A 144,179-nucleotide genomic window follows, 5' to 3' on the forward strand; every position below is an offset into this window, starting at 1 on the left:
ACCATGTATTTTAAGGAAGAACATTTATTTATTTACGATACATTATTCATTCACAAAGAAAATTGGTGTCCTTAAAGGTTGGATTTTTCCTAATTTTTTAAATTAAGGCATTAAGTTCAATTTCCAAAATATGATTTTTTATTCCTCTTTTTAGTCAACTTTAGCATGGGTGTATTCACTTATGCATTGCACTGTATACTGTACATAATAATACATATATACAGTTGTGGAATTATTGGCATCCTTGGTAAATATGAATCAAAGAAGCCTGTAAAAATAAATCTGCATTGATAATCCTTTTGTTTATTAAAAAAAAAAAAAAATTCACAAAATTCCAACCTTACATAGAAGTAAAATAATTGAAAATGTGGGGAAAACATTTTTCTTTAAAACACATTGGCCACAATTATTGGCACCGTTTTATTCAATATTTTTTTCAACCTCCTTTTCCCAAGACAACAGCTCTTCTCCTATAATGCCTGATGAGTTTGGAGATCAGAGACCATTCCTCCATTCAGAATCTCTTCAGATTCCCAGATCCATGTTGGTGCTTCTTCTCTTCAATTCAGCCCTCTCATTTTCTATAGGATTCAGCTCAGGGAACTGAGATAGTTGTGGCAGAAGCTTCATTTTGTGCTCAGTAACCCATTTTTGTGTTGATGTTGATGTTTGTTTTGGATTATTGTCCTGATGGAAGATCCAAACACAGCCCAATATAGGATTTCTAGCAGAGGCAGTCAGGTTTTGATTTTATATCTGTTGGTATTTGATAGAATCCATGATGCCATGTATCTAAACAAGATGTCCAGGACCAAGCTCATTAAATATCCAGCAGTATATTTAACCATGGGCATTGGGAACTTTTCATCCCTGTGTGCACCAAACCCACCAGATGGCCACAACATATCTTTTTTTTAGTTTCATCTGACCATAAAACCCAAAGTCCCATTTGAAAACTGAATATGCTGGAGTTTGTTTTTGGATGAGCGAGGAGATTTTTCTTGAAACTCTCCAGAACAACATGTGGTGATGTAGGCTTTAGGCTTTCTGACCCCAAGACTCAACTAATCTCTGCAGTTCTCCATCTGTGATCCTTAGAGAGTCTTTGGCCACTCAAATTCTCCTCCTCGCCGTGCATTAAGACAATATAGACACACGTCCTCTTCCAGGCAGATTTGTAACATCTGCAGTTGATTAGAACCTCTTAATTATTGCCATGAAGGATGAAATGGGAATTTTCAATGCTTTAGCTATTTTCTTACATCCACTTTCTATTTTGTGATGCTCAACAATCTTTAGTTGCACATCAGAACTATATTCTGTGTTTTTTTGTGAATGAAACATCAAAAGGATAAACAATGCAGATTTATTTTTACAGCCATCTTCGATCATATTTATAATTCGATCATGCCAATAATTCAGACCTGAACTGTATATAGATACTGCTGCATAATGGGAAATAACACATTTCCCATTATGAATTGATACCGCTTGTTCCGTTGGGTCGGATTGCATTCTCACCTCAACCGAACCACCTCGTTCAGGCAATCTCGGAGCGATCGTTTTGGTGCAGATCCAAGCTCGATTGTCATGTTCATATATGCCTAAATGAACCAAACTATGCGAGAAAATGCACCAGGTTCCGAAATAAACGAGCCAGGTGTGTACTTACAGTATTATTTCTGTAATAAGTGCTAATAAGTAAAATCCTCATTCAATGTGACAAAACAATCCTGTCCAAAGATCATGGAAAAGTCATTAAAAGACACAACAGAACCCTATCTATGGTGGTTATGGACCAGGAACCAGGTGAAATTCCTTTTACTTTTGACCTTGATGAATGAAGCTTCTAAAGTCCGAAGTAATACAATGTTTTTGAGTCTGAAGTAATACCATTTTGTAAGAATCCACACAGATGACAACAAAATAAATGGGCCAATACTGATTTTCCAGTAAAAGCTCTGCAACAAGGACAGGAAGAGGAACAGAAATATGATTAAATTCACAATTCATCCCTGTCTGCAGTGTCTTATTGCTTGATGGGCTGTTTTTAGGCAAATATGAGTGTGGCACTCTCATCTTTTTATTTAGATTCCCTCTACTTCTGCTTTGTCACACGTGGTAGACGAAGATGAGGATATATTTCCAACACAAAGGTTTAATGGTAATAATATAAATGATAGCAGGACAGGCAGCAACACACACCATACACAACGTAGGTCGGACAAAGACTGAACAGACTTAAATGCAAACACAGATGACGGTGATTAACTGAGCACAGGTGATACAGATGAACTGATATTGACAATGAAGATGACACGTGACATGTGATGACAGGCAGACAAGTCCAATGAAAACAAACTAAACAAAACACAACTGTGACATGCTTCAAGATCTCCTTTTATTTTCTCTCAATGACTCTTAATCTAATTTTGGCTTGACTGAAGTCTCAAACAGACGTAAAGAGCAGTATAGGTCGAAGGACAGACACACTACTTAAAAACACATCTTCTCTGTCTTTCATCAGAAACTATCACCAAGAACAAAGCATTAGGCATATAAACCAACCCCCGTTAAACACGGTTTTCTTTTTTTTTCCACAGTAATCTGTCATTCTGCGCTGCTCTAAGTCACTGGGTGCTTTGATAGATATTCAGACAGGCCGTCGTCTCTGAAGAACACATCAAAGGAAAATAACCGACTCCTTCAATGCAAAATATAATGCGTGCCTGCAGCCACACACTCGCCTTGATGTTGCAGTGCTGTAGAGAGCTGCTTATACATAACAAAGTCAAGGCAACGTCGCTGATGGCGCTCCTATTGTGCTGGGTAAATTCTGCCGTGGTGTTCACCCTCATTGGGTGTTTGTGAGCACACGCAAACAGGATGTAAACACGCTCGGTTTATTCTAATCTGGCCGCGGAGCCACTAAACTCTGACTGGGAAACAGTCACGCTGTCAGCCATGTTGCTCACAACATCAGTTTGTTACGCTGTAGATGACAAGCTAGACACAAACAGAGGGAGGGGGGGAGGGATATATTAATATACATAAGTGTGAATCTCATGAAAACTGTCAGAAACATGTCTAGGTCATATTTTCAACCCAAAAAAAACAAAAACAAAACTGAGTAAACTTGTTAGAGAAGTATGAAGCTTGTTCCCGCCACTGAATAAAAAGTCAAAAAAGGTAATTGCGACTTTTTATCTCACAATTCGGACTTTCTCGCAATTGCGAGTTTACATTTTGCAATTCTCACTTTTTTTCTTTTTTTTGTGCGAATTATAAAGTCAGAATTGCAAGATATGAAGTCGAGTCAGTCGTTTTTTTCCCTCAGAATTGGACTTTATAACTTGCAATTGCAAGTTTGTGATATGTATTCAGTTTTCAAAAAAATCTCAGTTTTCTTGTCGTTAACATTTTGAAAGGGAAAAGACTAAATCTAAATGGAATCAGTACAGTACATAAAATGCTTAATAGTAAAGATGGACGAGAAGCAGTGAGTGTGCATTGCCATCGCGGCTATTTATCTGCTGAGAAATCGCAAGCGCCAGTCTGGGTTCACAAAATCATTCAGGCTCATAGTCAGCAAAACGAGTACCACCGTATGTCCACAGAAATATATCATAATTTATAGCAAATCCTCAATCTTGCTGCCAACACTTCACTATTCACTTCTATTGGTTGTCGCTCGCTAAAGTCATTCTTTATTTGCATAAAGTTAAACATATCTCATGCCTACACACCCTTTCTGCATGTACTATAAATGTTGACCTACAGTCATCTAATGTCACTGCAGTAGGTAAAATCAGCCTCAGATGGACACACAGACATGATTCCAACCCAAGCTCTGTGGCCGCACTGGTTTCTGATGATATATGGCATGGCAGACATTTTGTCAATACTAATCTGCCACATACAAAAGACTCCACAATTTCTCAACCTCCCTGTGGCCTGGCCATACTGATAAAATAATTTGTAGGCGATTGGAAATGAAGGCAAAGTCCTGCCACCAGCTAAACACAGAAACTAGACTTACAATCTTAAAGAGTGATGTACTGCATATTGTCTTTTTTACATTTACATGCTGCACTGCCACTGATTTGCCACTGTGGTAAAAATAGACAAAATCGCTTAGACTAATGTGAATTTCCATGCTGTTCATGTCCAGGTTGTTTTATACTTGTTAGTAATGGTTAAGCTGGTTAAGAGGTATGCTAGTGACTAATGAGGTCTATAATACATGGAGAAAGCTATCCATTAACATTCACATTCATCTCAGTGGCAGTTGGCAGGACTCCCGAAGTAATGAACAGTACATAACAGTATGTAACGGAAGTCTGTTACCTGAGCTGATGAAAAAGCTATGTGAAAAAGGAGTCCACTTAAGAATGTGCACTTGTAGTGTACTTCAAATCTTAAAAGTAGATTAAAAGGACACCCAGATTAACTGGGAGAGCAGACATATCAGAAATAAAGGAGCTAGAGACACAGTACTATCTCGATATGAAAGCTGATTAGTTAATTTGAACAAACACAATGACACCATTGAGAACAAATGAAAGACAGAAAGAACAGTTATACAAAGACAATAACAGTGATAGTCAGCATGTGAGAATGAACCCACCTAGAAAGTTCTGGTGTAACATCATGAACATAAAAATACCCTGTACTTGCAGATAATATAATGTTAATGAAATAGGTCACTTAAATGTACTTAAAGAGAGAGTACGCTTTCAAGACTATGTTTCTTACACTTAAAAACACTTTTAAAAAGTGCACTTTGTAATGTCGAATTAAAAGTTTTACTTAAAAGTGCAATTTAAATCATTGTTTTAATAATTAAAGAAGTACACTTATTTGAATGTGTTGCTGACTAACATACTAAATGCACTATTTATTATATTTATTATAATAAATATTATATATTTATTATAATATCACTATTTATTATAAATGCACTATTATAAATTTGAACTTTGTTTTTCAAAATTACTTTTAAAGTTAATATATTTTAAATGTACTAGATTGCAATGTGTAATTGCAGATATATGACAAGTTTCGGTAGAAATAAATGCTTGTCAGTACATTCACTTATATTTCAAAGACAATGAAAGTGATTATGAAATTATATCTAAAGATGTACTTAAGTTCTACTTAAGTGGGTCAAAAAAGCACTCGACAGTTCATCTAATTGCATTTATAATGAATTGAAACTATATTACATTTTCAGTTAGCATGCACTTAAGTGTCAAAAACACTTCTTTTCGCACTTAAGTATATTCTGTATGTTAAGTAACTAAGTTTCAGGAACAAGCACTCTTTTTACAAGTATGCCAGGGAAAATATAAAATGTTGCTTCCCAAAAATGTATCTTGTCAGAATAAATGTCTACTTTTGAATAGGAAGCATTTCTGTATCTTAAACAGTACTAGCAACGCTAAGGTCATGGGTTCGATTCACAGGAAATGCTTGAACTGATCAAATGCAAACCTTGAATGGAATTTACTTTGGATAAAAGCATCTGCCATAAAATGTATGCATACAATGTAAATGTAATGGTGTCAATGGAGAAAGATGTTTTTTTAATGGTCTAGGTGTCGTACAGCATCTCTTTGCAGGGGTTAACTGGACCATGTATGTCAGTGAGAAAAACACGTTAGCTTGAGCTCAAATAATCATATTCAGGTTGGATATTGTGCAGGCTTGTGTATGAGCAGCTACAGTATTCAGTTCCCTCTGATGGCCTTCATCAAGAGGCAAACATCTCGCACTGAAAGGCTCTGATCGCTCCACGCCCCCTCGTAATCTCTCCGTCTGAGAGTGGGAACGCCGTCCCGGACAGATGACATGTTAACAGAATCATTTCACGCCCCAGTACACACACGAACACTGATTTATTCACCCGCTGCCGTGCTAAAGGTCCCACGCATCTGATTTATGCGCCATGGCCCAAATATCTAATTTGAAAAGAATAAAGAATAAGAAAGGTAGAGGCAAGAGATAGAGGGAGAGAGACAGCTGGGTGAAAAAGCAGAGGGAGCACATCATTTTAAAGCACGTCATGATGGTGTAGATACTCCACGTGATTATTGCACCGAGGCATAAACCATATGACAAATGGGTCTGCAAAGGCAAAAGCACAGTATTCTAACATTATCATTTCTCATATCCAGCATTCATAATCGAAACCTCCAGCGGCATTAAGGCGCAGCCACAACACTGGTACAAACACACAAATCTTTAAATTCTCAGTATTTCATAACTTACGGTGGGATTCAACAGTGCACTTTCACTTGAAAATGTACCTTTTTCCATTACAAATTATACTGTCAGCATAACAAGAAAATGCTGAAGTGAAATTCTGAATTGAAAAATTAGAAAGAATGTCTTTGTACATTATAAAAAAAATGATTTTTCAAACTTAATAAAACTATTGGAGTACGTTTTACGAGAAAATACTATTTCAGTATTCAAAATTTGATTTATTGCTTGTACTTATTGTGAAGTTTAACTTGTATGTATAATTTTGCTGTAATAATAAGCTTTTTTATTATAATTTTTTTTTTCTTTTTTTGGCCAGCTCCAGAACACCAAACAGACATATGTTTTGGCTCTTTTGACTCAGGCTGCCCATTCAGGCTTTCTCAAGCCAACATCAAAATTTGTTCTCAAACTTAAGCCTCTAGTTACCCACCCTTAAACCAAACCTTTAACCAACCCATACCACCAAACCTGTCCTAAACTTACCCATATACTACCTCAATAGTAGCAACAAAGTTTTATCAAAACAATAAGCACATTGTACTTATTTTGATACAAGCACATAGTACAGTAGTTAAAGACACCTAATATAAAGTGTGACCTTTAAAAACAGGATATACTCCATAATGTGCAGTAAGCATAATGCTAGTATTCTCTGTAAAACTGAGCTAAGCGCTGTAGTGTCAGTGTCATAAAGGCATGCATGACACTCCCAGTGTCCCGACAGCGAGCGGCCCATCCCCTGCAGGCCTGGAGCAGGGCAGATAACATGAGCGTCAGCCTCATCGAGAAGACAATGGGGAAGGGGGGGTGGCTAATCACAAATTAAAATTGCAATCAAAAGGACATAACCAATGCATTCTGGGTGATAATGGTGTGATCATAGAGATGGCAGAAGGTCAGATTGTCACCAAAGCTTATCATTTATCATTAATCAGAATATTATGACACATGTCCCAATTCTGTGACAATAAAACAGTCAAGCTACATGAGTGTGAACGGGGATATAGCAAGGCATGACGAAGAGCACAGTGGAATATTTAATGGAATAAAGCACTAATATGACAGTTCATGCTTTAAAGGGGACATATTACGCCCCTTTTCACAAAATGTAATATAAATCTCTGCTGTCGCCAGAATGTGTCTGTGAAATTTCAGCTCAAAATACCCCCAGATCATTTATTATAGCTTGTCAAATTTGCCCCTTTTTGGGTGTGAGCAAAAACGTGCCGTTTTTGTGTGTGTCTCTTTAAATGCAAATGAGCTGCTGCTCCCGCCCCCGTTCAGAAGGCGGCCGATCCTTTACATGAGCTTCGGATACTCTACAATAACAAAACATGCGAATATCACTCATCCAAAATCTCTGAAATAACCCGTAGCGAGTGCAGCCTTACAGAGGGACTCAGGAAGAGGTTAAACTTTTAGACGCACCTGGACGTTTCTGAATGGTTAGTGGATACATTTATTTAGTTGTTGTGGAGTTACATTGATTCATCTCATCGACTCGTCAATGTCAAAACATCACACACTATGGTAAGTGTTTTGAGGACATAACATAGTCATAATTTAAAAGAAACAACATGAGTGCAAAAGGCAAGTTGTTGGTGTTTTACTGCCACTACTTGTTAATTACAGCTTGAAACTGCAGTGAATATACGGACGTTTTTGCTCAAATTTAGGTTGAAGAATATTTTTACAATATTTCATATTTCAGTTCCAAACAAAACCAACATGTTTCTCTGACTTTGAGTTTACTCTCCTATTTAAGTGTTTTTAATTGGTTTTAATTTCTGCAATCTGCTGACAGTGAATCCCCTTTCACAGAGATTCCGGAAAATACACTGATAATGTGTCCCGGGATCTTTGATTTTGGTTCATTCACACTGCCAGTGATTTTCATGAATCTGTGCATAAGTTCACACACATCCTGTAAAGACACGTAACATCAGGATGTGACGTGTAATGTCTCCACATCGTCTTAAGTTTTCTTATGATCTGCGATTCCTCTCTCTAGAAACCACGCTCGTGCATTTTGTTCTGATTCAATCATAAACTAGCACAGCTTCAGCTTCGGCGTCATCACTACGACACACACCTTACGCCATTGATCCTGCCTTTTGTTCACACAGGAAGCGTTCCGGGACTGATCAATCAGGGATCAATCCCGGAGAGTGTTTGCGTTCACACAGAAGGCACTCTAGCAATTATATGGCAATTTTCTGGGATCAACCCTCTGTGTCAGAGTGTCAATGTGCATGAGAACGCTGGGGCCTTTCCTATCGGTCTCTCTCTCTTTCACGCTACTCTTATTCCTATTTTCCACTTTTCCTCAATCTCCCCTGTCTATCTCCACTTCCATCTATTCCTCCCTCTATGTCCTCACGTTTGCCGTGTGAGTGTAGCTCCCCCTGGTGTCTCTTACCGTGGTATTTTGAAGAGTGCTTTGACCGGGTGCATCTCTGCCAGCGGTGGGTCTCCGTCGGCCAGCTCTATGGCAGTGATGCCCAGAGACCACACATCACAGCGGGCATCATACGAGTAGTCATACTGCTGTTCACACGCTATCACCTGCACACAGACAAACACAGAGGCATCACACACACAAACCATGATGTTCACTCTGCACAAATAAGATTACTGTATTTCTCAGAATAAATGGAGAAAAAGACCCTAGTGATCTCAGATGTGTCTCGAGTTTCAGAAGACATCTCAACTGTGCTCAGATTTGTCAAGACACTAATTATAAGTCAGCAAGCTTAATATGAACTCAAAAAATTATTTAATTCTTATTGTGAGTTATGCAATCTACATTCATTTTATACTCTTCTATACATCAGTATTCTACTTCTGCTGCATGTCAACTATTGATTGATTTGTGAATATTTTTTTATCCCCAAAGGAATTTTAGCAGAAATATCCAACGCTATCTCACGACCAATTTGTACGAATTCGTAGGACCTGACTCTTATGATTTGTCTAAACCCCAGTGATGGGTTGGTTTAGGGGCGGGGTCAGGATTAGGTAATTCGTACGAATTCATACGAATTGGGCAACTCGTAAAATATGTAAGATTTAGCAAACATCAAACGAATTTGTATGAGTGAGGTCGTATAAATTTGTACGAATTGCCGTGATATCGGGTTGGAAATATCTGATGCCTACACTAAACATAACTGAGAACTTTTTAAAATTGAATGGCCTCCAATTCTAACTAAAGTTAATTTACGTATAGACCTTAGTCAGGTTAGATGCCAAATTAAATTTTACGCAGATGAAAACAAGGCTGTAAGGGATGGTCTTTCATTCTTTACAATGGCATTCACACTAGAAAAGTCAAAAATCATGTATTTCCACAACTCACAACTTTCAAAACTGTATTTTTTTTTCCAGAAAGGACTGCTGAACTGGTGTGCTGTTAAACAACAGTACAATCCATTGGTGCGCTGACTATGGTCTACTAGAGGGATTCATATCAGTTTCGTTATTATACGGTTCAAAATGGTTAAATAAGCTCTTTAATTTCTGCTCATTTACCCAGCATATCCATGTGGATTTAGCCAAACCATTTTCTAAATTAAACTAATTTTATTTCAGCTCCAGTTAACCAGTATTTGTGATGTTTAATCATTACTGGACTGTAATAATCACAGCAATTACTTAATGTTGTTTTCCAGCATTAAATCAGTTTGTCAGAAACACTGTAGCCAATCGGCATATTGCCGAGCGTTTCATTTAGACTGTATTTTAATTGGCCCTGAGGGGCCTCCCCCACTGGCCCCATCACCTCTCTTTCTTTCACTCTCGCAGAACGGCGCTCAGCTATTAACCTTCACACGACCCACACACACACACACACCAAACTCAGTGACAGCTCACTAATACATACACAAAAACACACTCAGCATTAAAATGCAGATTTTTAACAGAGCTGCATGAATCTACTCACAGGTTAAAGAAGCCCAGATTCTTACAGTCAGTACAGTAAATAAAACTATACACAAAAGTATAAGAAATAAAATATATATATTTTGAATAGCAAATGTATTTGTGTGGCGCTTTTCACAACGCACATTGTGAAAAGCAGCTTTACAGAAAATCATGATGTTAATGTTTAAAATATCTTAATATCTTTAAAGTCGCATTTAGTAGATTTGGAGGTAGGTGAAAATTACATATACATTTTGTGATGGTATAAACAATAAAACAGTTGGGATTTGCAATATATATATATATATATATATATATATATATATATACATTGAGTATAAGTGGGTATGTATGTGGGTAAAGCTGAATCTATCAATATACTGTATGCAAATGTATTTACTGTATTACTGTATAGAGATGTGCTTTCTTAACAATTAATTCATTATTAAACATTAATTTTCACACTATTCCTTGCACAACACTATGTATGACCTCAAAACAATTTTACCATAGTACATGATTTTTGACGTTTGTATCACATGCGGTTTGAAATCGCTTGTGTTTCTGACGTCACAAACTACCTTGTAACCAATCAGATCAACGTGTGATCGTCAACGAGTGGATCTCTGAGCTGGAGTGAGTGAGTGGAGGCGGGGCTCATTTGCATATTCATAGAACTGCGTATACTTAATGAGGCAAGGGTGTAGAGTTACATTCAAGCTATTTTAAGGCATAAAAAAACTATTTCAAGACATATTTTAAATATGTCATTCTGGTAATCAAAGGTGAGTTTTAAGGGATACAATTACAGGTTATTATCAAACCAGTTTTTTGAATAATTAACTTTGGGCTGGAAATATTCCTTTATTTGACCAACTTCAACTTGATGATTGTATTTGACGTAATTGCATGAAAACAATGTTTTAACAACATTATTATTGTTAACAATTATGTAATTAATATTTTATGGGATGTATGACCTAATTCTCTTTAATAACTGTATTTATTTTTGTAATTATTTAATTGTATTGTGCATGCACATACAGTAGCCTTGTGTGCTCACCTTTATAATATGAAATATGCACCGGAATAACATGGCACCATTTTCTTTGTTTCATCATAGACAGCTAAAGATTGTAAACTGTGGTTGATGTGTTTAGATAAAGTATCTGTGATGAATACAACAATAAATCACAACAATCCTGTGCTATGGGTCCTGCCATTTACACAGGATACAGTGGAGCGCATTTTACGCTACTATTTGAGGCTTATGCTTTTCGAATGTGGTAGTGTGATAAAGGCCTATTATAACAGAATTTTCATTTCTGGGTGAACTATCCCTTTAACAATAAAATGTTTTGTACTGGAACATAGGAAGAGATGGATGTTGACTGGCTAGATTTAGAAATAAAAGTGGTATTTTTTGTAACAGGACAGACCTCAGGAGCCATCCAGAAAGGAGTTCCCACTGATGTGTTTCGGCGTAGACGGGCACTTGTCAACTGAGCAGAGACTCCTGCAAGAGATCAGTGACAACATGTGTCAGAATCATACTTTATAAGGTTATATTTTCCCTTCATAAGGTTATTTTTTCCCTTCATGAGGTAAAATTTTCCCTTAATTTTTTTTATTGAATATGTTTTTTTAACATCTGTGATAATACACAGCAATAACTGTACAATTATTTCTCAAGTAGGACCAAATAACACTCCGAAGGATTCAGACATTTAGGAGGTGGCAAATAATCTGACGTGACATTAGCATTCATCAGCATTACGTGATGAGGGCATTTTGCTTCCTGGCAGGGGTCCACTTCTTTCTCACATCCACACGGGACAAACACGCCTCAGGCAGACGAGAATCAATGGCCCCCCCCACACACACACACACTTTCCATGCCAAACACCATTTAACCCCATTCACATGATGTGTGAGGATGCGTTTGATAAGCACACAGACGCCAGAACAGCTCCACCTCCATTTAGCAGCATTTCATTTGCTGACAACTCATGGTAGAGCATTAGCATACTGTTCATTTTATTATGTCTACAATACCGTATTGTTCCGAATATAATATGATGTTTTTTTCTAAGAAATACATCTGAACAAAAACACGTGTTTATTTTTAAATGAGATCGTTGGTACATTTTAACAGTATTTACCATACTTTCAATACAAAAATTTAAATATGAAAAATATGCAGTATGAAAATAATTTTCACATAAAAGCATTTTATTTATTTTTTTTATCAAAAAGCCTTTTCCCAAAAGGTACATCTTGAAAAAGGGGCAGTCGTCTTATAATTAGGGTCGTCATATATTTGGAACAATATGGTAAAAATATATGATGTGTATCTGTATAATACTAATAATGTATGTCATGTACGGTCAACAAATTAATTGTGAATAAACCGAGGCAGTAAATCAAATATATTTGATGTTTTACACTCAGCACTCAAGACCAGCTAAACTGGTTCAGCAACCAGTTCAAACAACCAGTAAAAGTCAGTTATTGGTTAGCATTATTTTAAAAAGTCTTAAAAGTTTTTTAAAAAAGGTTACTGAAATAAAAGGCCACATAAGTGTACTTAAGGAGAGTACACTTTCATATATTTTTTGAAGAATATATCATATTTCCGTTATTTTCCAGCTAATGTTCGTAATAGACATTATTGCCCATCAAGAACATGTTAAAGCCATCTTGGAATATAAACTGGTCCAAATTGGTGTAAGATGAACCATATATATATATGTTTATGACCATAAATACATTTGTTGTTTGATTTTTACTTTGGTTTAAATGTATTTTCACTGTACTGTTAAAATAACAGAATGACAAAAAATACAAAAACTTTTACTAAAACTAGTATGTGGTCCATTTTGGAGCTTGACAAAAACACTGTGTAGATTGTTGGAGTATGGAAAGGAGAATGTATATAAAACTTCAAAATAAAACTCTCTTTCTATAATAAAATCCACCTCTCTCTGCAGAGAAACAGCAGTAGCCATTACCAAAGTCCACCACTTTGACTCCACCGTCTGTGGTGAGGAGGATGTTGTTGCCCTTCACGTCACGGTGGATTATTCTGTTGTCGTGAAGATGCTGGAGACCCTGAGAAAAAAGCCAGAGAAACTTTTAGCCAGTTGAAGTCAGTTAGTTGAGCCTGAAGGCCAGACTGCCTCTGATCAGCTGGACACTGTCTCGCCTCACTATCATGACCCAAAATAACTACTCTGGCACGGTCAGAGCGCTGAGGCAGCGTTCCCTGTGCTGGGGTGAGCAGATTACTTCAGTGTGTGTGTGTGTGTGTGTGTGTCTCACCAGAAGCGCTCCACACAGGATGTAGGAGATGATGGGCTCCTCAAGACGTTTTCCCCTCATCAGCAAACCCTTTATCAGTTCCGTTACTGAACCCCCATTACACAACTAACAGAAAGAAACACCAGACAGAGAGGGAAAGTAATGAGGAAAAGGAGAGAGAAATAGATTAATGCAGTAATAGAGAAAAGGGCAACCAAACAACAGGAGCTAAATTAGTAAGACTTCAGCACTTTTTATGATTCATAGGCTAACGAAACACACCACGCAGTGTTTTTATTCATCTTGGAGAGTGTATTTGTAAAACCAGCTATGACATATCATTCATGCACATGCTAAATAACAAAATAATAAAAAAATCTGTCATCTTTTATTCAGCTATACGTCATTCCAAACATATTACTTTCTTTCTTTTGTAGAACACAAAATAAAATATTTATAGTAATGTCTGTGCTGCACTTTTCCATACAGTGAAAACATGCAGCTCGCGAGCTCCAGTCTGTGTCAGGAAGAGTTCAAAATCTTACCCTTCTCCATAGCTTTAAATGGGTTTTGTTTACATTCAGTCTGTCTGCACACTTCAATGAGATTTGGAGGCTAACAAATTATTTTAAGTAAATAACTTCCATTTTAGACCTTTCTACTAAATATTTCCACTATTAAAACATTCACTTGGAATGTAGTGAACAAAGCATATGGGCTACATTTGGTCCCACTTTATATTAAATGTCTTTAATTTGTGTAAAATTTAAATTTCCATTTTACAATTTTAACTTTAAAATAGTGTAAAATGTATTTACTCCAAAAAATGTATTTACTCATTATTGTGTTGATGTTGTATTGCAAAACACATGTTCTGCAATTGCATTTACTATATGTATTACATGAAGGGTTTTTAAAAAATATAAGTGCAATGTAAAAAGATGTATATGTGTAGAATAAGAGCGTTGTATCAAATAATGAATTTGAATGTTAGACCATAACAGTTAACCCTAGACTAATGTATCATATTTGATGTGCAAATTTGGATATACAAATTATCCTCTAATTTACCTCTAAATTATCAACATGATAAAAACTTGTTTATCAATTATCAACTGCAGAAAAATGTTGAACCAATATACTACATGCCTTCTGTCATCTGACTGACAGTTTATACTTTTTTGGGAAATGAAAGGCCTTTAGTATAATTATAAATATATCCACCTTCAGGTCGTTGTACACGTCTTCTGTACTGTGAAAACTTGTCTGTGAAATCTTCACTGATTTCTTTAAACTAAATGTAAAATTAACTTTAATATTGTTAGTAATATTTCAAAATGAACACTTACTGGATTAAAGTAACTTAGCTTTTAGATTGTAGTGAGTGAGTTTTAAAAGATGTTAATGTATGTAAAATGTATGCTCTAAATGAATAGTACTCAAAAACGGCTGTTGATATTGTGGTAAAGGCTTGGACCCGGAAACTGTAATATCAGAAAGATGCCTCACGACTTTACAAGCGGACACTAACTAGTACCAAACTAATAACTACCACTTTACAAGGGGATGCAACTTTCATGGAAATCTCCCAGGCCCTGTTTACTCCTGGTATTAAGATGCGTTTTGGTCGATCGGATCACAAGTGGACACTAAATACAGGAGTAAATGGGGTCTAAAACGTTTAAGCTTGTCCACTTTCGACCACTTCCAGAGGTAGTTGAAAACACATTCGACCGGATTGCTTTCATAGTGTAAACACTCATTAGGTTGAATGTGTTCAAACAGCCACAAAACACCGTCTGCTCTCCGTCTACTGATCTAATGAGTAACATTATGGGAAGAGCTCTAGACAGACGGGATTTAATCTTTGTCGGCTGAAGACGAAAAATGTACCAAACACAATGTTCTCTCATCATTCCTGATTTCTAACACACACACACAGCGTACGGCTGGTCTTGTGACTGACAGAGCAGAAACTATGAGAGCTGATGCTCTCTGTATGTTTTCTGTTTCTCCATATCATATGTAAATTGAGTGAGCTTATTTTGTCCATTAGGAAAAAACCCTCCCCTCGAAGAAATCAGGACAGAAGTGGATGAAAGTGGACAAAAGAGACGGATTAAAACACCAGGTGTAAACGGGAATGTGTCTCCCTCGTCTACTTGTGATCCGATAGAACAAAACGCATCTTAAACCAGCTGTAAACAGGGCCCTAGAAACTATTTCCTGTGGACTATGTAATGCAAATGCAAGCTCTGAAAAAGAAAAGTACCTCCAAAACAAGCCAAAGCTGCCCTCCAGAGAGCTCATCTGCTTTGTAGAACATGCCAAAGAACTTCACCACATTGGGATGGTTGGACAGCGATCGCAGGATGTTGTACTCCGCTTCAATTTCCTCATCCACATCCTGACACAACCATTAGCACAGCCGCATTAATCATACATGTAAGTAAGCAAAATAACGCCCTGGTTTGTGGGGGTTCTGTATAATTTGCATTTGTTGTGTGTAATGACATGGTGTTCTTATGGGATTCTATGACAAACTACATGGACATCTGTCCTTAATTGTAACTAGAAATTGCTGCAGATTCAAAAAAGCTACCATATACAGGGTTAGGGTTAGAATAGATGATAACAATGAAAAAGGTGTCAATAACGCTCCCAAGCTTTCATGCATGTGCTTGTATGACCAGCAGGGTGTTCGGTGTGTACAGTAAGGGCAGCCATGCATGAACTGTGCAGCGGGGGTTATGGGGGATCAAGCAGCACTAATGACATCACACAACATGGGGAATATCAGGGTTAGGCATACAAAAAAAAACATCCTGGCTAGTTTTCCAAAAATCAATAGCGCTATAGGGAAGAACATCTACTTACTCTGTTAGTGTGACTGGGATTCTGAGACAAGCCAGAGGACAAGAGGAGAAGAAATGCCTTTAAAGATTTTTTTGTTTTTGTTTGTTTGATGTTCAAATCATTGTAAATATGGAGTCTTACATCCTAAAATAAATTCATTTGACTGTAGATAGCACAAGTAAAGGTTACATATATTCACAGTACATTTTCAGCACACTTTTTTTCAGATTCATTACTGAATAGTAATGCCACACTGCCCCCTTTTGAATCTGTTGGGTCTAGTCTGTAAAAATGAAGGTTTAAGACTCTCAGAAGAAAAGCCCAAGGAAAGCAGAGTACAGTTCATGGAAGTAACAGTTTCCTTGTGCTCACATCATGAAGAGGACATGATTGCAATATACTGAACACAGATGACACAACTGAATAAAATCTCAGAAAGCCCAAAAATGACTCACATTAATGGGATCCAAAATTTTCACTGCTGCTAGACTTCCATCTTTCTTATTGATGACTTTGTAGACCTTGCCATAGGTTCCTTTCCCAATTGTTTCCATGATGTCCCAATCAGAAGATGGATCCGCCAGCGACTCTAAACCAATCATGCTTGACTTGTAGGGATACAGTCCATAGAGAGACCTCCTGAAAATTACAAGTGACAGTAATTCAAAGCATAGATTTAATGACATTTCTTCACACAGTTCTTTATACACGTAGGTACAGTTACATTTACCATTATTTGGTGAATTTTCATGGTCGAAATCAAGTCATTTTAATAGTAATTCATATGATTTGCCTGAGGGCGAAGGATTTCCCTATGCAGATTTCACACATTCAGGTTAGTCACACAAATTTGCCATGTTGACCAACAGAAATCTTTTGACAATGGACTTTTGTCCTTAAAAATGTCATGTTACTGCACCTTTATGCTGAATGTAAATGTAATAGTGCACCACAAAATTTAAATTCTGTCACCATTTTCTCACCCTCATGTCATTCCAACCCTGTATGATTTTTATTTCTCCATGGAACACAAAATTAGAAATTTTGGATATAGTTTACACATTTAATGTTCACTGTTCTTTTTCAAACAATGAAAGTGACAAGACGTAAGAAAATTGGCTACAAAAATGACAAATTGTGTGTAATGTTTCAACTCTTCAGAAGCCATAACGTGGAAAGATTGAAATTCATTAGTCAACAATCTTCCCCTCTGCTGCAGGGCTCAGATCTCATTAATGCTCACATACAGTATACTGAAATATCACACATCAAAACGTATCACACAAGGTTTGACATCAGTTTGCAAAACATGTGCCTTGCAACCACATGCAACGTGGCAAATTTGGATATACACATATTCATAATTGTACAAAAGGAAAATTGCATTTGAGGAAAATCTGAGGGAAGATTTAAAGTACAAAAATGACCAGATTTCAGTCTTTTCCTCACACAAAGCTTTTTTTCCATTCCTCACACAAAGCTCTTTTGTCATTTTTGTAGCTTGACAGCCTGACAGCGAGAACATCCTGCCCATCATTGCTCTTGTATTTTGTGGGGAGGAAAATCATTCAGGCTTCGGAACAACATGTGGGTATAAGAATATATGATAACAGAATTATTATTATTTTTTTGTCTGAACAATCCTTTTAAATGCTTAATGTGCTTGTTTTGTTTTTGTGGTCACTACAATTCTCATTCTTTCATTTGTGTTGTTTCATCATTTTTGTTAACGTTACTATTGTTTTATGCATCCAAACTTTTCACAGTTAGTGTACATGAAGACACATTTTGGAAGTATGGTCCTACGTGAACACTAGGTAAATCTAATTAAAATGTGTCTCCTTAAGTTAAACAGGCTAAGGGGTCACATCAGGTTAGAGAACGCTTGATAACACATGGCTAATTATGATGATCACACGAGGATTTTAAAACAACAAAATCATAAAATGATGCTATTATCTTTTACTTGATGTTTGAGAAATACAAGATGCATAACAGAAAATTAATCTCTCTCAATAAATTGCATTAAATACCAGATTTAGAGCTGCCATCATATGTCCTCTGCACAAGAAAGAAAGCTAATGCTCTATTTCCTAAAAATATATCACATAGAGGGAAGCATTTAAGACAAACAAAAAGGACCTAAGTCTGAGCCTTGTGGTACACCATTAGTGTTAGGTAATTTTGTTAGGTATGAGTCCTCAGTTACACAAAAACAGTGGTAATGATCTGACAGGCAGGATCAAAACACACGTATCCACAAACAAATCAAGACCTATGTTCATAATCGGCTTTAGTTCACTTCTCTAGAGTAACCTGTGTTTGCCAACAGGGCAGACAGTTTAAAAAGAACAACACAATTACAGTAGTGTAAGTACTTACATGGAGAACAAGACCTTTCTTTGACTCATCCCCTTAACAACAAACACTCAATAACCCACAAATATTCTCAGGAGTACAAAATGTCATCATAGCGCTCCAACCAGGAAAAAAAAGTAAAAGAAAAAAAGGGTCTATAATTATTTTCTATGCAAGAGAGGTGCGTTTTTTCGCTAGCGTCTAGGAGTATGCTTTGATGGATTCAGATACTACTTTCCCATCACTGTGCTCTAAGAAGTCACAATCAGCTCTCCGTGATTGGATTTAACAGAGATTAACTCTGTCATGTAGCTCAGGACTACCACTCTCTCATTTATCATTTAGAGTCGAGATGTCCAAAACTTTCCCTCCTGATTACACTCCTGAACGTAATCTAGAGAGTTATGGAGAGAGATACCACAGACCTGGGGACCGATGTCTGTCCTCACTACAGGGTGATGATAAACGAGGCACAAACACGCTCTGATTTCCAGCTTCGTTTAAAACAGTGGAATGATCTGAGTACTGAAATACTGACTTTAAATGGTAAAGCATAACGACAAATTATAAAAAAGTATATAGTATAGAGGTGCTTATTTTTAATTAATGTGCCAATATCAACATTATGGTTACTGTTAAGTTTAATTATGACACCTCATCAAAAAATAATGTAATGGTCGATAATAAATGGTCTTCTGCTCATGTAATGATTCTCACTAATCTCCCAACCATCATTCATTCGTAATAAAAGGCTAAAACTGAAGCACCTAGACCGACACACTGTGGAAGATGGTTTTACTTTTGCATGCTTTCATTTCATATTCACCTCTACAAGATTTTTTAAGTAAATGATAATGGCTCTACTGAGTCTAATATATCAGATCAATGTGATGAATTTTGCCAGTCATGCAGACTCCTGAGGGAGGGAAGCGTTTATTTTGAGGTCACGTTGAAGTGGAAAAGGTAAATGGTGTTCTGCCCGTGGGGGCTCTGAGCCTTGCACACACAGAATTATGAATAGCATGAGAGATTAGACCGATGGATGCTTTGACTGTGCCGTGTGAGATGGATATTTCATACCCTCATCTATTTTCTGGAGAGGTAGAAAGCACAGCTGAATTTTGACTGATGTCCTTTTTTTTTTTTTTTTAAGGAAACACATTTTCCAGACCACCCAAGGAAAACAGAAAATATTTTAATACTTTGAATACTTGTGCACCATTCAATGTGGAATTGAAAATGCCTTTTAAATCAGAAGTTACATTTTCTTAATTTGAAAGGAATCTGAACTGAGGTAGAGTAAACAGGCTGCAAATTAGTAATTCAATTTTGAACTGACGGAAGTACATTTCTCATTGTGAATAACTCGTTATCATCATACACGTAGCATGTGTTTTTTATTCTAGAAAAATATGATAATCAATGCATTTATATTTAACAGTTTATGTGATAAAACAGTTTAATTAATTAAGATGCATTGTATTTGTATAGTATTATAGAAAAAACAGTACATGTGACTTGACTTAGCTCATATCTCCATTAGATTTAATAAATTGTTATTTTTAAGTGGAAGGGCACTTATTCTCCAAGAATGCTTTAATTTACCCCAAAGTCAATTTAATTTCATTATTATTTACCTCAATTCAAATTCCAATTCACATTCACACTCATGAATTGAAAGATCTGAATTTTGTTTTACACTGTTATGCATATTACAGTGCAACAGAAAAAAATCGTTAAGGTGTTTAATTGAATCCCACATTCCATAATTCCTTAAATGCAGCTTTGTAGTTTTATCTAAAAATGATCGTGAGTTTAACGGTAAAAGACGCTACGGTGAAAAACTGTTAATTGGTTAACAAAGTTTCTGTACTAGGCTATACTGTAAATAACTGTGATAGTAGAGTACATTTACAGTAAAATACCATTAAATTACAGTTACAGTTACAATTACAGTTTTTGGAAGTGAAAAAGAACAAGTCATTGTATAATTTACAGTAAAGAAGCGTAAATTGACATTCCCACAATTCCCTGCGTGACACTTCACATTTGATGTATTTTTGTTGAAATCACTGTTTCTTCAATATTGTTCTTAGTTTTTTCTAATCAGTCTCAGTACATTAGGTTTTTACATTTAATTGCATTTTCAAAATTTCATGTGTGTTACCATGATGGTGTTTAGTGTTTGTGTGAATGACACTGCAGTTTCTATATATTAATATTATCTTGTTGAAGAGCTGCTTGTGATGAGCTTCGATTCATCATGTGACTCTCAACACAATGGTACAAAACAAATATTAGTGCTTAAATAGGTTGGTAAATTAACATTATATCAGATAATGAAATAAGTATTTTTACTGTACATTTAAGTTAGGTCTGTAAAACCAAAAAAAATTTACGCTAATTTTCTTGCAACCACAGATGCTGTTTTTTCCCCCGTAAATTTAACAGATTTTTTTTTTTTTTTTTACAGTGTAGAAAAGATTTAGGTCTGACCAAACAGACAGCAGCCTTCACCATTGACAATGTGTAAGTCACTTGCTGTTTGTCTCTGCTGTGTGTAAGACAGCATGGATGGTTTATTAATGCTGCCCAAATGTGCTTTGAGTCACTGAAGTATCTGTCAGTGTAGTGGAGTTGAATAGGTGTCATCTGATCTGCTCTTTTCCATATTAACTTTCACCGTCTCTCACACTCCCTTGCCTCTACACACCTCACCCCCCCCACACATGGAGAGACAGGTACACTTATAGAAAAGCCACAACTCAGTTCAACTAATATATTCTACAGATCATTAAATTACAGAGTATCAATACTTATATTTCATATTTAAAGATCACAAGTTTTCAATTTTCAAAGACTGAAGAAACATAACATTCATCACCAGTTCTACTCATATATGGCACTGCAGGCTTAACAACTGTCCAATCATGCAAAACTTTGTTACATAACCATAAATATAACTGTCCACTCAGATACGACATTCAAAGCCAGTACAAAAGAGCACCGATATGAAGATCATAAAACAAGCAATTCCAACAAGTTTCTCTTTTAGGAACTTTGGCAAATGTATATATAGGATATTACATTGATGATAGCTTAAAATGTTTTACTTATGAGTAATAAATATGAAAAAAATTCCAAAATACATAAAAAAAATTAACAAAGAACATACCTCAATTTGATGGACCTTCCTAACAAGTTGCTGAAATGTATGTGAGGGTTTGTCATTGCTACAAGCCCAAATCATCCTAATCAGCCTCTATGAATTATTCATTAGGTTGTAATGTGTAATATGATCTTGTTTTAAATATTCATTAGCCAGATGGATCTTTTCATAAAAGAGCTTTATATGGAAGACAGTAACACAATACAGTTATACAGGCGCACATGGGTGGGAGGGAATTGTTTATGAATTGTGTGTCAGTCATGTGACTCGAATAACTCCCATATAATGTTTTGATATGCAGAAGCACTTACATTTACGGATTATGTGTTCACATGTAACGGGATGACTTGTGATTATTTTAATATCAAAGGATTGTTAAACTATGAGCCACAAACTAGAAGATAGAACCTATTCAATGTTTCTATAAAGCTCCCTCGAACAGGTTCATTTAAACCATAATGGACACAGAAAACAAACAATAACGTGCTTAAAGGTATGAAGAGAAAAATGTGTTAGTTCCAGTGAAAAACGCAATATCTTTGTGTGCTAGCTCTGAGACGGTAATGACAGTGTCTCTGCAGTCATAAACAGAGACGGTGTTGCTATGGCTCATATTCTCATGGGAGACCAGTGAAGCAGGACCTGAGTGAAAACAACAAGCAAGCACAATAGTTCAGTGAAGGCTAACAGAGAGCTGTCTCTCTTTCTCTGCTAGTGCACGTGCCAGTTTAACTTCTGTCCAATACACACAGATCACATTCACAATACACAGCCGTAATAGTCAATTAACCCTTTTGAAGCCTACTGTATCATATTTGGTACACACATTTCTGAGGCCTCATGATTAAAAAACTTTGCTGAAAAACCTGTTGTACACAATCTTCTTCATGCCTTCTGTCATCTGAGTAAAAGTAAAAGGCCTTGTGAAAATGTCCCCCCTCCAGCTTCCAGGTACACTGGTAAAATATAAGAACAACTGGTAACACGTGTCCTTGTTACACGTACAGTAGTTACTATAGTAATAACTCTAAATGATGCATAATTACATGCAACCAACCCTAAACCAAACCGTAATCCTAACCCAAAGTACATGTAGTTAATTATTATTACTCAGTACTTAAATGTATAATTACACTGTAACACCTTAAAATAAAGTGTAACTGAAATAACTTTTATGTTGTTAGCAATTTCTACATAAGCACCTACTGGACTAAAGCAACCTACTTCAACTTACATACACCCTCACACAACTGTATAGTGAGATCAGTTTAGAGAGAAAGAAAATACTAAATAAAAATAAGTTATTACTTCAATAAACAGAATAGCCTTAATTTATTTGATTATCCAAACATCATATTTTTTAATCGTGTTAAAATGTGAGTATCAATATGATACATCAGGCTTCCGAGGAATGGTTACTTATTTATACTTTGATTTTAAAACTAAGCATTTAAATATCATCTTATCAAGACACAGCAAGATACAGAGTGACAACTAATATTTATATGCATTTTAAGTACACATAAATATCGATTGATTTAGATTACAAGCTATATCTTATTTTTTTGCCATATACATATCAGCATCTGCACCAAATGCTTTTGTTCAGTTTGTGTCTCTGAATAGTGTTTTTCGTCCTCAAGTATGAGCTCCATATTCTCCTATCATACTATATGAACCATAAAAGCCTGATGCATCAAATATAATGCAGAACATAAAACACACTATGCAATCTTCTTTTTAGAATTTTCTCTAAAGGTAAAATAAACTACTCCATTAAAAAAAATCTGAATATTACTTCATATGTAGGCTTTACGTGGTTGACCTGATCAATAACTTTCAGTTTCATTTAAATATATTTTAAATGAAGATTAAAAGAAGCCAGAAGTTTATTACTTTTCCAGAACACCATAGCAATCACTGAGCACTGCCATAGCAACCATTTGCTGTGCAATAACAACACCTTAGCAACCGCATTAAAACACCGGCCTGGCACTCTCTCTCTCGGTGTGGTAAAGCGTGGCAGACACCACACGCAGAGTTTGATGGGTTTACATTACATGCCACCCCCAAACTGCAACACAACAACACCACCCAAAACCCAGAAATCAACTCGGAGGAATACTGAGCATAGCTTTCAGTTCAGCAGTTTAACAGACAGTGCTGGTCTCTAGAGAAGCGTGGCAGAACTGGTCAGGTGAGCGTGTAAGTGAAGTTAGAGTGAAGCACAGACAGAGGGAAGGAAGGTCTTACAAGATAATCTTATTTTCTAACCTCCCCTCACACACACACACTGACCGAGGCCTGACTTCATTCAGGGCAGATGGTCACACTCCTGTCCGCTGTAATCCTGTTAAGGGAATGTGACAGACTGTGCCGTCTACCAGTAAACGCTGGATTTAGAAGCAGAACCACTGAAAGATCGACCTGTACTGAGACCAAGAGCGCATATGAACCATCACATCTGTCCTGTATTACAACAACACTAACACTGCATAAAGCTTGATGAACACATGTATTATGCCTTTCTTAAGGCCTGTTTACACTAAGGAAGATAACTATAACAAAGATAACTATAAAGTAGCAATAATCATTCAATAAAAAATGTGTTTTTTTCTTAATCGGCCATCATTTACTAATTCGTTCCCTGATTTTAAAGGGGATATATCATGAAAATCTGACTTTTTCCATGTTTAAGTGCTATAATTGGTCCCGGTACATCTAACAACCCAGAAAACATGAAAACTGACAACCCAGTAACTTTTGGTAAGCCTTTCTCTGCAAGCATGTCAAAAAATAAACCAATCAGATATCGCCCCCCTTCTGACGTAGGAAGGGGATCTTATTATAATATTTCCCCCTTAATCTGCACGTCTCCACCCACGGTGCCGCCATTTGGTTTCCGCAAGCGATAACAGTGTAACCAGTTCTAACGCAATGGAAAAAGTTCGAGCAAAGCATGCAAACTGTTCTGTCGTCGCTGCACAGACGAGAACTGAACACTATTAGACCAAAAAATGTCACAGCTGTCATATAAAGAACTGTGTCAACGTTTGTAAAAGTTAAACATGACGATGCAAGTCGATGAGATGAATCAATGTAACTCCACAACAACTAAGTACAGTAAATGTATCCACTAACCATTCAGAAACGTCCAGGTGCGTCTAAAAGTTCCTATCTCTTCCTGAGTCTCTCTGTAAGGATGCACTCACTACGGGTTATTTCTGAAATTTGACTGAAATTCGCGTGTTTTGTTATTGCCAGAGTATCCGAAGCTCGAGTAAAGGATCGGCTGTTGTCAGCAGCTCACACCCAACCCATATGTTCTGGGGACACCATAGATTTTATTACATCTTGTGAAAAGGGGCATAATATGTCACCTTTAAGTAAATTGGCCGTACAATATAATAATTCATTCACTATTTTACTAAATCGTGGACATGATATAATAATTCATTCCCTTGTTTTACTAAATCATGTGCATGATATAGGCTAATAAATTGTTCCATTCATTTAGTAGCCTAAATCATGGCCATTATTTTTTTTTCCCTCAATTTGATTTAACACAAGGGAATGACTAATTGTAATATAGATACAACCTTGTCCTATTCAACATCCACACAAATTATATGACATATAGTATACTGTATCATACCGTTCTATTGACGCGTATTTTTGAAGTGTGTATCCATCTATGCTTTCATGACTAAATTTGCTATGATCCCACTGGCTGAAAGAACTTGTTCACTGCTCGATAGTTTGTGTAGCCTTAACCATGTACATTATTTTAACAAATAGTAAATTACAATAATTTGCTTTAATGTAAAAAAAAAAAAAAAATGCTTTAAATTATATATGGCATATCTCATGATATAGCTGAAACAATAAATGGTCAAATTAAATAATAATAACAATAATTACTGTGTGTTTGTAGTTAGCCTGCTGAACTCTACCACTAAACAGGTAGACCAGCAACTAGCAACAAAAGTTGTTATTTTATTTTATTTTATTTTATTTTATCAGCTACAACCAAGGATGTAACAGACATTTCTGATCAGGCATTACACTCAGCCCGAGGCTTCAGAAAATATCTCTTGATTTTGTTGGTTGATGAAAAGCGATGCTAGCTAGATGTGATTGCCAATGCCAATGCAAACCAGAGAATTGGAAGCAACCACTGACATGCAAGTTTCTGGTACAGTGCAGAGATGGATGTTCTTCAGTTTTGTGTGTGATGCATATTAAACATCAGCACAGTGAAGAACCCCAGTCTCTCTCTCACCATATCCTGCCATGGAGATGATACAACTCTGGCTTCTGTGTTTCCTCAGAGTTATCCAGCCCGCTGGGCACAGGGTAAACACACACATCTCAGGGTTAGTTAACCTCCCAAGTAAAAGTTACACACACACGCACACACACACACACACACACACACACACACACACACACACACACACACACACACACACACACACACACACACACACACATCATGAAGCACTCATCAGACCGTACATCTCACTTCTAAAGACATTATCAGTGCAGTCCTTGACACACAGTTTGAATTATAAGCATCAGGTCAGTCAAGAGTCATTTCTATGTACCTCTCCATTCGAGGTACATTCAATTTTGTCAAGCTGAGCCAATATAGGAGGAAAAATTACTTTTAACCAGAGAACATTTTAGGTAAGTTTGAGTAATATGCCAAATGAGACTCAACACAGTGACCCCAAAATAGTATTTGGAGACGTAAAAATGTCTAAATGGCAGCAAGGGGAACTTATCACATATCTAATGCAATAAAAATGTACATGTAAATTAGATAAATACTTTTGGTGCATGTTATTTTTTTTTCATTTAAGTTATATTTCCTAATCAAAAATGTAAGATACATTACTTTTGAAGACTATAATATATATAATAAATATGAAGCAATATTATGAGTTGCCCCTTAAAGTTGTCTTAAGTCATATGAATTCAATACAAACTCTTCCTCTAAGATGCTTAAGACGATGCATTTTTTTGTTTTCTTACCTGCTTTGGACTGCATCGGTTCTTCCATTGGCATTTCCTGTAACGACATTGAATAATTAGACTCAACAAAAGCGTATGTTCAGTGTACACTAGCTCAGGTTTTCTAGAGGCTGTTCTGTAGACTCTCAAATAACCCATCCCAGCTCACTGGATCTCTCAGCACATCACCTACAGTCACGTCTCTATCACTTTGTGGCCTTGTACTGCACTAATGGCTTTGTCTTTCCATTCAAATTATTTTTCGACCAGCTAAAACAATCATTTAGAGAAGACCTACCTGCCATGGCTGGTTTCTGACATATCCGATGTGATTTTCAAACCTTCCTAGCTCTCCTGAGGTTAATAATTCACTAGAATTTGATAAGTTCCTGTGTGAGCGTTTCAGAGAGGAAGTGCACACATGACCAATCCCAGCACACACCTGACAGCTCAAGCACGGTGCAATATAATACACACTCTATACTTACAAAAAGCTGTATGATGATTTCAATAATATTAAAAACACTGTAAAAAGCATTTTAAATGTGATACAGAACCTGGAATCTTAATTGTCATGAAATTAAGGTCAAAATGCAAAAACAACTCAATGGTCCTAATAATAATAATAATAATAACCTACTTCAGATAATACTGATACCTACTGCAGATGCGGCATCAACATATTATGCATCCATCAGAAAGCATTTTTGGATAAAACCTGCATAAACAGAAACTGCCAGTCCAAACAAATCCAGTTTGCCAAACTAATACACCATGATGTCATGCAAAATGTAGGCAGTGTATTGGTCAGTGTGTCATCCGGGCAGCTATTGTGTTGCCAACCCACTTTCCATTCAGAGCACAAACATGTTTACAGGGGTTTGGTTTCTGGGCCGCAGCACAACATCATTGAAGATTGCTCCATTAGACAACGGTAAAATGGTAGACATTTAGCAAAGTGTGAAACTAATGCAGTGAAACTTACTGCTGTTTTGAAAGTGTGATCAGTTATGACACATAAGAGAAATTTGTTTAGCTTTTGCAAACAATAAATCAGAAAACACACTGTCACAGAGTTCATATTATCTGCTGTAACTAATTGGTACAGAAAAGGTCATTATGTTCTCTCTCGGCCTAGATAAACCCGAGTCTCTAGTTGCCACAATTAACCCTCGTGAGAAAAGACAAGACTCTCATTAATATGATGTGGTCAGTTACCAAACATCAGCAAAATTTACTTCTGCTACACTTGCAGATGAGAAATTTTAAAGTGCCCCAATTATGGTATTTTAAAGTCACCATGAAATCAATATGTAACTTTTTTTGGCTTTTAGAATGAACATGTTAGCCTTAAAGGGATAGTCCACCCAAAAATTAAATTTTTGTCATCATTTACTCACCCTCATGTTGTTCCAAACCTGTATGAGTTTCTTTCTTCTGTTGAACACACAAAAATATATATTTTAAAGAATGTTGGTAATGAAACAGGTGACGGTAGCCATTGACTTCCATAGTAGGGAAAAAATACTTTGGAAGTCAATGGCTAGTGTCTGGTTTTATACATTTGTATACATTAATAGCACATTTGTATAATGAAAAGGAAGTAATCAATTCTAAGTTAAAAGTCTCTTATTGGTATGATTGAAGCTCTCCATAAAACAAGCCCAACAATTTAATAAAAAAAAAATGAGATGATTTGTTAGGCTAATTGCATTTAATAGATTACTCCTATTTTTTAAAAAATAAAAAAATTCTATTGGTTTTGTAAAAGTTATTTTTAATGCATGTTTTGGCCAAGTTTTCGTTGCATTTACACCATTCTGACCAGGTGTCTCCAGCGTGTGGCGTTTCTAGTGCTTTGAAACAATGAATCATTTTGCGAAACAATTGGTTTATTGATTCAAAAACTCGAAACGCTTGGAACGCATCTGTAAAAATCTGATTGGAATCGCATTTCAAACCACCTCCAAATATGGTTTGAATAAGAATGGAAAAACTACGATTTTATGTTTTTGTTTTTGTCCAGACTTTCCAAAACCCATCTGGATAAAATCTGGATATGCAACACACTTTGTTGTGTTGTGAGCATTTGCAGCACATGTGAGATGTTTTCTTAATTTGCTGTTGTTTTCTTCAGTTGATCTTTGTGCTGTTTGCTGCACGTTTCTGTATTTGGATGCATTGTAAATATTTGAATTTGCTGTTTTTATTTATTTTGAGGAATATCTGATTTTGTGCAAGTGAGATGAGTAAATGTCACGAGCGTAGCGAGACCCATGAGTAGGAAGTTCTCCGTGCCCGGAGCTACCTGTTTGATCCTGCCAGTAGCATATGCTCGTCTCAAAGATTAAGCCATGCAGATCTAAGTGCACACGAATGGCTCATTAAATCAGTTATGGTTCCTTTGATCGCTCCAACCGCTACTTGGATAACTCCAATTCCAGAGCTAATACATGCAAACTAGTGCCGACACGACCACCCCAGGTCAGGAACGAGTGCATTTATGAGATCCCATCCGGGGCGGCTCCGGACACTCATTCGAATGTCTGCCCTATCAACTATCAGCACCTACCATGGTGACCATGGCTAATGGGGAATCAGGGTTCGATTCCGGAGAGTGAGCCTGAGAAACAGCTCCCACATGCAAGGAAGGCAGCAGGCACACAAATAACCAATTTCCAACACAGAGCTAGTGACAAAAAATAACAATACAGGTCTCTTTCGAGGCCCTGTACTTGGAATGAGCGTATCCTAAACCCATGGGTGAGGAACCGTTAGAGTCTTGTGGCAACAGCCGGGGTAATTTCAGATCCAATAGCGTATACTAAAGTTGCTACAGTTAAAAAGCATGTAGTTGGATCTCGGGAGTGGGCTGGTGGCCGGTGCTCCCCGGATGCCCTTAGCTGGGTGTCCAGTCACCTCGGGGCCCGGAGCGTTTCCAAAAAATTTGAGTGTTCAAAGCAGGCCGCTTGTCGCCGCTGAAAACCACAGCTAGGAATAATGGAATAAGACTCTGGTTCTATTTAGTGGGTTTCTGGGGCCATGATTGATAGGGAGGCATTCACATTGCGCCGCTAGAGGTGAAATTCTTGGACCGGCGCAAGACGAAAGTCTGCAAAGGTTGAAGCAATCATTGTTAAATGGGATGGTCTAGCCTATGTAGGATTGCTAACAACCTGTCTAAATAATATGTTCACCACGGTCCATTTATTAAGAGTATAAACTATCTATAAAATAGCATATGTATAGTCAGATATGTCAAAATTTGAAACTTTTTTTTTTTTTTTTACTTTTGTATCATCAGATATTAGAGTAAGTTGAAATCCAATACTTAAAAATTATTATTATTCAGCTTTTGCAATTAGTTAAAATAGAGTTATACATATTCGAACAAATTAATAAAACAAGGAAATCACTTTATTAAACTTTGAGCCAACTGAATAGACCAACTTCCTTCAGGTTTTCTGTCCTCTGAAATCATAAATAGTCATCATAAAGAAGGCCTTTATTAACCCCCGGAGAGCCGTGTCGAGCACTTTTATCATGAATAGATGCGCTTTAATGTACTTCCAAAGACAGACAGCCATTCACTGGCATTATCAAGATTGGAAGAGCCAGGACATTTTTTTATATAACTCTGATTGTATTCGTCTGAAAGAAGAATGTCATATACACCTAGGATGGCTTGAGGGCGAGTAAACCATGGGCTAATTTTCATTTTTGGGTGAACTATCCCTTTAATATAGAACAGTGATCAGGGTTCCTGCAGGTTTCAGCAAGTCAAATTTAAGACCTTTTTAAGACATTTTAAGACCATAAAGATTGAAATTTAAGACCTACACGACGCATTGCCAAAAAATAATCAAATCAAAGAATTCATTTTATTTCAATGAATTCAGTAATTGAAAAAGCATTAACTTAATTTACAGATAAAGCAATCACATTAGTAACCTTCCAGACCCAGCAATGCGTGTCAGAGAAAATAACAGAATCAGATATAATTTTTTTTTTATAGAAAATTGTACTTTGCATATTATAGGCCTACTGTAAAAAACACATAATTAGTTGATTTTAGTTGATCAAAGTTGATCATAACTAGAGATGAAATGGCATGAACATTTCATTTAATTATTATAGTGCCAAAAATTATCACTTATCACAGAATCCTGTTCAAAAAGTACTTATACTACACAATGAAATCAATTCACCAAGTTATGTCGAAAAACAGCAAATAACAAATAAAATTAGCATCAATACGCACTAACATAAACATTAAAATAATATGATTAAAAATGATAGCCAGATTTTAAGTGTCTTGCAACATGTTATATACTAACATGTACAAGTTCAAATAAAGTTGACAAAAAAGGTTTTTATAAAAAGATAAACCTCACATATTTCAGACTTTAATTTATCTTTTTTGACTCATTCTTTTTATAAAAAATGATTTAGTGACATTTACAATACACTTTAGCTTATCTTTTATTATTAATAGTAAAATTCGGTCCGATTTTCCCGTGGCGTCTGTCGTTGCTATGCAACTCCACAATGACAAAAAAAGTTTTAGTAGCTAATGGATTTCCACCGCCGAAAAACGCTTGCTGTAGCTCTGTTACAAGATTTATTTACGGAGAAGAGAAAAACATCCGTAGTGTTTGGGTGCACCCGCATCATTCATGTCTTTTTTCATGTTGCTGCGCCTGGAAAAAAAACGAGCGCGTCGCTTCAATTATAAGTGCGCTTACCGCGCGCCTACATTTGAATGAACTTTAGCGCAAAAAAGACTGTGAACTGCCTCTTGGCGAGCGACTTCGATACTTTTTTGCTACTTTGTAATAACTTAATGCGGCCAGCGTTTCTGGAAATGAACGAGGGTAAAATCTTTTTTAAGACCTGACTAAATGAAATTTAAGACCGCGGATGAAAATCTGGCTGTTTTTAAGACGTTTTAAGGCCTTAAATTTAAAGTTCAGAATTTAAGACATTTTAAGACTTTTTAAGACCCCGCGGGAACCCTGAGTGATTAAACCGACTGGAACTACCTGTGCATTAAATGTCTGAACACACACATTCCAGCCAACCAGAATCGAGTATTCTGACATACCATCGTATGTATGAACAATACATGAACATGAATGTATGAACAGAAATTTTAATATGTGGATAGTACAAAAGTAACAATTTTGGATTATAATGCTTGACAAAAAAACAAAAACAAAGGCATTTCAGAGCATCTGTATATTTTATTCACATATGTTACATTTTGCATTAAATGTCATTAAAAGTCACCCTTTCAGAGATGACATCATAAAGTCTGAATCAGCACCTACAGTAATGTACTGTATTACTGCCTGCCTGACAAGCATTCACCGCAGGAGAACACACCAGCATTATCCACCCATCACACTTAGCACAACTGTCTGTCTATACAAAGTGGGGAAGGAGAGAAATAAGAACTCTCTCAAAGGGGGAAAAAAACAGCAGCATGCAAGAAATCAAGATAAAATAATGAAAAGAAGCTAACTTCAAGTGCACTGAAAACATCCTCCATCCAGCATGACATGATTGCAGCAATGATAATCAACACCTACCAATCAAACTGATCAATACAAACCAAACATGCTTTTTATCTGGTACGAGAGTGTCTGAATATGTGTGTGGTACTGGGGGGTGCCTGACGGTCTTCAGTAAGAAACAAAGCAAGCAAATTACCCTCAATATAGCTGGACGTTACACGTCCCTGTAACTGCTCTAAATATAATTTCCACAAGGGCTCCACTGATGTTATTTTGATTGTGACACCACATTGAGAGCTCTTGAGATTACTTTCAACAACTCTCAATGTGGTGTCACACAAGGCAAATTATTATAATGTTTAAACTGGGAACATTTTGTGATCTTAATTTTTGAGGGGGAAATGATGAAAGGAGGAAGTACTCGAACTAAATCACCTGCTAACAGAGGAGCTGCTTAAAATAAAGAAACTGTGTGCCATACCATACATGTCCATCACTGGACTGGGCTGTAATATTACATTTGATGTGATCCAGTTTAACGCATTTTCAAATAATTAACATGTGCATACATAATGCCCTTTCCAAATGAACAGATTACACAATCAAAGATGGTCCGAGGACAGAGCTTTGAGGAACACCGCATTTATCAGCCTGGAAAACTAGCCTTCGCTAAATGTCTATTTGTATAAAGCACCAAATTACTTTTCTTTTTTTTTAATCCTCTTTCTTTTTGATAACATTAAAACATCTTTTTTTATTTTTTTTTATTTGGTCTGATTCTTTTTGCACAAAGGAGATACACACAATCTGGCCAAGTTCAAACACTTTAGATCAGGAATTCAATATCTGAGTGGTGTGTGCATCAAAATAATATCACAATAATACATAAATATTGTCTTTAAACGGGAAAAAAACAAACCTTCACAACCCGCAAAATCTTAGAGGAGGAAAAATTAGACTCCGGCAGCCAGTTGCGACAAAACTCTAAGTCAAGACAAATTATTACTAAGAGCTTTCTTAACTTTAGAGGTTTGTTTCCAACTGATCACTGGGCCTGTAGATACATAAGACCAGCAGGACATAAGCCCTCTGTCTCTGAGCATCTGCATGATCTCATCTATTTAAGTTGTGTGATGAGGCTCTTTGAAACAGAGCTCAGTGTATTGGAAAACACTGCCCCCTGTGGACCATCTGACACCAGTCTAGGCATTATCATGTAATTAGAATATGGGAAAGACAATCAAGACCTTGAGAGACAATTGACTTGGTGGGTATGCGGTCAGATTTTTGGCCTATAGTGAGGTAAGAAACTTTGCCAAGAACATACCCAGGTCACTATTTCACCCTTAATCAAAAATAATAAATTATATTTTGCATTAAAAACTAAGCTTATTTTTTTAGAACCAGTATTTTCTCTCTTTTTTTGCATTGCATTACTTTCATGACAATTCAAGCACATCTGACCACTCTTTACAATAAAGCCAAAACACCACTGAGAAACAAGAAAAAACATTAAGATGCATTGCATTAATGAGAAATGTTTGACTGTGACGAAAATGATGCAGAAAATAATTATCTACATAAGCTTAATTTTCTTAATGCAAAAAATGTTTTGGTAAAACTTGAAGCCTTTATTAACAATGCATTATAAAAATATTTATAATGTACGTTATAATGGATTTTATCTTTTCATAAATAATTGTAAACAAAGTTACAATGCATTATAATATTTACAAATTCATTGTTACATCTGAAATTTGTTTGTCGTGTTTTAATGCATGTGTTTACATTTTTTAAAGGTGTAACAGTGAATAGACAAGTATTATAATGTATTGCAAATGTGGTTACAATTATTGATGAGAACAAACAATGTATTATAAGGTGCATTACAAAGCATAATTAAAGCATTACAATAATACTTATTAAATAATTTTATAATGCATAATATTTAAAGGCTTTAAGTAAAGTTTTACCACTTGTTCTTTTCTTATATTTATTATTTTCAAAAGGTCTTGGGTGAGAAAAGGATAACCTTTATGCAAGGGAAAAAGCCAAAGACCATAAAGACTTGTCCTGTCTCCAGCCATATAATGTGCCAAGAAATGCTGTACAAGGTTACAGGGGAAATTTTTTTTTCTATAATAAACTCAACAGACCAGCCAACCACCATCAAACACAGAGCCTTCATTAGAAAAAAGAAAAAGAAAAAGAAAAAAAAAAGATGAAAATTGTAAAAAATATATTTTTTTTTTTACAAAGGTATAATTTAGGTTTTTTTTTTAAACAATGAATAGCAGCACTTTTTAAATATTAAAATCTTCTATCTGAGACTACAAAACAAAAAACAAACAAAATAAAATACCTGAGGATGACTGCAACTACACCTCGACTCGGAGACAACTCGTGCTTTAGCTCTAATCTGTTCATATTTTGTCTCATACACTGCTTTTCAACTCAGTCACTCTTATGAGATGTGTTTAAACTCAAATAGCATGACATGACTACACACATCGCACTGGTCATGGGGTGGTGGGGGATATGTTGAGAGTCTTGGTACCTTTAGCATTCAAGGTTTTGATATTAATTCTGATATCTGTACATGATTTGTTTCAACATTGGTCAGAATAGTTATTTTTTTCCAAGAATCTCTCATCTTAGTTTTCCAAATATTACAGAACGGGAGCATTTTTTTCCACTTGTGCGTCTAACAGGATTGACACAGATTCACTCAATGTGCTTTCACTGTGAGCTTGCTGGGACAAAAAAAATTCTCCCCTAAAAATCCACACGAAAAATTACTTTTAAACACACACGCACGCACACGCTGTTAGTCATTAGGCTTGATTGTACACTAAACTTCACATGAACCCAGGCTGTGGCCAACTCAATGCAGGTTTCCATTAAATTACACGACAGAAATCCTCAGAGGATGACATGGAGGCTTGCGCTGACATCATGTGACCTGTCCTCTCCAGGATGTGGGCTGTACAGTTAAAGTCCATTGTAGTGGGGACCCCAGCGCTTGTTGATGTGGTCGAAGGTGTGTGACACCCACTGCTGCTCCAGGACGCGGTATCTCTCCTCACATAAATACAGAGGTTTTCCTCGACTACAGAACAGAAAAGATCAGGAGGTTACAGCAGGAAAGGTTAACCGTTTTCTCTACAAAAGACATGAACACTTCAAAAAGGTTTAGGCAGGACTTTAAACTCACATAAAAGACTACTTGTGCAGGGCCAAAAAATAAACAGAGGCTTGGGGCAAAAATGTCACCAAAATAAACAAAAATGCCCCCCAAATTCAAAATAAGGGGGCAAAAAAATGCCCCTGTACAATTAAACTAATTCTATTTACAGCAATCGCTGTGAGCGAAAAATGTTGACTTTGAGGCATTACATTTAGATTTGCTCACGTTGCATCAGATTCCTTTGTACCTGTTTTTTACGCAGCATTATAACAAACTACATGTTTCTGTTGAGCTTATGAATTTAATGGCCAATCAGAGGCATTCAGATTAATCACATCTGTTCTCATTTTGTTCAGTGCACATGCCCTCTGAATGAATTCTGCACTCTGTGAATTTTCTCATCATAAACAACAAAGAGCAGATGCAATGCAAATAAGAGATTCATTTTGCTTCAGTGATTGAGTGAACGAGAATTTTTGTACATAATCCATTTTTCTATATTTTCAAATAATTAACATACATTTTAACATACATAATTAATAACTGCATACATGATGCCTTCTCCAAAGTAACATATGTGACCCTGGATCACAAAACCAGTCACAAGTCGCACGGGTATATTTGTGGCAATAGCCAACAATACATTTTATGGGTCAAAATGATCGATTTTTATTTAAGCCAAAAATCATTAGGATATTAAGTAAAGATTTCCTACCATAAATATATAAAACATTTATTTTTGTGAGTGAATGCAGCACAATCGCAGACATAAATGGACAACTTTAAAGGAGATTTTCTCAATGTTTCTCAAGCACCCTCAGATTCCAGATTTTCAAATAGTTGTATCTCGACCAAATATTGTCGTATCCTAACAAACCATACATCAATGGAAATCTTATTTATTCAGCTTGCAGATTATGTATACATTTCAATTTAAAAAATGACCCATATGACTTTTTTTTGTGGTCCAGGGTCACATATTACACAATCAAAGATGGTCCAAGGACAGAGCTTTGAGGAACACCGCATTTATCAGACTGGAAAAACGTGCTGAACTGAAGTCATGGACTACTTTTGAGTGTTCTTTGCTCCATTTCTGTATTTTCCTTATGTGGCCATGCAGAAGTAAGCTATTTTCTGTGATTGTGTGGGTAACTTCAGATTCATTAGCCGCTATAGTAAATAACTGGAAAAAATAACAAAATGCAGTAAATTGCAAAATAATTTGGACTACAAACCAGTGTGTTTATGATTACAATAATAAATTAAAATAATATGATAACAAACAATAGTTTGCAATATCAAGCAGCATAACAGACAGTTTTTGTACAGCTAAAATAACTGAAAGCGGATGAGAACGGAAGCCTCGACACAAAGTTATAATAGCCGTGCCCGCTCTTACGCTAAGAATAAGGTGAATAGAATTTATTCAGTTTGTTTTTCATGATACTAAAATAACCAATGCAAAGTTTTGATTTTGAATGCATAAAAGCAATAAACTATTCAAAAACTGTTCTTAGCTTGTTTTGTCTTTCTAGCCAGAATATGATGTGCTGCTTTGCAACTTTTTTCTTATGTATTCTATAATCATTATTACAACATTGAGGGAAATAATCAACAATGATTTTTGTCATTAAATTGCAGCCCTATCCTGTGATTAGTTCCTGTTTTTTAATGTTATAATTTATATACCTTTTTGTAGGCTATTTAAATTATGCAAAACTTGTAAACATTACGATTGTTTTGTTTTTGAAAGAAGTCTCTTATGTTCACCAAGGCTGCATTTATTTAATCAAAAAAGTAAACAAGTAATACTGTGAAATTTCATTACAATTAATTTTTTTTTTCTACTTTAATACAATTAAAATTTATTTATTTATTAATGTGATGTAAAGCTGAATTTTCAGCTTCAGTGGCACATGATTGTTCAGAAATCATTCATGCTGATTTGCTGCACAAGAAACATTTATTAGTATTATTATTATCAATGTTTTTTCTGCTTAACATTTTTGTGGAAACAATGATGCCGATAGATAGAAATAAACACTTTTATTCATCAAGGACGCATTAAATTGATTAACAGTGAGAGTGAAGACTTTTTATAATGTTCCCAAGATTTCTATTTATAAAATGCTTTAATAAATTCAAAAAAATATTTTATTAAATGAAAATAAATGCTTTCCATTCATCATCTAAGAATCCTGAAAAAAAGTATCACCACTTCCATGAAAAATATTAAGCAGCACAACTGTTTTCAACATTAATAATGATAAAAAAAAAATGTTTCTTGAGTACCAAATCATAAAATGTAATAATATAATATATATAAACAAATATTAGAATGATTTCTGAAGGATCAAATTTTTTTTTTTTTAATGGTTCCAAACTTTTGGCAGGTACTGTACATTTATGCCACCTTTGAGCAGTATTAAATGAGTAAACAAACACAAATGTCATGTCAGATGCTACTTCTGTTCTACCTTTGCAGTGTAAAGATGGCTTTTGTTGATGTTAATAAGTCTATAGTATATAGCCTATTTTATTTTTTGTTAACAGCCTATAGTATTTTGATTGAAGTAACTGGTTAAATGTTAGTATTTGACATGAAAGACAACACAGATAAAATAAATGTTAATTCTTAAAATTGCCCTTACAAATAATGATAAAACAACCCTGGACATCAATTCCAGGGGCCAGATATTGCCCCTTAATGGAAAATTAAATTTCAGACCCTGCTACTGAGACCCTCAGAATGAAATCTAGATACAATATCTGTCCATCAGAGCAGCTAGAGGTTTACCGTAGGTCTCTGTCCTCCTCTCCATGAGCGTCCAGATACACAGACCCCCACAGACAGAAGCGATGCCCTCGGATGATAATGATGACCGAGGCGTTTACCAGGAGGAAGATACTAGTTGCTGCTCCGCAGTGCTGGGAGTGCTTTGGGTTAAAAAAAAAAATATATATATTATTATAATCATAATCAGCATCAGTGTTTGGACCATTCAAACTGAGCTTTCAGTGTTTTCTCCACACTCACCAGCACACACTCACACACGCCCTGCTGTTTACAGCAGTGCCCCTTCAGACAGACGAAGGCGCCGCACACCAGGCAGAGCGCGGGGTCTTTGGGGGTTTTCCCACAGCTGGTGCAGGACTTCCTGTGGTAGAACTGGAAGATGGTGTTGTAATTGTCTGGGAGGTGCAGGAGGCGAGGGGCGGCCCACTGCGGATCCTGAACCAACAGAGACTGAAGAGAGACCAGATTTCATTAAAGGTGCTGTATGTAACTTTTTCACTCTACCAAAGCATAAAAAATACCATAATATGTTTGCAGATATTTAGGAAACATGCTAAGTTCACATACTCGTTTCTCTGAAAAACACTTCTACAGCCAGTTATTTTACTTTGAAATGTGCGTTTCCAGGCTGGAATGTTTGTTATTGTTTTGGTCTGTGATACCGCACGTTGCCAATTTGCCAATTTTCATTGTCCATTGCGCTCGTTCCTGCTGCGCGCGTTCAAACTGGCAACCCATGTGAGTGCCATCCAGTCTGAGGAGCAGGAGAAACGGTGATCTCCGATATTTTGAATTCGACTGCAGTACCTATTTCGACCACTAGTTGTCATTCTTACATACTGCACCTTTAAAGCTATGGATCTTGCAGGATGTTGTAATGGTACACAGACCTCTTATATTTCAAAAGACCAAGGCAAATTAGATTTCTCATGTCATGACCCCTTTAATTTGTATTTGAATCTTATTGGTTCAAAACCCTGCTCAGCAATCTTGAATATCAAAGATGATGTTATTGAAGCTGGTTACACTTGGTTAGGTCACAGTGGTTAACGGTAATAAAAAAAACAATTGGTTAAAACACTGACGTTAGCAACACATTAAATAAAACAGGGTTACAAAGAATCAAGACACAAACAGACACTGACCACAGACTGTTGGGACGGTGTATTGGACAGAGCGATGACCTCTAAACACCACTGGCTAATCAGATCGAAAGCATTGAAGTTCCAGTCCAGACACGCTGCGCTGCACATTGATCCACTGGACTGAACAGAACCAGTCAAACTCAGACACCCGGTCAGCAGAGAAAACTCCTCCTCCACCTGTGACGAGAGACAGCCGTGAGCCTATCAACTGTGCTGAATGAGAGCCAACATGTGTGTGCGAACCTATTTAACCATATTCTGGGAAGTAAGCTTTGAAAAACAGTATAAAAATAAAATAAATATATATTTTTTTCCTCTTAGGGTGTGAGAGTTAGGTTATGGTATTTAAAACTAGCTGTAGAAGTCTATGTAATGTCCCCATCTAGAGAGTGATGTAAATGTGTGTGTGTACCTGGCATCCGGGTAAGCTGTCTCCATACAAGTGGTGTTGCAGTAAACAGGACAGTCTCAGGAAGGGCAGACAGAACTGCTGTAGGGTGAACTCAATGGACTGAGGAGACCACACACTGGAGCTCAACTACACAGAGAAGACATCATTAATAACGGCTCATTCCCTGGTGATAACACAACATCTTCCTCAGAGATGATTTGCTTTGAAAGAACAAGCTTTAGGCTCATATAACAATGAGCTGCAGATTCCTATATAATAGATAATTACTCTTCTATGGCTAATTCTCATGAAACTGTGTTCTCTAAATAAAAATTATACTCATTCTGAGTACTTGTCCTTCACATGTCACTTTCACTTTCAGTGCTGTGCGGTCCTTTCGTGATGTTGAAGAGGACTCACCACGAATGCTTCCTCAGAGTTGGTGTCGTACACATCTTTGGCCTTCGTCAGCTCGGAGATCACGTGACCCAGGAGCGACTCCCATGATTTGTCAGAGTTTGGCGTGTTCTGTGTATTGAAACAGCATTGAATGTTATAAACTAAAGCAAAGAAAAAAGTGCTTTTTACTCCCTCCAGACTCATTGTACCAACTGGATTGAAATACTGTATATTGGCTGTGTTTCAAAACCTAGTGAGCTGACTATCTAGACAACATTATTGGCCATCACAAATGGATTAAATGCACCAATAATACCCAATACTGCAGTCTAAGAAGGAACTTGCTCGGTTTTGAAACACCCTGTGTGTTGTTTTAAACGTAGTCAGCAATTTGCAAAAGCAATAGAAGTTTCAGACAGAGAGAGATGTGAATTAAAGCAGTCTGACTGATGACATGAAACTTCACCTTAGTCCATTTATTTCTCATAAAGCCCATCTACACCAAAAATAGACATTTAATGGAATGCAGAACCATTGCTAATGATCTCTTCTGTGCTAATGAAAACCTCAGAGCGATTTATCTGAAGAATTTCCTGTAGTAGCTCCTCGCTCTGGGTTTCCTGAAGATTATTGCCATCACCCCTTAAACAGGATTGAGGGCTAAGAACACATTATTTCTCTTAATAAAATTAGCTTATTGTAAGGGTCTTAAAGAGATAGTTGACCCAAAAATGAAAATTCTGTCATCATTTACTCATCCTCATGTCGTTCCAAATCTGTAAGACTTTCGTTCATCTTCGGTACATAAATGAAGATCTTTTTAATGAAATCTGAGAGATTTGTCCCTCCATTGACAGCTACGCATTGACTACTATTTGAAGCTTCAAAAAGTTTTCGTAAAACTATCCATATGAATTGAGTGGTTTAGTCCAAATTTTCTGAAGAGACTCGATCGCTTTATATGATGAACAGATTTAATTTCGGCTTTTATTCACATATAAACATTCATCAACTCACACATCAGTCTCAATTTCTCATCTTCTACTGTTATTTTAGCGTTTCAACATAACAACCTGATACAATGGTTGTACTTTCAGACTTTTGTGCAATGATTAACTATGATGAACTGCATTTGAAGTCTTTTTTTTTTTTCAAAATCATAAAGGGACATTTGGTCTGTCGTTTTTTTTGACGGGCACACCAGCCCTTGAAAAGCGTTAGGCGTGGTAATCAATCATGAAAGTCAATTGGCTGGCGCATGCCTAAGAAAGCTTTTTGATAGGTGTTTGGCTGGATATGTGATTGGCTGTGATGTTAGGCTCATTGGTCGCACCTTCTTGGCAGCTCCTGTGTTGCTCCAGGCGAGTCTCTCCTCGCGGCTGAATCTGATGGACAGAGCGGCCAGAGCCTGTGTGAACTGCAGACTGTACAACACCTTCACCACACACGTGAAGTGCTCTGCACACAAACACAACATGCTTATCAACACAAGATGTAGTATCTTATGTTTAAACAACATGAAATTAAAACAGATTTTCACTTTAATAAATGTTTGTGGTCATACTGTGCATTATTCATCATGATGAAAGAAAAACATTTTATTTCACTCATATTCCATAAGATTATGACTGTTGCACATTCTAGGTAAATATTTTATCACTTAAAAGGTTAGTTCACCCAAAAATAAATGTCTATTTTATAAAATATCTTCATTTGTGTTACAAAGATGAACGAAAGTCTAACTGGTTTGGAACAACATGAGGTTGAGTAATTGAACTATACCATTAAAGACTTCCCTTGGAATTGAACCCACGATCTTGGTGTTGCCTTGCTCTATTGTTCAAGCAACAGGTAATGTAATTTATTTATACAAATGTTCAAATTCTTTGTGTAACTTTGAAAACTTCATGTTTTTAACCCACGCCACAATGTAGGTTAACAAATCTAATTTACCTGGAAAAGTGGTATTAAATCTTGTGTTATCTGAGCCACAGTTAATGAAACTGCTTCATAAAAAAAAGACGGCATATTTAACATGGCGAGTCAATATGAAGTATATTGACATATGTGCTATATGACAGTGACATATAGCAAAAATGAAATTTCCGTCATTAATCACCCTCATGTCGTTCCAAACCTGTAAGACTTTCGTTCATCTTCGGAACACAAATGAAGAACTTTTTGATTAAATCTGAGAGATTTCTGTCCCTCCATTGACAGCTATGCAACTACCACTTTGACGCTTCAAAAAGTTCATAAAGAGATCGTAACACTAAATTAATTGAGCGGTTCAGTCAAAATTTTCTGAAGAGACTCGATCGCTTTATGATGAACAGATTTAATTTAGGCTTTTATTCACATAAATATTCATCAACTCGCACATCAGTTGTGGTAAACGGAAGCTCAAGCATGTTCACTTGAGGTGCGAGAACCAATGAGGTTCATTCTCGTAAAGATTGGGGTATATATCAATTTAAATGAACTGTTTCCTATTTTGATATACAGTATATTTTAAAATGTTATTTGTTAGTGTGATCAAAAGCTGAATTTTCAGCATCATTACTCCAGTCTTCAGTGTCACATGATCCTTCAGAAATCATTCTAATATGATGATTTGATGCTCAAGAAACATTTATTGTTATTATCAATGTTGAAAATGGTTGTGCTTTGAACGGTAGTGTACATTGAAAATGCATCGTTCAATATATTTCCAGTGGACAATTAAATGTGACCTGAGACCTTGAGACAATAGGACAATTTAAACTGGACTGGACTTCTGTTCCTCACAAATTATGTTCATAATTAATTACAGTAGACAGCATATTTGTAAAGTCTATGGATAAAAGTGGGGCAATAACTACAATATCATTCTATCAATTCTTAAACTTTTACTTTGGTCCCCCCAAACTGTAAAAATGTCAGTTGCATCCTTCAATAAAAGCATCTGTTCCAATAACAAGATGCACAGAGAGACACCCACTCAAACAGCTCTATAGACGGCAGAGCTTTCAAGAGAATCATGGGTCTTTTGTTAAGACACAAAAATCAATCATGTGACTGTGTACAGAAAAAGGACATCTGATTTTTTTTTGGAGAGGGTAATTAGCCCTTGTTCATGTAGCAGGTGTTAAGACCGGTTGTGAGATGAAAAGCCACACACTCGCACACACAGAGAATGACACTCCATTAACATCCTCACCAAAGACAGACACCACACACACACACACACATTTCTTTGTGACAGCACTAAACTACTCTCTAACACATGCACAGCCTGTTTCTGTTCTAATAAGAGCTTTGTCTTGTGTCTTCAGACTGATGGACCAGAATCGATCTTCTGCTCACAATGACAAAACACATGATACTTATTTGAGTCAATCAATAATTAGTGATTAACCAAGACAGTCCTGGCCCATCTAAAGACTAAACTCACATGTGAAGGGTAGGGTGTGTGAGGGGAAAGAGGAAGATGTTTTCTTAAGTGCAGTACATCTACTGTAACAGAGAGCTTCATGGTAATTTGCTCTCATGTGTTTTCTGCTGGTTGGGCTTGTGCATCACAACTAACAACATTTTAGGAGTGTGTGAGTGGAGTTTCAGATAAAAATCAATAGAAACACTTTGCAGGAGGGAATGAAACGATATAATAAAAACAAAACTTTAAAAATCTGTTCAAATAACTGCATTTGTTTTTTGTTTCTTGCCATTGTTGCCTCTAGCTTGCTCATTGTGGCATTAAAGAATTATGTGCTGACCTTCTAGAATCTAGAAGTTCCCTGTTTAAACTACATATATAAATATTTCCATTAATACTTTGATTACCACTTACTCGCCAACATTTAAATATCTTAATAGAACAATACCAACCAATATTTAAAGGGGTCATGAATTGAGAAATCAAATTGTCCGTAAGCTTTTGACATATGAGAGGTCATTATACTATAAGAATATCCTGTGATTTTCAGAATTGAAAACTCCCTTGTTAGTCCAAAAACAGCTTTTATTGTAACCAAGCCCAGAGAACGACTCATTGTGGAACGTGCCAATCTATAGATATGTGAAAGACCACCTCTGCAGAAGAAAATCAACGCCTACTTCATCATTGCAACTTTGGCCCCGCCCACTGGCGTGTTAGTGAGATGACGAGGAGAGAAGAGCGATACAGGATCACTGGACTAAAAATAACATTACCTTCCAAAGGATCCTAATGCTAGCAATGTGGTTATTTATTTTCAACAATGTGAATGTCTCAGTTGAGCAATATTTATTTGTATTCGGTACATTTCACTGTGGATTATTTTGTAAATCAGTTGCAATTTCGGCGCAGGTTTTGCAAACAGACTTTTACGATATGGACTCGACAGTAATGCCACAACATGCAAGTAACCGTGTTGATTCTAATGCCTGATCTGTGACCAGTGATTTCTGATAGGTAATGATTCATGTACAGTCTGATGTTCTTTGTCTATGTGTCAGTAAATCAAACCTAAACTGTCAACTTCACATTGTTTCTCTTAGTAGGATGAAAATAATCTGTTATTTAAACTGTGATTAAATTATATATAAAAAGCGATCAAAGAACACTTCCTTTACAATTGCTAGAGCTGTCAATCAAACAGTGCAAGTTTATCAGTGACTGAGTTCTGGACTCGTGCCAAAACTCCCGTAAAAATCAATGAATCTCTTAATTACATCGTGTTTGTACTGATTGTTATGATGAAAACATTTGTTAGTGTGCATTCACAGAATTGCAAAGACAATATCACTGCATTCATGCGCTCAACATGTCTGTGATCGGCTTCAATGCTCATCACTGCAACCTTTCATGCCACCATCTAAATATAATTGTCTAGATCTAAATGTAATGCTATAATCAACACTTTTCACGATTAGTACATTTTGAGAGTTATAATAGTAAAAACGAGCTAAACGTTTTTGAGAAAGATCCACATGCAATACTTATTTCAAACGCAAAGGTGTTAGCCAATCACAGCAGAGGGCGTTTACACTGAAGTCTCTCAGCAGACACGCCCCTTCAAACAGAGCGTTCAAATCAGAGAAAAATGCCTTTTATTTCTAAATTATGACAATTTGTAATGTAAAAATCATATTAACATTATAAGTGCACCCCAGGAAACAATACAGTTCATGACCCCTTTAAATCTCTTAACTGCCATTGAATCCTCACACGTGTGTCCAAATCACTGTGGCAATTGTGCTAGACAACACTATTAATACAATATAGCTAGATGTAAATCTGGAGGATCACTTGTATCATCATTATACATAGTTTAAATTGCTATATTTAATTGATCTATATAAATAAAGCTCAGACGGAAACTTTTGGTTGTTGCGTTTAACTGGTTTTGTAAAAGCATGAAGCTGGTACTTTAAATTGGAATTGATTGGTAGAAATGCCTTTACTTAATTCTAGATTTACATACAGGTCAGGGTGTAAGACTGATTGTTTCTGATTGAATGTTTTCCTTTTTAAATCACATTTTTATCATTAACTGTTAATCTGTCAGGTTTATTTGATAAATTAGTCATTAAGAAGGTCTTTCATTTACTGTCTGGTATAAACATGAACAGAATTTGTGATTTCATGTTACTGTGTGTGTGTGTGTGTGTGTGTGTGTGTGTGTGTGTGTGTGTGTGTGTTTTACCTTTGCGTAAAGGCTGAGGCATGGTGAGGATGAAGATGATGAGGAGGGACGGGACATCTCTGAAGAGCATGGGCACCTCAGGACGTTCATCATCACAGAACCTGCACACAAAACACAGAATCATACTATCACACTAAATGCTGTAGAGAAACACATGATATAAACATCAAATACACAGCATTTTTAACTTGGGTGCATGAAACTATGTGATCTACAGACGACACTATCTTGCACACACAACAGCACAACTTAAATTATGTAAAAACAGGACCATCACTGTGGGTGAATATTCATGAAGCTTCAAATCCTTTCAATACAATTTTACTGTAAATGTACAGTAGGTGGGCAGGTTACATATAAAAACCCAAGACCGTAATTCAAATATAAAAGAAAACAGAACAGCAAATATTTATTTATTCACTTATATTTAAAACTATTTGAGTGTGTGGGACTGAGTGTTGTCCATTAGAGCAGAAATCTGAACCGAGCTTTTGTGCATATTGGCCCTAAATGGTGTTTGGACACTACCGCAAACACTCAAATAATACATTTACACACACACACACACACACACACACACACACACACACACACACACACACACACACACACACACACACACACACACACACACACACACACACACACACACAATGACGTTCAATGACTTTACTGTCCAAACACAACTCTCAGATAATCTTTTTTCTGTTTGACAAGTGATTGCAGGCAGGCAGAAACAGGGACAGCAGAGGCTTTATTCTAATTGCTGTATTAATAGCTCAGCGAATGTGCCTGAGGGTTCTAGTGACAGAGTTTTCCTTCACAAGCCCCAAACAAGGCATTTATAAATACATCTGCGTCCCCTCCGAGCCGGAGTCCAGCCCGGCTAACAGTCCTGAGAGACGCGCGGGTGAAAACCCCGTGTTACAGCCCGAACGCAGGAGAAATGAGGCCACTTAGCCAGCCGAGAGTGTTAAGTGCCTTTTAAACAGGAGACGTGATGAGCAGTAACCTCCACACAGCCATAAACCCTCGAAATAAACCGCAGCACTCAAGACATGTAGTGCTGCACACCATCATTTGCGAGATGCAGCAGTTATTGGTATCTATGGAAACCCCATTTGCTCTAATGTCTCTCTCTCTCTTTCAAAAAGATGCAGCAGCAACACCATAAAAGCCAGTGAGCAACAATAATACTTCTTTTAGCAAATTTTGTCATGCTCTTTAAAAAAAAACAAAAAAACCCCAACATTTATAGGAGCAAAACTCTTGTGTGTATATGTAACGTTATCAATATTCAGTCAAGTTTGAGTCTTTTTGACTGATTAAATAGAATAAAGTGTCATTTGTTTGTGAATCAGACCTCACTGGTCTCAGAGTTTTGTTTTGCAAAATGTTCTGAATAACAAATATAAAACTAGTGATTTTGTAATTAATTAGAACTTTAAAAACAGTATATTTTAAAACATTCAGATACTACCATTCAAAAGTTAAGCTACTGCAATTATATGTGTAGGTTTAATTACTGCAATACAGTAATGAAAATCATGGACACCATGTACTTATTTACTTAAATAAAAAAATGATTAAATTCAGCACAGTAAATGCTAATGTGATGTATTGACATAATTGTACTTTACAAGTCACACACTCTGGGATTGGTGTGAAATATTATGCAAAATTTAAAAAACGTTGTCTTTTTTAATATATTTTAAAATGTAAATTATTCCTGTGATCAAAGCTGAATTTTCAGCATCATTACTCCAGTCTTCAGTGTCACATAATCATTCAGAAATCATTTTAATATGATGATTTGATACTCAAAAAACAGTTCTTACTAATTTTATCATCAATTAAAACATTATCATCAATGTTGAAATGATTAGAACGATTCATTTATATTCTTTGATGAAAAGAAAGTTCACAAAAACAGCATTCATTTGAAATAGAAATCTTTTGTGACATTATAAATGATCAATTTAATGCATCCTTGCTGAATAACAGTCCAATATTTTGAACGGTAGCATATGTAGGAAGACTAAGACTTCAATTATTTAACTGGCAATGCATCATGGGAGTAAGCGCTCGCAAAAGTTCTTTTGTCAAAATTCCATAATTACAGTAAATTCTCTGATTGCTGGATCTCTCTGTAGGATTATGGGTAGTGCAGTTCTACAGTGTGTGTTCAGAAATGTAACATGATTTCATAAAAAGGATTGATCTCTGATCAGGATCAGTTCAGGAGATGTGTGTGTGTGTGTGTGTGTGTGTGTGTGTGTGTACTCACTCAGGCTCTCTGCTGTGCGTGGTCTGTGTGAGTCTGGTCCAGGGGTTGTATGCTGAATCTATGCTGTAGAGACGCATGTGCATGGCCAGCACATGAAACAGCTGATCTGAAACAGACAGAACACACACACACAAGTGTTAGTGTGTGTAAAATGATAAATGGAGTTTGCGTAAAGCCTCTAGGTGTGTAGGAGGAAGTGACAGACATTAGACCTCATGAAAACTTGTCCTTTTTCCCACAGATCAATGCCTTTAACACATGCTAGACAGGAAATGTGTTAAAGGCATTGAACCCACCGGACACTCTCAAAGCCTGATGAACCTGCAACTTTACCTCAGATTACAACACAAACTCTGAGGAAGACAGACAGTATTTGTCCAAATGTCTGAGGTTTCAAGGATGATGACAAGAAGAACATGTGGCTATGTTTCTAGTCTCATACGACTTGTACCATTTCTGCAGTATGTAAATATATACTGCATATAGACTACCGTTAGAAAGCTTGGGGTCTGTAAGCTTTAGTAAACCATGAAATGCTGTGTTTATTTGATAAAAAAAAAGCAATATAATTAATATTTAAAATAACTGTTTTCTATTGGTAAATATTTGAAAGTGTAATTTATTCCTGTGATCAAAGCTGAATTTTCAGCATCATTACTCCAGTCTTCAGTGTCACATGATCCTTCAGAAATCATTCTAATATGATGATTTGCTGCTCAGAAAACATTTATTTTTATTGATTTTTATGTTGAAAACAGGTGTGCTGCTTAATATGTTTGTGGAAACCGTGATACATTTTTTTTTTATGTGTTATCATTCTATTCCCAACATGCCTATGACTGAAGCTCATGTCCGCATACACTCTAAAAATGGAAGTTCATTAACCTACTTCTGTGAGCAGGACATCTAGTGTAGGTGAACAGTTTGTGACTGCAACGTTGTGTGATTTAGACAGTAACATAAGGGACATTTACACTATTTCAGCCTTTAATTACTATTTTTTTCTCCTGTGAATGCAACAAAAGAAGTGACATCTCTCTCAGACTCATTAAAACACCAGTAAAATTCAAGAAGCTGGCTTATCTACAGACTCATGAGAGAGCAATAGCACCACCTACAGGCGATCACCAAGTTATGATTAACTTCTCAGCTCACCATCTTCATAACACCTTTGGGACTCTCAAAAACTGTTTAAGATTTTTTTTTAGTTCAAACATGCTAAAACACATTTTCAGGTTAGTTCATCCAACAGTAAAGCTATCATAAATGTCTCTAAAAGACAGGGTTATAGCCGCTCTATTGGACGGTCCTTGCATTCATTTTTAGGGTCCGTCTCCTTCCCTAATGTCTCAGACAACTAGCAATACGTTTAGGTGTTAAAAATCTTTTTGCATTTTGTTCCATTGCAAAAATGTTTGTGAATGCCCTCTAAACCTCAGACATGATGGCACAAGGAAATATGAGAGATCTTCAGATATTTATTCCATTCCTCCATCCTCGTTTCTACCCATTTCCCAATCACTTCATCATGAAGCCTGACAGCTGAAACTGAGATCTCTGCATCGCTCTATTTCTCGTTCACATCTGTCTCTCCACCGCCTATCCTCACACACACACACACTCTCGGGCTCCATATTGATCTTGTGTCTCCACACACCTGTGATTATAGTGTGCACACTCGGCCCTCTTCACACACCATCAATCACACACAGACATGAAACACGAGCGAGAGAGAGACTTAGATGTTCAACTGGCAAAAGTGAAAAACCTCCAATCTACACTAACACAGAGAAACATTTTACATCAAATGACACTCAAATTCTCCAGAATACAACCCAGAATCACTCTGACTAAACTAGAGGACATAGGACAGCAGTGGAATAGAACAGAGTCATTATCTAAGGCAAGTACTAACAAGCCACTTTCTTCTGAAAAAAATCAATAACCTTAACTTTTAAACTTCGTCATGTAAATTGTTCTGTACAGTCCCATGAACATTTTTGGACAAGTGAGATATTTCTTTTTATACCATTGTCTGTCTGAATACTTGATTCTGATTGGCTGGCAGGTGTGCGTTCAAACCGCTTATCACAAGGCTCTGTGGAATACTTGATTCTGATTGGTCAATCGTGCCATCCGGCGGTGTTATAACGCAAGCTCATCCGGGTTACTGAAGTCAGCAGCGCTATACGCTTGCTAGGAACAGCTTTTCCTTGTGGAAGTTTTGCATAGGGTGAGCTAATTAAATATTAAAACTCAGTCAAATCAACATTTGGTGTAGTTATTTCATTATGTCATCCAGTATCGTGGACTCGCTCTCTCGTTTCATACAAACGAAGCTGCTGCCATTTTGTGACTATTGTTTTGTACACTGTTGGATTATAAGCTACAAACAGGTACGATTTTAAAACAGATTGATCTCAGATCAATATCTCCTATCTTTATAATTATTTATGTGGCAAAATGCTGTTTTCATCAAAGAATCCAGAAAAAATAAAAAAATAAAATAAATTGTACACCACTGTTTTCAACATTGATAAAACAGAAATGTTTCTTGAACATCAAATCAGCATATTATAATGGTTTCTGAAAGATCATGTGACACTGCTCCTTTTTTACATTCGAGCCTCTGAGGAACTCTCTGCACACATTGGCTTGATTTTAATAACTAATGTACTTGAAGTGTGCAAACACTAAGAAAATACAAGTATCAGATTGAGACTCAGTATCGGATCAATATTCAATGACTCGGATCGATTGAAAACCTGATCGGGACATCCCTACTAACAACCACTCGCAACACTAGCAATATGGCGGCGAGATCTGCACAGCCACTCACATTCTCTTTCTTTGTCCATACTTTCTATTTTCTTAGTCTCAGTACATTAAAGCTTAGCAAGAGAACGAGTAAATCTGGCCCTCTCTATGGATGTGTTTAATGTAGCTCAGAAAATGGCTGTTTTGCTGGAGTGTGAAATCTCTCCAGCTGCACTTGATTGTCAGGATTTTTTCATAACAGCTCAAAGTCTGCACACACACTCATTTATACAGAGCCAGTGTGTGGATGTGTGTCGACTGACTGGTCTTGACTGCGAAAATCCAACAACAGCAGTCTCGACATTCTCCTTACATCCAGTCAATCAGCATACAAATATCTTATCCACAGTCCATCATCCCAGAAGAATGCCATTCCTGAACAATTAGAACAGTCCGTTCCCATTTGAATCATGGACAGTAGAGTCCACTTGGGAAATTTCATTTGCGGTGGCGTTGTGTAGTGGTTAAGGTTCAAGGCTGGTAGCTGCAAGGTTGAATCCCCTTAAGGCCCTATCAATGAACTCTTTGTATCCTTGAACACTAAATTGAAGACAGTGAACTTCAGATTACTCCAGATAATTAAAGTGAAATAAGTTCAGGACCAGTAGCTGACACATTCAAGGTCAACGTCATATGTAAAGAGCAGTGTGCCTGACATACGCAGAATAGCAAATGAAACATACACAAAACTGCTGTAATTAAATGAATACATTTCATTTGTGACATGATCGTGACGTGGATTTGGGAACTGACAACATCTGCCAATTGGCACTGTTAGATGCTGAAAATCACAAAATGACCAAGCCTGGCAGCCTGGCACAAAATACTTTAAAGAAATATGACATTAAGAGTGTGTTCACAATTCGCATGTTTGGTTCGAATAAAACGAACTATTGTGCGATGGCTCTGTTGGTACCAAACAAGCAGAATGAGACCGACCAAACCAAATGCAGGATGTAATGTCACAAGATGCAATCCTAAAAAGTATGGATGCAACGAAAATTTTGGCCAATACCGATAACCGATAAATCTGTATATTTGAAAGCCGATAACCGATATATTGGCCGATAAATCTAAATCCAAATTTTTATATAATTTTTGAGAGCCTGATAACAAAAACAAAAGTCTCACCATAATTCTCATTGTTCTCATTATAATTTTATGTAGTCTATGTGACAGACTTGCGCTGCACATGTTGCACTTTACTGTATTTTCCTTTTTTGAAGCGATTCCAATCATATTTCAAGCAATTCAAAAACATCATGGTGAACAGTGTGCATCTGAAGTGTCTCAGCTGAAGGAAATAATACATTAATATATCGGCTAAATTTTCTTATTGGCCCGATAACTTTAAAAATGAACATATATCGACCAATACCGATATGGTGGCCGATATATCAAGCATACCTGATTCTTCTTGTCATTGTTGCAATATTGTCCATTACAGTTCGGTACAGGCATTAGAACCGTTATCTCCTTGCAGCAGATGTGTTGGTGTGTGCAACGGAGGAATTCCTGCCGCTAATTTGACATTTTATGACCTCTTTATGAGTTCTCAACTGGTAAAATATGTACACGCATACGAGTGCATTGAGCGCACAGCACTGTTTTTGATGTTCAGTAAGGTCCGTTGCAAAATATAAATCATAAAGGCTTGTGAGTCCAATCAGGATGCGTACATATAATTTTGCCTTTTATCTTTAGGTTTGGTGTTAAAAAAAATGTCAGGGTGAATGCTAATCGAAATACTGTAGGACTAAATGTATTATTTTCTTCTTGTTTTTGGGACCGAACCAGAAGAACCAAGAGAACTACAATTGTGAACACACCCTGACTCTGCATTACTCCCTAACAAACCTGTTAGTATACTCTGAAAATGTTGACATTTTGTCACTCAAATTGTACACTGATAATCTATAAATGTAAAAAAAAAGCAAAACAAAATACATCCAACAAAAATAAAACTCAGAAAACAAAAAGAGAGGGAAAAAAGAGAAACTCACTGAGACAGGAGCGTTTGGCGGCAGCACTGGCCCCCCCACTGCACAGATCCCCCCCACGATGAACCAACTCTAACTCCAGATTAGTCCTGAGAGAGAGAGAGAGAGAGAGAGAGAGAGAGAGAGAGAGAGAGAGAGAGAGAGAGAGACTGGATTTTTGAGCTGGACCTATCATTTTACAATGCCTTATTAAACCTTGAAATGCATTTTAATGCAAGCTAAAGAATGAACAACACAAATAAAAGAACTGAACATGGAAAAGATAGCAAGAAAGAATGAGAGTAGACAATAGAACAAATTAAATAAGGGGGAAAAAACAAATGAACCAAAGCACATGCAAACAAAAGAATGAACAAGAGAACAAACAAACAGTGAAAGAAACAACAAAGGGAAGAACAAGCTAACTAAACACTGAACAATACAAACAAACAAAAGAAACTAAGAAAGAATGGATGAATGGAACACGGGAAAGAAAGTACAAACATACAAAACAAATAATATATACAATATCCATGTTTTTCCCTTTTTCGACACTCCTGAATATAAAAAACAGTATACTCTTCCTCAAGGAAACACTGATCATATTGAAGAACAATCACAACTAAAATGATGCCATTTACACAGTACATTTTTTAGAATATAAACACTGTCATGACATCAGAACATCTGTAATGCAAGACATGCACACTTTATGCTGTACTGAACTTCCCTCTAATGCCAAACATAATGAGAACACTGAAGCTTAGATTAAAAAACACTGACCCATAAAACAAAAGTGGAAAAACTGCAATTTATGTCTTAAATAGATGCTCTTTCTCACCTGGCCACGGAGTACATGAACAGGAAGTCGTTGTCAGGTGACCCTGGGTTCTTCCCATAATCCATGTATTTTTTCTGTGTGGTGTTTTTAATGTCCTTTATAACGGATTCCATCTCTTTACTCAGGTTGGACTCCGCCTGTGAGGAAGGAAAAACAAGTCATGACATGCAAGTCTTATGACACTGGCTTGAGATTTTGTGTTATGAGTTGTTAAACCCCAACAATATTCGGTGGGGCATGAAAGATCACATGGAGGTGAATGGCACACCAGTCCTTTCTCTGAATCAGGATGGAGGGATGAGATGAACAGAACAGAAAAGAGGGGAGGGGAGAGCGCTCTAATAAATACCAGTATGGGATCTCTCTGCTTTACGCTGTCGCTTACTGGGAAAATGCCCAGCTGCTCCTGAAGGTCCTCCACTTCCTTCACCAGTGTGGACAGGCTCTTGTTACTGGGAGTGTGCCAGGCGCCCGTCTCTATCCCACGGCCAGGACGACAGGGCAAAACACTGTTGGCGAACTGACGACACAGTGGACAGGTGAACTCACCCTTATCCACAGAAAACCCCTGAAGAACCTGATCATTCTGAGGAATAAACAAATACGGTTAGGTTTAAAGCAGATTACTTTATAAAAAAAACAAAAAAAACAGACATAACACTTATAGTATCCCATATATCCTCTTATAGAGACAGACTTTTGACTATTAGCATAAAATTCTGGTCCACATTGTAGCTTAAGATGTGTTCACACTTGTAGTTCGGTTCACTAAGTTCGGACCAAAAAAACCTGAAAACATTTAGTCCTGGTGCACTTGGCGTTCACATTGGCATTTTGATACCGAACCTAAAGGCACTGGGATTTGTTCATAACCCGAATGGTTGGATTTCATTATGGTTCTGATGCCTGAACCGAACTGTGATGGGCAACATCACGACTATGAGGAGATAAAACGGGTATGCTTGAGCACTCTGTCCTTTTTAGGGTTGCATCTTGTGTGCATCTCATGTCCCGTTTGTTTACATGTCTTTGGTCCGTGTTGCATTCATATTTCATTCGAACCGCACAAGTTCATTTGGAAACGGCGCGAGACCCATCTTTTCAGCATCTCGGTCCTCTTGTTTGGTGCGCACCAGGATTCGGATGGCAGCGTTCAGACTTAGGGTGTATTTACACCTGTCTTGTTTGGATAGATTGAATCGAACTCAAGTTTGTTTCCCTCCTTGGTGCGGATCTTTTCGGCAGATGTGAATACATCAATCGTACCCGGGTGCGGACCAAACAACAATACCGAGACCCAGCTGAAGAGGTGGATCATCTGATTTGCTGATCTGAGAGACCTAGATGGTTTATGTATATGAAGGAGATGTACTAAGTATGGTGGAGCCAAGTTATGCAATGCTTTATACAGAACTGCATAGACAACCAATGAAGTGAGGCTAAAATCGGTGCTACATGCTGCTTTTTACCTTTTAAAAGTCGCATTTTGAAACGATTGAAGACGGTTTAACAGTGCTTGGCTAACACCCATATATAGTGAGTTACAATAATCTAGTCTTACAGAAATAAAAGCATGAATAATCCTTTCAAAATCAAAGTTCTTCATTACAGATTTACAGAAAGGGGCTAACTCACCCAAGTCAAAAGAGTTTTGAGTGTCAGGGGCCGCAAACCAGATTATTTCAGTTTTACTTTTATTCAGATTCAGAAAATGTTGTGACATCCACGATTTAACTTCTTGTAAACATCTCAGTAGTGACTTTTGTCCTGTTTACGCAAAGGTAAATACACCTGAGTGTCATCTGCGTAACAATGAAAGGATACTCCATGCTTATGAAAAATAGAACCTATGGCATATATAATGAAAACAAAATTGGGCCAAGAATGGATCCTTGTGGAACCCCACTAGACAATGGGGCCATTTTAGAATAATGTTGACCAAAACGTCCTATTAAAAATTAAGGATTTGAACCAATTGAGTGCCATGCCCCGAATTCCAGGCGGGAGACTAGGATATTGTGATCAATGGTATCAAACGCTGCACTAAGATCTAGTAAAACTAAAACCACTGAGCTGCCAGAATCAAATCGCAATCAAGATATCATTTAGAACTTTTAACAAGGCCGTTTCTGTACTATGATTCAATCTAAACCCTGACTGAATTTTTTTCAAAAATCTCATTTTGATCTAGAAAAGTCTGCAGTTGGTTTAATGCGACTTTTTCAAGAAGGTTTGATAAAAATGGCAGTTTAGAAATAGGCCTGCAATTAGATAAAACATTTGGATCCAAATTTCTTTACTTCAAAAGAGTCTATACAATAGCAAGCTTAAAATCCATTGGAACTACTGCAGTTTTGAAACTTCAAAAAAAAAAAAAATTCAAGTAAAGTCACTATACTAGGACTGGACCAATAATATCAAAAGTATGCTTAACTAATCTAGATGGAATATCATAACGGCCACAATTTGTAGGTTTTTACTGTCCAACTACCTCAGCTAAAGAATGAAAAGAAATAGGTGAAATTGATCATACACAGCAGAGGTGAAACAAGTAACCGTGGATCATATGAACCAGGTACAACTTGTGACCTAATATCATCTTTTCTGCTCCAAAAAATTCAGCAGATCATCACATGTGATGGTGGACAAAACAGGACATGCAGTAGTGGGATTTAGCACTGAATTGATAGTACTGAATAAAATATTAGGAGTACTGAGGTACCTTAAGATTAGATCAGCAAAATATTTTCTCCTAGCTGACTTAACTGCATTCTGGTAGGTACTGTAGATAAAGACTCACGTAGTATATCATATGACACTTGTAATTTATCCTTCTTACACCCACGCTCCGCTTTCCTACAAGCACGCCTAAAGCCCCCAGTAACCTCATTTTGCCAAGGTTCTGGTTTGGCCTTAACACTCTTAACCCTCAGAGGAGCAATTGAATTTAGAATAGAAGAGCATACAGAATTAAAAGTATCAAGTGAAACATTCACATCTGAATGCAAAAGGCTATCTAAAGTAAAATTGATATCAGATTCAATGAATGCATTTTTAAAATGCTCAATAGTGACTGGATTTAAGTTCCGGACCTGGCGAATTGGAAATGAGGTATTACGAATGACACAAGGGAGAGTTACTGTACAAGTAACAGACATGATCAGAGAGAGCTAAATTGTGAATTTTAACATCCCCATCAGAGTGACCATAAGTTAGTATTAAGTCCAAGGCATGTCCATGAACATGAGTGGATCCAGAAACGTGCTGTGTGAGGTTAAAGGAGAAGTTCACTTTCAAAAAAACTTTTGCTGATAATTTACTCACCCCCATGTCATCCAAGATGTCCATGTCTTTCTTTCTTCAGTCGCAAAGAAATTAAGGTTTTTGATGAAAACATTCCAGGATTTCCCCCCATGTAATGGATTCTATTGGGACCCAAACGGTAGAAGGTCCAAATGACAGTTTAAGTGCAGCTTCAAAGGGCTTTAAACGATACCAGACGATGAATAAGGGTCTTATCTAGCGAAACGATCGGTCATTTCCAAAATAAATAAAAAAGTTTAAGTTTTATAAGCACAAATGTTCGCCTTGCTCTGTTCTGTGATGCGCGTTCGTGACGTCACGTAATACGCAATTACGTTGAAAAGGTCACGCTTGAAAAATTTCTGTCCTGAAGAAAATGTTCTTTTTGGCTTTTTAATATTAAAACACCGAGGATACGCACACGAAATGGGCATTTTAAACGATAAACTGACACAAATACATTTGAAAATGTGTATATGGTCCTCCTTCCGCACATTTGTAAACACGTCAAGCGTGACCTTTTCAACGTAATTGCTTATTACGTGACGTCACGAACGCGCATCACAGAACAGAGCAAGGCGAGCGTTTGTGCTTATAAAACTTAAACTTTTTTATTTATTTTGGAAATGACCGATCGTTTCGCTAGATAAGACCCTTATTCATCGTCTGGTATCGTTTAAAGCCCTTTGAAGCTGCACTTAAACTGTCATTTGGACCTTCTACCGTTTGGGTCCCAATAGAATCCATTACATGGGGGGAAATCCTGGAATGTTTTCATCAAAAACCTTAATTTCTTTGCGACTGAAGAAAGAAAGACATGGACATCTTGGATGACATGGGGGTGAGTAAATTATCAGCAAAAGTTTTTTTGAAAGTGAACTTCTCCTTTAAGAGTCAATCATATCCAAAAAAATATTTTGCCAGTGCATTGGAATGGACAACAAACATGCACATTGAAATCTCCCACAATTAAAAATGAATAATATTTTAAACAAATCTCACCTACAAAGTCTGAAACCTCCTGTATAAAATCCTTATTATATTTAGGAGGCCGATATATAATTGCACAAACAATTGGTTCTGTAGTGTTTAGTTGAAACAATTGCAGTTAAAAGAAACGACAATTAAAAGAAAACCGCAGTTTGGAGGGAGCAACTCCGAAAACGGGGATAAGTCACCATTATTTAGCCAAGTCTCTGTCAAACATAAAATATCCAGGCTCTGAGTTTTAAAAAAAGTCACTTGTTTGCGAGAGATCGCACATTTATTAAAGCAAACCTTAGTTCAGTAGAGGCCACCGTATCCAATTTGCGGTGCAGAGATCGTAGATTACGGAAGGCCAGCGCAGCGGGGGTGGACTAACGAAGTCTGAGACAGATGTAATCCACTTGTATGGCTTCCAAATTATTTCAAAAATTTCATTCACTTGCAAAAAGGGTAGTGTGGAAGCAAACCACACTCAAAAAATAAAAAAAATAAAAAGATATATATATCATCATTGTATTTGGTTCGGACCAAAGCAAGTGACCTAGCAGTCTTTCCTGGTGTGAATACACCCTTATTCAAATGAGTCGCACTAACAGAGCAATCGCACCAGAGTTCGTTTTAATCGAACCAAACATGCCAAGTGTGAACACACCCTTATTCTGTTATCATGGTTGAAATGGGGTTCTGGGTGGTTGTTAGGAGGTTGCTAACTGGTCCAAGTCAAAATAACCCTGTGATATTCTAGTCACTAGTCTACATATGGCTTGGTTTCGTGTCTTAATAGACAAGTTTCCATCCAAGGATTTTTTAGTGCATCAAAATTTTCACAGATATCAGTCATGTAAGTGCTAATTATTGATAAAACTTCAGTGCATAAATTCTGTTGATACTTCACGTTGCAAAAAACATGTCCAAAAAGGGGGATTTAATGCAAATAAATAAGGTGTCACATGACAGAATTCCACATGCATCCTTATGTCATTCCCGTTATATCAAAATGATCAATATTATCAGTGTTTTATTGTCCCATGAAAACATTTTGCATACTAGAAAATGTGCTTCATCACAAAGGCAGTTACATGCAGTCTTATCAGATTCTTAATTTAAATTCTTTGTGAAATTTGTAAGCAGTAAGATGGCCGTGTTTTCTCATTACTCTCATCCATTTTACAAGGATTTGGGGAGATCAGGAATGCATGGATAAAAATTTGCGAAATACACAAAATTATGTATGTGTATGAAATAGCTCAAGGGCAGTTTTTTTGTTTTGTGATACACCATAGCTCATGCTACAATTTGGATGACGTCATCACGCGCACAAAATTTTAGAATAAGGCCAATTGGAAGAAAACAGCCTTTGTCAATAACAGAACCGCACTGGAGCTTATGACTTTAAGGAAGCTCTTGGTATTTTTGTGTGTAATACGCATCAGTTTTGAGGGTTTGTGTGCATCTCCTGAGGCTGAGACTAAAGTGCTCCTAATTCTAGAGCTAATTCTCTTGCTCTACGCGCCAATGCTCATGTCACAGATTATTAAGCAGATGGTGATGTCAGACTGCCCTTATTAGCATAAGCACAACACACCTCTCAAAGGTTCAGTTGAGAAGAAACACAGTGGTGGGTGGACCTCTAATGACAGAGTCTGAACTAATAGCTCAAAATCTTGTCTAGACAAATACATCTTATATTTGTACATCATGGAAAGTATTGTTGAACTTACCAACTTGTGTATCAACAAAATGTAACAAATAAAACAAAATGAATCCTTAAAATTATTTTTTAGCAGACAAGACAGTAGATAAACTGATAGTCTTTATGTATAACAGTCAATGAAGACTGTGACTGTGGTTCACAAGGCTCCGGTGCCATGGGACATTTTCATAAATGATGAATTGGGGTTTGGAATACAGCTGACAGAGTGTGTGAACGGTGAATACTGAATGTGTCTCTGACAGGGGAGTCAAACGCCAGTCTTGACAGACACTAGATCAGAAGCCACTTTATATTAGACAGCTGGATGAATGATTCCAGAATCATCTGTTGGGTTAAATTATTTAAGAGCTGTTCAAATGCTAGGTGGGCTGTGAGAGTGGGGTCACTGTGCACATATACTTTCCCTAACTGTAGTTGGACTTCCTCTATAACTGTTCCAAATGCATGATAAATGGCTCGATAAGTTATAGCTCTTTACAGTGATTCTCACCCGTAAGGATTCCATGTAGGACTTGTGACAGTCTATATGAAGAGTGTGACCGCACGTCTGCACATATACACCCCCGTCCCAGCCAACAGACACAGACTGCAGACAGGAACTCTGGCAAATTGAGAACAAGGAAAAAAGAGAAACTTCAGAACATCAGGCATGATCTAATGAGTGGCATGTTAACAACACATTCAGATTTGATGTATTATTAAACTCATACTGAACACAAAGCTTTCACTTTCACTCGCAGTGGGGTTTTCCATACAACCAAAGTCAATGGGATCCAAAACACTGCCAATTCCACTGACTTAAAAGCAATATGACACATGAGAAATTGATTTTACTACGTGTCACACTGTGCCTAACAAACCTTTACTGAGGTAACAACAATGTAATTTATTGGCCTCTTGTGGTATACTGCATTATTAAAGCATGTGTGTGCAACCGTAATGAGGTTGTACCTGTATGAAAGTATGTCGTGCATAAGTGGTGGTGCATTTAAAACGCTTAAAACATTTTAGCCTCTCGAAAAAATAAAAGAAGAAAATGGATAATTGCATGCTTATGCAGTCATATTGCACTTGTGCCTGAACAAAGATGTTTGAGATGTTTCAGATTGAGTTTTATATTGTTAGTAGGGTTGGGCAACGATTAATTGCGATTAATCGCATCCGAAATAAAAGTTTGTGTTTACATAATATATGTGTGTGTACTGCGTATACTGCGTATATAAATACACACATATGTATGTGTATATTTAAGAAAAATTTGCATGTATATACTGTAGATATATTCATACATAATTTATATTATATATGAATATGTTATATATAAATACCAAATTTTTCTTAAATATACACGTGTATTTATATAGACTAAATAACTATACACAGTACACACACATATATTATGTAAACACAAACTTTTATTATGGATGCGATTAATCACGATTAATCATTGCCCAACCCTAATTGTTAGTGTGTTATAGAGAGGTTTTTGTGAGTTGTGTGTTTATATATGGCACGTACATCTTTAAAGTAGCGTTGCATAAGGGACAGTCTAACATCATTGGTCGCTCCACATGTGTCCTCGGGGTAGATGTGTTCCTCATCTGTGGTGGGCAATCGCTTTGGCATGTCACTACGACAACGGTGCCCCAACACTGAAATACACACACATACACACTCTTCAGAAATGCCAATCATATGTTAATTAGCTGCCATCACATTTATGGCACTCACCATTTGAATACTATAATGAAATACCACGTCAAAGTCAAAACTGTAACGAATGTCACACCGATGCTTGCTGACCCTAAACCCTACCATACTGAATACTCAGCAATAAAAATTAAAAACAGAGCAAATCAGAAGCCTATCGGTCCATCAAATCTCAAAGAACTGTTGATTTTCTACTGAGAATTTCTCTGCAGAGTCAGACATGACTGCTAGAAAGTTGCCATCTTGACCTTGAGGCGTTTCAAGAGAACTAAAGTCACATAACAGACAAATCAAAGACCAGTGATCATTCATAAAACACCATGTTAATTTTATCACAGCACCAGCTGAGAAGTCACAGAAGCAATTACAACACTGTTGTTAAAACAAGTAGAGTAAAGAGGGTGAATTTAAACTCATGGGTGGTTTAATGCACAGTTAAAGAGCTCCAGTGATCTGGACCACAACCTGAACCTGCAGATGGAAAGCTGTAAAGCTACACACAGTCCTAGTGGTGATATTGAGACTTACGCAAATGAAAAAAAGGCAGTGATGTTCAGTACATAGGTGTACACAATACATATAGTTTCAGCTGCTTTGAAACTATATGTATTCTGAAAAGCACTATACAAAAAAATATACGTGTGTGTTGATCATTCAGTAGACAAAACTTAAAGTCCTCCTGTAGTCAATAATTTGACATTTACATTTATGCATTTGGCAGACGCTTTTATCCAAAGCGACTTACATTGCATTTCAGGGTACACATTTTACATTCTTATCAGTTTTTGCTTTCCCTGGGAATCGAACCCATGACCATGGCGTTGCAAGTGCCAACGCTCTACTGTTTGAGCTACAGGAAAACTTTTTTCCCTTAAAACTCATCTTTTGATCACTGAAATTACATTTTTCATTACTAGAAGCCCTGATGTTATCCGTTTTAAAATTGGCCTAAAATCCACTTCTACTAGCCATTGTTGCTATAGACACTGCTACATTGCTGATGTTGGAGTGTGTGATACCTGATGAAGCCTGCAGCAGCACCACCAGTCCTGTGGGTCTGTCTTCAGTGGACGGGCCGCTCTGACCACAGATCACACAGTCATACAGAACTTCAGAGTCCAAAGGTTCAGTCGAGCCCACGTCCATCACTGCATCCGTTTCAGGAGACTCTATTAAACACAAAAATCAAACAAAACAAAAGTCAGATAACCTTTCTTTCCACAACCTAGTGAGATGCCCACATATATAGCATTTTAAAGGTGCTGTATGTCATTTTTTTTGACTGTACTAAAGCATAAAAATACCATACTATGTTTGCAGAGATTTAGGAAACATGCTAAGTTCAAATACTTGTTTCTCTGAAAAACAATTCTACAGCCAGTAATTCTACTTTGAAATGTGCGTTTCGCATCGGTATGTCTGTTTTTGTTTTGGTCCGAGTGATCCTGTGTGATGCCGCCCACTGCCAATTTACCCAAGAGTATTTTGACTCCCTGGGAAAACAGCTTATTGCAGCCATGAAAGACAGCAAATGAATTGGGTCAGAAATAGCAGATTCTACAAGACCTAAAAAGCCCTATAACCAGAGGCACATTAAAACGTGAATAAATATAGTGTAAAGCTCGTCGCATAAATATTCTGCCATTCAAGATACTTTGTTTTGATCAAATTCTAGGGAAGCATCAAATGTTTCCTTCACAGAGAAGGCAATCCCAGAGTGCACTGTGAAAAATACCAGCCCAAAAATTTTTATTCAAGATTCCTGATGAGTTTAGAGAAATGTTGATTATAAATAATTCTAATAAATAAGTATTGAAAAACAAATCCGTAATACAGCTCAATAGGTTTCAGAGGAGATAAAGAACATCAATTTAGATAAAGCATCAGGGATACTTTGCATGGGTGGCTCATTATATTCAGTTTAAGTTGTGTAGAGATTGATTGTTCACCAGAAACTTTAGAAAGACTGATAAAGTTTGAAGCTCCTAGCAAAAAAGTACCAAAAAGTATCATGAGAATCTTTAGATACTTCGATGATAAGGTCATTCATTACCATGGCATCCCACTGATTCATGGTCCCACCACAGTACTTGTAAGGGTTTGGCGTTTTCATTTTACATTAAAAAAAGAGAGAAGCCAAGCATAAAAGTCAGAGAAAAAGGGGGTGAAATCCAATAACTGAACATGAATTATGAGCTCAGTAGATTGGCAAAACTTAATTAGATATATAATGTGGATCTGAATTACTTTTTTGCACTCTCGTGGTTAAATTAGCAAACAGCTAATGGAGGTTCAGGCGGTCATGCATTAAAAGCAGTAACAACAGAGCTAACGTTGTGTGAAGTGATGAGGAAGCTCATGGAATGGTTTGAAATCTGGCTTAAAATGCCTTAAACTTGTCTAACTGTAAAAGTGTTATTACATTTACCATAATATCAGAATTATTTTTAATAAAGTGATACATGTTTGTTTTTTCCATTTAATGAATTTACTGATTAACATATATACATAATATATATATATACATTATATATATATATATATACATTATATATATATATATATATATATATATATATATATATATACAGTGAGGAAAATAAGTATTTGAACACCCTGCTATTTTGCAAGTTCTCCCACTTGGAAATCATGGAGGGGTCTGAAATTGTCATCGTAGGTGCATGTCCACTGTGAGAGACATAATCTAAAAAAAAAAATCAGAAATCACAATATATGATTTTTTAACTATTTATTTGTATGATACAGCTGCAAATAAGTATTTGAACACCTGTCTATCAGCTAGAATTCTGACCCTCAAAGACCTGTTAGTCTGCCTTTAAAATGTCCACCTCCACTCCATTTATTATCCTAAATTAGATGCACCTGTTTGAGGTCGTTAGCTGCTTAAAGACGCATGTCCACCCCATACAATCAGTAAGAATCCATCTACTAACATGGCCAAGACCAAAGAGCTGTCCAAAGACACTATAGACAAAATTGTACACCTCCACAAGGCTGGAAAGGGCTACGGGGAAATTGCCAAGCAGCTTGGTGAAAAAAGGTCCACTGTTGGAGCAATCATTAGAAAATGGAAGAAGCTAAACATGACTGTCAATCTCCCTCGGACTGGGGCTCCATGCAAGATCTCACCTCGTGGGGTCTCAATGATCCTAAGAAAGGTGAGAAATCAGCCCAGAACTACACAGGAGGAGCTGGTCAATGACCTGAAAAGAGCTGGGACCACCGTTTCCAAGGTTACTGTTGGTAATACACTAAGACGTCATGGTTTGAAATCATGCATGGCACGGAAGGTTCCCCTGCTTAAACCAGCACATGTCAAGGCCCGTCTTAAGTTTGCCAATGACCATTTGGATGATCCAGAGGGAGTCATGGGAGAAAGTCATGTGGTCAGATGAGACCAAAATAGAACTTTTTGGTCATAATTCCACTAAACGTGTTTGGAGGAAGAAGAATGATGAGTACCATCCCAAGAACACCATCCCTACTGTGAAGCATGGGGGTGGTAGCATCATGCTTTGGGGGTGTTTTTCTGCACATGGGACAGGGCGACTGCACTGTATTAAGGAGAGGATGACCGGGGCCATGTATTGCGAGATTTTGGGGAACAACCTCCTTCCCTCAGTTAGAGCATTGAAGATGGGTCGAGGCTGGGTCTTCCAACATGACAATGACCCGAAGCACACAGCCAGGATAACCAAGGAGTGGCTCTGTAAGAAGCATATCAAGGTTCTGGCGTGGCCTAGCCAGTCTCCAGACCTAAACCCAATAGAGAATCTTTGGAGGGAGCTCAAACTCCGTGTTTCTCAGCGACAGCCCAGAAACCTGACTGATCTAGAGAAGATCTGTGTGGAGGAGTGGGCCAAAATCCCTCCTGCAGTGTGTGCAAACCTGGTGAAAAACTACAGGAAACGTTTGACCTCTGTAATTGCAAACAAAGGCTACTGTACCAAATATTAACATTGATTTTCTCAGGTGTTCAAATACTTATTTGCAGCTGTATCATACAAATAAATAGTTAAAAAATTATACATTGTGATTTCTGGATTTTTTTTTTAGATTATGTCTCTCACAGTGGACATGCACCTACGATGACAATTTAAGACCCCTCCATGATTTCTAAGTGGGAGAACTTGCAAAATAGCAGGGTGTTCAAATACTTATTTTCCTCACTGTATATATATATATATATATATATATATATATATATATTTTTTTTTTTATATATATATATTTTTTATATATATATATATATATATATATATATATATATATATATATATATATATATATATATATATATATATATATATATATATGTAAACTGAGAATACTGTTTTTCGCCTACTATATAGTAGGAAAGTATGCGATTTCGGATGCAGCCTAAATTTTTTTCATTACTGGATGAATCAGCATTTTTGAACGAATCTCTTAAAGGGCCCCTATTAGGTCCCTTTTTACAAGATGTAAAACAATTCTCTGATGTCCCCAGAGAGTGTATGTGAAGTTTTAGCTCAAAATACCACACAGGTAATTTTTTTATAACATGTTAAAATTGCCACTTTTTGAGGATGTGCAAAAACACAGTTTTGGTGTCCCTTTAAATGCAAATGAGCTGCTGCCCTCTGCCCCCTTTCAAGAAGAGGGCGGAGCTTCAAGAGCTTCAAGTTTTATGAAGTTTATTGTACGTCACACAAAACATGAAGCGTCTGTTTACGCTCCAGAAAATCACTGTAAGAGCTGAATAAACACAGTACAAGAAGTGCGAATTAAAGTCTTATCCATAAACTCTCTCTCTCTTCCTTTCATTATCATCAACATACACAGCGAAGTACACAAAACACTCATTACAACTAACAGTAAACAAATATATACAGACTTTATGCCTTTTCAGGGGGTGCTAAATAAACTGGTATCCCTAAAACAACTCTGATAAACTGTAATAAAATGAGCACTCTCCCTTTCATTACTGCTGTGATCAGTAATGTTAGGCCTATCACTCCGGAGACTGTAAGCTGGATCACGAACATACAGTATTTGTACTGATCCATCCTTGGTATTTAGGTATATGGGGGTGCATTCCCTTCAAAAATAAAATGTCAGGTGATGTCAGGAGTACATGAAGACTGTTATGTTCACTCTTACATCCAACAACACCTGAGTTGCTTACGAGACATTCTTGCCTACAGCTGCTCCGGTGTCGAAACAATGGCTGAGTGTGTTTAGCTCATTCTCTCAGGGTGGGTCTACGACTGCAGTGTCAGTCAACCCTTGTGGGAGGGGCTTGTGCAAAGTGACGTCACTTTGCCCTGAATCTGTGAACGGCTTGTTCTGAGACGGTGTTTATGATTTATGGGGATTAAAAAAAAAAGAAAGCACTTGGTGGATTTTTATCATTATAGGGTGGTTGTGTACACACTGCCAACACATATATTGGTGCTCAAACACCATGTACAAGTGAATTTTGCATAATAGGTACTCTTTAAATTAATGATTCAATGATAAATAAAACATTTTAACAGTCACTTGTCGCCACCTACTGGTGTAATGATGTAATCTTTATTTGAAGCGTTGTTACATTCAAAGGCGATTTACTCTATGTTGATCGCTACCTTAAACATCAGCGTTTATATCCGAACTATAAACTTTTAACCTAGTACTTCTGTGATAATCTAGCCTAGAAATCTAGACGCACCCTAGCGGCAGCAATTGTAATTTGCATCCAGTGTCATCTAGCAACTCTCCGTTGGCTTGCGAGCTGGAAAAAACAAACTCTTGTCAGGACAATCACATCGTGTTCAATCAGAAGTCGGTGGGCAAGCTTAACATAATGACGGCAGAGTTACAAAGGTTCCGCGTGAATTCCCTGCTACTTGAAAACAAAGAAGATGGGTCTATCGAATCGGCTTTGGCCGCGACTCAGGAGGACTTGGAGTTAAGCTTTTCTTTGAGAAAAGAACAAAGAACGGCACTTAAGTCATTCTTAAAAAAGGAAGATGTGTTCGTAGTTTTGCTGACCGGATACGGCAAAAGTTTAATCTATCAACTAGCTCTGCTGGTGGGAAAACGCTCTGATTGGTTGTAGCACTTTCCTATTGCGTGCAGAGGGAATATGAAAGACAACCGTTTATCCCGCACCTCGGATTGAGCCCTGCCAATGGTGTGTTCCCAGACCCAACATCTTGAGGTGGGCCTGGCTTGTCAGGCTAGTGATAATCTGAATTATTGTAAAATTTGTGAAGCTGCTTCATACCTATACATGCCAACTGCTCTCTCTGTCATTTAGGAATAAGATCACAGGGTATTTGAATCGAGATCGCAATCTTTTAATGATTAATCGTGCAGCTCTACAAGTCAAGCATTGGCTTCCACCTTCCACTCTGTATATGTAGATTCTCAGTCAACACTTATTTAATGCATTTAGTTTACTTATTATAAAGAGTAATGCAAAATATTTGACATCACTTTAAAAGTAGCATGCCCAGTCATAAACACTGCTGACTCCCCTACTTTTAAAGTCTGCTATTCCATTAATTACCTTTTCTAAATCATTCCTAAACATTAAAGAACGAGCAAATGGAGGCTTTGTAAATGTCAGTGTGTGTTTGGATTGATTTATAGCTTAAGGTGCACTGACAGTGACAGGAAGTCTATGGGGAAATGAACCGTTTGTGTTAGAAAGTTAATGTGACAGTGTTTGCCTGAGGCAGCCGGCCAGGTACTGCTGCCCTCCACACACCCGTCCTAAATAAACACTATAATACGAGATATTTCAACAACTAGTCATCACATGTGGACAATTCATGACCTTTGTACACAGTAAAAAGGTCAAAACATAAAATTTCATGATGGTGAAACTAGTTTTTGTTGATTCTAATTCATTCATCCAGTAGACCTTGTTCACCAGAAAAACACATGAGTATACACAAACTCAAGGGTTAATGCAGACAGCACATCAGTCAAGATCTAATTATACATTAAACAAGATTAATGAACCTGACCACCAGTTCACAAACAAATAAAGTATTTATTACAAAGCAATTATGCAGCAAATACAACTTAATTAACCCAAGAGATGTTTCCATAGCAATAAAAGCAATATGTGAACTTTGAGAGATTTATGACACAGCATTATTATACTACGCACTATTAAACAAACCCAAAATTACTAAAATGGTTCAGTTTCAATCACTGTATTGCTGGTGGTAGCAAAATAACTTTATTTCCTTTCATAAGTCAAACTGTCAGAGTAAATGTTTATTATTATTTTATGCATAACAGAATAATTTGAACATTTTATTCAATGTAATATTCAGACACACTATGAAGCAGAAATCTGTCAGCCTTAGACAGCACCGCTCACTGTTTGCCGAGCATCATGCTCCTCAGAATCTGCACTCAGGCACAGGAGATCTCAGTGCTGTTAAAATAAAAGCCCCACTTCGGCCCTTGCCAAGAATTAAAGGTAGGGTAGGCAATTCGTTTTATAAGCACTTTTTGTTAAATTGGTTGAACCTCTCTTCACATCCTGATAGCAATCAATAAAAAACATATATCTGCTGTGGAAGTCTCAGGACCAAAACATTTTTGTCCAACCATTGCATTCAGTCTGAATGTTGACCTGCCTGTCAACATATGTCCATACCTCTGTGCACCCTCATCACACGTCATCAGCGTGTTTCGTAAGGCTATGCAGAGTTGTAGACACCAGTCACCGAGAGCCACAAACAAACAGCAGACACCTTTTACAGTTCCTCCTGACCCAAAACAATGAGCATATGCTGCGTTCACGCCATGTCGTAAACATAATTATGAGATGGCAACCCGTGATGTTCTACCTGAAGCTGTTCACGTCCTCAGACTCAGACTTATGATTTTTTATGCATAACGCTGTCAACGCTGAAATGAATCTGCAGCAGTCAGGTGGTACAACTAGAGCTCTGCAAGTTGTTTACGTTCATTGTTATCTTGTAATTTGCTTTGAGACTAGAGGTAATTTATGTGACAATTTGCAGACTCTGCTGTATGCATTCATGTGTTTTAAAGGAGGCAAGACTTTGGAGACACTCTGAAGAGAGGATGGGATCTTATGCTTTCAAAGCTAACTTGCTATTGCTAGACTCTCCAAAATTGTCTACCCTACCTTTAAAATGGCAAATATCGGCCATTATAGGGGCTTTCGCACCGGGTTGTTCTAGGAACCAGGTTGGTTCTCCAACAACTAATGGTTAGGAACCCTTAGGAACATTTTCCTGGTTGCATTCGCACCGCCAGTAGGAACTCTGAAGTGACGTAAGCCGCGCTTGTTGTTATGACCTTTATTTTTACAGCATGGCGGATCTTTATTTTGACGGCGCTGAGAACGCCAGCCATAGCCTGAGCTCACAGTGCTCGCATTCTCCGTGTTCATTAGTTTACGATCTGTCTAACAGTCCTGTCTAATACGTTATTAGATAGAACGGTTATACATAGAAAGTAGACCGTATATGAAAAGGTATTAGCATATGCCTTGTGGTTGATATCCAGTGTTGCTAGCTGAGCAGAAATACATAATCAGGTTTGGCTTGGTCCCCTCAAAGTTACATTGGATTTTCTCCACAGCGTAAAGGTTAAGAGGCCCATCTATCATTATTTTCCATGTTCGTAGAGTTAGTTTCTGGAGTAAATATATAGGCTATAATCTGAGTTTACACACTGCTTTTTTTTAAATGGCGGGTGCTGGTGTTTCGCGTGTGTTCGGCCAATCATTGTACACTAACATCACGGCTAGTTCCTAGAGTGCTGGTTTAGACCCTACTCTGAAGTAGGAGCTAAATTAGTTCCTCCAAAAGGAGTTCCTAGAACTAAAATCGTTCCTAGTTCCTGCGGTGCGAACTCGCCAAAATCTGGGTACTTCCGCCAATAGTTCTAGGAACTATGAAAAGGTTCCTCTGGTGCAAAAGCCCCTTATATCAGCCATGGCAATTATTCAACCACGAATCGTTTCAATAACGAGACATTTTGATGAATCACACATTACCTTTAATTTCTTCAGTGATTCAAATAGCTGCACAGAAATGGTAATGTTTTACAATCTGGGCTATTATTGTGGCATCAACTGTTTTTGGTTGCTTACATGAGGTGAAGATAAGCTTCTAAATTGACCAGACTATATGCCAAAAGCGAGTCTGGCTTTGAGAGACTAGCTATATTATTGGCACTCAAGTTGCCTTTAATTTATTACCTCGATTTGATTTTTGATCAGACATGGACTAAAAACTCGTGTCCCTCTGTAAACACCTTCCCCATTTTCACTGTCCCATCACTGTCTCTGTGCTATCTTTCTGCAGTAAGACATCCAGTACTACTCTGAGATCCATTACCATATGAACAGATGCTCGAAATGCTGGCCCAATTTATCTCATTATCATTCCAGTGCAAATATCCATGATCAAAGTGACCTTTGATTTAAATCTGGAAAACAAATGGAGCCTGTACAGCAGAGCTCAAGAGAATGTTTTATTCTGACAATCCCAGACACACGCACATCTATAATATAGACACCGCTCAATGTCAGTGGGGACATCAGCCATGGGCGTCTGAAGCTAATATTTCAACCAAATCTCAAGGTAATTTTAGCATTCGCTCGTGACAAATGGTGAACAACAAAGACAATTTCTCTAAACAGATCAGATATGATCTTTATTCAAATAACACTGCTAGTGTTGCACTGATATTTCGGCAGCCAAAAATATTTGGACGAAAATTAACTTTTGGTTTTGGCATAAACAGTTTAGAGGGCCGAAATCCTTAAAGTGACATTTAATTAGCACTTCCCCGATGACACGTTTTGACTGTATTTGTCTCTTTTTTAAACACACTACGTAGATAAGCTACAACAGCAGGGTTTAATGATAAAGACTGCCCGATGGCCCAGGCCAGCGTGAAAGATGCTTGGGACATCTGACAGAATTGTCACTAGCCCAATCATTTGCTTGTTTTTAAGTCTTGCTAATTAAAACATTTGAGCAATTTTAAACCATTCAAGCCCAAGAAGACGGGAAAGAATTCTTGCGCTTGAACTGTCAAAATGCCGTCTTGACAAGTATCCGCGTAAACAAAGTCAGTATAGTCAATACTGACTATATTCTCAAGTGAATGTAAACAGATGAGAAAGAAAATGCATGTGTAACAGTATACTGGATCTGTGCATTTGCTCTTAAAGTGACAGCAGCCTAATATACCTGTTGTCATCTGTGTCCTTCATACGCATTTCATAAAAAATCCTTAGCCTTGAGCCCTGAACAGGTAAACATAATAAAATACTGATTTTTCATTTTTAATCAATCTTCATTTTGATGAACCAATATCGATTCTTAAATCGATTCTTTTGTGCAGAGCCGTGTTATAGTAGCCTGGAAATCCAGACCTAAATCTAAAAGATTAATGGTTTGGCATCGACTAATGTAAATCGTCCAGCTCGAGGGGTGGCACCAAGCATGCATTTGAAAATCTCACTGCACGCAATTGGATAACACTACGACCAATCACAACAATAAACCCCATAAGCTTAGCTACCAGCGGAGCTAACTGGTAGATTAGACTCTTGCCGTATCCGGTCGGCAAAACAGCAAAAACGCCCTTCTTGCAAAGGATCGATTCGAGCGGCGTCTTCTGTTCCTATTTTAGATAAGAAGCCAAGTCTAACTCGTTCATTGTAGCGGCCAAAGCAGTTTCAAACAACTGGTGTTCATCCATAGCCATCTTGCAATGTTTACTAATGACTTCGACGTCACAGCGCTGTCGTCATCTTTAGCTCGCCTCTGGCCCGCCTATATCAGATAACCCGATGTGATTGGTGCAGCTTGGATACAAGGGCATATTTAATGAGCATCATTACTCGACGCCAGAGTAAACTCGCTGAGCAAATTCAACTTGTGCTCTCGCGAGAACTCTGGATTTCCAGGGTAGTGTTATAGCTGATTCGACTTTTTCATAATCCATAAAGAGATTCTTTCTAAACCATCCCATGTTCAGTACATAGGCGGTCATATGTAGGATATGATGTTGACTGTACTGAAATATTACGGTTTATATTTAAACTTCATCACTCATGTTTTAAACACTGTGTCACTGCGTTCTCCCTCTTGATCTCAGCACACAGCAGAACTGCCCTGAAGCCCAACAATATGGCCCCTGAGAATCCCCCCCCACACACTTTCTACTAAAAGGGCCTGAGGGAGTGTGTATGGCTGCTGAACAGAGGCAATTTGAGTCACCTTCCTTCAGAGAGTAAAATTACAGCCAACAGCTTCAGCATTCAAGGATTTCTGCAAGTTTACGATGTCCTCTAAACTCCATGTATTTGCTAGCAAAATGTAATGGCTAGCAATAGAGTTTAAAATGTAACTGACTAAACCGTTACTACACTGAAAGCTCATAATTAAAAACAGAATTTTACACATACTTGAGATTGAGATTTGCTTGAGATTTGATCATTCCTCATAGATGAAGCTACAATAATATTTGTTAAAATTCCTAGAGTATCATATAAATACCATAATGCACTGATGAACCAAATCATTATGACCACTCACCGGTGAAGCGAAAAACGTCCTATCAAGGTGTCATGTCAAGGTCTGGGTTGATTATATGGCAAGCAAACAATCCGTTCTCGAAGTCAACGTGTGGGAGTGGGCAGGAGTAAAGACCTGAGAGATTTTGACAAGGACCAAATCGGTATGGCTAGACGAACGGGTCAGAGCATCTCTGAAACGGCAAGGCTTACGTGTTGCTCACGGTCAGCAGTGGTGAGGACAGTGGTCTGAGGAGGGACAAACCACACACCAGCGACAGGGTGTTGGGCGTCTAAGACTCATCAATGCCGTAGGGCAACAAAGGCTATCCTGTCTGGTCTGAACCGAATGAAGGTCAACTGTGGCATAAGTCACAGAAAATTTTAATGATGATTATGGGAGGAATGCGTCATAACACACAGCGCATAGCACTCTGATGCGTATGAGGCTACGAAGCCAGTCAGAGAGCCCACGAAGACCCTGTCCACTCTCGAAAGCACCAACAATGGGCACACAAGTGTCGGAACTGGACCTTGGAGCAGTGGAAGAAGGTAGCTTGGTTCTATCTAGTGGTCGACCGATATTGATTTTTGATGGCCGATGCCGATATCTTAGAGAGCAGGGTGGCCGATGGCCGATATTTTTATATATATTTATTTTAATCAATATTTAATAAATTATAAATAAATTAGAAAACAAATCTTTAAAATAAACATGCTTTTATACTTTAGATGGCAACTTCTTGAATCTGCAATCCTATTACAGTATTTTTCACAAAGTAATTGTTTAGAAATATGAATATGTGAATAAAAAGAAAGTAAACACTATAACAGGGCACTCCGTAATCTGGTAATTTCATGCTGGTAATCATATTTTTCCAATAAAGAAAAGGTAATGCTAATTTTACATATACAGCACAAAGAAAACGATATGAATATGACACAGTTGGCAACTGGTTATATGAGCATATTTTAAAATGAAGGATTTCAAGTTTTTCGATCGCGTCTCCTGTGAAGCTGATCTTCTGTTCGCATTCACTCACTTTGCACGGACCGACCGTCACTTGCAGACAGTAATGCACACTTCACAAGATATCACAGCTGGATTCGATTAAATCTGCAAGGTTTGTGAAATTAAATGTTTATTAGATATTCAGATTTGTTTAAATGACGTAGATGCGCATTTGCTGAATGTTGACGGCAAATGAGAAAGTATTTTAGCCTGATTGTTTGCCTTTTCTGTTACAAATAATATAAAAGCAAACGCTTTACTTTACTTACTTCGCATACCATTTACTTTCTTTGTTTACCAGTTCTGTCTAACAAAGTATTAGATATCACTGACAGAGATCGTAAATGAATGAAGACGGAGAATGTGAGTGAGTGAGCGCTGTTTGATCTGAGGAGCTGCCGTTGCCGTTCTCTTCTGGCGCTGGTGTTCTCAGCGCTGCCCGTCAAAATAAAAGTCCGGAGCGCCGTCAAAATAAAAGTCCCGCTTCCAATACATCGGCCAATCAGAAAAACTTATCGGCCGATGCCGATATTTCAAAAATGCCAAATATCGGCCGATATATCTTGATATATTTTGACGTTCGTGACTCGATTAGTCGAGACTGTTTTCCAAGATGGCTCCTGCATGTAAACGCGTAATGTACTGTCTTTATAAAGTATCTTCTTATTAAACTGTCTGTACACTTACAAAGTTCTCAGTGCTTCGGTTTGCATGTAGGGACCCTCATTATGCTACCCTGTTAGTGTGAGGCTATTTTGAGCCTTGTTAGTGGTATTAACTAGCGATTTACTTTTACTTACTCTGTGCCCCATATACTAGTGTTATGAACTAATCTGTTTTTAAAGATAAAACTCTTTACATTCGATTTTCATGAAAACGCATCGCAGGGAACGATCGACTCGGTAACCATGTGTTAATTAACCCCAGGTTCATTTTTCACTGGATTTGTCCTTTATGTCTTGGCACCAGATACCACCGGACACCTTCAGATGAGTTGTAGAGTCCATGCCTCGGAGATGCACTGTTTTGTCGGCACGCGGAGGACCAACGGCATATGTGACCCTGGACCACAAAACCAGTCACATGGGTCAATTTTTTCAAATTGAGATTTATACATCATCTGAAAGCTGAATAAATAAGCTTTCCATTGATGAATGGTTTGTTAGGATAGATAGGACAATATTTGGCCGAGATACAACTATTGAAAATCTGGAATCTGAGGGTGCAAAAAAATCGAAACATTGAGAAAAATCGCCTTTAAAGTTGTGCATTTATGTTCGCGATTGTGCTGCATTCACTCACAAAAATAAATGTTTCATATATTTACAGTAGGAAATTTACAAAATATCTTCATGGAACATGATCTTTACTCAATAGCCTAATGATTTTTGGCATAAAAGAAAAATCAATAATTTTGACCCATACAATGTATTGTTGGCTATCGCCACAAATATACCCGTGCGACTTATGACTGGTTTTGTGATCCAGGGTCACATATTAGGCAGGTGGTCTAATGTTTTGGCTCATCGGTATAAAAATGGGGTTTTAATCGGTATTAAAATGGGGTGTAGTGTGTAAAATTTCAAGAGTGGTTTAGGATCTGTGGGAGTGTGAAAGGACACAAGAGTGTGAATTTCCAATTAAGGGTCAAAAAGCTATAAACCAAAAGATCTATAATGTGTACATAGTCTTACAAATGGCAATGATTCAGAACCATGGCATATCCGCAAGTAATGTGGTATTACCATATGACACTAAGGTACCACCACAGTTCTTTCTGTAATAGTTTTCAAATTTCAGTAGCACTTTATTTTACAGTCCTGTTCCCCCATGTACACTTATTATAGTAATTACAATAACTGGGTGATAACTAGGTACTAACCCTGAACCTACCGCTAAACCTAAACTTAACCCCATGTAGCTCCCTTATATACTTAGACCCAATACTTTCTTAGGCAAGTACACTGCAAGTGGACATACTGTAAAATAAAGTGCAACCACAATTTTAATAGGGCAGAGGCATTTAATAGATGCCATTTATACATAGTGCAAATAGTGGCAGATACTGTTTGCACCTCAGTGGTTTGTACTATGAGTGTATTATGATTATTTATTAAATGGATATTGATTCTGATTGGTTGAGCCGTGTTCAAAGCCATTGTAAATTACTCTACAAACATTCACCTGTGCCTTTCGCTCTGCTTCGTGCCTAACAACGCCCCTTAGCTGTTCTAAATTCACTGTAAACTACGGCGGCTTGGGGCTAATTGCTTTAATTTATTAAAAACATATATAGATGCTGCCTTACTGGGACATTACTTGTCCCTGTCCCTAAAGCCCTCCCCTCCCCTACTCCAACTCATAACCCTACCAGATGAACACTTTATTCCCACTAGTAAATATCCGTTAGGCACTTTATTTCCTGTTTTCCAAATAAAATCTTCATTTTTATTTCAATTAAATGCCTCTCCGAGCTGATATTCAATGAAAAAAGAGAGAAGAATGAGTTCGTAAAAAGGTTGATATGAACCTCGGTCGATCGAGTCAAAAGCTAAGGCTACATCTCCATGCCAGTGCTCCTGTTGTGGAAAACAGAAAAGGCTAATCCGATCTCAAATTCTAAACTAGAATGCATTTCCGGAGGAAATGGATAAGGGTGCGTTGAAGTTTGCTTGATCTGAGAATTTCAACAATAGTACTTTTTTCAAGATTGTGCAAAAAGGTGAAAAGTTATGTGCATTAAGAGACATGTCTGCAATGTAGACTAGTGCCAGTGGCATTGTTTATGTGGCTTGGTTGTTGGTTTTGAAATATTTGGTTATGAATATACAGCAGAGAGTGGGAGTGTTTTGGGTGATGAAATAGTATTGAAAAGAAGTTGACAGTCTTCATTTACTGTATCCAATAAGCCAATACAAAACTCGCCCAGCTGTTCTGTGGTTGAGTGTTCCCTTTGATTAGGAACAAATTTACTATCTCTATCTCAAATTAAGGTCTACTATAATTAGCGCAATGCTTTGATTGCTGCTGTCAAGATGGTTGTCATCACCTACACAGAAACGCTAATTTTTATAGCCTATCGTCAGTCCTCATATTGTAATTAAATGAAAAACGCTATCAGTTTCACTATTAGCCTACTCTAGCGATGCAATCGCAACAACATGGATAACGCTGTTTGACCTTGCCTAACTTTATATGACATATGCGCCATATGCTAGAGTTACACATCCCGCTGCCATTTCAGGGCTTGAATTTCGGTGCGGGAATGTGGGGATTGCGCATAATTTAAACCATTCCCGCAAGGTTAGCTTTTATAGTGCGAGAAATTCCCACACAAATATATTCGCTTCATCTCAGAGCAAATGATTAAAAAATAAATTCACAGATGATGAAAAAAGATGTCAAACTGTCTTTTATTTTTGAATTTAATTCCTCAATCAGCGCTGGACCGGCATTTTCTCCGCTGAGCCCTGGCCGTAGACAGATCATATGTTTCACGCTGTCAATGCAGTGGTCTGCGTTGCGCTGATCTTATTCACACTATCAAGTGTAGGTGCAGCATTCTAACATTGAGTCATAATGAGCTGTTTGTGAAGAAATTATCTGCTTCCAAATTATGTTAATCACGAAATTGAAACATTAAAAACCATTTTGCTCTTTATGGTGTGCGAGTGATAGAGCGCGGCAGCAACGAACCAACTGATCAGCTTGCAGCGTAACAACATTGAATGTTCAGCCGAACAGCTGATCATAGCTGTACAGGGCGCCTTATTATTTTTCATCTCCATAAATATATCTAATAGTAAAGCTCATGCAAGGGCTAGAAATCAATTAATCTTTTGCTGATACTTTCTTGTCATCATGGAGAGCGCAGTTCATGGTTGCATAGCAACGACAGACGCCACGGGAGAGCAAGCGCTTGTGTTAAGGAGACAGCGGCGCGCTCACGCTTTCCTCTTGTTTTTACCATAGACTGTAAAAAATAGGTTTTTACACATCTAGAGCGACTTTGTTGATTGTTTGAGCATGTGACTGCGCGTTTCTCCTTGTTTTCTATTGTTATGCGTAGCATATTTCCCGCGCGCACAAACACAGCCACAGATAATGAATTGTTTGTTCGGTTAGCGAAGAAGAGCATGATGTATTTTGTATAAAGTTTTTTTTTGTTTTGTTATTAACTGTTTTGAGAACTGGAAATGCACAATTCATCCATACAAATCTGTAGATATTAATAAATGAAGATGATTAAATTAGACCGATGCATCAAAAGTTATTCTCTTGATGCATAACTAAAATTTAAGAGATTTAAGAGATAAGAGAGAAAATTTATCTCCCGGGAATAATAATAATAAGAAAACTTAAAAAGAACAATAAGTGTACTGCTTTCAGCAAGCACACTTAATAATTACACACATTAAAAATAGTTTTTTGCATTTAGTTCCATGCCGTAGCTATTTTTGAATACAAGAACACATCTCATACAAACGTCCCACACGTCTGGGCTGTTTTGCGCAACCCATAATCATGAAGAACAACAAACATTGACGGACTGAAAGACATTGCGAGAACATTGAGAACATTGAGTTAAAACATATCCCGATTAAAAATTTATGTTGTGTCTTTAGATCTGACGCAAGTCATAATATATACATAAATCAATAATATAAACATGAAACTGATAATTTACTAATTAACAGCTAGAGAGGCTCATCAAATTCATAAAAGTCATAAAGGTCAGCAAACAACATCAGCTCATATTCAAGCTCACCAACATCCATGGCAGTCTCCATGAAGCTCTTCTGCCTTGAGGCAAACTCCGCCAGCAGCTTCTGCTGTCTCTCTCTGGCCCTCTGACGCCTGCAGATGTCAAAACACAAGTTATATGCATCATTAACTTTAATTATGAAATATTATCAAGCACTGAAATGTTGACATGATCATAATCAGATTACATTTGATGACATCCGCATTTGACCACCATTTACTTCACCATTACGCAGATTTTGAGGACGGGAATATATCATTCTCAGAAGTCATTAAGTCCAATGGAAATCCTCATTAGTTAGGGATGCACTGACAGAATTTATGTATATTTCATGTTATTTTCACATTTCATCATATTTAACCAATATGATAGCCATATCATAAAATGTAAACTATTTGTTTGTTAAATAAATGCATATAATAAGACTATTCATGCTACTAGTGATTACTTTACAATGGACAATATTAAAAATGGGTAAAGGGGGACATGAAACCGTGTCTTGCCATGTTGTGCCATGTCTATTAGTTTGAACACATTGTTTTCCGTCTGTCCGCAGCGCCCAGCTACGAATCCAGAGGCTGTTCAAAATTATTTCGACTATGTCGCGACTACTCGCATAGTTTTCCACTAAATATTTGTCCCAAATCATAAGTAATGTTCATAATAAAATCACCCTAGCCTGGAAGAATGCGTATAGTGCATTTCTCAGCAAAACTTTTGACTTTCTGTGCTTGAATAAAGTCTATATGCTTCATATAGAGAACTACAATGAAATAGATTGCTCTTTCCATATGCTGGTTTCAATTTTAGGTAAAAAAAAAAAAATCTTCCAAAAAAATCCTTCCAAAAGCAACTGATGACCCTAAATTAAATTTGAAACACCTAAAAAAGTTTTTTTTTTTGTGAAAAAAAGCCTGTACATTTCTATCTCAAAAATTGTGTGCCATGTGTTCACATTAGCCCTTTTCACACAGCAATCCCGGTAAATTACCGGAAAAAAGCCAGAACGACTTTACCGGTAAATTAAAAAAATGTGCTGTTCACACAAGACTCTGTGACGATGTCATTAACCAGAAATTTATGCCTTGTTCCTGAAGAATGCTAGTTATTTTATCATCCATGAAAGTATCGCTAACTGTTCCTCTAAGTTGTTGACAAATCTCTTATTCCACCCGGACGAGGAGAAGCGCTTTAGTTTCGGTATCACTCCAATTTGAAGACATTTGTAAACAGTGCTGAGTAAACGCATCATCTGCGTCATAATTTTATGAATGGCCCAGAGCTGTTGCTCTTTCAATGGCTTCTGATTGGCCCAAATCACTTCTTACGGCAGCGCGTTCTGACCTCATACGTGCAAAATACCAGTAATCTTCATTACGCATTCACACAGCACATATATCTGTAATTTACTGGTAATGTTACAACTTCCCTTACTGGTAAATTACCGGAACCAATTTACCGGTATATTTGAAAAGGTCCTGTTCACACATAATATGTTACTGGTAATTTGACAGTAAAGACTGTATGTGTGAAAGGGCCTATTGTCTGTCTGTCCCAAATGTGTTGCATACGTCCTGAAAAGTGAAGCCAAAGCATTTCAATCTCCCCCTGGTGGCTGGCTGCAGTATGTCATAAACCTCACCCTCTCCATGTAATCAAATCGGACAATCAAAATCCAATTACACTTCAATTATTTTTCCCCAAAGATGGTTTCTGTCAGCACCATGACAGTTAGATGTGAGGGATACTTACTTCAATGGCATCCTCTGTAAAAAGCTGCATAAAGCTCCTAGATCACAATTTTTTTGTCTACTAAAATTCTTCTAAAGATATTTTTGCAATGTTTTGTCAGCAGAACAATCCAAAAACACATAAAATAACAGTACAACACTGAAGAGATGCATGTCTATCCCTCATAGCCTCGCTTTCATTCCTGCTAAAAATCAAAGATGGCGCTGCTGTGAATAAGGTCTAATCAAGTGGAATATGACACCTTTGACAGGGAACACACACCTCTCCTCCTTGTCCATACTCTTCTTGTCTCCAGGACTGTTCTTCTTGGGTGGTACGGGTGGACACACCTTTCCACAGATTTCCTGTAGGCATCTCTTGCTGTGCCGGCTACGCGTGGCCGCTTTGGCCAAGATTCTTTCGATGGCTGTTAACCCATCTCCGTGCGCGTGATGGGCCGGATCCACCTCGGCCAACCAGCTCAGAGACAGAGAGTTCTGCTTGGCAGACAGTTTCTGGTGCAGTTTGACCAGGAGCGACAGCATGCTCTCCCGGATCTCCAGGATCTCGGTCACCAGCTGCGGGGGTGATCCGGGCGGGAGCCACCGGGAGGACGAGGACTTGGGTCGCACCGCCTGACTGGCCTCGTGGTTGCTGCGGTTAATGATCTCCTGGAACTTCCTCCTGCGCTCCGCCACGAGACTGAACACTTGAGCTTCACGCAGGTTCTGAGGAGAAACCACAGACAGAGAATAAACTGGTAGAATGACAAATACACATATAGCTGCAAGGAACAATTATGAGGCCACGCACACCAATGTCACACTCATGGTTGCGTTGAGAAGATTTGTTTGGTCATAGTCATTCAGAGTGAGTAGTTCACATGCTATTGAAGCAATAACTCCCTTGAGGGTGAGGCAGTGTGTTAAATCACTGTAATGCACAATCTGCTTTTATAATACGGCTTTAAATGCAACATGATTTACAAAATGTATTTGTTTATTAATTAGTAAACATTTTCAGAAGTAATACTAATAACTAGTTGATGTTTGAAGTGGTTTAAAAAGCTTGAAGTTTGCTTGAAGTACCGGTGTTACAGTGTTATCAGCAGCAAAGGGGGCACTCGTGAGCACCCTTCTGAAACCTAAAATGGGGGACAAATGGGACACCCTACGGTCTTGTGGATTTAACGGACACGCGGCGCCCATTGTAAGTCCACAAGACCGTAAGTGCACATGAAGTGTGCCATTTTGGGTTAGGTTGCACATGAAGGGTTACCAGAGTAACTGCGATGGTTCAGCGGTTCCATAAGCACCACCTACTGGTGGTCAGAGAGAGAACTTATTTTCATTCAGTCCATCTCCTGTTTTTGACTAATGTAAAAACTGACTCATATTTTTACACAGCACAGCATATGGTGGATTGAAAAGAAGCTAAAGTGCATTCTGAAAATCTAAACAAGATTTTCTATATATAACACATATATAATCATATTTTTTAAATCATTGAAATATAGCCTAATCATTTATAATTTAGACTTAAAAATGGTTTAAAGGCTGAAATGTGAGCTTTATCAAAACTTTTTTTTAAAACCTGCATTATTTGAACTGTAACTTGTTTAAATCATCATTTACAGTCATCATTTTACAGTTTAAGATACCATAGAGTCAGACAGTCCAACTTTTTATTTGTGCAGGTCTTAAAAGCCTTCATTTGAATTAGCCACACTGAAATAGACCGGCGTTACTCTTTTTATAATAATAAAAATAACAATAATTATATATATATATATATATATATATATATATATATATATATATATATATATATATATATATATATATATATATATATATATATATATATATATATATTATTGTTATTTTTATTATATACATACACACTATATATACACGTCATTTTTATATATATATATATATATATATATATATATATATATATATATATATATATATATATATATATATATATATATACACACAACATTTTTTGACACACGATTGGCAGAACATACTCTGGAATCACAATAATAAATAACTAACCCTTACTGAACGTGTCAGTTGTCCATAGTGTTTAATTAGCATGCTAATCTCACTGAAGCAAATAAATATTTAATAATGAGCACTGAACCACTGACTGCTGTGCTCAAGACTCATATCACCATACATCACTGGAAACACATGCAGTTAATGAAAACCTCCTCTTATCTCTGAGCTCATTTGAAACATTAATGAAATCACATACTATGAACACAAAGTCACAAAAGAGAAACAAACCAAGCAGGAGAATGGACAGATCAAAACACAAAAGACAAAAAAACCCAAATGAAAATCCAAAAAATAAAACAAAAATGCAATCACGGAAAACAAAGATACCAGTGCTCTATTTCCTGTGCACTTATTTATAATTGAGTCAATGGCCTGAAGCTCGTTATGTGTATCTGGATCTATTAATTAAACTCTAAAATGCGCATTTTTTCTTTTTCTGAGAACCGATAGCTTGAATAAACCTCTTCTATGATAAACATATTCAAATGTTACATTAAAATGACTTAAGAGAAAAAAGTTGTCCACATATCACACACACACGTATATATTGTTTTTGTTTTTACATGATTAAATGTCATGAATTAAAAAAATGAATTGTAATCAAATGAAAAATAGGGGTTACCTTGAAAATATTGTTACTGTTGCCAGTTTAAACCACTTTTTGACCACATTTTTTTTTTAAATGTAAGAAAACGCCAAGAATACGACATTGCATTTCTGAAATTTTGCACATCCATTTTAAGCTATACGTTTTCTTCATGTTTTCATCGTCTCAGATATCCTTATTTGTCACAGACCAATTGCCATTACCTCTCCCAAAAATGAGTGTAACAAGAAAACGAGCAACAGGTCTTTGAATATTGCAAAAGAATGTCTGCAAAACAAACAAACAAAAAAGTGCACTGCTTCTATTTCAGACCATTCCATACTTGGTTATCCAAAACATCACTCTTGAAATCATTCCCAAATCCCTCTACCTCTCTCCAATTTCCTGTCAGCCGTCTGGAACTCTGAGGATGGAGAGTGATGTCATCAAAACAACAGGACACAGAGATCAACTTTGTGTGTTCTGGCGCATTGTTGGCGCGTTGCTATTTTGAGGCAACTGTAATAGACTGCGCCATTGACCAACAAAACCTGGTCTAAAGTCAATGGCACAGTATTTATTTTTTTGTTACTTAAAGATTGCATTAGTAATGTGCGCGCCTATATTATACGCCAAAAACACACCCATTACTCATTAAGAGAATAGGGACAACACTTTTAGACCATGCACCAGGAGCGCCGGCCATTTTTCCCGCCGTTAAACTAGCAAAAGTGGATTCGGACACGGCCTAAGTGCACTTGTGCTTTAGATCATGAGCTTAGATCGTTCAAACAGGGCCCAAGAACTCAGAGGAGCATCTGGCTCACCTGTCCGAAGGCGGTGCTCTCAGAGCTGGTGCTGGGTGGAGTTTCTCTCTCTCTCTCCCGCTCTCTCTTTCTCTCCACCTCAGGAGCCGTCTCTGGCACTCGAACCCGCACAAAGTTGATGACGTGATGGAGGTTAGACAGCAGGCTGGTGCCCGGGAACCAGCTGTCATGGCAGTGCTCCTCGATACAGGGCTCCTGCAACAGAGTGAGGGGAAAACGTCTCAGGAACGAGGAAAACACAATAGCCTGGAATACGCGAATGTGTGCTTTTAGCTGCCAGCCTGCTACACATAATCTAGTCAGAAAGAGTTCTGTTCAAACACTGGACTAAGCGTGATTTAATTAGTCAAACGCTAATGGAGTAATAACAGACTGCTGGCTGGTAAATGAGTCGAGTGTGTTAGGACACTACTTTGTTTCCAGGTGGACTAAAACCCCTGTAAAAAGATGCTGAGGCCAGCCAATCAGATTGGAATTTAGAGCTGCATTTTCCTGATAAAAATTGTGAATGCAATTTAAAATGCAAAATCCAGGTTTGCAGCGCTGCACAATTTGTTCAAAAGTTTGTGATTATATATCAATATGGCTACATAATAATAATAATAATAATAATAATAATAATAATAATAGTAAATTACAGTTGCAATTTAGCCTAACAATTTAAGTAAAATCATTTATTACTAATATTTATGGTTTTCTTAAATTTTCAAACATCAAACCAAGAATGTATTACACCATCTTAACCATGAGATGTGACGCGATAAAGGTATCTTTTCCATGTTAATCAGAGTTTTTTTCCTAACCAGCTGCTGCGACGGCAATATGTGACGAATCTTCTTTTTTTTATGTGCTCCGGTTGTCAGACAGTCAGAATGACAGTTCTTGTGTAAACATTAGGACAACTAATGTAGCCTAGGCCTTTTGTATTTTTTTATTTTGTATTAGTATTTTTTACAACTAATTTATTCATTTAATATCTTAATTCATTTTATTTATAATTACATTTTTAGCCGTCATAACTTGCCATACCCAATTGACGAAGCGTGTAGGTGAATGTATGTCTACACCGAAGAAAGCCCCGTCTAAGAGCTGTACGGTTTGTGTAAAGCCATTCGCTAGTCTGGTTGTTTGATGAGAAAGAGATGAAATGTAGTTGCAATAAACGCTATTGTAACTCTAATTGTACAGCAATTGTACTTTTGGTGTACTAAACTGGTCTCCTTAAAAGTCTGCTAAATTGTAACTAATTTTGTACTAAACGTGCAGAAATAGTGCTGAAGTTCAACTAAAGATATACTTAAATAGTGGAATAAAATAAAAAGTAAAAAAGTGGAACTATTGCAAGAATACTTTAGACACTTGCATTTAAAGACTGATATTATAAAGAGATCATACAATCATTGTTAATAAAAACACATTTTAGGCTTAATATTAAGAAATGTGCATTGTGCAATAAAAAAGTACTCCAAATAAAATAAAATTATAATGTTATATCAGTAAGTCTTAAGTGATATGTCAATAAATATGTTAATCTATTTGAAGTATACTTAGTATGAAATAAATGTTTGTTTTGGTATAGTTTTTTTTTTTTTTTTTTTTACTAGGGAGAACACAGTGAACCACATCAGTGTTTGGCCATGCTATCTGATTCTGAGACAACACCAGTCTCTTATTTACGAAAAAAAAAAAAAAAAAAAATGCTTACCTCCTCCACTTTGTCATCCTGGACCTGATTATCAAGTCCGAGCTCTATCAGGTACAGCACCATACACAACACATGCTCAGACATGTTCTGATGATCCATCCAGATCTAAACAAACAGAAACAGAAAAACAATTATCACAGGTAATAAAAAACAATGGGAAACCACTCATTTAATTCTAGTGAATGACCAGACATCTACATATAAAATGATGCCAAGCGGTAAAGTCAGTCATTAACTTAAGTTCAAGCATCTAACCACACACATAACTGCCAGCGCTTTCTGCTCTGTGATAAGTTTCACCTTATAAAGCAGTGTAAAGATAACGATATGTAGAGTTTTGCAGTGCAGCAGGCGCGCCAGTCCCCTATAGCAGGGGTGCAGGGGGGTCCTCTCCTTATAGGGCGGCCAGGGGTTCCCCGTATTAACGCCTGACTGTTTCAAACTGCGGAAGAAAAGAAAAATACTTATTAGATGTTCATTAAATGATGCAATTTGCTTCAGCAAGCATGTTTTATTACTAATTGTAAAAATATAAAAACTCCCTTTGGAGTATTTTTTCAGTGTAATCCTGAAAAAACAAAACATTAAAACACCCAAAAATGACAATTCTGTCATCATTTACTCACTCCCATGTGATTCTACATCCCACATCCCTTTCTTTTTTTTCGTGGAACACAAAAGGAGATAGCAGACTGTTCTAGCTGCTCTTTTCATGCGATGTTAATGAATGGGGAATAGGGCTGTCGATCTCCAAAATGACAAAAAGTACCATCAAGAAATCATAAAAGTAGTCCATAAATTGTCTTACAATAGCTTGAGTGAGGAACTGATCCAAATTTAAAGTCATTAATATTCTGAAGTGACACCAACAACATTTCGCATTGACGTCATAGCCTCTACCTGTCCACCTCCTCGACAGCTTTTACATTGTGCTTTTTTGACAATGGTTCTTGTAAAATCATGTTTTTTTTTTTTTTTTTAAGTTAAATAGACCAAGTCTACATTCACATTACATTACATGAAAAAAAGTGGCCAGTACATTACCAACATTCATGTTGGGGTTCAAACTCAAGTCCACTCAAAAATGATCACATAATTTACTCACCCTCAAGCCATCCTAGGCGTATATGACTTTATTATTTTAGCCAAACACAATCATAGTAATATTTAAAAATATCCTGGCTCTTCCAAGCTTTATGATGGCAGTGAATGGTACCTTTGATTCTGAATCCCAGTTTAGTGCATTCATCCATCATAAAAGTAATCCATACAGCTCCGGGGGTTAATAAAGGCCTTCTGAAGCGAAGCAATGCGTTTTTGTAAGAAAAATATTCATATTTATAACTTCATAAACTATAATCACTGGCTTCCGAGTCTAGTTCCTGCGGAAGAGTGACCTCTGACCGGACGAATATAACCCATGACAAGGTTTTGCAATAGCAAACAGAGGTAATCGCTCAAAACAATTAGCAAAATAAAAATGTAATAAAACCTCCATTGGTCCACTTGAGAAGGATTGGCCCAAGTTTAAATCATGTGAAAATTCATTTTGGATTCATATTGTGTTTTAGGATATAAAGTACAGTGTGGCACCCTATGTTAGTCTATGATTCCTGTGATTCACAAAATCAGAGACAAGGAACTGTAATATTAGTCTAAATGCATGCATAAACCAAATTTTACATTTAGAGCTAAAGCCACAGCGGACATCAACGCAGCTGATCAAATGCAAACAAAGGGTGTTTGAGAAATACTCTCGCTTTCCCAGACTTGAACACAGCTGCTCTGCTTTAAAGACATCACTGACTGCATTTGTGTTGAAAGGAACATGGGATATAAAACATTTTGTCCTCTTGACAGGTGATCCATCATCCAGCGGCCGGACACAAGAAACTCAAGCAACATATTCACAAACTGACCCTGCTAATGTCGGCTGAAAACCACTTACTCGTCATCTCTGATTAAAACATTCACTGCTTTCATGTTGATCTTGCAGCTACTGCAAAACGATCATTTAACCATGCCACTGAATTTATAGAGAAGACGCTTTTAAAGTCAGCGTGATATCAAAAATGTGTCTAAAATATCACTTAGGCCGTGCAGACTATTGGTGAATGTTAATGCCCACGTTTCATGATGCAATCAATTCATGATGGATAAGATCCCAGTTTGGGAACTGAAATTAATTTAGCACTAAAAAAATTTCACTCAGAAAAACTAACATATTCCAGAAGTAAAATTAGTTTTGATTACAGTCTCATAAAAAACAACAACAACAACGTTCAGTTAGCCTGCAAAATCTAAATGTGTATAATGTAAATAAATACAGGATGAATTTTAATTTATATTAAAAAAAAAATAGGGATCACGATTGTCCCACAATCCTGGATAGGCAACTAAACAAAATAGCATGTTATTTCTAAAAGAAAAATTATATATAAATAAATATTTCACTAGTTTCATTACTGGATGAATCAGTGTTTTTTGATTCAATGACAAATACATTTTTAACAGTCTCTTGCCGCCACCTACTGGTGTAAAGGTGTAATAGATACAATCTTTATTTGAAGCATCAAGTTACTTTCAAAAGGTGATTTACTTTGTTATTACTACTGTAGACATCTAGCCTGGAAATCCAGACCCAAATCTGAAAGATTAAGGGTCTGGCATCGAGTAATGAAAATCGGCCAGCTCGAGGGGCGGCACCAAGCATGCATTTGAAAATCTCACTGCACGCAATTGGATAACACTACGACCAATCACAACAAGCACCATAAGCTTAGCTACCAGCGGAGCTAACTGGTAGATTAGACTCTTGCCGTATCCGTTCGGCAAAACAGCAAAAACGCCCTTCTTGCAAAGGAACGATTCGAGCGGCGTCTTCTGTTCCTGTTTTAGATAAAAAGCCAAGTCTAACTCGTTCATTGTAGCGGCCAAAGCAGTTTCAAACAACTGGTGTTCATCCATAGCCATCTTGCAATGTTTACTAATGACTTAGACGTCACAGTGCTGTCGTCATCTGTTTAGCTCGCCTATGATCAGATAACCCGATGTGATTGGTGCAGCTTGGATACAAGGGCATATTTAATGAGCATCATTACTCGACACCAGAGTAACTCACTGAGCAAATTCAATTTGTGCTCTCGCGAGAACACTGGATTACCAGGGTAGTAGGTATCAGTGTTTTTATCCAAACTGTTAACTTTTATCCCAGTAATTCTGTGATAATCTGAATGTTTGTAACAGAAATAATGATACATGTGGTTGAAAAGAAACATTTGTGAAGCTGTTTAAAAAAAAAAAAAGTGCTCAAGGGAAATTTTACATATCTTTTTTATATAACATGCAATAACTCAGGAAGTTTCTCCTCTGTGAGGAATATCTCGTGATCGACGCAATGGATTATGTTGATTTTGATACACTTCGGGTTTAAGGGGAATAAAACCCTGTTTTATTCTAGCTTCATGCATTATTTTTTATCAACACTTGAATGTGAGCAAGTAAAAAAAAAGCAACATTTTGAACAAAAAATTGAGAAAATCGAGTTTCTCTATGACATGACTCTAATTGGGAAACCCCATTTCAGGTGTACGTCCCTCCACACACACCTTCCTCAGAACAGGACAAGGAGTGACCCTGAACATAATTCCCTCTATCACACAGCGACCCTCAAACCCAAGCGCACAAAATCGAGCAATTTAAGGCTCCATGTGTGAGGATTTTTTCTTCTGTTTGGTTTCAGGATGATCAATGGCCATCTCAGTGAGGTTTCACCTCAGACTGTGTGTGTTTTGGAGCAGTTGTTTCCCAACATTACTGTATTAAGCAACTGTATGAGTCTGATTTCGTTCTTTAGGACTGCCTACATTAAGCTATGCCTTATCGAGGAACAGGAAAAGTCTGTGCTGACAAAGATTTCAGAAAGTATGTGCGTTGTTTAAACTGTGCCGCATTTGCATGCGTTTATAGACTGTACCTTAAGAAAGGAAAATGAAATGAACCAGCAGATGTTTAGTGTGTAAGTGATAAAGAGTCGAGGATTTCAGAGACTCACAATGCTGTGTATCGATCCATGGCCGACTGCACGTCTCTGCGGTACACGGTGCGTAGAATCACCATTATAGGGTCAAACTCTTTCTCCCAGACTTCCGCTGGAAAACACACACACAGAAAACGAATGTTGGGTGCGAGATATGAAAAAGGAGAACAATTTAGAAACAGCGTCAGACTGCCACCATGTGGAGAGAGCTGAGCAATAAACTTAATGACCATTAAATAAATCATTACACACTTCCATTTCAGAAAAAGAGCAGAAAACCAGAGGAAACTCATTGTTTAAATGTTAAAACACTGTATAAATCGATATTCCACTTCTAGAATGAATGAATGGACAAAGAAAATATCCTGATAGTTAGTTTACTCCTGTTAACCACATGTCATTAAAGCACAGCACACTTGCTCCACATTGACCAGATAATAAAACTCAATTACAGATTCATTTTAAATTTATATAAATATGTCTAGTCATATCCTGCAACAGAAACAAAAGCACGTCTATTACTAGAGAGCAGATGCTTCTGTCCTAATGCAGAGAAAAGTGTTGAACACTACAATCATGTAGTCACATTGCCATCTGGAGGTTAAAAGAGGTACACAGCATACCAATGCAATGTATTTATTGGAAAAAAACACTTTAGTTAATTTATGTAGTGAGGATAGCAAAATAAAGTAAACTGTGACATAATATACCCAAAAATCCTTCATACATTGACTACCAGTAAAAATTATAAAAATGTGGGACCAAAAATGATTCAGACACTTTGACCTGACCATGATTTGCTGAAGTGTTTTTTATTTAATTGCTAATGTGACCTTTTTACACCACAGACTGAACAAAATTAAGCATTGCTTGGTAATTGGTTGACCTAAATTGGTATTATCTAATTGTGTAGTTAAATTTAACAGCTGACAGATATTCAACATAATTCATTTGTGAGACAGTCTAACAGAAGGATGGACAAAACCAGTGAAATATCAACTGATTTGATAACACTGAGTTCTTGTCATATTTTATTAATAGCGAATGAACTGATAATGTTAGAAATGTTGAAGGTGTCTGAATAAATTTAGGTTTGACTGTTAATGGCAATATGATAAGTTGTGTCACCTTTCGGCGTGTACATGCCCTGTTGCATTGATCCTCCAGGCTCAAACACCGGGGCTTTAAAATCAGCTACAGCAGAAAGCATCTCCTCAAAGCTACAGCTGCCCGGCACCACACCGCTCTTAGGGTTCGGGTTCTCCGGGATCTACAACCGCAGTCAAGGACAACCATCAAAACTCAGCTAATATGACCAAAATATTCAAGTTATAAAGTCCACAGAGGTCAATAATGGGATAGACAAGTGATAGACAATTTAACATTAGACAAACAGGAGGGCCTGTATGATTAATATACGGTTGTGAATATTCTGATAATGTTTCCTTTATGTTTTTTGTTTTTGGGTTTCCATTTTATCTGGGCATTAAGAAACTGCTTTTCTTTCTTTAAAAAAAAAAAAACACTAAAATGATCATGTATCTTTTTGTACTGGGTTACATTATTTTTACATAGTATAATATTTTTAAAGTATACTATAAATAGTTCTTAATCAAAAATAATTTAAAAATGATTCTCAAGAACATCACAATTTGTTCTAACACTAGCAAAAGCTCAATCAAAGCAGAGCGCTTGCTGTACTTCCTGTGAGTGCAATGTGTTTTCATGGTAAAAGGATACCAGATCTAGCAGGGAACTGTGGGTACGATCATTCATACACAACTGAGACACCATCTCCGCTCTCAAAATCTCATCATCAGACATTCCTGCAGAGAGACACAAAGACAGAATGAATTAATTGAGTTCATATCTCCATCTCTGTGAATATCTGGAAACCCACATGAGGGAAAAAAATCCACAATTCACATGCGTGCCATAACTCACAAACCACAGCTTTCAAAATGTGCACGTCCATCAAAAATGGTCCAAATACTGTCAAGCTGTTTGCTTGACCATTTATTTATTTTTGGAGTGATTATCTTAAAGGTATTGGTTTTGCAAAACAATCATTTATTATTATTATTATTATTATTATTAAAGGCTGTAGAGCAATTAAAATTTAAAATCCAAATAATTACAAAATGTGGTGATTAATTAATCTAATTGAATCGCAAACTGAACATCAAATTTGGCTAAAAAGTTACCCCCCAAAAATAATTGTAAATCATTATTCTGTTAAATGAGAAAAGCATCAATTAGACATTACAAAAAGTAGCTTTAGAAAAAAAAAATTATTTGATGCAAAAATTGTATTTGGCCATTGTGAGTAAATTACAGATTTTGGTAAAATTAAACGTGGTCAAGCAACCTCCATTGGACCACTTGAGATATAAATATAAATATCAGGAAACCTGATTCCTGGCCACAATCCAATGTCCATGGACCACTGGTTCTTTGGTAAGTTGTAAGGATCACAGTCAAATCCAACTGCCTTTCATTTAAGCAGACAATCGTTTGTTTTACTCACGTTTTCGCAGTTTTCCCCATGAGTGTAGCCGCAGATTCACCAATTAGAAGTAACACATTCCAACTAATGATAGATCTTGTGTATGTTAGCTTTTTAATGTTATTGAGCTCCAAACTGAAAAAGAGATGACATGTACCCAGGTGTATTCTGAGACTGCTCAGTATGACCAGGAAGGTGAGCGCTCCCTCCAGCATGGGTCTCTCCTGCTCTGAGTCCAGCACTGCGTTCTGATGTTGAGACGCCATCGTCAGCAAGTCCACCACCTTAAACCTGACAGAAACACAAAGCTTTTAGGAGACATCTCTAAACAACGGATGCTGGAAACAATCTGTGAAAACACAAACGTTGCCGTACCTCTCAAACACTGAGGAAATGAAGTAATCTGGATCCAGTCTAGATGCACACACCTGAAGACAAAAAATATATATAAATATATTACTATAGTCTCAGGAGGAAACATGCAGGGTCTATTAACAAAGTGCTAAATGTGAATAGCAAAAGGGTAAGATAGCCAGCAAATTTAGAAAGAACTGCACAAAATACATGGTTAAAAACTGATTATAACGACTGCCTGACCCTCACTGAATGATGAACGTGATTCAAATCAAACTGTTTTTTGAAGAAAATGTGCTGTATTGTGCATCTGCCAACAACTTTTACCTCAGAAGAAAATTAACCAACATAGGTTTATCTTAATATGGAAACACGGAATATTCCACTCATTTAGCCATGAAAATGAGGAACGCAATCATGTCCAAAAAATGAAAATGTTTTGATGATGCGAGTGACGCAATGACCTGTGCTGTCTGTAAAACAAAACCGTTTTGTCTGACAGCAAACAAAACAAATCTGTTTTATCTGTCTGCAAAACAAAACAAATCTGTTTTATCTGTCTGCAAAACAAAAAACCAAACAAATCTGTTTTATCTGTCTGCAAAACAAAACCATTTTGTCTGACAGCAAAACAAAACCATTTTGTCTGACAGCAAAACAAAACCAAACAAATCTGTTTTATCTGTCTGCAAAACAAAAAAAACAAACAAATCTGTTTTATCTGTCTGCAAAACAAAACCATTTTGTCTGACAGCAAAACAAAACCATTTTGTCTGACAGCAAAACAAAACCAAACAAATCTGTTTTATCTGTCTGCAAAACAAAACTGTTTTGTCTGACAGCAAAACAAAACAAATCTGTTTTATCTGTCTGCAAAACAAAAAACCAAACAAATCTGTTTTATCTGTCTGCAAAACAAAACTGTTTTGTCTGACAGCAAAACAAAACCATTTTGTCTGACAGCAAAACAAAACCATTTTGTCTGACAGCAAAACAAAACCATTTTGTCTGACAGCAAAACAAAACCAAACAAATCTGTTTTATCTGTCTGCAAAACAAAACCATTTTGTCTGACAGCAAAACAAAACCAAACAAATCTGTTTTATCTGTCTGCAAAACAAAACTGTTTTATCTGTCTGCAAAACAAAAAACCAAACAAATGTTTTATCTGTCTGCAAAACAAAACACAACCGTTTTGTAAACCGAATTTTGGACCTTGGATGAACTCATACTTCAAGTCCAGAAGTGTGAGGTGAGTGAGCGAGGGGTGTCGGTGTGTGTGTTACCTGCAGGAGGTAGATGTCCGGGTCAATCATAGAGTTGCAGAAGTGAGACTGGACATAGGTCATGGCCTGACCTTTAATCTGCAGCCCATTTCTCACCCACATATTACTGTGGATCTCAGACAGGCTAGCCTGCACAAACACACACAAACACAGATCCACTTATAGATACCATCTACTAATCACACACTGTAGAATTAACATTATAACGCTGTCACTTGACATTAAGTCACACGCCAGAAGTGAAACACGAGACATCGATCAAGATTTATGACAAACGGCTGCAACATTACACAACTCAATGTCCTCTGCTTCAGTCGCATTAATGCACTGATGGACAAAATGAAGACCAAACAAAAGAACTATATTCAAAACATTTGAATACATCGTCACAAGATCCAATGGTTTTGCATGTTGTGTTTGAATGTATCCAAGCATAAATAAAATGAGATTAAGGAACTGTGGCAGTGGTGGGAGGATTTTCAGTGAATAACTTCTCTTATATTATTATATTATATTATACTATATTGAATATTTATCTGTGGAAGAGTGCATAAACTGCTAAAACTAGTCTTACAAGTTAGTCATCTAATTCTTTTCTTTAGGACTGGTCATAACTTTACAGTATGACAGTTACATAAATTAGGTTGGTCTAAAAAGTAAAACCGATTAAGCCTTGACTAACTGCCAGCAGGTCAAACTAGTTCCTAAAACAATGTCTCAATATACAGTACAGTATCATACGACTTCAGAAGACTTGAATAACACCAGATGAGTCATATGGGTTATTTTACGTCATACTCTTAGTAGTTTCAGCCCTGGTCCAACAGTTTTAGAATATAAGATATGGAATCATAAGAGTTTGTATGATTTTTGACATGAGGATGAATAAATCTGACAGAATTTTAATTTTGGTGAGCTTTTGCTTTAATTACACACAATCAGGTGTTTCTTCTCAGTTTGTTTGTTCTTATCTTAATATTTCAAGCCATCTCCATCATGCATTACCTGTATCTGAAGAGGGTGAACCATGATCTTCATCAGCATCTCCTGATCAGGAAGCAAACTGTCCAAATCCAGACCTTGACACTTCACTCCCTGCAAAACAACAAAAATGGATCCGTTTATAATAATGCACATAAAATAAAGACTTCAAACAGACCTATTACTAGAACTAATTAACATCTGATCCTGGAGCAGCTCTGGAGGGTTTGGACTGTTTCAGTGTTTCTGAGGAAATAACATCAATACATTAGATACTCTTCAATTAATTCATATCTGCATGAAGAAAGCCACCAAACTTCTTCATGTCAGTAAGTCTAATATAAACAGTGCCCCAATTTTGGGTGAACCCTTACTTGATGCGGAGTGAAAAAAAATCATTTCAATATTGTGATATGTCAATTGCACTATTATTATTACTAACTGTAGACCATACCAGTATAATGTTGTATTTTATTAAAATACCTCCACATTTAGGGCCAGATTTACTAACAGCTTGCACCAGCGCAAACCCTCTTTTGGCGTTAAAAAAAACTACTGTCAGGATTTACTAAAGACACGCAGTGAAAAATTAGCGCTGAAAAGGCGGCTGAACTTATTGCATATGCATTTGTAGGAGTTTCCCTTTCAGACCCTTTTTATGATTTAAATGAATCATGCCAGGTGATTTACTAAGGTTTGCACTAGAAAATTTTCTGGTACTTGTGCCATTATTTAACGCCATTATTTAAAAAAAAGCTTGTCTTAAACCAGACGCTAATTTGCGCTGCTCTTGGTAGATTATGTTGGTCATTATGGAAATGATCCGGCTGCGTCTGTGTTCTTTAATTTGTGCGTCGTCAGTAGATCACGACCAGAACTTCACACTCCCATTGGCGCTTTTATGAGATTGCCCTCTCATGCTAATTTGCCCAATTTAGTAAATCTGGCCCTTAGACCAGGGTGGGAATTATACCGCGGCCACGCGGCCATGGCCGCCGTTGCCCTACACTTTGGCCTTCATGCCCCGTGAAAAAAAAATCATCGTACGGCCACAGTGGCCTGTGTGCCCTGGCCCTGTCCAAGTTCCACCCAAGTAGTCTCTGAACTTCAATTAGTTTGTGGATTCGCGCAGGTGCAGTGTCATAATCACATCGATGATCTCACGCATCAAAACAGCAGTGCAAGAAGCATGTAACGTCAGCACCAACAGAAGAACGACACTCTGTTGTCGACACTGGTGCATAGATATATACACTAGATTTCGCCTTGGCTACGGCATTCGTTCATGAACTGCCGTAGCCAAGGCGAAATCTATATGTCTATCTATGCACCAGTCTGCGCACACGTCACACAGCAGGAAGCGCGGGCGCCCTCAGATCACTTGGACGTCGCTGTGTTACAAGAGGTAAAAACGATATAAATACTGTTCGTTTTCTCACACAAACCGCTCGTTTCGTGTCTTAGGCCATCAATGTGTACTTACGATGGGGAATTGTTTTAATTTGGACTCTGTGGATGCTCTTTGAGACCGTGACCATAGACCTGCATTATATGACTGACAGACAAGAACGGTTTGACCTAAAAATATCAAAATCTATTTGCTAGTAGATAAGTGCCCTTTTCAGAAAAGGGCCCTATGCAAGGTTCCAGAGGTAACGGCGTCGGCGCACTGAAGCGTTTTTTTTTAATAGTTCAAAGTTACTATAAGATTTAATGTTATTACCTTGACAAACTATAACTTACATCATTAAAAAGATATAAGACTCACGTTTCAGTATTTGACCACTATTGTATTCTGAGAAATTTATATTGACAGTTATGTCTTAATTTGTGTCAGGAGTTATGAAATGCAAAAATGAGTCGATACCTTTAATATGAATTATGAGCGTCAGACGCTCCCATTCATAAAAAACTCCTGTGCTGTCGTCATGAAAGCGATTCACAAAACAACGTCCCTCACGGCTTTTAGCTCAAAAGTGTGCAGATTTGGAGAAATATTGATATATTCTCAGTTTACATCAGATTTCTATTGACAGGAATAATATTTTATTGAATTTATAGCCAAATGCGTTGATGTAATCATTATGAGCGCTGTATACTGATGTGCTGTGTTTTCAATTCATACCAGCAGCCTGAGGGCGCTCTACTGAACATTATAGTCCATATTTGAAACACATGAAGAAGAGCGTTCGACAATGCAGGAAATTATTAATTTATTGGCATTTGTGTTGTTTCTGAATGCTTTTATTGGCATTTGTGTTGTTTCTGAATGCTTTTATTGGCATTTGTGGTGTTTCTGAATGCTTTTATTGGTATTTATGTTGTTTCTATTGTTGTGTGAGGGTGTATACCTTCTGGATGTAATGGCGCTCTCTCTCTCTCTCATTAAAAAATGTTTTTTTTATTAAAAAAAGTCATAATCCATGTCTTATTCCAAATTAGGATGTTATGCTATCAATCTGAATGGGAAAACCATCGAATTGTATGATGGCCTTTGTGCCCTGTCATATGGCCTTGGTGCCCCTAAAAAAAAAAAAAAAGGTGGAGGCCAAATGGCCTTGCCCCTAAAATTACATAATTCCCACCCTGCCTTAGACTTAAGCATTTGGTTTTACTTCATTATAGAAAACACTTCTAAAATGTCATTTTAGTGATTGGCTGTATTTGCCAGTTTAACCTGTGAATGACTGGAGTGCTTGTTGCAGCAACTTAACAAATTCATGCTACGTTTTAGTACAAATGAGTTCTAATTGGGGCAAAGCTGCCCAGGATTTATGTGACCCCTGTTAGTTTACATTTAACAAAGAAGCTTTGATCTAAGAGTTCACGTGTTTGCTCATATCAGGCATTAGTGGTGGGGATTTTTCAATGACTCTCTGCAGTTTACATCGTTTTGTAAAGTGTAGGCAACAAGTAGTCTCGCGTAGCCAGACCTTCAGACTGACGGCTGAAGGTCTGGAATTCATAGCAGCTTTCTTTGGCCAAGGCCCGCCCATAAGGCTGTTTGACCGACATGTCAAACAACCAATTACAGTTCGTTTCGTTCAGCGTCACATTTCGTTGCGTGGAAATGTCCCCACAACAACAGACCGGCGTGCAACAAGTCAGTCAGCATAGAAAATCAAAAAAGGAGAAGAAAACAAGCAGTAAGTCATTGATCTGTTCGTGCACGTATAACAACAATGGCGTCAGCATTACCACATCTGATCAAAACACCGAGTAAATCAGTAGGAAACGCAATTACACGTCTGCGCTTTGTTTCCCGGCGGACCGAAAATAAACGCGACACTCGCGCCCCCCGGAAATCCGATAAAATTCAACCAATCAGATGACGACTTCGACATTCCTGAAGTGTTTCCAGTTAAGTGTACCATATGCATCAGACGTTTAGCCAATGTTCCGTGGGCGTGACGTCTGAGGCTGAGACTAGGCAACAAGTGACTGTCTTTATCAGCGAGACATTAAATTATTCACTCAACCGGTTTTCTCAACAAGACTAATTCATACAGGAACTTAAAAATACTGTACAGGTTCTGAGTGTGTCGGACTGGGCTCCAAGCTCACCTTGCTGAGGAACATGGCGTAGTATCGATGGAGAGGTAAATGAAAGGTCAGCTGGTTGAGGGAAGGCTGTGACAGAGAGAGAAAGGTTTCTCGCCAGTTCCACATTCATGAAGACATTTAATCTGACAGTTTAAGCATCAAGACTGTACCTCATCTACAAACCCAATGGCATCAAACCACATCTGAAGAGTTTCCAGACAGTACCGCACCACTGTCTTAGTGTACTCCTGGGTCTCCTGACAACACAAAACATGTTCAATTCAAACTTAAGCCACTAAACACTAAACAGGGCCAGTTCACACAGAACACATCTATGCATTCCACTGTGCTGATTTTCTATTATTTTTCTACATAAACATATGAGTGATTATAATCAAGGTATTAATCAATATTTTTCCTTTTAAATATCAAATGAGTTGAATGACTTCTCTGGAGATTTTACTTTGTTATAGAAGTTACCAGTGTGATTACTGAAATGTTCTTTTCATGTATTCTCTAATGTCTGTATTTGATATCTGAATGAAGTAACAGTGCTTGCTCATTTAGCCCGGCTTCCTGAAATGAAATATGGACATGTTTTGTGTTTGAGAAAGGTCTTCAACGTGTTAAACACAGGGGTTGTTGAAGCCAATAGTTTAAGGGACAATTTCTTTGTTAAAGCCTTACTTTCCAGTTAGACTAAAATGTAGCTCTTCTTGAGAGAAAGAACACATTATCTTGATGTTTTGAGAGGACTCTCCTGTTTATAGTTAGAGCCTGGCCAAATCCAACCTTAGAAAAGCTGTGTCGGTGTGTGTGTGTTAGTCTTTTTGGTTACAGGTTAAGGAACCACTGGCATTATTGGAGATTGACGGAGTTGTTGTTCGGGACATGCTGGCACCCAGCAACCCAAATCTGAGAACTGGAAGGTCACGACGTGCCTGACTTCAGGGTCCGAGTGTCAGCCGCATAATCGATGGAGATATGCTTCAGTTTATCTGTATATGTGTGGAAAATTACTATGTTTATCTATTTCTTAGCCAATCAGAAACTGCAACCTGAAGCAATGACATAGCTTAGACCTTGGTGAAGGGTATAACTGCTGTTAGTGGGGCGGCCTATGAACTCCTGTGTGAGTCTTGAAGCTGACTTCTGCTGATGAAACTGCAAACTATCTTCAGTAAAACTTTTCTTTAATTTATTATAATTCTGACTCCGGGTCTTCTTACAAACATCTGGTCCTTGGGTCCTAAACTGTTACCCCCTAACAGGCTACTTCTTTACTATAGAAATGCTACAGCCAATGTAATTTCTTGAACATGTTGACAACAAAACATGCAAACTCAAGGGTTTAAACTTATTTTGAAACTGTTTGCATATTTAGAAACATATTGATGTATTCTCATGTGTTGGCATAGGTTTAAAAATTATTTCACTTACAAATTTGATGAAATGGCGCACATTGTTTGCATTCCCAGATGAACATTATAAGCCACTATATAAAAATGCGGTTCATGGATTCTCATCCGTGAAATGCACCATTTAAGGTATTTTGCCGGTTACTTGACACGTGTAAAATGCAATCGAGGATTATTAAAATGGAGTACTCAACTTTAATCGAGGAATCGTGACAGCCTTACTTAATACTATTTAAAATAGTATAATAGACAAAACAAGCATTAAATTAAGCTAAAACAAAACTGCTAAAAATCAAGGTTATTATTAGGTTATTTTTATAATGAAAATACATCTTTCAAGCTATTCCAAGGAGGGAGGACCTTCAAATATTGTTGTGGACGATATTGTTGTGGGTTGAGATCCCCTGTGTTAGATGGACATGTTTGACCGCTAAACCAGTGTCTCGCGTCTTTTGCAGCATCTCGCACATAACACAGCACTCTAAGACGAAGTGTTTAGGGTAAAATAAGTTCAATTTGGAAAAACAAAACAGAGAGTCTCAAGACCTTGTGTTTTTCCCCCTTTTCTACTGCCAAAATCTCACATTTTTGAATGCAAAACCTGTTCTGTGTGAATGGCCCTTGAACTCATTTATCAAGTTACATGTAACTACTGTACGACAACATTTATAGAAAAGCAAACCTGCAATAATAAAAATTACAACCTAAAATATAACGCAGTATGCAGCAGATAAAAGAGAATATTACAAACAGAAAGGTGCTGGAGTGACGCATGCAGAGATGAATGTAGCTCACTTTGACTTTGCAGTGTGTGAGGAGACCCCACATGGGCTGAGCACAGGCCTCCAGCTCAGCTGCAAACGCTGCATAATACGTCTGAGACTCGAACTCCACATGCTCATTCAGCTCTCTCTTGTTCAGATTCATTCCTGACGGAGCAGAAGATACAGGGAAGAAATCAATAACATCAGAGGGAATTCTTGACTCACCGAAATCAAGTTTCAGTTGTAACATAACCAACATCTCAATAACCAAAAATAAAAATAAAATTAACTTTATAAAAGAAAGTTCTAGATGCTTCTTATTTTGAAGCAAGGCAAGGCATCCGATGTCATGCTATATTGTAAATACAATCACAATACAGTATTCACTGCACAAAATAAACGATTTTTGTATTGTTTTCCAGTAAAAATATCTAAACATCCTTAAATCAAGAAACAATTTACTTGAGAAGCAAACTAACGTAAGATATTACATCTTGCTTTCTATCAAAATTAAGAATTTCTTGTTTAAAACAAGAAAAAATATATTTTTCTGACCCTATTGGTAGATATTTCTTCTTGATTTAAGCATCAACTCACATCATTTTGACATTTTTCAGAAAACAAGACACCAAGAACAATTACTATAAAGGTAACTACAGTATAATGATAACTTTATCAGCGTCCGCACCAGCACACAGTATCATTCTGTCTATTGTTTAAGTGCGCTTCAGTTCTGTCACCTTGCCAATTTAAATGCACAAGCTTTTTAAAGTTTGGTGGATTCTGATTGGCTGTTTTTTTGCCGTTCATCAGCGGTTCAATACAACACTATATTGTTTCTCTATGCCGTTATCGTTATAGTTGTGGTGTGGACTCTGCTATTCTTTTATATCTTTATCGTTAAAGTTATTATCCTTCAACATCTTAGGTCATTTTGTTCCTCAAGTAAATGTATCTTTACTTATTTAAAGTTTAGATATTTGTACAAAAATAGTAAGAGTTGGGCATAATTAAGCCTTTAGCTGTAACCATTTTACAATTAAGTAAATGCCAATTCATTCTCATTGTGCCATTCATAGAACTAAGAAAAAACAGCACCACAGACTTTGAAACAAAAACAGCATCTATGACCGCAGGATTTCCTGCCAGTTATTGACCTTGGAAGTAGGAGACGAAGCTCATCCAGAGCAGCAGCAGAGAGCGATCCTCCAGGAAGCGCTTGGCCACACTTTGGTGTGAGAGGATATTAATAAAATCACTAACTAAAGGCCAGTAGGTGTTATTCTTCAGTAGAGCTTCACCACAGTTGACCACCACATGGCGATTATTCTCCTCATCTGTGACATTTAAAAACACAGATAGAAGACATTTCAAAACATTTTACACTTGCACATTCTGGAAATGTAGCTGGTCAGTGGTCACCCAGGTGTCGCCTCAAGAAATTTGTATACAGCGTTCAGTACATCTCCAGCAGAAACAGTAGGAACAGTAGCATACATTTCTTTGGTTATTTTCTATGCTTACCTTGCAGTTCGCTCTTGATAAGGCAGCTCTCCATCATGTAGAGAAGCACAGTGACCATGATGTCCAGTAAATGGCACTCCTCTGTGACGTGTCTCGCCAGCTCCTCGTTACTGAAGAGCTGAACGCTGATGTGAACGATACGGTTGGACATGGTGTCGGACTCGTGGCTCTTCATGAGGGTCTTCATGATGAAGGCGTAGTGTTGTACAAATGTTTTAGTGAACGTGATCTGTGGCACAGGAGAAGAAAGTACACATTTTGGTAAAAAACTATATTATAAAAACAAATATATTAGAACAATGCAATTTGGTTCTTTAGAGATCAGGTGCTGGTTGCACCAGCTATAAATAAGTTATATGCAACAATTCAGAACAATTTACACACTACTAAACATTTGTAAATATTTGATATATGAGATAGGAGGAAAAGTGTTTCACTGCTTTTGCATTCTCTTGCAAAAGTATTATATGTCTCCGAGAAATGCTGCGATCCTTGCAAAACATTTGTGTTCCCTTGCAAAACTAGAAAAGAAACTTTGCAAACACATATATGCTATTTATATATGATATTTACATTACTACAATGTAAAAAATACTGATTCTCGATTCTGATTGGCTGAGAGCCTTTTCCAGCCATGAGATGTTCTACTAGTAACACTACAGGAAACATTTGACCTTTTGCATCACACCGCTTGCAGCATTTCTCTCACAGCGAGTGTCATGGCAGACGAGCAAACACCATAACTCACAAAGTAGCAAATAGAGAGACAATTGGTAAAATTTAGACTTTTTAAGATTTACACGTTTCAAGAAGCAATTATTGCCATTTCAAAAGGTCATTATAGGTTTAGCGCTGTATTAGAATAGGTTAGCATGCTTTAAATAAAAAAACATGACTTTTCCACATACAGTACATTATTGCAGCACCTCTATTCCCAGTCTGTCTGAAACGCTCTGAGAGTTCTGGTTTCAACAAAGCCCCTTCTTCTGAAAAGCTCAGAGTGCTCTGATTGGCCAGTTGACCCAGTGTGTTGTGACTGGCTAATACCACAAGCGTGTGATGGAAATGTAACGCCCTTTACCATAGTGCGAGTTTCAGTTTCCAAGGCTTCTAATGCAATTGTAAACAGATTTTTTTTTAAATGCACACGATTAAGCAGATCAACCGGAACCGACATCCGAAACGCCATGAAAGCCTTGCCTTCCTTCTTCGTGTACACCTTTGGGCGGGCATTATGCTAACTCATATTGTGACGTTTGCAGAAGCAATATCTGGACTTCATTTGATGTTTCAGGCAGTTCTGGATCAGTGTTCTCTGTTAGATATAATAAATCCCTTTTGTGGGAGACCTTGCAGACTTTATACATCACAAACAGATACATTAGACACAAACCAGTAAAAAGCATCATGTGGCCTCTTTAAACAAACCACGGGTTAATTTTGGATCCTGCATATGTAATACGTTTAAGAGTATTAAATACCTTGTAATCCTGATCTGGCAACATGTTGAGCAAAAAAGTGACCATCTTCTGAGGAAATTCATACTTAATAGTCCAAAACAATAACTCTTCTAAAAAACATTTATGTTTCAGAGTGTCCATTATGGATGGATCTAACAAAACAGGAAAAGAGCAAGGAAATGTAATTATTGTTATTGCTTCTAAATTATTTGAAGAATAAATGCCAACAAGATTTAAGTATGATGAGATGTAATGGGATTTACCTTTGGTACTGCTACTAAGCTTCACTCTTTTCCTCTGTCCCACACCCTGCAGCCCGTCCTGATCCTCCTGTCAAACAAATACATCAAACACCTTTCATTTGACACACTCTTCTCAACGACGAGCCCAGCTAAAACTATTCCCTTTGTCAATAAGTTCACATTGCTAAAGCGGCAAAAATAAAGCCGCGTTCTCAACAATAACACAATGGGCAGACACACCCTGCAGTGTTTGTTCTGACTGGTGGCTGGGTCACATTTGAGCTATCCCAGAAGTCTGTGTGCCTACCTCTTTGCTAGAGTCTTCCAGACTGGCAGCAGCAGTAGCTCCTAAAATAAAAAAGTAGTTGCCACAAACATGTAGAAAAAAATTAAAACCATGTTACCATAGCATCCAAGAGTCATCAATACGCTATTCTAGAGTTGTCAAAAAGTACAGACTTCGGTTACCCTGGTAATCCAGAGTTCTCGCGAGAGCACAAGTTGAATTTGCTCAGCGAGTTACTCTGGTGTCGAGTAATGATGCTCATTAAATATGCCCCTCGATCTGAGCTGCACCAATCACATCGGGTTATCTGATATAGGCGGGCCAGAGGCGAGCTAAAGATGACGACAGCGCTGTGACGTCGAAGTCATTAGTAAACATTGCAAGATGGCTATGGATGAACACCAGTTGTTTGAAACTGCTTTGGCCGCTACAATGAACGAGTTAGACTTGGCTTTTTATCTAAAATAGGAACAGAAGACGGCGCTCGAATCGATCCTTTGCAAGAAGGGCGTTTTTGCCGTTTTGCCGACCGGATACGGCAAGAGTCTAATCTACCAGTTAGCTCCGCTGGAAGCTAAGCTTATGGGGTTTATTGTTGTGATTGGTCGTAGTGTTATCCAATTGCGTGCAGTGAGATTTTCAAATGCATGCTTGGTGCCACCCCTCGAGCTGGACGGTTTTCATTAGTCGACGCCAGACCGTTAATCTTTCAGATTTAGGTCTGGATTTCCAGGCTAGACTTTGGTACCAAGTCGGTACTGACATTTTAAAAATGTGACGCTTTGAGAGGAATCGTAAACACCTCTCATACCACTGTATAATGGTCATTGTACACGCTCATCGGATATGTCTGTGATTGGCTACAATGATCAACGCTTCAAAAACATGAAAATATACATCAATGACGCTCTTCGCCAAGCGCTTGCACAGATGCAAAGCAGGCGTCTATCAGCGGACCGGTCCTTTCAAACGCTCCTGTTTTTTAAACACTTTCAAACACTTCCGTGCGCTCTCAAAGCTCCCGTGCGTTGATCATTGTAGCCAATCACAGACATATCCGTTGAGCGCATGAACACAATGGCCATTGGCCAATCAGAGGTGTTTACGATTCCGCTCAGTGTCACAATTTAAAAAATTCTGAATATAAAATGTAACATTTGAAAGTCAGTACTTTTTGACAACTCTTTGCTATTCAATGAAGAAAAGAGGATGAAGACACATCTCTACAGTCAGGTAAAGAACAGAGGAGACAGCGGTGTTACCCAGCAGACTGAGCGCTCCTGCTGAAGTGTCTGTTGCTGTCCCAGCGCCAGCTCCTCCTGCTCCCTTCTCCTCCACTGACACCAGACCCGAATTCTTCAGTGCTGACAAATACTTCTCATAGTTCCTCTTTGCATAAACATTCTCCTCTTGACCTGTGGGTGTGGGGCGATATAGAGGTGAGAACACTGACCAAAAGGGAGTTTCAAATTATTTGTGACTATTTTAAATGGGTCATATCAAGTGTGAAAAAGAACAAAAAAACATCTTCCTCTGTCCAAAAACCTATTATGGAAGCCAATAGCTACAATTACAGCTTGATTAAAAAGTGGATTTATTAAAGCAAAAAGCAAAATAAGTCCACATTTACACAGGTCAGAAACGTGCTTGCCCAGTTAAGAAATGAGGAAGTAGGATATAGGATACAATCTTAAAAAAAGGGGATTTTCACAGTGATGTCACAGAAGATCCATTTTAGGTTCTCCGAATAACCTTTCAGCGAACAGTTCTTGTAGACTGGAAAGTTACATGGATGTTAAAGGTATTTCATGGAACCATAAGCCACTTTTCCACCGTCTGGCCGAACGGTTCGAAGAATGGTTAGGAACCGTTCCAGCTATATTTCCACTTGAGCTCGGCGCGGCACGGCACAGTTACAAACCGTTCTCGGCCCGGAATTCACAACACGTTTGGTTAACAGTGCTGGTGGAAATGCGTTTAGTGACATCGCCACTCAGGATTGGTCACTTGTCTGCTGCCAGTTTCTTTGTAGGTGGCCAAGCGTGCTATTTGAGAGAAGTTATAAAATTAAAAGAAAATCTGATCATGTTCCATATCATGATCGCTATTTACATCTCATACCATCTGTAAACTCTTGCACTATCAATACAACGACTAACCATTCGTGTATTATATTCCAAAGAGCAGTGGAAATTAAACCATATCCAGATCGGCTGGGCCGGATCGGCACGGGATGGAACGGTTAAGCGATGAGAACGGTTTGGCCCGACGGTGGAAAAGTGACTAGATGCAAATGTCATGATGGGAGATCTTTTCTTCGCATTGGTTGTTGATTGGATGTCGAGATGTGGGCGTTGCACTCAAAAGTGGATGCAAATGAATGTGAGCTTGCAGGAGCGAGTTTAAGCAGAGTAAATGATTCACAATAAGATCTATAACATGCATTTAGAAAATAATTTCATTCCATGTCAACTTTAAAGGTGAGGTGAAGACGCTATTATCCTAACAGCAGAAAAGAAAGACACTACTCCAGTTTCTAACTGTTTGAGTTAGTTAAGGGAAAGTTGCCGAATATTATGGCGTTTATGGCTTCTTGTGTTAAAAAAACAAGTAGCTGAAGTTTATTTCAACAAGATCCCTGATCATTTCTTACTGAGTGGCACATTAATGAAGGATGGGCAGTTAAAAAGTATATTTTGATAGGACAGAAAACCCACAACCTCTAAATTAGTTCTCACATTCGAAGAGGACAGCCAATCATAACAAAGGTAATTAGCATATATTGGTCTTAAAGTCACAGCAGCAAAATCAGCCTTTTTAACTATAGGGTCAGAAAGAGGGTAGGATATCGTCAGATAAATAAATAACGACCTCAGGGAAAAATTATACAACCCAATACAAAAAAGTAAAGTAAAGTAAAACCAAATGAATGGAAACAGCACTTTGCTGATCGATGCATACACATTCAATTATAATAACAACTTAAATTGCTCAACCACATTTCATACTCACCCATGCTCAGTTCTTTAAAGGTCTGCTGATTGGTTAAGATCTTGGTGAGAACGGTGCGCATGGCCCCGCCCATCTTGGTGAGCTCTTCTAAGAAGGATATGTGCGGCTCCAACTGTTGCAGAACCTTCTGCAGATCTCGGTCAGCGGCCGATTCTGCAGGCACATGACAAGATGTTTGTGTGCGAGACAAAATAAAGCAGCATATGTTACCCCAGTGGGCACGATTTGCAGCCTCAGCCGGTACGTCATACACATGGGACTGATATTATGCCAAAGCACAGAGAAAGCTGTTGACTTAAGCATTATTTTACTATTGCAGATTATCTTATTTGTTGCTTCACAATATGTCTGGTCAGTTTAGGAGCTGAATCTACTGAAACGGCTCCAAACTAAACACTGAGAGCCCCATGAAATGAAATTCAAATTCAATAAAATGAACAGAATAGCCTTTAGCTGACAAACCTTGTGTGACCGTGAAGCCATTTTATGGGGTCTTTAAAGAAGTTACAACAGCACAAGGGCATTGAGGAGTGATGTCCTCACCTGGTTCAGTGTAGCCGTCTCTCAGGTACTGAATGATAGTGATGATAAACCGCGGCAGCACCATCTCAGACATGAGCAGCAGATCCCAAGGGACTGATGGCACGTTCTCTCCCGTTTTTAACCGATGCCTACTACAAAACCTGTCACACAAGAGCATGTGAATTAGAATTGAACATGTAAGCAGAGTCACTTGCGGTTTACTATACAAAAAAAATCCTGTTTTCATTGTAATCAATAAAAATGTCTAACATTACAGACTTTTGTAGGGATGAAAGAAGTGCTGGAACACTAGTTGATCCATATCACCACAGAACAGTGAACACCAACTTTAGCAGTGGTCTTGGTTCATGAAGTATGTTTCAAATTAATTTCCCCCATATATATATAAAAAAATCTTCAGTAAGGAGTACAAAACCATGAAAAACCAATCAGGGCAGAGGGGAATCACATCACTAAGAATCGGGGGCGGGGGGGACAAACATGCATTTAAGTTATATTAATTTGGAATGAACATATTCAATACCATATGAAAATCAATGCCAACTTTAAGTTACTTAAACATAGTTTTAAAACACAAATCTCTGTACTGAATGTTACTCCAGTATAGAAATATGCGAGTAGACTGGGAGTGTAGAGAGAAAGACTTGATGTTTCATGGGACTCAATGGTTGCAGTGATTGCTTTTTCTGTGGAAACAGTGACTCTGATTGATGGATTTCTGTTCTGGATTATGGGAAGTGTATTTCTCCTCACAAAAAAAACTGGCTATTAAAGTCACATGGAAATTGAAATGAAAAATCTTTTCTATTTTTTTTTTTTTTCATATTTTGAAGTACATCCGAGAGTAACAGCCTATCGAAAAAGTAAAATGTAATTTAAATTAGGGATGCACCGATATACATTTTGGCCGATACCGATAATTCTTTACATATGAAAGCCGATAACCGATATATTGGCCGAAAAATCAAAATTCTAATTTTTATATAATTTCTGAGAGTAACAAAAACGAAAGTCTCACAATTAAAAACCATGTCCCAAGAACACTATTATAATTACATAATTTTATGCAGCCTATATGACAGGGATTCCAATCATATTTCAAGCCATTCAAAAACATCATGGAACATCACAGTGCGCATCTGTAGTGTCACAGCTGAAGGAAATAATACATTATTTATTGGCTTTAATATATATCTGCAAAATTTTCTTATCGGACCGATAACATTAAAAATTTACCATGCTGATATATCGTGCATCCCTAATTTAAAAGAAGACAAACAATTATTGTAAATTTAAGCAATAAGCCCTGCGAAGCCGTGCGAAGTGCCTAAAACCCCCTTAGCTGTTCTAAATCCACTGTAAAACACGGCTTCAAGGGGCTTATTGCTTTTAGAAAACGGTTACTCCATAAAAAAATACTCATTTTAATATTTATTTTATTCATAAAATAAACACCAGCAACAAAAAAATATAACGGTATAACATTTATTCCTCCACCAAGCAATGTAGTTCCACAGAGGTTGCTAAGCAACACATGCAGCAACAAAGCATCGCAAACGGCAGTTGCGCAGTAATACTAATGTAATGCGGTCACAGGTGTGCGTTTGTTGAGTAATTTACAACGGCTTCAAACGCGGCTCAACCAATCAGAATCAAGGACTGGAACTATCCGTTTTATAATGTAATTTAGACAAAAATTATTTGTAGTGCACCTCCCATCAAATAATCTCAAACTTTGATATGAAACTAAGTCTCAGCACTTTTAATTTTAATCAGAATTTATTTTATTTTTTCCCAAGTCATGCAGCATGTGCCACTGAATGAGTCATTTACCTTCTGTCTACAGTGTTGTCTCAGCATTTACAGCACATGTAATGTCACATATTACTGATAATCTAAAGATTAAGATAATGAGACTCACATAGATAGTGAACATCATCTCTAAACTTGGCAGTGAACGGGACTAAAAAGGCCATGGATTTCTTCTTTAAATAAGAGGTCAGATGATTAAATTCAGTGGACAGTCACTATGAATCAGAAAGAACATGCGAGTAGTGTGATGTCAGTCTCCAGAGCAAAAGCAAAAGTGTTTCTTCACAGTAAACATCTACCAATAATAAAACTATATGCCTATATCCTCATTCCTGCAGAGTGAATCACTTCATGATAATTAATTACACCCTTTACTGATCAAATACAGGGAATCTTTTGAGCTCCAGCTGACAGCAGTCACGCACAGTCCCATATCTGAATATCTGAACCTCTACACGTTGAACTGTTGAAGTGAAGGCCCTGTGCAGCGTGAGAGAAGCAAGGGAAGAGACCTGTCACTGACCCTGTGGGGGAGTTAAAAATAACCCAGACTGTGGCACTCTCTGTAAGGCAGTGATCCGGTGCCACCGCCCAATCCACACTGTTACCCTCCCCTGACAGCCAGCCCTTGTGTTAGTGCATGTGTATCAATCAACACACAGCTGTGCCTAAAACCAGGAGAGTTGCCTATACTCAACATCTGAATGGAACGTACTTTTACCAGTTTTACCAGTAACCATTAGTGCGCGGCATTAAGATAACGACAAGAATGTGTACATGAAATATGGCCAAAAAATGTGTTGATTCGGAACGGCCTAAAGAGTAACTGTAAAAAAAAAAAAAGATTTAAATAAAACAGATTATTGGAGTACGTTTTACAAGGAAATACTATTATTTTAGTCTTTCTACTTGAATTTCATGTTTAATTCAATGTGCTACTTGTCATTTCTTTGTAATTATTTGTGAAATTTACAAGCAATTTCTGAGTGAAAATTATTAGGTTACACTTCATTTCAATGGTCCACTTTAGACACTCTACTAATTGCAAGTAACTTTGCAACTACATGTCAACTACCAGTCAGTAGAGTATTGTCTGATTAATATCTGCTAACACTTTATAGTGATGCTCCCCAACAGACATTCTACTGACAAAAAATTACTTTGCAATTGCATGTCAACTCACTCTACTAACATGAACCCTAACACCTAACAGTCTACTAATACTCTAATGAATTGGTTGACAAGTTACTCATATAGTCAGTAGAATGTCTAAAGAGGACCATAGAAATGAAGTGTAAACAAAAATGAAATGGTGTATAATCTGGCCATTCCTTCACATCTTTGACACCAAAAACTTTTGATGATTTGGACCATGTCCATGGTGCCCAAAATCGCTGCCGTTTGATGCTCCAAAATGTTTCTGACAAGCAACACACCTATTTTATGATGCCAGGTTCACTAGGTTTGAGGGTGTTTTTCCCGAAATACTGCTGATTCAGGACAGCCATGTACAGGTAATGCTGAGGCTGATTCTCAATGCTGAGACTCAAACCTGCTGCTAATTTGGGAATTGCCTACAGTGCCCAAAAATAATGCTGAACCAAATCACCCCTATAAATATCATGACAATAATGATGCAGATTTAGATGTTTTTATGCTCTATAACTATGCATAGGTAGACACTAGGTTTGAGGTGATGCCCAAAATTGCTGCAGATTCAGGATGCAGATGATGCGATGCCCCAATCAGTGCACTACGTTGGAGGCTATGACGGCCCAAATGCTGCTGATTGCAGATGTGTCAGTGATGCAATGCCGTAGGTCAGTATTTCCCAATCCTATTCCTAGAGGCACACCGACAGCGCACATTTTCGATGTCTCCTAAATGCCCAGTATACATTGTACGATTTTGGGCTGTCCCAAACGAAATATGACCAATCGTGGCGATTTCTGTGGTCACGGCTCCTAAACGGTGGTCCTACGTCGTGCAGTGAGAGGGGTTCAAAGACGTTGTCATGGCGACCAAAGATAGCCTGCGATAATTTTCGGACAGTGTCATAAATTTAGCATGATCACTGTGTGTTTGCTGCTTGATCAACATCTACTGACCAGCCTATAAAAATGCAACATGTAATAGTGTATTGATCAACGCGACATGGCGCTAAAGCTTAAAGCTACTTCCCTCGAGATCCATTTGCAAGATTTACATGCCAAGTTGGCGTCTTTTCCCAAGCCATTACCGCATCCATATTCTCCTCTTTCACTTCCTCTTGTTTTCAGCACACATAAATACCACAAAGTGCGATTCATCTGTATTTGTTTAGCACTAATGCATGCTGATGATGTTTTAATCTTATACTAACTTGCGTCGTAGCCTAAGGTTCAATAGGTGTCATCATCGCTCAGTCTACACACACGTCGTACCCAAGTTTATCAGATCCATGTCGTACAGTGTGATTTATAATGATCTTACAGGATTGCTGAAATCGCAGCATCTGTATCAGGCATTATCTGACCCCTACATTTCTTGTCTTGGAGTCTCTCCTAACAAGCTGATGAGTTGAACCAGTTGTGTTTGATTAGGAAGAGTTTGGGAAACACTTCAGGAACAAGGTTGGGAAACACTGTCGTGGGTAGTCAGGTCACTAGCTTTATAATATGATGCACAAAAACCTATAATATTAATATTAATTTAGAACGCACCGATATCCAATTATGCTATCCATGTAGCATAGGCTCACTAGATTTGAGACAATGACGCCTAATAAAATGTCTGACTCAGGATCTGCCTATATGATTCCCAAAAATGTTGTCTAGGTATCGGCAGCTCACTAGGCTATGCTCACTACTATGATGCCCAAAAATCCTGCTTATTCAGGGTACACCTGATAACGACATGCTGCTGAAACAGAACGCACCTATAATGACACCTATATAACAAGCCAATGTTATGAGGTCCAAATTTTTCGCTGATTATGACTTTAGAAGACGGTTTACAAGGTTTGAGACCATAGCTACTTTTCCACTGTCAGGCCGAACGGTTCAGAGAACAGTAATGGACGGTTCCAGTTGTATTTCCACTTGAGCTTGGTGAGGCACGGCACAATTACAGATTCAAATGGTGTCGCCCGACGGTGGAAAAGTGGCTTGTGATCCCCCAAAATTCTCCAGATTCAGACAGAATTCATTTAATTTGTAAGATGATATGCAAATTCATTTGTTGTCTAGGCAGTCAGCATGCTAACTGCGAAGAGTCCGATCAGTACAACTCGGCTGCTGATTTCACCTGTTTTTTTTTTTTGTATCATTGTTGTACTATTATACTATTTAGTACTATTATAGCATTTGTTAATACTTTGCATTCAATTTTTATTTTTATATTTTCCGTTTTCACTTTAATTTAATAATTTTATGTTTTTGTGTGTTTTAATTAGTACATTTAAGTAGCTTTTATAAACGTGGCTTAGGAAAACTGCCAGAGACTGATCTCAAAAACGCTGCTGATTTTGATTGCGCCTATAATATGATGCCCAAAACATCTGCCGACTCGGGATGCACCTATATTATGATATCTAGGTATAGGCAGCTCACTAGGTTTAATACTATGATGCCCAAAATTCCTGCTCATTCAGACCTCTCCTATGATGGCCAACATGCAGCTGAACCAATGAACTCTACTGGGGAAAAATTAAGACCAGGTAGACAGCTTGGACGTTCAATATCCAGAAATAATGCACATTAAAAAAATTCCCTGCAATCTCACGTAATTAAAATTATGCTCCCTCAAATTCTGCTGCTGATTTGGGACGCGCATATGTTATGATGCCTAATAATAATAATAATAATAATAATAACAACAATAATGGCAAGATAGGCAGATTGCAATGACACTATGATCCCCAAAAACCCTGCTGGTTTTGGTTGCCTAACGTTACCGCCTATGATATGACATCCAAATCTGACTCGGGATGCGCCCATGCTATGACAGCCCTATAAAGCTGTCCGTGTAGGCAGACTCAGCTCACTGCCAAGGGTTAGAGACACAGCCCCTGTCAGTCAGTCAGATGTCCGCTCAGAGTGGCTACTGACCCGCTCTCTTTCATCACGTTCCCGTCCCCGCAGTCACAGGCCCCGCCGGCCTGACTCCGGAACATGTTAAAATCATGGCCCGTGTGATCGCTGTTATTGAAGCACTCCGCACACAGCGACATGCACGGAGAGATGCCGCAAGTCCGGCAACGGTAGGCCACGAAGTTGGCGGTCCACACCAGCCCGCAGAGGGTGGCGTTATCGTAGGATCGGACGGTCCGGCAGAACTCGTCGAAAGCGTCCCCTCCGGCCAGCAGCCATTTACACCAGTCCAGCCCCTCCGGGTCCGGGTCCGAGCCGCGCTCCGGGTCCAGCACGGCGTCCAGCAGCTCCCGCAGCTGCCGCAGCCCCGAGCTGTTGTCGGCCCGCTGGAGGTCTGCCTTCAGGTGGGCGGCGGTGGATCTCTTGTCCCGGCGCAGCAGCGACGCCGCCATCATGCGCTTCGGGTTTGTTGTGCTCACTTTATTTTGGTTGTCTTGTTGCTGTGTTCGCGAGGCATCTCGCGAGATCTTTGCTAAGCGGCGCTCTGGTGTGGCAATAAACAGAGCGTTAAAAGGGGCGGGGCTTAATTTACCTCTGAGTCATTTAGCGGACGCTTTTATCCAGCGCTAGCATTTTTTATTTTATTTTTAAATGAAGACAGAACAAGTAACAAACATAGCATAGCATAAAAATTCCTCCACGATTATTGTTTTTTAAGGAGGAATTTATAATATATATGGAGACAATGAGAGGGATGAAAAGTCCCAAAGCAGTGTATTTGTAGGCTACTCCTTATTGGAAGATTTTTGTTTTATAATTTGAAAAACGTCCTACTCCCCTAATTTCCTTTCTTCTTCTTTTTCCCCTTTCTCTTTACTTTGTCTTTAACTTACTTACTGTTGGGAATGGTAGGCTATGTATATTGTGATGTGATGATTGAATGTAAACTTGTTTGTAAAACTTTAAGTTATTAATGCCTTTCTGTTAATGTTCTACAAATATCATAATATTTTAAACAGTAGCCTAGGCTATGTTAATGACTGTTTGTGCCAGCAGTATAAATAAATTAACAGTGTATCCAAGCCCTCTGTTAGCTTCGTTTTCATAATAGCCTAATAATATATTTTAATGTAAAATAGCATTTAATCTTTACTAACTTATAGAGAAATTCTGCCAATTCCCTCCAGAAACATGGATGATTTTACAATCAAAAAGCATGCGTCAACAGCTCTTTCTCACTTTTACAAAACGAGCATAAATCATCAATATCAATCCGTGCTAGCAATTTATCATAAAGGAGGCAGCAAGAGACGCAACAAAGCTATACAAGAATTTAAATACATTACAGAAAACCAATTAAAATCACCTCTATCTGGTCAGATATAATATATTACTCTTAATTTAACTTCCCACTGTGTATTTTCAATTCATTAAAGTTTCTCACTGTGAAACTTTTGCTGCCACAATTGCGTCATGTGATGGGCTATTTACGGACCATGACTGTCACAGTCAGTTGTGATTACTGGAATTATTTTAGCGCGATTACTGTATCAGATTCAAATTTGGACCCCTGGGACTATTGATGGTAAATAAGAGCTTTAAAAGAATACTTTTCTTTAGTGTACAAATGTCTCAAATAAGACAAAAACGTCCAGACATTCGAATGCGTTTCAATGGAGGAATCCGTTTGTTGAGCCGACGAGCGCCCTCTAGCGGAATCAGGAAGTTGAGCCCGATCGAGTGTTTGGTGTTTCTCGCGAGGTTTTGCAGGTGTAATTTGTGTATTTCGCGTTTTTCTCGCGATGCGTTGTCGTTTGATTTCTATACAGTGGGCTGCACAGGTGGCAGGGTGAGATGTTGCTTATCTGACAGAAGCATGTTGGTTACTGAGACTATTTTGGACGAATATCTTGATATATTATTACTCAACTTCACAAGTAAACGTGTTTATGACTCAACAAAAATACGTTGTGTTTCTCTAATACTAGAATGATATCAGACCTCTTCAGACTGCAGTAACCTTACCAATGTGACAGAAAGAGAAAACACTTCAGCAAGAACTCACCATGTGTTAAGTACATTTAAACTGCTGAAATATAGACTAAAATATAGAAAATAAAGATTTTGTATTGAAATGTTACCAGAAAGAGTGATCAGAAATCCAAATATTTATAGCAAACCTTTTGATAACATTTGGCACATTCAGTGCTTGGACCCTTAATAATATTTTTTAAAAGAACAATTTTCAAAGAAGCAATTACAAATTGCTTTCCTTTTACAAATTACTGTATTATTTATTTTTATTTTACATTTGAATAGTATTTCTTACTTAAATACGCTATAGGCGTATCACTGTCAAAAACCTAAATCACTGTCTATTTGTGTTTTTTCTGTCGTTTATTTGTCCTATTACTCATAATTTGTTCCTTTCTTCTTATTTATATAACTGACTGTTTTAAATAACTGCTTAAGAAGTTTGTTGTGGTATTGAAATGATAGGCTATTGCAAAAAAAAAAAATATATATATATATATATATATATATATATATATATATATATACTGTATATTCAGTTTGTGAAAATGAAAATACAATTAGAAAATTAAGAATATTTGCTAAAAATGTGTTCTTATATTCATTTTATTTTTGTAATGTGTTTTTGTAAAGTCATATTTTTGTTATAATACTTTTTTGAACCCTTATTTGTAATGGTTTCTATTTACTATTTTTCATAGTGTGATTAATTAATTGTATTAAAACCAGTTAGGATCAGTTTGTAAACATCATAATAATCGATAATAATAATAGTATAAAGAACCCACAAGAAGTGGGGGAAAAAAGTATTGTCCTAATTTTTAATTCATAGTTAAGTGATACTTCATTGATATTGATAAGTGTCCCCCGCTGCAATAGTTGTGCTGGTGTGTTGGAGACGGGACTGGTTTTCTGCTTCAGGGATTTTATCTTTGGATTGGACTCAAGGAATGTTTTTACCGACACTTCACCAGTTACAACCTCACCACCAGCTGGCCTGCGAGCCCTCGCTGCTGGGGACTTTGTTGACTTGATCTGGTTGATATACCGGTGAGTTAGACGACACTTGCCTGGTCTATTCATAAGTGGGCTGTAGGGGCTGGGTATAGTTTTTTTTTTTTTTACCAGATTAAGGTTGCCCTGTCCCAAACACTATCAACTGTTTGTTTCTCTGCGTTTGGGTTTTGCGGTGTTTGTCAGGTTGTGTAGATGAGTTGGTTCCCTGATGGCTGCATGTAGTCAAATTGTATGTAAAACAGAAGGTTGGGTTGGGGTTTTAGGGACAGTTGGAAATTGAAACCACACTCATGACTATGCCACCCTCGGGACTCTACCCAGGGAAACATACATCTTCAGTGATGTTACATGAAAGACCTCACAGTCTGACCTTTCCCATTTCACACATTAATACGGGATGGTTTGGTAGGCTCTTTCAATGTCGAATGAGTGTGATTTCCAGTGCAGTGTGTTCATCTTACCTCAAGAGGTCTCTGTCAAACGCTTGCGACAACTCAATATTCAGATCATGTAATATGTATTCACTGTTAGTGAACTAATGGTACAGCTCTGAGCACAAATATCTATGTTAGTCTATTCAGTTTATAAATATGAGAGTACAGAGAATTCTTCTTTTCTGTAAAGTATTTGCAGTCTCAGATATATAGGCTATATATATCCAACAGGAGGAATTGTCGACATAAGAGGAAGCTGTCTGAAAGGGATGTCCAGGTACTAACCTGGAATTGTATCCAAAAAACATAAAACTACAGCTGCCCAACTCACTGCAGAAAGAAATGTGCACATCGACTCTTCTGTTTCCACCAAAACTGTTCGTCGGGAGTCAATATTCATGATCCGACAGCTAAAGCCAAACCTTTGATCACTCGTGCCAATGCCAAATGTTGGCTTCATTGGTGCCAACAGTGCTTAAATCTTAAGATTGGGCTGTGGACCACTGACGGATCCAGGGCCCCAGCTGAAATCTGATTGGCCCCTGAAGTGCCCCTGCCCTGTCACTCATTGCTGATCTACATCAGTTCAACCTGCATAAAAACACCGCTCACTCAAGGATGTGCATTGACGGCGCAAGAGCACAACGTAAGTGTCTAAAATGAATGTGCACAGTTCAGTTGAATGATAAAGTTTTCACTCATTAACTTAACGCTGTTGAACCTACTTTACAAAGCCTTCTGCTAAAATATGAGCGTGCGGTTTAAACAAACATGTGCGAGTGGAAGATGCGTTCTATGGCAACTTTAGGTTACAGGTGCGTTTTCTTTCAGAATCATCAACAAGTAGAAACACTTTATCTTATTTTAATTTTAAACAAAATGCCAAAGACACTCGCGTGGAGGTGTGTTAAAATGTTTGGTTGAAAATCAATGTATAGTGTTATGAATAATTCACTGAACGTCAATCAAGACATGAGCCAGAAAGAGAACAAACAGGACAACAATGTCTTACACACTGCAATAAGAATGAAACTGTTAGCAGTTTCACAATAAAATTCCAGACGGTTAGTATTAGCGTTTCACATTTTAATTATCATTAAAACTGAATTTGATTATTGCGGTAATGTATGTTTTAATTCATACGGTAACACCGTGTCCTAACCAGACGCGATGTGATAAGATTCCAGCGACAAATAATTTGTCTGTCCACACTAGACGCGACGCGACTGCGAGATGCGTCAAAATCAGGGTTCACCAATCTCGGTCCTGGAGGGTCGCTGTCCCTGCAGAGTTTAGCTCCAACCAGCACACACCTGTTTGAAAGTTTCTAGTATGCCTAGTGAGACCTTGATTAGCTGGTTCAGGTGTGTTTAATTGGGGTTGGAGCTAAACTCTAAAGGACAGCGGCCCTCCAGGACCGAGATTGGTGAACCCTGGTCAAAATCAATCAAAACCCACAGCCAATCAGAACAGCGTGTGGGCGGAGTCTCGCGGCAAGTGCAGCACCAGAGAGTAATGACGTCAATCTCAAGAAAATGGGTAAGTAGCTACATAATCAAATTCACAAATATTACACAATTTAAACATTATTAAAAATACATAGGCTATACTGAGTTACGAAAACAGTCTTTGTCAAATAATACACTTGTTTGTTCACAGTTTGAACGTTCTTGTTTCTATTTGTTTAATTTCAAGATCTGAGGTGAATTATCCATTGTTGCTTTTACAGCTACAAAGCTGGAGCACTAAATGATATTCAAAGTCACATTACACGCTTTTAACATTAAATAAAGCACATACACAAGACGCGATTGTATGACGTGATGATAGTATGTCCAAAAGCTTGTCTACTCTTTTGCTATACACTCAAAAGTATATTTTTCTTCACAAAAAGAGTAGTTTTAGGGTGTAGTACAAGTAGGCGAATTAGGACAAAGACAAAGGCATCCAGCTATCACTGAAAACAAATGAATATAAAGCAGTTATAAACGTTTTGACTTATGATAGCCTACATGAAGACAAATAACACACGATTGCAACAATATATGGTTTATCAGTGTTCCTCAAGCCATTCAGTATTTTTGTAAGAAAAAAGTATATTGAAAATGTAATGCTAATTGAAATAGCCTTTATCACCGTATATAATTGCCTGCTACAAAATAATGTTGTTGTTTTTTTGTTTGTTTTTTTGCCTCAATCTGTAATACGAAGCCTCATCAGATAGTAAAATAAGTTGTTTCAATCATTCACTGGCATTTTTTTTTTTTTTGCAAAAACAGTATTCATTTACTAAATTGTTGTGTGTTGATGACAAAGCTTAGAAGACTAAGCTAACATGCTAGCCCATATGCACCTGTTGACTTTATAGGAAAGAGAATCGACGTAAGACCATAAGAATGTTTTTTATAGGAAGACATTTGATAGAAATGATAAAGATGAAATTAAGTTTGATCAAAAATATGTGGGATCAAACAGTGTGAGCAGAAAGGTTTCAATAAACAATGGAGTGGAGTGTGAATGTGTGCACATGGAAACAAAATATGAATGGGGACAGTCTGTGGCACAAGACAACCGCATTGATGCTTAGATAATGCAAGTAACTATTAGCGTTTTTAAAGTCTCCTCTAAACAGAAACACCTGGCATGGAGTTATCCTCAGATTTTAAATATAACATGGTCAGAACAACAAGGTATAGGCCTACCTATTTTATTTTATTTTATCATATGCTCATGAATATTCTTGTTGGTACCCAAAACAGAAACAGAACTCCAAATTTGCACTGAAGCTTTAATTTCTTCAAATTTTGTCTTGTATTTCATTATGTGAGTTATTCTTATAATGAAGAAAAGTAAAATGTGGAAATATTTAACCTGTTGATTTTAAAGTTTCTAAATCCAGAAAGTGCTTTGAAAAAACTATAAATCCAGTAAGTGCTTGAACTTAGAGCTTTAAAGAACAGTTAATGAACAAAACACTAGAGCCAGCAACAAAGGAAAGTGGTAAAATGTGTGAAAAACCCATTAGCCTACTTGTTACTCATGACTTAAACATTAAACTTGGCCCCTCTCTGTAAAGAGTGGCTCCATTATGGCCCCTGCTTTTAAAAAATCCTAGATCTGCCACTGCTGTGGACAATGTGAAACATCTTATGTTCTCTGATGAGTTCACCTTAAGCCTTTGCCACATCTGTGGGATTTACGGTGTGGAGAAGCCCCAAACAGGCTTAACACCCAGGCTGTTGCTGCCCAGAGTGAAACACGAGGGTGGATCAGATGGTTCGGGTTGCCATATCATGGCATTCCCTACTGTGCTTAATGGGCGCCTCGGTTGATAAGGACAACCAAAACATTCTGGATGACCATGTGTAGCTAATGGTTTAAACATTGTACCCTGAAGGGGTAGACAAGACTTATGACAGAATGGACATGAAAGTGAAGTTGAACATCTCCCATGGCCTGCACAGTTACCAGATCTAAATACTTTTGAGCCACTTTGGGGAATTTGAGGAGCAATTCAGAAACCTCTTTCCTCCACCAGCATCACATAGTTACCTGATCGCTGTTCTGGAAGAGGAATGGCTCAAAATCCCTCTGGCCACTGTGAAGGACTTGTATCTGTCATTCCCAAGACAAATTGATGCTGTATTGGCTGCAAAAGGAGGCCCTGCACCATACTAATAAATTATTGTGGTCTAAAACCAGGTGTTTCAGTTTCATTGTCCAAACCCTGTAACTCCTCTTGTTCTGCATTATCAGTGGTGTACTTTTTGGAGAAGCATTGGAGGTGGTAACACATTTATGACTGTATATAAGGTGTGTTGTTCAGGGAAGAAACTCAGCCAGCTGCTCAACCTCTTGTCTGTATGCAGACTCATCACCGTCCTGGATGAGGCCGATGACAGGTGTCATTTGCAAACTTCAGGAGCTTGACAGAGGGGTCATTAGAGGTGCAGTCATTCGTGTACAGGGAGAAGAGTTGTGTGGAGAAAACATATACCCCTGAGGAGCACCAGTGCTGATAGTGAGAGATGTGAGTTTTCCTAGCCTCACTAGCTGATGCCTGTCTGTCAGAAGCTGAGGATCCACTGACAGATTGGGGTGGGCATGGAGAGCTGGGTCAGTTTGGCTGAGAGAAGATCAGGCATGATGGTATTAAAGAAAAAAAGTAGAACAGCGAAAGTGAGCGGAGATCTACACATTTATTTAGCAAGCTTCTAACCCGTCATCTCATACAGTACATATCACTTTACTGCAGAGCTCGTTGTCAATTTCTGTAAACAGTAGATATAGGATTTTATAGTGTGTATTTCAAGACAAGTTGTTATGGAACAGAGACACAAGACAGAAGGATATGAGTGAGAAACAGGTTTATTGAAACAAGTAGTGGTGAATACCAGTGGGTGACGATAATGGTGAATGTCTTTAAATAATGAGGATGAGATATACTGACAGTTTTTTGCAGATGATGAAGGAGGTCGTGGATGCTGTGGTGAGAGATCGCTGGAGTACACACAATGGAACGGAGAGAGGTAAGTAGCTGGATGATGACTGGAACCAGGAAGACGAAGGAGACTTTGGATACTCAGGACGGTAGACAATCACACTTAAACATCAATCATTGAAAGGGAAGAGAGACGGGGAAGTGAGTCCTTACTCAAACGAGACCACACCAAGTTAGACAAAGTCAGAGCATTGTTGTTAACATAATAATAATAATAATAATTTGTTACATTTATATAGCGCTTTTTCTGAGACCTCAAAGCGCTTTACATAGAATGGGGGAATCTCCTCAACCACCACCAATGTGCAGCATCCACTTGGATGATGCGACGGCAGCCATATTGCGCCAGAACGCCCACCACACACCAGCTTATTGGTGGAGAGGAGACAGTGATGAAGCCAATCAGTATATGGGGATGATTAGGAGGCCATGATGGACAGAGGCCAAGGGGCAAATTTGGCCAGGATGCCGGGGTTACACCCCTACTCTTTTACGAAGGACATCCTGGGATTTTTAATGACCACAGAGAGTCAGGACCTCGGTTTAACGTCTCATCCGAAGTAGACAAACATACTTTTGGTCCATTTGTACATTATTCTCTGTGGTAATAGACAGCAGGCCACAGATGCTGTCAATAGAGTTTTAGTTGTATTTAACCCAGAATATGTGGGCTACCTTATTTCCTGAGGTGGCATGCTTTTATCCGACCGCGGTACGGTATCCACTGCACAAATATCAGTTATGATATCAGTTCAGTTTGAGCCATAGTCTGCGTGAAGTATTCGATAACTCCGCTGGTGCCTGATGACCTCGGAAATGGAGATCCCAGTCCAGGGGCCTCATTTATAACCCTTGCGTAAAACAGGGCTTGAAAGAGTAATTTTAAAGAAAATTATACATATGCAAGATGATACAAATATAGTTTCACTCACCAAGCCTATCACTTGAAGCAAACATCCATCCCTTCTTAAATGTCTGCGCTACCGAGCACGTTGGGCCGGTTAGTGAAACTAACTGCTGTAGCATATATATCAGCTAATGGTAGATGAAGGAAAACCGTAAATCTTCATTATGAGTCCTAATCATAAATACAGTGCATGTTCACAATAACAGTTTAAACAAATAAATAAAAATATTTAAACCATGTTTTACATCTGACATAAACATTTAGATCAAATATGCCATTCTCATTAATGGAGTTAAACACTTAAATTATATTAAATCATTACTGAGATGTTAAAAAAAATTGTATATTCTAATAAATATAAATATTTGTTGTGAATGCAGTGCTTTTGAACACTTTTCCTGTGGCATGCTGTGTTTTAATGTTTTAACTACAGAGAGGATTGCTTACCATGATAATAGCATATTGTCTGAGAAAATGTATTCGTGCAAATGCACAATAAGGCCTATCTGTTGCCAGGAGGAGACGCATGTGCGCACAATCTTCCGCTGACTGGGATTTATAAAGGGAATTTAGCGCTGGTTCTGGCGTACACATGGTTTTATAAGTCTGAATATTTTTTGGCATACGCCATTTTTGGCTTTCAGGCCCACGTACAATTTTAGTAAGGATGCTATAAACAGTTGTATAAATGAGACCCCAGTTATGCTTGCAAACACACCCAGGTTGAATGTTCATTGGCAGAAAACATTAATTTTGCAGTATAGTTGGTTTAAAGGAAGGGAATGGCTGTAATATTTTTTTTTTTTCATGTCCATTTACATTTAATCATTTAGCAGACGCTTTTATCCAAAGCAACTTACAAATGAGGAGATGTTGTGGCAAATAAACAATAGACAATTCTGAATAAGAGACAAATGGTCAATCAGTGATTAAAATGGTTTATTTCTTGCAAAAAAGGCAGAGTGCGCGCGCGGAGGGGAGGCAGGCTCCCTCTCTCTTTTATATCTCTGCTACTCATAACATAGATAACGCAGGGCCATAGCCCAGGCTCATAGCCAATTCAACCTTACCCTATCATTATCACTGGCAAGAGTGTGTGACATAACCAGTAACCCCATCCTCCCCAAAAATTAGTGAACCATTCAAACCAAGTTGAGGGTCTTTTACGGCCATCCTCATATGGGCAATGATGGTGGTTACATTATCACTGTAATCAGGAATGTAAAAACAACACAAAGTTCCAAACATCTTGCATACCCCGCCCTTTTCGGCTGGGTATCATCCGAGCTTGTGGTCTACTGCTGGGTTTGGGTTCGAAAACCGGTGTCAGGTTACTTCCTCTCCGATGTCCCTGTTCCTCCTCGGACAATGGAAGTTGATGTTGGAAGCGGACGTTAGCGTTAAGAGACATCAGCTGCTCTACTCCTGTGCGTTAGAAGGCACCCTTCTGCAGTGGCTGTCATGTAGCCTACCCACGTGGCACGCTCTGCGACCTTCACAACTGTGTGTGTGGTGAGAAGCACTTGAAACGGTCCCAGCCACCTCTTAGCCCTCCAGCTTTTCCTCCTCAGGTCTCGTATCACCACGAAGTCACCTGGAGAGATGTTGTGCAGAGGATTCTCAGCAGCCTTCCCCTGCACTGCTTTCACCTGAACACAGACATTAGACAACAAAGACGACATTTCTTTGCAGAAATTCAACATATCATGTTCGCCCAGTTCTGTGGATGGCAGCTGTTGTTTGCCCCCCTCTATTCCCACATATGGTGGTCTACCGAATAGAATCTCGAATGGGCTCAAGTTTGACTTTGATCTTTTTCTCATTCTCATGTACCTTAAAACAATCGGCAATTCTTTAACCAGTTTCCTCACAACATTTGGCCAATTTGGTCTTCATTGTAGAGTTCTCTTTCTCTACTGCCCCAGATGACTCAGGATGGTAGGAGCAATGCGTTTTTATATCTATCCCCAGAAACTGACCCATTTGTTTTATTGCCTCATTGACAAAATGTGTTCCATTATCTGAGCTGATTTTTCGTGGCACTCCCCATCGTGGGGCTATTTTAGTGAGCAGATCCTTTGCTACTGCTGCTGCATCCTATTTGGACGTGGGGAAAGCTTTCACCCATTTTTATCACATATCAACAAACACCAAACATTGCTTTTTCCCCTCATAGGGGCTTAATTCAATGAAATCCATCATTAAATGGTGAAATGGCCCTGCTGGTGCTGGGTGAGATGCTTGGGACATTTTTATTTCTCTTGCCACATTGTGGGTGGTGCAAATAACGCATCTTTAACAAAAAATTCAGCAAATGTAAATCCCTTTGTGAACCATAAATTGTTTTGACGCATGATCCAACCCATGTGTCAATTTAGCATAATTTGCGAAAAAATGTCGGGGTAAACAAGGCTTGCCATCTGAGCTTAATCAACACCATTGTCAACAGTGCATCCGGAACGTCTCCAGACATTCTTTTCTGCCCTTTTGGCAAAAGACTGCATGCTCTGTAAAGAAGAAGAAACATCAATGTTATCTTTGGACAGAGTGCACTCAAGGTCCTGTGTGTGCGTAGCTGCAGCCTCTCCCATTCCCTATTGAGGAACAGATTTTTTATCAGAAGTGTGTGTGGCACATTTACAGACAGCAATCTTGTCAGGGAGAAAAATGGCTTCCAAAAGTGTAGAAACAAGACAAGCATGTAGAATAGGCCATCCATCTGATTTAAAAATGTTTCTCTGTTTCCATAATGCACCAAAGTCATGACAAAAACCAAAAGCATAACGTGAAATCTGTGTAAATCGTAACACATTTGTTTGTTATGAGTTTGCATGCCTCGGTTAGGGCCACAAGCTCCGCATCTTGAGTAATTTGATGGCAACGCACCGGAAGCCACAATTTCAAATTCAGTCATTATCGCGTAACCAGCTTTGTTTTGACCTGTTTGTGGATCTCTAAAAGCTGAGCCATCCACAAAGAGGATATTCTCGCAGTTCTCAAGAGGTGTGTCTAATAAATCAGGACGAGGAGTGCACACCTGCTCGATCCATCCATTCCTCTCCATCCTCCTTTGTTGGGAGGAGGATGGCAGGACTTAAAGTTGTACAACATTTGACAGTTATGTTTGGCCTGTCCAGGAGGATTGTTTTGTATCTCAGCCAGCACGCTGTTGATAGATGAGATGTTTTCTGTTCCTGAGGCAGAACGAGTTATCAATGTGGTTTCAGACAATAATGGTTTGCATGGCAGATCACATGGTCTTAATGTGGATTGACAGGCCCTGATGTCTACCATAAAGGAGACCCACGTTCCCTCCACCAACAGTGGGTATCTCGGCATTCGTAAAAAACCCTCGCTATTGTACATCATTAAACAGTCATGAGAAGAAACATCACTTACTGTATAGAGTCAGCAGTGGGAAAGCAAGCTGAGTTTTTATTGCAGAGAGCAAAGTTATCAGTGTATGTGTATGTGTTGCAGTTTTCACTTCCCTGTTTTCTGGCAGCTGGCTGTCTGGCCGGAACCCCTCCCTCCTGCTCTCCCTCTTCTTCTCAGTTGGGGCACTTCGATGGCGTGGGTGGAAGCTTTTTTATTTGGACATTGAGAAGCCCCGTGTCCATCTTGCTTGCACCATCTGCATTTAGTGGATTTTCTGCTTGTGTGAGTGTCGTCCCCACAAATCCAGCATTCTCTTCCGCTGAAATTTTCGCTTCCTCGATTAAATTGTCCTCTTCCCCATCCCCTTACCCTAGAGGGGCGATCTCCCGGTTTCGTTACTGCCTGCAATAGGGACAGCTGCAGATCTTTCTCTGACTTGGCATTGGCCTTCTCCTTCTTTGATGTCTGTTGTTCTTCTGCATGCAGTGCATGAGTTAAAACTGTGGCTATTCGGCCATTTTTCCATTTGATGTAACTGGCCTTCACTTCTTGGGCAATTTCTGGCCTCAATCCATTCAGGAAACACCTTCGCAGGTGACATTCCCAAGTGTCCGATTCCGGCCCTCTTTCAGAGGGTTCATCCAGGCCGCTGTGTTTTTTGAATGTCTCATGCAGTCGAACATAATAGTCCTGGACGGACTCTTCTTTTTTCTGGCAACAATTGTCAATCTTTGTAGTGTGCACTCGTGGTGGGAATGCAGTTTTCATGGCTGTGGCCAGGTCTGTGACCGCCTGGCGATATGGGGTGTTGGACTCATCCTCCCAGTTTCTGTGTGCTCTCCGCCGATCTTCCTGTGGCAGGCATCTGCTGACCTTGTGCCAGTTAGCTGCCCCCAGCTTCACTGCCAGGAGTCTGCGTAGTTCTGACACGGTGGGGCTGAATTCTTGGCAGAATACGATCAGTTCGGTGGAGAACTTGTCTCCTGAGTCATCAGGGCTCGGCAGGTGAGCCATTGCTTTCTTCATGTCGTTCACTGTCCATGGCCTGTAAACCACAGTTGGACCCTTCGGTCCCGAAACCTTGATCATTGGAGCCAGAAGTTTTTCATCTTCTTTCCTTTGTTTCTGCCTTTGGTCTTGCTTCTGACCCTGAAATCTTGTCTGCACAGGGGTATGTCTGATGGAGGATTTGTATCTGGATTTCCCCTGGGAACTCTGGCCTCCCCCCGAGGCTCCCTTATCGACGACTGGTGGTAGTTGGTGTGGTCTTCTTGGTGGAGAGCAGTAGAGGTCAGGGTCCACTTTTAGGGCTTGCAGCTCAGCCGTGGGGTAGTGATGATATGGGGGTGGAGTTGCATGTGAACAGACAGAAACATTAGATGTGTTTATAGGTGTACATGGGGCAGATGCCTCTTTTTCTTCCCTTTTTATGTTTCCCCCATCCCTAAATGGCAAATTTTTCTGCATTGACCTTCTCTCTCTTTTCTCTCCCTGTTCCACCCAACAATCAATGGTCCTCTTACAGGACACACACACATGTCTGAAACAACAACCTCTTTGTTTATCATTCCACTCTTCTACACACTCTCTAACGACCTTCAGTCTCGTAGTGCTCAGCGTTCCCTCTCTAGGGAAATCATGATGTTTTATTAGCTTATCTATGTCTCGCATACACTTGTTCCCATACAACTTTCTCATCTGGTTAAACACCGGTGTATCATATTTTTCACAGCTCCCATTTTTACTTTGAGATTTTCCCATGCTGATTACACTGTGTCTGTGGTGTTCTTTCGGTGCGCCTATTGGACGTCTCCAATAGACCTGATTTTTCCCTAAAATCGGACAGGAGGAGCTCTAGGACTGACTCGGATTCACTTCCCCACCAGTCCGCACCCCAAAGATTTGTTTAGAAGCTCTAGAAATGGAATCGATCCAGTCCGCAGCCTACATAAACCGATTTGGTTCCCGACCTCGAGATTAATAACACGTCAAACTCACTACTCTACCACAGACCCAGGTCATCAGCATGGTTTCATCTCTCTATTTCCCCAATACATTTTTTTGAATAATTTATGTTTGTCTCTTGCCCAGTTCTCAGTGCCACTTGAGTTATTTTACGATTCCAATGGTGTCCCTCCCGGGCCCCGGCGGTCGGCTCCTCTCCCTCAATCTGTTCGGGGTAGGACTGAATCTCTCGATTTCAGGATGATCAATCACCGTCCGCTCTCGGGTCCAAAAGGCACATCCAAGGAATCACACTTCTGACACCAAATTGTTGTGGCAAATAAACAATTCTGACTAAGAGACAAATGGTCAATCAGTGATTACAATGGTTTATTTCTTGCAAGAAAGGCACACAGTCAGTCAGCAGAATGTGAGAGTGTGCGCGCGGAGGGGAGGCTCCCTCTCTCTTTTATATCTCTGCTACTCATAACATAGATAACATAGGGCCATAGCCCAGACTCATAATCAATTGAACCTTTCTCTACCTTACAGTTTTTTTTTTTATTGCTTTGGTACTATTTTCACAAGTAAGGTGCACATTTTCAAAACACTTTGTGCTAATATTACAAAATATCATCAAAAGTGCACTTTTTTCAAACATTTAATCATGTTTTCCGTTGTGTTAGTACAATACTCAAAATCACAAAGTATCTTTTTCACAAAACAAAATAACTGTTTCATCTATACAAATGTTTCATTCACAGTAGCTGCCTTTCATAATGCCATTAATATCAAACTTATGATTTGCATCTATTGCATCTTGTTCAGTTTAATACATTTGTCTATTATTTAATCTAACTGATCTTAATGGTTAATCAATGAATCATTTTGTACACCTATAGATTTCTACATATACAGATTTTATAGATATAGCTTCAGCTTTGTTTGCAATTTCTGATACAGATAACCAAATGTAATGAATTCTTTTTACATTATAAGTGATTTTTTCTTAGATTATAACCACTATGTTCAGTGTGTGTGTGTGTGTGTGTGTGCGCGTGGTCACTGGTAAACTCTACATTATGGGGACAAAATGTCTCTACAAAGATGGCAATTTCCGAAATCCTTGTGGGGACATAAACTGTAGGTCCCCATGAGGAAAACAGCTTATAAATCATAGTAAGTGATGTTTGTTGAAAATGTCAAAATACTGAAAGTTTTCTGTGATGAGTATATTTAGAGGTAGGGGACAGAATAGGTATACTGTTTATACAGAAGAAAAATGATGTCAATGGAAAGTCACCATAAAACATGAAAACTTCATCACACCTTTTGATAACATACTAGATAGATACTGTTACAAACATTATGAATTCAATTTCATAAGTTATGTAATGTAAGAGTATTTTTTAATGTGGCAACTGTAGCCTGTATTACTGTAATTATTTTAGCAACAAGGGTGAATTGAAACATGTATCTTGCATTGTTTGCTGTTGACTTGATTGTTAAAAGTACTAAATTGAAAGAAGATCATACTGTTGTGTTTCGGTGATTAAACCAAATGTCCTCCGTACATATTACAATAATCTTGTGTTTGAAACAATGATTATGTGGACTGAAATGTGTATAACTGTAATGAAAGCATGGGATCGGATTTTGAAAGAATGACTAGCTGTGTTACAAGTGTGATCAGTTTGGATTTTTGTACTACGAGTTTTGAAAATGTACACCGTACTTGTGTAAATAATACCAAAGCAAAAAAAAAAGAAAAAAAAACTGTATTAGGAAAATACATGATTTATTATTGGAAAAGATCATTAATCTGAATAATATAATGAATAAAAACAATTTCCATGGCAGAGAGCATTAGAAGCAGTTAAACTAACAATAGGATAACAATATGTAAGTGCTGTGACCCTTCCCAGTTTAGTCTAACGCAGTATGTTTTTTTTTTTAATTATTAAATCGATGTAAAGTAGAAGAGAAGAGAAAAGAAAGTAAGTATGAATGGATCAACTGTTGCCGAAAAAGATGCGTCTTTAGCTTTTTCTTGAAAATGGCTACGGACTCAGCAGCTCTGGTTGAGTTAGGCAGGTCATTCCACCAGCAGGGAACAGTCCAGGTAAAGAATGAACGAATGCATGAGGCATTTATATAGCGCTTTTCATTTGTACTAATTTACACCCAAAGGCAAAGCGCTTTACAATCATGTCGGGGTCTCTCCTCAACCACCACCAGTGGTCCGTGAAAGAGATTTTGTGCCTCTATGAGATGACCACGAGTTTCTGGATGGCATGTAAGTCTGGAGTAATGAATTTAGGTAAAAGGGAGCAGAGCCAGTGGTTGTTCTGTAGGCAAGCATCGGGGGCTAATGCTAACAACGCCTTCATGCTAACCAGCTAACTGAAGACATGCAATGGATTTTTCATGCAAAGGAACACTTTAAATGCATGGCACTGTGGAAAGTTTAGTGCATATTACTGAGTGTCAGGATCCCACAATTTACCCATTCTTCCAGCTGATGCTTCACGTCTTATTGCCTGTATCCGATTTTGTGTCCTTCAACGCTTGTTTTTTGGGGTCGACAGCTTATAAAAACTTAGTTCTGTTTTTTTTTAGCTTGTTTGCTGTAGGCTACACCATGTCACAAAGCAGCTTTTAGACATTGTTTTGTTTTTTGTTATAAGTCAAAAATGACAAGCAGGCAGCTTCATGAAATTAAGTCGATGGAGACGGTTGGATTGTTTTCCCCACAGTGGGCATGGTTTTCACATTATGACGTGTGTCGCTCTGTCTCTATAGTGCTGGTTTAGACCCTCTACTCTGAAGTAGGAGCTAAATTAGTTCATTGAAAAGGAGTTCCTATAACTAAAATCGTTCCTAGTTCCTGCGGTGCGGACACGCTGACATCCGGGCACTTCCGCCAATAGTTCTAGGAATTATGAAAAGGTTCCTCCGGTGCGAAAGCCCCTAATAATGGTACATTCATGGTTCTCTTTAATATTATCTATAACATAATGTTCTCCTAATGTTATGTTTGCCGGTTCTTAATAAAACCAGTTGGTCCTCATCAATTAGGTCAGGTAAACAAGTTTCAAACCTTTTACACCCTTACAGAAAAAATATATATGGGAATATACTGCAAAATATGCATTGACCATGTATGGCTATATATTAATACATATAAAATAATTATAAATGAAGACACAAATAGCATTACACACTGTAAAATCTAATTAGTTGGACTTACTTAAAAAAAAGCATGCAAACCGATTGCCTTTAAAAAACAAGTAAAGTGAAATAGGAATAGTATGTGGTACAGACAAATGCTTAGTTAGTATAGTTCACTTACACTAGAGTTCTAGTAACTAAAAAAGAACTGTAGAGAGTACTTGATACTTTACTTAAAATATAATTGTTACCATTGTTGTGTTTTGCAGGCTGAATGTTGAAGTCTGTGTGACTCAAGTATGATCAATTGCAAGATTGTCACAAATATAGAGGGATTATATAAACACAATTAAAAGTTTAAAAGGTCTTTAGGACATAAGTGTTAGCAACAAAATTATAAAAGATCATTAATTGACATGAAATATAGTTATGTTATACATCATTCATTCATACATACATACATGCATACATGCATAGATATCTGATCACATATGTCTATATATTATGAAGTGTATTACTGAATATAAAATTACATACATTATGATATATTAGTAAATATATTGTCATATTTTTCAAGAAATGAAAAGCGGCAATTCCTTATGTATTATTTAATATATTGTAATACATTAACACAATATATTATTATGTATATTTTCAAATATACTGTTTAACCATGTAATCTATTGATCATTCATATATGGGAAATATATTTTCGTGCCATAAGGGCAGATAATCGAGGTAAATAGTTTATAGTCCACATTCAAAATAGAGATTGGTCTATACGAATCGCAAAGTTTCTTTCTTTCTTTTTCTTTCTTTCTTTCTTTCTTTCTTTCTTTCTTTCTTTCTTTCTTTCTTTCTTTCTTTCTTTCTTTCTTTCTTTCTTTCTTTCTTTTTTGTGTTATACCAAACGTGGGTAGAGCTAGGGTGTTTAAAAATGTTTTCATCCTTCCTATATTTGCAGCTGGGGTTTGGGAATATATTTAAACAGGTTTTTAATGTTATTGGCCAAAGGATTTTGGCTATAATAAATTGCTGCCTGTCTACAGGCTGTACCAGCTTATTTCAAACATGCTATAGTGCAGCCAATAACTAAAAAACCTAATTTGGACCTTACAGATTTTTCAAATTTTAGACCGATTTCAAAACTACTCTTCCTTTCTAAAGTTTTTATCCAATTGCAGACCCTCTTGGAGAAAAATGCAATTTTAGAGCACAACATCGTACTAAATCAGTGCTTTTAAAAGTTTTTATTAAGCATTGATTCTGGAGCTTCGGCAATCTTGGTATTATTAGATCTTAGTGCAGCATTTGACACCATATATACAGAGGAAAATAAGTATTTGAACACCCTGCTATTTTGCAAGTTCTCCCACTTGGAAATCATGGAGGGGTCTGAAATTGTCATCGTAGGTGCATGTCCACTGTGAGAGACATAATCTAAAAAAAAAAAAATCCAGAAATCACAATATATGATTTTTTAACTATTTATTTGTATGATACAGCTGCAAATAAGTATTTGAACACCTGTCTATCAGCTAGAATTCTGACCCTCAAAGACCTGTTAGTCTGCCTTTAAAATGTCCACCTCCACTCCATTTATTATCCTAAATTAGATGCACCTGTTTGAGGTCGTTAGCTGCATAAAGACACCTGTCCACCCCATACAATCAGTAAGAATCCAACTACTAACATGGCCAAGACCAAAGAGCTGTCCAAGGACACTAGAGACAAAATTGTACACCTCCACAAGGCTGGAAAGGGCTACGGGGAAATTGCCAAGCAGCTTGGTGAAAAAAGGTCCACTGTTGGAGCAATCATTAGAAAATGGAAGAAGCTAAACATGACTGTCAGTCTCCCTCGGACTGGGGCTCCATGCAAGATCTCACCTCGTGGGGTCTCAATGATCCTAAGAAAGGTGAGAAATCAGCCCAGAACTACACGGGAGGAGCTGGTCAATGACCTGAAAAGAGCTGGGACCACCGTTTCCAAGGTTACTGTTGGTAATACACTAAGACGTCATGGTTTGAAATCATGCATGGCACGGAAGGTTCCCCTGCTTAAACCAGCACATGTCAAGGCCCGTCTTAAGTTTGCCAATGACCATTTGGATGATCCAGAGGAGTCATGGGAGAAAGTCATGTGGTCAGATGAGACCAAAATAGAACTTTTTGGTCATAATTCCACTAAACGTGTTTGGAGGAAGAAGAATGATGAATACCATCCCAAGAACACCATCCCTACTGTGAAGCATGGGGGTGGTAGCATCATGCTTTGGGGGTGTTTTTCTGCACATGGGACAGGGCGACTGCACTGTATTAAGGAGAGGATGACCGGGGCCATGTATTGCGAGATTTTGGGGAACAACCTCCTTCCCTCAGTTAGAGCATTGAAGATGGGTCGAGGCTGGGTCTTCCAACATGACAATGACCCGAAGCACACAGCCAGGATAACCAAGGAGTGGCTCTGTAAGAAGCATATCAAGGTTCTGGTGTGGCCTAGCCAGTCTCCAGACCTAAACCCAATAGAGAATCTTTGGAGGGAGCTCAAACTCTGTGTTTCTCAGCGACAGCCCAGAAACCTGACTGATCTAGAGAAGATCTGTGTGGAGGAGTGGGCCAAAATCCCTCCTGCAGTGTGTGCAAACCTGGTGAAAAACTACAGGAAACGTTTGACCTCTGTAATTGCAAACAAAGGCTACTGTACCAAATATTAACATTGATTTTCTCAGGTGTTCAAATACTTATTTGCAGTTGTATTATGCAAATAAATAGTTAAAAAATCATACATTGTGATTTCTGGATTTTTTTTATTTTAGATTATGTCTCTCACAGTGGACATGCACCTACAATGACAATTTCAGACCCCTCCATGATTTCTAAGTGGGAGAACTTGCAAAATAGCAGGGTGTTCAAATACTTATTTTCCTCACTGTAGATGATAGTATCTTGGTTTCCCGTCTGGAGCGAAGAGAAGCTTTGCAGTTAATCTGGGTGAATTTTTATCAACTCCAGCTCCACGAACTTGTGGGGTTCCTCAAGGGGTCCGTTCTTGCTCCTCTTTTGTTTTCATCATATATGCCTTCTTTGGGATCTATTTTTAAGAAGCATGGTGTTTGTTTTTATTGCTATGCTGACGATACAGAAATTTATCTGCCACTGCAGCAAAATAACAAGAGTGACCTAACTCCTCTTCTAGCCTGTCTAAATGACATAAAAAGCTGGATGTACTTACATTTTTTAAAAGTTATTTATAACAAAACAGAGGTCATTATAATTTTGTGCCTCCTAATCTCAATCTTGGTGCACCGGCCCCGTATAATAAAGCGGTTGTGAGGAATCTGGGTGTTTTTTTTGACAAAGCTTTTAAATTTGATAACCAGATAAACGCTTTAAAACGTTTTTTAATCTGAGACTTCTGGCTAAAGTTTTCTTTCTATTAACGATCTAAAGAAAGTCATTCATGCCTTATTTTTTTCATGGTTTGACTATTGTAACTCTCTTAGCCAGGCAGCACTGCTGCGTTTCTCAAGTTCTCGCAAGCATGAGCATATTACACCGATTTGATCTTTACTTAAGTGGTTGCTGGTCCGTTCCAGAATTGAATATAAACTTTTATTATTTGTTTGTAAATCATTAAATGGCTTGGCGCCACCATACCTTGCTGGCTTACTAAAACGGCACACATCTGCTAGATCTCTTAGGTCCTCTTATGAACTGCTCTTGACCATTCATCCAGACTGAAACTTAGGTGTGATCAGACTTTTTCAGTCACTGCACTTAAACTGAGGAACATATTACATTTGCATATCAGAATGGCTCCAACAATATCCATTTTTAAAACACGGTTAAAAGCTAATTTACTATCCCGGGCTTTTAATCTCGATTAGGTGTTAAGGTGTCCTTCTGTATTGGAGCAGCGACCTTGGCGGTGAGGTATCTCCAATGAGACGATCTGAATCCTCGGCCGCTGGTCATCACAAGCGTTTTGCTCTTAAATCCGTAACAATTTCCATGATCTCCATCAAGCCGAAGCCAACATCACTCTTTCCAATCTTAGGGGATCCTAATCTCTGGGTTTACATATTACTGAGACAATACCTCCATCCTGAGTCTCTCTGATCCACCAACACCAGACGCCCATACCAACCTGTCTATTGCCCCCTTTCCACTTCATCATCTCCATATTCATCCCTAACATTCTATTCAATAAAACAATTCTTCATTCATGGTTTTGGCGTGGTCCTTGCTCGTGAAACTTAACATTCTTGTTCTGGGATAAAAAGATCTAGCTTCACCACCACTATAGCTGTTGTAAAAAAAATACTCAGAAATTACAGGAAAGAAGAATGTTTTATAAGTTAAGGCATGTCTCTGTTGTGGATGTGCACGTACACTGGACTTGTGTTCTCAGTTGGGGAAACAGTCCCACAAAGAGAAGACAGGCTCCTTAAAAGAAAGTGGTGTTTATGTATTGGGCACATCGACAAAGAATGCAGAAAACGTCTTTGTGGGCTAGACATCACACTTCGCTTCATATCTTTTCAAAAGAAAAGAGAACAACAGATACAATTTATTGGATGTTTTATTTTTAATTTTACTCCAATACTCCTCAGACTTGTGAATTCAGTGAATTGTTAATTGGAGACTCGCTCTGACCGGATCATTTGAATCAGTGAGTTCTTGACTCGACAACAGATGCAATTGGATTTGTCCAATTCACAAATGAATCGTTCAGTGTGATTTGCGAACTGATTTAACAGATGAATTGAAAAGAATAAGCTCGTTCACGAATCGGAAACCACTATCGCATCTTGGAGCAGGTGACGATTTCTTCATTTATGAAATGTAGTGGAGTAAAAAGTACGATATTATACTTTGGAATGTAGAAAAGTAAAAGTTTCCCAAATTGAAAATACTCAAGTACATATTTTAAGTATCTGTTCTTTATCTAAGTACAGTAACTCATGTTTGAGCGGTTTTAACTGAAAGCAACTTGCACTGACATATCTTAAAATATGTCAGTGTCATTATTTTGTCTCAAGATGCACACCAGTAATGTTTATAATTTTTTCTAAGGCACGTTTATAAGCTACTTGAATGTCCTAATTGAACGAAGGCCTGTTATTACACCCGTTATTAATTCTTGAATAAATCTCATATAATTGAATTGAGTTATGCACAGTATGTAATTGGAGATAAACTACTTGTACTTTCATATTGTGCAGATGTAATATTAACATTATAATATATTAAAATAATAATTAGTACACCAAAATAATATTAAGACTGCATGCTAATGTTTATAAAACCACCTCCAGATGAACTTCAAAACAAGAAAACAGTTTCTCTAAAAACAAAGCACGGTTTATTAAACATTCAGTAACAAACAAACAGCCCATATGAATCAATTAAAACAATATTTCCGCAAATTTTACACACAGGCTTCTATACAATCCTTTTGCAGGGGTAAATGCATGAAATAGAGATGCAACGAGCAGATCTGGCTTTATTCTTCAGAGCTCTCCTGAGATGCTTTCCAAAGGGACTTGTTTGGGTGACAGCTACTGATGACTGAAATCAAATTGCATTCCGATTATTTTTATGTTGTTTGTTTCAGATGTGCTGAAATGAAACATGGCCCATCCCTGATGATGATGATGATGATGATGATGATGATGATATTACAGAGGTTATTAATACAGTGCAGAAGCTTTAAACAGCAGGAGCTGATGAGGTTAAACATGAGATGTAGCGATTGTCCCAGTGCAGTTTTCACAGGCTATCATGCTGTAAAGTCTTTATACTGCCCCGCTGTGTGATAACTCACTGAACCTTCTCTATTAGGCTTCCTTATTGATGGCAAATATGTGTATTTAGAGTGTATTCACTGATATCGTCACATTATCAACTGAAAGTGTTTACAGACTATGTGCTTCTGATATGTGACTGCTGTGACAGTTTGACATATTACAAATCTAACTGCACATACAACACACAGAACAATTATCTAGTCAAACACATGAAATAGTTGGACATTCCTATAATACATTAATGTGTTTATTAAATAAATGGGAGTAAAAGGCTTCTGGTGGTTTCTTCTTTGACAATGTGTTGGTATTTTGTAAAAAAAAAAAAAAAAAAAAATTACAGTAGCCTACTGTTCAAAAGTTTGGGGTCAGTAAGATTTTTTTTTTTTAAAGAAATAAATATATTTTTTCAGCAAGAAACAATTCTATTTCAAATAAAAGCTGTTCTTTTTTAAACTTTCCATTCATCAAAGAATCCTGTAAAAATGTTTTGTACATTGATAATAATGATAATAAATAAGAAATGTTTCTTGAGTGCTAAATCAGCGTTATGTGACGCTGGAGTGGTGATGCTGAAAATTCATCTTTGCATCAAAGGAATATATTACATTTTAAAATATATTCAAATAGAAAAAGAGTTATTTTGAATTGTTTTAATATTGCACAATAGTACTGTTTTTACTGTATTTTTGATCAAAGAAATGTAACCTTGGTGAGCAAAAGACACTCATTTCAAAAACAATCAAAAATCTCATCAACCCCAAATCTTGAACGGCAATGTAAATAAGTGCTGAACTGCGGAGGTTTAATAACTGAAATGACAATACTTTGCTGACAAATAAGAAAACAGTTTTGAATATGAATTTGTTCAATTCATTTTTTTTTTTCAATTTTAAGACATTCAAAATCATCCTCATTATGCTAAATGACATCAATGATGACACTCATGACCCTATACTATGAAAACTGAATATAATACATTTTAACTGGTGGATGTTCTGTTATTTCTACATGCATGTATTTGTACAATAACCTGTCAAATATTCTACATTCCTTCATTCATCTTAATGAATCCATGAAAAATATATCTGCTGCAAGATGATGGACAACTACATTTCTCTTCACACCCAACCACATTCTGTCATCGTTTATTTCCTCTCATGTCGCTCCAAACCAGTATTTGAATTTGAGAAGTATTGGTACTTATTGAGCTCCAAATATGAGCTAAACGTATCATACAATTGAAGACCGTTCTGTCGTTCTTCGCCAAAAATCTTCCAAATGAAGCTCTTAAGTCATATTCATAAAACAGATTGTTCCGGTCCTTGATTATGAATAGTTGCTCCGCGTTTGAAGCCATCGTACATTACTTTACAAACATACACCTGTGACCACATTACATCAGTATTACTGTGTCTGTTGCTTGCCAACTATTCAGCTTCTGAAGAATTATATTGCTTGTTGGAAGATTTATTTTATTTTATCAATAGCATTACATATTTGTGCATTTTGTACATCCTATTGCAGTCTTTAATCGTGAAATTAGCTGATAAATAAAATGCAGTTCGTATGTTGACGTGAGCTCTGTTAAATTTGTGTCTAGGGCGGGAATTGAAGATCGGATTTATATTCATTTTGTGAAGACACATTAATGTTGCCAAGTGTAAAAGGAACCGTTTGAACAAATCAGATGGCTATCCGATCAGTAAAAACACGTGACCACATGTGAACAGGCTCATAGATGACACACCTGATGTGCCATATTTGAATATGTGAACACAAATGAGTTTTTTTCATTTACTTTGTCATTCATCAAAACTTCCTTTTTTTTTGCAGGTCTGGAACAACACAAGTAAATGATGACAGAATTCTCATTTTTGGTTGAACTTTTCCTGTAAACCCTTTCAATACAACTGAACATACAACAACACCCAACTACTGGTCTGTTTAAGACTCTCAAAGGTCTAAAACAAATCACCCTAAGACACTCCCACACATATGACAATCAACGATGTCACTACTCCTAGCTATTCCAGTGTCCTTATTAATCACTAATGGTCTGAAAAGTGTTGATCTCCCCGGGTCACAAGTCATCAGAGCCGGCCGATTATCTCTACAGGAAACACTGTGTACAGTAAGTGCACATTCCAAATGATATGATATAATGTAAATGATATTTAATGTTGAAGAATGCCCATCGTCTCATAAGGTGTGTCCCATACTGCTGCTGACCAGTCCTTTAACGTTTGTCACCGGTCTGACTCCATGCAGCTGTTTGCGTCTGTCGATAAACGCGGCGAGTCTGACGGTGTCCAGTGGTGTTTTGGAGTAATCTCCACTATGAGCGCCGACCCACGGGTGCTGCAGGCATGAGGCGGAGCTCGGCCTCTTTCTGGGGTCCTGGTTGAGCGTGGACACGATGAAGTCTTTGGCGGCCTGGCTGACACCGCAGAAGTACTCCTCGGGGAAGCAGAAGTCCAGCCTGCAGATGTTGACGCAGGTCTCCTCCAGACTCTCGTCCAGGAACGGGGAGACTCCGCTGAGCAGGACGTAGGCCAGCACCCCTACGCTCCACACATCTGTAGACAGGGACACCGGGGTGCCCTGGACGAGCTCTGGAGCTGCAAACTCGGGGTTCCCCAAGAGGAGATGCACGTAGCGGTGACCCGAAACCTGCACTGCGTCGCCTAGGTCCGAGAGCTTCACGCAAGGCACCGGCACGTGGAGGTCCACCAACAGATTTTCAGGCTGAGGAACAAGAAAGAGACTTTCAAGACTCTGCACTAGGTTTTTAAACTCTGTTTTAGTGGTCACAGACCTACATACTTGGCTTGTACAAAACTCAAAATGCTAGCGTGATGTGGAAGGTTGCAAGGATGTTGGTATTTGGCTGCTGCTAGATAAGTCCCTCGCAAAGAAAGTCAGTTCACTTGGCCGCCATGTTGGAAGCTACTTTGGTTATGCAAGACCAACTCCAATTAACTTAAATGTGGTCATACTGAAAACTCAAAAACATCTGACATGAGCCGTCTCTTAAATGTTGTTTCTTATGTTCAAATAACATTAAGAAGTGTATCTTTCAGGGGCCGGTTGCATAAACTGTTTAGACTAGTCTTAAAAGTAAGTCATCTAATTTATTTTCTTCAAGACTGGTGCTTACTTTTTAAAGTCAGTTACATAAAAAGTTAGATCGGTCTCATTTGAATCAGAAAAGAAAGACTGGTTACCTCTTGACTAATTTCTAGCGGTCAAATTAGTTCTTAAGGCACAGTCTTAACATAGTGGCTAAGTTTATGCAACTGTCCCCAGGTCGGTCCCGCCAATGTACAGTCTCAGGAGCTTTACCGATTGACTCTTTTATTTAATATTCAGGACTTTCTGTATTAGATCCATCATATTTTTTGCATTGCAGTTTCTCCCATTCATAGTAATATAAGTGAAGAGTCTTGGTCTATGCAGTCTTTGGTTTTATTTAGGTTTTTAGCACGCTGCTGCACGGTTAGAGTGTTGCTAAGGTGCTGCTTTGGATGCGTGTCTGCTAAACTTCTACTTTTTACTAAATAAGCTCTAAATACTCTAAATATGCTGATGTGGGGGTATAATGTTTCACCTTGAGGTCCAGATGAGCTACTCTGCAGGTGTGCAGGTGCTGCAGAGCTTCCAGTGTGTCTTTAATGAAGAACGCCACCTTCTCCTCCATCAGCTCATCGTGAGCCACTAGATAGTCCAGCAGACGTCCATCTTCAACACTGAACACATAAACATGATCACATCAATGCATGTCTGTCTTTATTTTTTAATGCCAATTCTTAAAAACTTGTATCTGGGTTTTAGGACTCATGTCTGCTACACTCTTATTATTTTATGGTCTGGAAAAGCCAGGCATGAATATTCTTCAAAACATCTTCTTTTGTGTCATACTTGTCATACAGTTTTGGAATGACATGAGTGTGACACAATGTTTGTTAATAGGTGAACTATCTCTTTAAAGCAGAGGTTCAACTCAACCCCTGTGTTCAAAATCATCCCCTATACCCTCCTCCACTATTCCCTACGTTAGTCCACTAATATATTCCACCGAAGGAGTGAATGAAAACGACTGAGTGAATACAATACTTCTACATGTATTTGATAAGATTGGCTAACTTCATACTGCCATAGGCCACTCTGCTGTTCATCAGGATTGGCCAAATTGTTCTCTAGGCATAAGTGATTTGTCTAGTCTAGGCCCATAACTGTGTCAATGGAAGAGCTTTCCAAATGGATTTACTCACAGCTCAAGAACCAGCATGTAGGCCGTGGGCGACTCATAGGTGTCGATCAGCGCCACCAGCTGGGGATGCTGGACATGACGCAGGATATCGGCCTCATGGGCAACCTGCTCTTTCTTCTGCATCTTCTTATTGACACATTTCACAGCAACCTCCTTCTTACTGGCCTTACTGAGACACTTCCTCACCACTGAGAAACGACCCCTGAAACAGAGAAGATGTGAAACAAATGCCAGAGTTTGTTACTGACAGGATGAATGGTGCTAGACTGCTTTCTAATGAAGGTAAAATTGATATATTTACCGTCCAATTTCACATAATTCTGTGAACGCAGATTCAAAGTTGTCTTTCCACTGGATTCCAGTGCCGTCATATGTTGAGGCTTGATGAAAGAGAGAAAGAGAAACAAAATAGAGAATAAGAAATGTGTTTGGAACAGAAGACTCTGAACAAGTTCTGTTCTAAAACCCAGTACTGCTGACCAAAACAATACAGGCATCATATATGTTGAGGTATTAGCGGCATAATTATGCTTCTTTCTATAGATACTTTACTATAATGGAAGGCAGCATCGCATGTATGCTGAGAAGTCGATCTCAGATTGCAATGTGACAAGCTCAGTGATTTTTTATTTATTTATTTAATATATGCATTTCATTCTAAACTGAAAGGTATAGATTAAAATAGTGCAAATGAATTAAAGCCATAATTTTACCCAATATTTGTGTGTGTTACAGTATATTTGTGATTATCAAACTCTACTGATATCAACTGCACTACAAAAAATCATATTCTTAATGAGTATTAATGAGAAGCAACAATTCCTAAACTATTAAAATGTTTCATATATTATTTCTTGAATATAAGTTCCGGTATATTTTGTCTTACTAAACTGTCAGATTTTTCTCTTTCTCTTTTTTATGTAAATGAACAACTTAATTTATTAGTTTAGATACTGGATATTTTTAAAATTGTAGATACTGTATATTTTAGAATCTGTATTGAAAGCCAGTCTTAATATCTTATGTAGTGTTACTTCTCAAGTAAATGTATCTTGTTTCACTCATCTTTTTTATGAGTTGTGTAAAGTATCCATCATACTTTAGTAAGTAAAGTTAAAGTGGCAATTAAAAATACTATAAAAAAATAATTTGAATTAATATTTCTAAAAATATTAAAGTGACTGATATTAAAACTACTGAAGCATCAAAAGTTGAAGTAAATTGTATTAATAATGGCACAACTGATGGTACCGAGGCAGCCAGAGTGTGGTTTGATAGAATCGGTAAGAGACTGTATGTAAGAGTGTATTGTTCACCCGAAAATGAAAATTTGTCATGATTTATGCGACCTTACAAATCTGTGTGGATGTTTTATGAGAAAGGAAGGTAGTTGACTTTGGTGAAGCACTTCGTCCTCACCTGTGCTGGGTAAAGTCACCATGTTTGAGGGTTCACTGGGTGGGCTGATGCCCCACGGGTTACTGGCACTGACTCTGAACTGATAGTGCCCACCAGGAATCAGATTCTCAATCTTCACACACACGTCTGCAGTGGAGACCACAGACTTCTGCCACACCAGAGAGTCTGCACACAAGATCAGACAGACACATTTGTGAACCCAAAGCTGGATGATTAAATGATTATGACACACATCCATGTCATAAGATTAACTTTGTTTGCAGTCAAAAAAGTATGCATGGACCTGGATAAAGATGCTATATTATATACTTCTGTAGAAATGTATTTATTCCTGTCAAAGTTCTTTGCACTAAAAAAAAAAAAAAAATAGTCCTGTACCTTTAAGAATGTTTTTATGTACACTACTGTTCAAAAGTTAAGGCTCAGATTTAAAGAAATTAAAACTTTTATTTAGCAAGGATGCCTAAACTGATCAAACATGACAGTAAAGACTTTTACATTGTTAGAAAAGGTTTCTATTTCAGAAATTCTGCTCTTTTAAACTTTCTAATTATGAAAGAATCCTGGGGAAAAAAATATCACAATTTCTACAAAATCTTAATTAGCTATTTTCAACATTAATAATAATAATAATAAGGATAATAAGCAAATATTTCAGAAGGACCATGTGATTGAAGACTGGAGTAATGGCTGCTGAAAATTCAGTGTTGCCATCATATTAATAAATTACATTTTAAAATATATTGTAACTATATTTATAACTGTATAAATTGTAACAATATTTAACTTTTTTTTACTGTTTGTTTGATCAAATAAATGCAGCTTTGGTGAACATACAATATTTTTTTCAAAAACATAAAAATATTTTACAGACTCCAAACTTTTGTACGATAGTGTAAAAGTTTTATGTTAAGACTGGTAACTTTTTTCGCAAATGATTCACACTATTGTTCAACAGGGCAGATTAAAGGTGCAGTAAGTGATTTCTGAGAAACACTGTTGAAAGTGGATCAGGGGTGCGTTTCCCGAAAGCATCGTTGGCCAACTATGGTCGCAAGTTCATCGCAATGTCCATTGAACTCTATTGGTAACGACGGAACTTGCGACCATAGTTGGCCAACGATGCTTTCGGTAAACGCACCCCAGACCGAGAACCATAACACACGTATAGCCAATCAACAGTAGGGGGCGATACACTCAAGATAGGGGAGGAGAGAGAGAGAGAGAGAGAGAGAGAGAGAGAGAGAGAGAGAGAGAGAGAGGGTGATTTGAAGAAAGACTGTAGAAAGAGAAATGGCTGAAAGACATGACAAAAGAGAAAAGATCAGAGGAATATCACTGGGAAAAGAAGGGCAAGAGCTCACTATTCATGATTATCATTGGTTTTGCTATGTGTTTCATAGAACCAAGATATGCTGTTGTTGTTAGCTATAGTAACAGGACAGTTTTGACAGTTATAGTAACATTACTGGTGACTAACAACAAACTCTAGCTCATATATACTCTTGTGTGTACTGCATATTCATGTTTTTGCTCTTCCTTGCCATTTGTTT

At 37.8% G+C, this 144,179-nt stretch overlaps 3 protein-coding genes across 8 annotated transcripts in view; all 3 read right to left on the reverse strand.

Annotated features, from left to right (window-relative positions):
- Positions 1-8,682: 8,682 nt before the first annotated feature.
- Positions 8,683-22,016, reverse strand: LOC311088114 (myosin-IIIb-like; the record flags this gene model as incomplete). The annotated part of the gene is made up of 7 exons (XM_084121772.1): positions 21,881-22,016; positions 16,803-16,986; positions 15,764-15,898; positions 13,513-13,617; positions 13,203-13,302; positions 11,631-11,707; positions 8,683-8,832 (listed from the first exon to the last, which is right to left on the reverse strand). The coding sequence occupies exons 1-7, from the start codon at positions 21,934-21,936 to the stop codon at positions 8,683-8,685; spliced, it is 807 nt and encodes a 268-aa protein (XP_083977898.1). The 5' UTR covers positions 21,937-22,016.
- Positions 22,017-32,113: 10,097 nt separating this feature from the next.
- ubr3 (ubiquitin protein ligase E3 component n-recognin 3) lies at positions 32,114-114,241 on the reverse strand. 4 transcript variants are annotated; one of them, XM_084123056.1, is made up of 40 exons: positions 113,758-114,237; positions 107,858-107,997; positions 107,315-107,467; positions 105,565-105,717; positions 104,324-104,364; positions 104,038-104,104; positions 103,796-103,926; positions 102,315-102,543; positions 101,948-102,127; positions 100,822-100,955; positions 98,779-98,865; positions 98,630-98,695; positions 95,090-95,179; positions 94,085-94,213; positions 92,820-92,872; positions 92,602-92,735; positions 91,679-91,764; positions 91,067-91,208; positions 89,954-90,050; positions 86,200-86,341; positions 85,900-86,004; positions 84,195-84,389; positions 83,759-83,791; positions 80,995-81,440; positions 78,985-79,073; positions 62,652-62,801; positions 61,441-61,574; positions 60,413-60,523; positions 54,304-54,504; positions 53,919-54,055; positions 53,102-53,187; positions 48,282-48,387; positions 45,995-46,095; positions 41,662-41,786; positions 40,350-40,457; positions 39,951-40,076; positions 39,539-39,715; positions 38,634-38,843; positions 38,394-38,533; positions 32,114-35,515 (listed from the first exon to the last, which is right to left on the reverse strand). In XM_084123056.1, the coding sequence occupies exons 1-40, from the start codon at positions 114,192-114,194 to the stop codon at positions 35,398-35,400; spliced, it is 5,589 nt and encodes a 1,862-aa protein (XP_083979182.1). In that variant the 5' UTR covers positions 114,195-114,237; the 3' UTR covers positions 32,114-35,397. The 4 variants fall into 4 exon arrangements, with proteins under 4 accessions (XP_083979182.1, XP_083979180.1, XP_083979183.1 ...); XM_084123054.1 differs by having other exon boundaries at positions 54,268-54,504; XM_084123057.1 differs by lacking the exon at positions 83,759-83,791 and having other exon boundaries at positions 113,758-114,241.
- A 21,936-nt stretch (positions 114,242-136,177) lies between these two features.
- The window catches only part of kalrna (kalirin RhoGEF kinase a), a 246,202-nt gene continuing 238,200 nt past the window's right edge, over positions 136,178-144,179 (reverse strand). For all 3 annotated transcript variants that reach the window (XM_084123061.1, XM_084123060.1, XM_084123059.1), the window contains 5 exons: positions 142,627-142,791; positions 141,509-141,587; positions 141,209-141,409; positions 140,545-140,683; positions 136,178-139,682 (listed from right to left, as the gene is read on the reverse strand). In XM_084123061.1, coding sequence (XP_083979187.1) covers positions 139,137-139,682; positions 140,545-140,683; positions 141,209-141,409; positions 141,509-141,587; positions 142,627-142,791 — 1,130 coding nt within the window. In that variant the 3' untranslated portion in view covers positions 136,178-139,136. The remainder of the gene's footprint in view (positions 139,683-140,544; positions 140,684-141,208; positions 141,410-141,508; positions 141,588-142,626; positions 142,792-144,179) is intronic.

The sequence above is a fragment of the Abramis brama genome (genome assembly GCF_963993115.1).
Source record: "Abramis brama genome assembly, chromosome: 8".
NCBI lineage: Eukaryota > Metazoa > Chordata > Actinopteri > Cypriniformes > Leuciscidae > Abramis > Abramis brama.

Coding starts and splice junctions, on each gene's coding strand:
- ubr3 (XM_084123054.1), bottom strand. CDS start 114,194: ATGATGGCGGCGTCGCTGCTGCGCCGGGACAAGAGATCCACCGCCGCC. Junction 98,696..98,778: donor CCATTGGGTTTGTAGATGAG/GTACAGTCTTGA, acceptor TCTCTGTCACAG/CCTTCCCTCAACCAGCTGAC. Junction 84,390..85,899: donor AGGATGACAAAGTGGAGGAG/GTAAGCATTTTT, acceptor ACTCTGTTGCAG/GAGCCCTGTATCGAGGAGCA.